The sequence below is a fragment of the Macrotis lagotis genome, chromosome 2, assembly GCF_037893015.1.
Source record: "Macrotis lagotis isolate mMagLag1 chromosome 2, bilby.v1.9.chrom.fasta, whole genome shotgun sequence".
Classification (NCBI taxonomy): domain Eukaryota; kingdom Metazoa; phylum Chordata; class Mammalia; order Peramelemorphia; family Peramelidae; genus Macrotis; species Macrotis lagotis.
Genome location: NC_133659.1, coordinates 201,960,910 through 202,073,771, shown reverse-complemented (window position 1 = coordinate 202,073,771; position 112,862 = coordinate 201,960,910). Strand labels below are relative to the sequence as shown.

General features: G+C 40.1%; 1 protein-coding gene across 3 annotated transcripts; it reads left to right on the top strand.

The window, feature by feature from the left end:
- Nucleotides 1-12,057: 12,057 nt before the first annotated feature.
- Nucleotides 12,058-105,755, top strand: SCN4A (sodium voltage-gated channel alpha subunit 4). 3 transcript variants are annotated; one of them, XM_074224475.1, is made up of 27 exons: nucleotides 12,058-12,196; nucleotides 43,551-43,642; nucleotides 44,031-44,312; nucleotides 44,709-44,827; nucleotides 45,026-45,115; nucleotides 46,036-46,164; nucleotides 46,996-47,087; nucleotides 51,234-51,515; nucleotides 52,897-52,960; nucleotides 53,485-53,626; nucleotides 56,316-56,528; nucleotides 57,636-57,719; nucleotides 58,221-58,296; nucleotides 61,691-61,929; nucleotides 64,878-65,051; nucleotides 66,856-67,212; nucleotides 77,919-78,377; nucleotides 87,019-87,154; nucleotides 87,814-87,968; nucleotides 89,900-90,073; nucleotides 90,904-91,026; nucleotides 96,216-96,494; nucleotides 98,331-98,384; nucleotides 98,740-98,877; nucleotides 99,301-99,405; nucleotides 100,077-100,347; nucleotides 102,194-105,755. In XM_074224475.1, the coding sequence occupies exons 3-27, from the start codon at nucleotides 44,040-44,042 to the stop codon at nucleotides 103,399-103,401; spliced, it is 5,436 nt and encodes a 1,811-aa protein (XP_074080576.1). In that variant the 5' UTR covers nucleotides 12,058-12,196; nucleotides 43,551-43,642; nucleotides 44,031-44,039; the 3' UTR covers nucleotides 103,402-105,755. The 3 variants fall into 3 exon arrangements, with proteins under 3 accessions (XP_074080576.1, XP_074080575.1, XP_074080577.1); XM_074224474.1 differs by having other exon boundaries at nucleotides 43,990-44,312; XM_074224476.1 differs by having other exon boundaries at nucleotides 43,548-43,642; nucleotides 43,990-44,312.
- The last annotated feature ends 7,107 nt before the right edge of the window (nucleotides 105,756-112,862 follow it).

Below are 112,862 nucleotides of genomic sequence, written 5' to 3'. Positions count from 1 at the left end.
AGCAGGCGGAGCCAGTAAGCAGGAGCCTCCAGGGCATGAGCCCATTGAGCTGAGGGAGGCGAGTGAAGAGAAACTGCAAAGTCAGTCCTCTGCCCCTGGAACAGGACTCTGGGGCTCTGACCACATTCAGATCCTGATCGCAGTCTAGACCCTCCCAATAGAACAGCAGGGTCCCCTCCACCTCAGCCCCGTGGCAGAGGGAGGTGCTTATGGTCATTCACAGACCGGGAGGGAGGACAGAGCCTCACACACTGAGACCCTCATGGGAGTGTCCCAAAAGCTCAGGAAGCACCCCCAAACCAGGCCCAGGCTGGGGAAATGAGCAAGCAGAGAAACAAAAAGAATACTATTGAGAAATATTTTGCAAATGAGCCCAAGAAGGATCAAAATACTCAGTCTGAAGATGAGGAAGCACAAGCTCCTGCATCTAAAGACTCCAAGAAAAACAGAAATTGGGCTCAGGCTATGACAGAGCTCAAAAAATACTTGGAAAATCAAATGAGGGATTTGGAAGAAAAACTGGGAAAAGAAAGGAGAGAGATGTAGGAAAAACATGAAAATGAAGTCAGCAGCTTAGTCAAGGAAATGCAAAAAAATGCTGAAGAAAATAGCATGCTAAAAACCAGCTTAGGTCAAATGGATAAAACAGTTCAAAAAAGTTATTGAGGAGAAGAATGCTTTAAAAAGCAAAATTGGCCAGATGGAAAAAGAGATAAGAAAACTCTCTGAGGAGAACAAATCCTTCAGACAAAGAATAGAATTCAGGGAGATTAATGAATTTACCAGAAATCAGAAATCAATACTTCAAAACAAAAAAAAATGAAAAATGAGAAGAAAATGTGAAATATCTCATTGAAAAAACAATGGATATGGAAAACAGACTTAGGAAAGATAATTTAAAAATTATTGGAATACCTGAAAGTCATGATCAGGAAAAGAGCCTTGACATCATTTTCAAAGAATTACTACAGGAAAATTGCCCTGATATTCTAGAAGCAGAGGGCAAAATAGAAATGGAGAGAATCCACTGATCCCCCAGAGAAAGAGATCCCAAAAAACCAACCCCTAGGAATGTTATAGCCAAGTTCCAGAACTCCCAAGTCAAAGAGAAAATATTACAAGCAGCCAGAAGGACACAGTTCAAATATCATGGAGCTGCAGTCAGGATCACACAGGACTTAGCAGCAACTACATTGGAAGCTTGTAGGGCTTGGAATACAATATACCAGAAGGCAAAAGAGCTTAGAATGCAGCCAAGAATGAACTACCCGGCAAGGCTGAATGCCCTCTTACAGGGAAAAAGATGGACTTTCAATGAACCAGGGGAATTTCATTGGAATGGCCAGAGCTGAACAGAAGGTTTGATCTTCAGATACAGGACTCAGGTGAAGCATGGAGATTGGAGGAGAGGGGTAAATATGAGGGACTTAATGAGGATGAACTGCATGCATTCCTGCATAGAAAAATGACTCTGATAATACTCATATGAACCTTCTCAGTTAATAGAGCAGGTAGAGAGAGCTTTTATTGATGAAGCACAGGAGAAAGCTGAATTCGAAGATAAAATATGGTGTAAAAATGGAGTCAATAGAAAAAAAGAGAAATGGAATGGGAGAAAGAAAAAGGAGAGGGGGGAATAGTCCAAGATATTTCACATAATAAGATTTTTTTTTATTACAATGAGCTATTGCAATGACATGGAAGGGGGAGGCAAGGGGGAATGAGGGAACCTTTGCTCTCATCAGAGATGGCTAGGAGAGGAAACAGCAAATACACTCAATGGGGTATAGACATCTGGAGTAAGGAGGGGGGAGCAGGGGGTAGGGGTGGGGATGTGAATAAAGGAGGAGAGGATGGACCATGGGGGGAGAGTGGTCAGATATAACACATTTTCTTTCTTACTTCTTGCAGGGGGCTGGGATTGGAAGACCTGCCCAGGACCATAGGGCCAGGTAGATTCTGGGCCTAAGGGGTGGTATGGGGGCTCAGGGCTTCTTGGCCCCAGGACCAGGGATCTGTCTGCTAAGCCAGTCAACAACCCTACAGCAGAGTCAGAGTGAAAGGAGAGAGAAAATAGAGTACATGGTAGTGGAGAAATAAGAAAGGAGGAAGTTGCAATCAGCAATGGCAAGGGTGGAAAAATATGGAAGTAACTTTTGTGATGGACTTATCATAAAGAATGAGATCCACCCATGAAAGAATTGTTGGTGTTGGAACAAAGACTCAAGCACATTTCTTGTTATTATTTGGGGGAGGGTGCAGGGCAAGTAGGGCTGGATGGCCTGCCTGGGGCCACATAGCAGGGTGAACTTTGGGTGTCTGGGGCCAGATTTGGACCCAGGTGCTCCTGGCTCAAGGGTCAATGCTCTGTCTGCCACCCAGCCACCCCTACTATTATTACTATTTTATTTTATTTTGGGTCTTTTTTTTTTTTTGGTTTTTGCAGGGCAGTGGGGATCAGGTGGCTTGCATGTCACATGGCTGGGTGATTGTTGGGTTTACGAGGCTGTATATGGGCTCGGGTGCTCATGGCTCCAGGGCTGGTGCTTCGTCCATTGCACCACCTGGCCATACCTACAATTATTACTATTACTTTTTTTAATTTTAATTTTTTTCTCTCCCCTTTACTTTTTTCGCCCAAGCAAGTCTATCTATATTCATGGGGGAGGAGGGGTATTTTGTTTACTTGTAAACAAGAATATTTTATTAATGTAAAAAAAATTTGTACAAAATGAGAATAAAAAATAAATTAAAAAATAGATCTCATTAAAAAGGATAAGAAAGAAAAATATATCTTCTTAAAAGGCACCATAGGTAATGAAGCTATTTCATTATTAAATATGTATACACCTAGTGGTATAGCATCCGAATTCCTAGAGGAAAAACTGAGTGAATTATAAGGACATGGACAGCAAAATTTTAATAATGGGGAACCTAAACCTTCCTCTCTCAGAACTAGATAAATAAAAATAAACAAGAAGGAGGTTAAGAAGGAGAATGAAATCTTAGAAAGCTTAGATATTATAGACCTCTGGAGAAAACTTAATGGGGATAGAAAAGAAAATACCTTTTTCTCTGCAGTACATGGCATCTATATCAAAATTGGCCTTGTAATAGGGCATAAAACCTCTTAATGCAGAAAGGCAGAAATAATCACTGCATACTTCTCAGACTATGATGCAATAAAAATTACATGTAATAAAGGGTCACAGAAAGAAAACTAATTGGAAACTAAATAACTTAATTTTAAAGAGGAGTGGATCAAACAATAAATCATAGAAATAATCAATAATTATATCTTCTTAGATATATATGATATATAACTGATAATATATAAATGATAATGATGAGACATCATAACAAAATATATGGGATGCAGTCAAATGCTTATATTAATAAAATAGAGAAAGAGGAGATCAATGAATTAGGCATTCAAATAAAACAACTAGAAAAAGAAAAAATTAAAGATTCCAATTGAATACCAAATTAGAAAATCTGAAAATCAAGGGAGAGATTAATAAACTAAAAACAAGAAAATCATTGACCTAAAAAAAAAAACCAAAGCCCAAGAGCAAGAGATAGAAAGAGAAATTCCATTTAAAGTAACTAGTAGACAACATTAAATACTTAGGAATCTATCTTCCAAGACAAACCCAGAAATTATATGAACACAATTATAAAGCATTTTTTTAAATTATAAAGATTTTGCTTATTTTGAGTTTTACAATTTTTCCCCTAATCTTACTTCCCCCACAGAAGGCAATTTGCCAGTCTTTAAATTATTTCCATGATATGTATTGATCCAAATTGAATGTGATGAGAGAGAAATCATATCCGCAAGAAAGAAATATAAAGTATAAGAGATAGCAAGATCAGACAATAAGATATCAGTTTTTTCCCTAAATTAAAGGTAATAGTCCTTGGTCTTTGTTCAAACTCCACAGTTTTTTATCTGGATACAGATGGTATTCTTCATTGCAGACAGCCCCAAATTGTCCCTGATTGTTGCACTGATGGAATGAGTGAGTCCATCAAGGTTGATCATCGTCCCCATGTTGCTGTTAGGGTGTACAATGTTTTTCCTGGTTCTGCTCATCTCACTCAGCATTAGTTCATGCAAATCTCTTCATGCTTCCCTGAATTCCCATCCCTCCTGGTTTCTAATAGAACAATAGTGTTCCATGACATACATATACCACAGTTTGCTAAGCCATTCCCCAATTGAAGGACATTTACTTGATTTCCAATTCTTTGCCACCACAAACAGGACTGCTATGAATATTTTTGCACAAATGATGTTTTTACCCTTTTTCGTCATCTCTTCAGGGTATAGACCCCAGTAGTGTTATTGCTGGATCAAAGAGTACACACATTTTTGTTACCCTTTGGGCGTAGTTCCAAATTGCTCTCCAGAAAGGTTGGATGAGTTCATAGCTCCACCAACAATGTAATAGTATCTCAGATTTCCTACAACCCTTCCAACAATGATCACTATCCTTTCTGGTCACATTGGCCATTCTGAGAGGTGTGAGGTGGTACCTCAGAGAAGCTTTATTTTGCAGTTCTCTAATAAGTAATGATTTAGAGCAATTTTTCATTATGACTATGGATTGCTTTGATCTCCTCATCTGTAAATTGCCTTTGCATATCCTTTGAGCATTTAATTGGGGAATGGCTTTTTTAAAATTTGACTCAGTTCTCTGTATATTTTAGAAATAAGTCCTTTGTCAGAAATATTAGTTGTAAAGATTGTTTCCCAATTTACTACATTTCTTTTGTTCTTGGTTACAGTGGTTTTGTCTGTGCAAAAGTTTTTTAAATTCATGTAATAGAAATCATCTACTTTGTTTTTAGTTATGTTCTCCATCTCTTCCGTAGTCATAAACTGCTTCCCATTCCATAGATCTAATAAGTAAACTAGTCCTTGATCTTCTAGTTTGCTTATAGTATTGTTTTTTAATGTCTAAATCCTGTATTCATTTGGATCTTATCTTGGTATAGGGTGTGAGGCGTTGGTCTAATCTAAGTTTCTTCCATACTAACTTCCAATTTTCCCCAGCAGTTTTTATCCAAGAGAGAGTTTTTATCCCAATAGCTGGATTCTTTGGGTTTAACAAGCAGCAGATTATTATAATCGTTTCCTGCTATTGCACCTAGTCTATTCCACTGGTCCACAACTCTATTAGCCAATACCAGACAGTTTCAATGACTGATGCTTTATAATTTTAGATCAGGTAGGGCTAAGCCACCTTCTTTTGCACTTTTTTCATTAAATCCCTGGAAATTCTTGACTTTTTATTTCTCCATATGAATTTACTTACAACTTTTTCTAAATCATTAAAGCAATTTTTTGGAATTTTGATTGGGAGGGCACTAAACAGATAGTTTAGTTTTGGTAGAATTGTCATTTTTATTATATTAGCTTGACCTATCCATGAGCAGAAGATGTTTTCCCAGTTATTTAAATCTGATTTTATTTGTGTGAGAAGTGTTCTATAATTGTTTTCAAAAAGTTTCTGAGTCTGCCTTGGCAAATAGACTCCCAGGTACTTTATATTGTCTGAGGTTTCTTTGAATGGGATTTCTCTTTCTAGCTCTTCCTGATGTATCTTGGTAGTCATATATAGAAAAATTGAGGATTTATGAGGGTTTATTTTTATATTCTGCAACTTAGCTAAAATTGCTAATTGTTTCCAGTAGTTTTTTGGATGATTTCTTGGGATTCTCTAGGTAGACCATCATATCATCTGCAAAGAGTGAGAGTTTTGTTCCTTCCTTCGCAATTCTAATTCCTTCAATTTCTTTTTCTTCTCTAATTGCTGAAGCTAACACTTCTAATACAATATTGAATAATAGTGGTGATAATGGGCATCCTTGTTTCACCCCTGATCTTATTGGGAATGCATCTAGACTTTTCCCATTGAATATAATGCTTGTTGATGGTTTCAAATAGATACTGCTTATTATTTTAAGGAACAGTCCATTTATTCCTACACTCTCTAGTGTTTTTAGTAGGAATGGGTGCTATATTTTGTCAAAAGTTTTTTCAGCATCTATTGATATAATCGTATAATTTCTGATAGGTTTGTTGTTAATATAATTAATTATGCTAACAGTTTTCCTAATATTGGACCAACCCTGCATTCCTAGGATGAATCCTACTTGGTCAGAATGTATTATCCTAGTGATAATATGTTGTAATCATTTTGCTAAGATTTTATTTAAGATTTTTGCATCTATATTCATCAGGGAGGTAGGTCTATAATTTTCTGGTTTACGTATCAGCACCATATTGGTTTCATAGAAAGAGTTAGGTAGAGTTCCGTCTACCCCTATTTTTCAAAAAAGTTTGTATGGTATTGGAACCAACTGTTCCTTAAATGTTTGGTAGAATTCACTTGTGAATCCATCAGGCCCTGGAAATTTTTTCTTAGGGTGTTCAATGATGGTTTGTTGAATTTATTTTTCTGAGATAGGGTTGTTAAGGTATTTAATCTCCTCTTCATTTAACCTAGGCAACTTATATTTTTGTAAATATTTGTCCATTTCACTTAGATTGCCAAATTTATTGGCATAGAATTGGGCAAAATAATTCCTAATTATTACTTTAATTTCCTCCTCATTGATGGTGAGTTCACCTTTTTCATTTATGATACTAGCAATTTGGTTTTCTTCTTTTTTTTTAATCAAATTGACTAGAGGTTTATCAATTTTATTGTTTTCTTCAGAAAACCAACTCTTAGTTTTATTTATTAATTCAATAGTTTTTTGGCTTTCAATTTAAGTAATTTCTCCTTTAATTTTTAGAATTTCTAATTTGGTATTTAATTGGGTATTTTTAATTTGTTCTTTCTCTAATTTTTTTAGTTGTATATTTAGTTCATTGATTTCCTCTTTCTCTAATTTAGTCATGTAAGCATTTAAAGATATAATATATCCCCTGATAGCGACTTTGAGTGAATCCCATAGACATTAGTATGTTATTTCATTATTGTCATTATCTAGGATAAAATAATTAATTCTTTCTATAATTTCTTGTTTGATCCATTCATTCTTTAAAATGAGTTTATTCTGGAGGCAGCTAGGTGGTGCAGTGGATAGAGCACCAGCCCTGAAGTCAGGGTTCCTGAGTTCAAATCTGGCCTCAGACACTTAATAAATACCTAGCTGTATGGTCTTGGGCAAGCCACTTAACCCCACTGCCTTGCAAAAAAAAAAAAAAAAAACCTAAAATAAAAAATAAAATAAAAATAAAATGAGATTATTCAGTTTCCAATTAGTTTTGGATCTAAATCTCCCTGGCGTAATATTGCATATGATTTTTATTGCATTGTGATCTGAGAAAGATGTATTCACTATTTCTGCCTTTCTGCAGTTGATCATTAGGTTTTTATGCCCTAGTACATGGTCAATTTTTGTATAAATGCCATGTACTGCAGAGAAAATGTATATTCTTTTCTATCCCCATTCAATTTCCTCCATAAGTCTATCATATCTAGGCTTTCTAACAATCTATTTACTTCCTTAATGTCTTTCTTGTTTATTTTATGATTCTATTTATCTAAATCTGAAAGCAGGAGGTTGAGGTCTCCCACTAGTAGAATTTTGCTGTCTATGTCTTCCTATAGTTCTTTCAGCTTCTCCTCTAAGAATTTGGATGCTATCCCATTGGGTGTATACATGTCCAGTATTGAAATCACTTTATTGTCTGTGGTACCTTTTATGAGGATATAGTTTCCTTCCTTATCTCTTTTAATGCTTTCTATTTTTTCAGCTGCTTTGTCTGAGATAAGGATTTTTGCTTTTTTTCTGCTTTTTTCACTTCAGCTGAAGCAAAATATATTTTGCTTCAACCTTTTACCTTTACTCTATATGTATCTCTCTGCTTCAAATGAGTTTCTTGTAAGCAGCATATTGTAGAATTCTGGTTTTTAATCCACTCTGCTATTTGCTTACATGTTAAGCGAGAGTTCATCCCATTCACATTCAAAATTATAATTACTAACTCTTTATTGCCCTCCATGCTATCTTCCCTCGGTTTGCATTTTTCCCCTTTTTTCCCCCTTTATCCATATTGCCAGGACTTTGTTTCTGAATACCACACCCTTCAGTGTGTTTGTCCTCCTATATCCACCCTTCCCCTTTCTTTCCCCTTTCCCCTTTCCCCTTTCCCCTTACCTTCCTTCTGTTAGTTCCCCCTTTTCTCCCCCTGTCTCCATCTCCCCCCCCCTTCCCCTTTTAATACTTGAAAGGTAAGATGTTTTTTAAGTTAACTGGGTGTGTGTGTAATTAACTTTAAGCCAGATCTGATGATAGGAAGATTCAGGTGTTTCTCACCTCCTCCCTTCTTCTCCTCTATTACCATAGGTCTTTTGTACCTCTTAATGTAATGATATGTACCCCATTTCATCTCCTCCCTCCTCCCATATCCTTTCTGTCCCTCTTTTTAAGGAGGCTGTGTTTTTAAATCATTCTATCTGAGTCATAGAAAATTCTGAGTATCTAGAATATCAGAGAATATCTAGCTAAGTATATTCTATCTAATAGAGTTAAAATTCTTGAGAATTATTAAAGTGTTTCTCCCAAGTAGGGTTATAGCCAGTTTCATCCTATTGGATAGCAGTCTCATGGATAAGTCATGAGTGTTCATCACTTCTGGTTAGCTATATTCTCTGTTAGAGCTACAGTTCTGGAGAGTTATGAGAATCCTTTTCCCATGCTGGGATATAGCCAGTTTCATCTTATTGGATAGCAGTTTTTTTTTCTTTACCCTCCCTTTTTTTAACCTTTTCATGTGTCTCTTGAACCTCCCGTTTCATTCCAAATTTTCTATTTAGCTCTGGTCTTTTCATCAGGAATTTTTGAAATTTTTCTATTTCATTAAATGTCCATCTTTTCCCCTGAAAAAGAAGGCTCAGCTTTGCCAGATAGTGCATTCCAAGCTCCCTTGCTCTTCAGAATATCTCATTCCAGGCCCTTCGATCCCTTAATGTTGATGCAGCCAGGTCCTGCGTAATCCTTACTGTGGCTCCTTGGTACTTAAATTGTTTCTTTTTGTCTGCTTGCAGGATTTTCTCTTTTATCTGATAGTTCTTGAATTTGGCCACAACATTCTTTGGTTTTTTCATTTTAGGATCTCTTTCCAGTGGGGATTGATGTATTCTTTCAATAACTATTTTGTCCTCTAGTTTCATGATATCAGGGCAATTTTCCATCACTAGATCCTGTGATATTTAAGTCCAGGTTTTTTTTTTCTCTTCAATGTTTTCAGGAAGACCAATAATTCTCAGGTTGTCCTTCCTTGATATATTCTCAAGCAGTGGTTTTGCTGATGAGGTTTTTTTACATTTTCTTCTATTTTTTCTTTTTTTTTTTTGGTTTTGTTTAACAGGCTCTTGCTGTCTCATGAAGTCATTAGTTTTCACAGACTCCATTCTTTTTTTTAGAGAAGAGTTTTCTTCATTTACCTTTTACAACTCCTCTTCCAACTGGTCAATTCTATTCTTGAAAGAGCTTTCCATTTGACCAATTGAGGATCTGAGAGAATTATTTTCATTTTGTATTTGTCCAATTGTATTTTCCAATGATTTGTTTTCTTGTTGCAAGGTGTTAATCTTCTCTTAGGTTTCTTTTCCCAAATTTTCCTATTGATTTTTAAACTCCTTCCTTATTTATTCAAGGAAGTCTTTCTGTGCTGGAGACCAGATCATATTCTCCTCAGAGGTTCTAGGTCTCGCTGAGTTAGGGCCTTTTCCTTCCAAGAATTTTTCTATGGATCCACCTTTCCACTGACCTTTCTTCATTTTGCTAAGATCTTGAGTTGGGTTTGGTGTTGGGATCCCTAGAGGCTTTACTCACTGATGTAATATCTCCAGCTGGCCAGTAGGGGGTGGTGGTTACTTCCTCTGGAGTGTCTGTGACTTTGATTGAGGCCCTCTCCCTTGACCTGGGGGGGGAGTGGTTGAAGCTGTTGAATAATTTTATCTTTGATCAATGGTGGGCTAGAGCACTGGGGTGAGGACATCAAGCTCTCTATTGTCAGCTGGGATGGTTCTCCTGCTCACACACCTGTGCCTGGGGCAGAAGGTCTGTAATTGTGTTTGTTCTGGGAAGAGGCTTCAGCTGAAATGGAGGTGTGGACTGATTTCTTCCTGACCAGAGGAGCCCAGGGATGATGCCCGCAGCTTTCCTGCACCAGAACTCTCCCCCGAGCCCTGTCGGCAAGCTCCCGTGGGTCAGCGCCAACACCAATGCCTCTACTCCCTAGTTGACCAAGTCCCTGTGGTCGACCAGGCTCCAGCCCCACTGCTGATCAAGCAGGTCCAGTTCTCAGGGCCCTCATGCTCCTGGGCACCAACCCTGTTGCTAATCAGGCTGATCCGCCCTCTTTGCCTAGACTAACCTGACTGCAAAAGACAAATCCTGAGGTAGGTGTTCTTTCTCCTGCCTTTCCTTTCTAGGTTTTGCGGATTGGATTTCTGTTAAGAAATGGGGAAAGATGGGGAAAGATCAGGAGATTTTAGAACTGTGCTTGTCTTCTCTCTGCCATCTTGACTGGAAGTCTTGTCCTTCATTCTTGAAGACCATGATATGGAAGTAATGCCATGACATGCAAGTGAATTGGATTTAAGTAAGGGGGGGGGCGGTGCTATGCAAAGTCACCAGTCTTACTTTTTCCTCAAGAACCATGTGTTTGTATATTAGAAGGCAACACATAGAGCAGTCACCTGAGGGCCACTAGGAGTCATCAAAGTCTATAAATTCCTTACATGCTGGGTGGGGAGTAAAAAGCAAAATTTTAGTTGGGGTTGAGATGGTGGAGTATTTGAGTTTTAGAAGTAGCAGAAAAACCTAAATGTTTCCTTCTACATTCTCTCACCTAGGGTTGATAACATCTAAATCCTAATTCCTAAGGTCAGTTTTCTGACCAGCCCTAAATAGTCCAGGGAGCCATTGTGTATCTGTGTGTGTGTGTGTGTGTGTGTGTGTGTGTGTAGTCGTTTTTCAGCCTAACCCTTCATGCCCCCATTGGAGGTTTTCTTGGCAAAGGTACCAGAGTGGTTTGCCATTTCCTTTTCTAGTTCATTTTATAGATGGGGAAACTGAGGCAAACAGGGTTGGGTGACTTACCTAGGTTCACAGAGGTAGCATCTGAGGCAGGATCTGAACTCAGGAAGATGAGTTTTTCTGATTCCAAGCCCAGAACTCCCACCTCTGTGCCACCTAGGTGCCCCCTATACAGTGGTATTATCTTGACAAATGTGAGATAATAGGGGAGTGGGATGTGTAGAAGGACACACAAAGTGCCTAGCACCCAGTAAATGATTAATAAATGCTTATTGATTAGACCTACTGGATAAAAGTTTGTTGGTAAGGATGTTTGGTTGCTTCTTTGGGCATGTACTACTACAAAGAGCCACTAGGTGGCAGAGTGGATAGAGTGTTGAACGAAACAGAAAGACCTGAATTTGAATCCTACCTCCAATCTTACTAGCCTGTGACTCTAAGGCGGCTAATTTCTCTCTGCCTCAGTTTCTTCCTTTCTAAAATGGGGACAATAATACCTACTTCCCAGGGTTGTAAGGATCAAATAAGTTAATATACGTAAAGTGCTTTGTAAACCTTAGAGAGCTTATATAAATGTTAGCTTTTGGACACTTGCATACAAATGCACACATCTGGATAGGAGTGAGTAGGAATGAGTGTGAGCTTTACTGTTAACATATATGGGGACAAGCATTTCTTCTGAGTAAATTTATCTGTTTGTGAAAGTATATGAAGATAAGTCTGGGACTGCTTGTAGGGCTATGTTGTTTGTGAGTTTTGTTAGGTGTGTGTGAGAGGGAGGGGGTTTATAAGTAACAGCTGCCAGTATCAATTTGGCCCCCTGATCAGTGAGGAGCCCCCAGGGTCCCAGCCTCCCCTGGCTGAATTGGGAGCCATGTCTGAAACCTAAGCAAAGGACAATCTTCCTACCTGAAGATTGGCTCAGTCCTCAGGTTTCACTCATGACCCTCTGACATCAGCAGTAGCAGCTGTCCCTGGCCGGCCGGCCCCCCAGCCAAGTCCCCTGGAGTCCCAGCCCCAGCCCCAGCTCAAGCCCTAGCCCCAGTCTTAGCCTGAAGAGGGAGAAATCGTGGAAGCTTAGGGCAAGAAACCGGAGAACTATTGGGGACCTCATTGTGCCAGTCCAACTGTGAGTAATATCCCCCATTTATTGTTACCTCTATCTTTTCCCCAGTATACAGGGAGCCTGAACCCAAGGGTAGTTTGTCTATTCCAGCAAGGCTTAGAGGGAGGCACTGTTTTGCCTTGAACAATCTTACTTCGTTGTCCCAACCCCCAAATCTAAGAGCTGTTGACTGAAACACTGCCCCCTCCTCCTGCTTTTGTTTCTGCTTTTAGCCTTGACCCTGTCTGAATCCTTTTCCTGACCCTGTCTATCTCTTGCCTCCGTCAGTGTCTTCTAGATGCTCCTGTTCCCATCTTTTATCTTTTTTTTGGTTACTATTTCTGCTGCTGTTTCTTTACTTCTGGTTCACACTATCCTTGCCCATGTTTCTTACACTGTCCTTGTCTTTCCTTATCCCTTATTGTGGGGCCTTGCACATCAGTGACCACTGATCCCCTCCATTCCAGGGGTGAAAAAAAATTAATTCTTTTGATGGAAGGAACGTAGGGGCAGAAACCTGGATGATGCTGATTCTCAGGGAGGGCATATTAAAGGCAACCCAAAGTGGAAACTTCTCTCAGCTAGCTTGTAATGCTGTAGTCAATTTCTGGGGGGGGGAAGAGAGAAAAGGGAAGGAGGTAGTATTTGTTAGGGAGAGAGAAAATGAGAAAAAAGAATAGGAAGAACAGCTGAGGTGAAGGGTAGCTTATTTCTTTGCTTCTATGAAATAGAAATTCATGAGATGCCCAGAGAGGATACCGTGGCAGATCCCCCTGCCCAGAGCACTGCCCACCATGTCACCCACTCATTCCTTCCTTTCTTTTCCTGTATATATCTGACAACAGGTTTTAGTTTATCTAAGGAAGGAATAAGATAGGAGGCACAAGGAAGGCCAGGGGCTGACAGCAGTTGGCCAGGGGCCGACAGAATTTGGTCAGGAATGGGAACAATGAAGGCAGAAGGTATAGGGGTATTGGGTCAGTAAAAGAATGAAAGTTAAGGAAAGAGGGGGGAGGTCTGTGAAGAACTGAGCAATTGGAGGAAGAAGGAGAAATTGGGATTGGGAACCTAAAGGGGACAGGAGAAGGAGAAGGAAAGGGGCAAAGAACATATGCTAGAAGTAACTAGAAGGAACTCAGGAAGGTTGGGGGGGGGATGACATTATAAGAAAAAGGGTAGTGCTAGGGTTAACAAGCAGTCTGATAGGAATAGAGCAAATGGCTATATGACTGCAGGGAAAGGGGACAGAATGATAAGAGGGAGTGAGAATGGTAGCTCAGACAGACCACAGTACCAGAAGTGAACTTATCTTGTTTAGAGGAGGAAGGTGGTGGTAGAATGTTATGGAACCACAAAGCAGTAAGGGGATGTGTATGTAAAAACATGTATATGAGGTGTATATGTACATATGTAAAGCTAAAACTATATATGTCCTAGAGGTGTGTATGAGTGTGTGTATTAGTGTGAGTGTGTGTACACACAGCATTTTAAATGAGAAAAAAGGAGAGTTGACTCATGATTCAATTCAGGCAAAAGAAAATGAAAGGAAGCAGGAAGGTTTGTTAACTAAGTAATTTCTAAAAATGGTTTCTACTCCTCCTGAGAAGTAAGAAAGTACTTGTTTTTCCCACCCCACTCCAAACCCTATTCCAACTCTCATTTCAAACAGTGTGTTATAGGACTGGGAGTGTTGGGGTGGAGGAGAGGTGATGTCAATCAGTTAATCAGTGATTGAATATCTCCTCAAAGTATACAAAATGTTTGAGAGTGTGTGTATGGGGAGGGTGGGGGAGAATATTCCAAAATAAAAAGGACACAGAATGTTTTGGCAGTTGAAATAATCGAGAGAATCTAAAAGTACCATTTTAGGGAGTGTGAAATATCCCTAGGATAGAAGGTGATTGGTTGGGAAAGCTGTAAAGCAAATTTAATACATTAAGTCTATTTCCATACTGAAAAATTATTCCACATAATGAGTATTTTTTTTATCAAATTGAGTTTCATAGTTAATATTTTTGAAGAGAAAATGTGACTAACATTGACATCTGGGACAGTTTGAATAGAGCTTGAAAAATATTGGCATTGAAAGTCTATGTCTATCATTCCTATGCTCCAATAGGTCACTACTGGACCCCTTAGCTACATAGCTAGGATTTTTGTGAGTCTTGGAGGCAGAGTTCTAATGCATAATGTTTGCCCGGGGGTAAGCACCACAAAATGGCCTTCTGCCTGAGGGTAAGAAAGTCTTAGATTAGGTATTGGTTAGGTTCCTGCCCTAATTAGGCCACATCTGGAATATTCAGTCTTTGCCTCAAGATTTTAGGAAGTATGTTGATAATAATCAATAAACACCTATCAAGCACCTACTATTTGGCAAACACTGTGTTTAAAGGCTGATAAACTGGAGGGAAGACAGCCAGGAGGGTGAAGGTTCTTGCAATATAAGAATGGATTGAAGGATATTTAGCATGAAGTAGTGACAAATTGAGCTGGTGGGTGGTTGAGTTGGGGATGATAGCTCTCTTAAAGTATTTGAAGGTCCATAGGGAGAGCCTTGTTTTGCTGAACCCTAGGTCTTAGAAGAACCTTGTATATGTCATGGACCCATTGGACAGTCTGATGAAGCCTATGGATCCCTTCTAAGAATCATATTTTTAAATGCATAAAATAAAATAGGAAGGCCTACAAAGGAAATGAATTATAATGGAATACAGTTTATTTTTTCTTGTTGTTAAAAGTCATTTTTAGTTGTATTTGGACTCTCTGACCCCCTTTAAAGGTTTGCTTGATAAAGATACTGAGTGGTTTGCCATTTCCTTCTTCAACTCATTTTTCAAATGAGGAAACTAAGGGAAACATGATTGAGTGACTTGCCCAGGATCACATGGATATTAAGTGTCTGGGGCAGGTTAAGAAATCCTGAAGCTTAGAACAAAGAATGAAATAGTCCTCCTCCTCCTCCTCCTCCTCCAATATAGGTTTGATGTAAAGAAACAGTCTATAACAATTAAGGCTGCTTAAATGACTAAACAATAAAAAGCAAAACGGGCTGTTGTGGGAAGTAGTGAGTTCCTTCTCACTAGAGGTCTTCAAACACATGCTAGATGTCCACCTGTTGAGTATATTGTAAGGGCCTCTCATGGAAGATTTGTATCAAGTGGTCTCTGAAGTCAGTCCAATTCAGAGATTTTGTGACTTGTGTGAGCCTCAGATCCAAGTCAGAACATGGGACCGCTTGACTATGCTGAACCAAGAGGTGGAGGGACTGAGGAAGGAGAGAGAGGATGAAATAGGAAGGTCCCAAAATGAGTCCCTATTAAAATGTAAAAGAGGAAGATGTGTGTCTGAGCCACTGGTCCCAGAATTGTGACTACTTCCTAGAAATGAACTGAAAAGAATCCAAAGTCAGATGAAGAAGTAGCTTAAGACTGAAGTGTTCAAGAGTGAGGGGAATGTATAAGCCTGGTGAAGTGATGGTAGAAAAGATTTTTTGCTAGCTCAGTTATCTGGTTTTGTCAAGCCATGGAAAGATGCCAGGAATTCACAAGAGGATAGAGGGAAATGGGATTGGGATCCACAAGATACAGCTCCCTTTCCCAAATCCCTCAGATCCTGGATCATGAGTATCATCTATGTGGTATCCAAACAATCTGTGGTCAAGTGCCATTACTGCCATGTTAAAAAAATGACCCACAAATTAGTAATGGTAATGGTGGTCTCTGTCATAAGTCAAGCAGTTTTTATTAAATGTTTATGAGGCACATTGCAAAGCAGTGAAGGTACAAAGAAAGACAAAAAACAACTATCCCTAAAGGAGTTTACACTCTAATCAGGGAGTCAACTATAAACAAGGTAAATGAAAGGCAATCTCAGAGAGAAGACATGTTGTGAGGAGAGGAAGAGGTTTAGTAAGAGCTTCTTGAAGAATGTAGGATATGAGTGAACTTTCCTACTCAGAAAAAAATAAAGTGTTACGTTCTTCAGTGGTTAAATCATTTCAAAGAATCAAATTGGGATGGAGGTGGGGAGGGATCCCTGACATGAGTAAATGTTTCTGAGGAAACCAGAGAGGAGGGAGGAAGGGAGAAGGAAGAGGGAGAGGAAGGGAGAAGGGAATGAGAAAGAGACAGAGAGGGACAGACAGACACTGAGATGGAGAGGAGGAGAGAGGGAGCAAGAGAGAGGAGGAGGAAAAAAGAGGAGAGAGACACAGAAAGGGGGAAGAGGGAAGGAAAGGGACAGAAGGAACAAGGGGAGATAAAAAGGAGAGAGGTTAGGAAGGAGAAGAGGGAGGTGGAGATAGAGGGGGGAATGAGAAAGGGAGAAAGAAGAGAGAAGGAGACAGGAAAGGAAGAAGGAAGGAAAGGAGGATTGAAAGAGGAGAGGAGGAGGGAGGAGAGAGATGGAGGAAAGCTAAGTTTTGAAATATGAGGGGTTTTGAGAAGCTTCTCTGCAGCAGTTTAATCACGAGAAGAAAGGACAAATTGATGGAAGGTATGCAAGATAAATAAAGGGAAATGTTTCAAGTCTATATCAACTCCAGCTCCCCACTAATCCCTCAAGTATCATTTCTCTTATACAAAACACAAAGCTATAGCCTCATTCCAGAATAAGCCCTTTCATTTCTACTCTGCCCTCTCTTCCAAGAAAATCCTGACCCTTGACATGAACAAAGAAACTCCAAGAGACCAAAAGGCTAATTTACAGTACCCAATACTATTCCCTTGCCTCCTTTCCCACTCCCCCATATCTAAATGCTAAATGTAAAGGGTGATGATCATTTAAGGAACTTACTTAGGGCAACTGGGCATAATTTATGAGCTGACCAAACCAAATAGATTCTTTCATTTTAAAAGGGTTCACATCCATTCGACTAAGTTTATTTTTAGATACAAGCTCATGTTAAAAGATGATGGACTGGAAGCTTTTAGGCTATCATATTATTTATTGTTATAGCGCTATGCCATATGGGGTCATTGGTGTGTACTGTGATGACATGTGTCATGGGGGTACAGTGGAGTACTTTGAGGGTGCCCTGTAATTCTGAGAAGTCACAGCTTCTTCCCATAGGGACTTTTTGGGAAAATCTCTCCCTTATAGGAAAGATAGACAATGCTGATTAAATGGACCCTGTGGGTCATTGATAATGGATTGATGCTCATATTTGGAATTATACAGAGGCAGGTAAATGTTTACAAGTAAAAAGGTCATAGACTTATTGCCTCTCTGGTCCTCAGTTTCCTCCTATATAAAATTAAGTAAAATGTTTAAATGCATATATGCATACTCAGACTTCTCAACACCCTGCCTCATAGTGGCTAAAGGACTAAGCTAGGTATCTGCTATATCTGATCCCACTCCAGGAATTCAAGGCTGCTTTGGGTAGTAGGAGAGGTAGATGTTTAGTAGGAGGGTATGGGTCTCAGGAAGAGAATATTAGATTTAGGGATTTGAATTTACTCAATGGGGAAGGGAAATAGACATCTCTGTCTCTCTTTTCCTCTCTGTCACCTTTCCCAGGTGTCCCCGTTCCACTCCCACCAAAGCCCAGGACAACTCCTGTAAAAATTCTAACACTTTCCCTAGGATCAATGGATTAGCCAGTAGTTCCAGTCAGGTTCAAATTCACATCTTTTTGGAACTACGGCTCCCAGAGAGCAATTTCCTTTTGGCCTGGGTTTCTCCCTAATTAGGGAAACAGTCTAGGGACTAGAGAGATTCTTGGTCTGATGAGATACATCTTCTGCTCCCCAGAAACTCAGTTTTTAAAGGGGGAACAAGCTAAGGTCACACCATGCAGACAGGGGAACAGATATAAAGCACATAATCAGGCATGTTCTGGACGTCATCGCTGTATGCATGGGGAGGAAATGAAGTCAATGAGCTTAGGGAGATTTAATCAGGGAAAGTTTCCTGGAGGAGTTCACTTGAAAATGGTTATGAAAGAAGGGGTAGGAGAACACAACTCAGCAGAGAATAGGGAAAAGGACATCCCTAGATATGGAAAATGGTCAGTGCGAAAACACTGAGTCTGAAAAAGTATGTTTGGGTAGGAAACAAAGGAGCAAGTTTTCCTAGTTTTCTGAGAGAATTTGAGTATAGGAATTACAGAAGATGAAGAGTGAGATGGGAGAATTAGGAGAGGGGGTCTCTAATTCTACATTGAAGAGCAGATTTTTAATAATAATAATAGTCTTAAATGTTTATATAAGACAATATACAATGATTCATGTGATTTTCAAGACAAGTCTGTGAGGAAGAGAATGTAGTATTATAACCATTTTCCAAATAAGGAAACAGATTCAGAGAAGTTAGCTGACTTGTCCAAGGTCGTACAATTAATAAGCAGCGTAGCTTGAACTGGAACCCAGGCTTTCTGATATTCAGTCCAATGTTCCTTTCCATTTACACTATGAGGTTCAGCCAATGTTCATTCTGTGTACCAAGATGCCCTCCAGAGAAAGCTGATGCTGAAGGTTAGATGTGCCAAAGATATCTCAAACTCCACATGTCCAAAACAGAACTTATTATTCCCTCCCTTGCCCTTTTTTCAAACTTCCTGATTTCTGTTAAAGGCATCCTATTTTCTCTGGGTATCCCCTGTGGGAACCTCAGTAGTATTTGATATATCATTTCTACCTTCACGGTATCTCTTAGATCTTACCTTTTCTCTCTACCCACACACATTCAGAGGTGTGCTGAGGTAAATATTTAACATCTGGCTTTCTGAGGGGAAATGTTTGCATGATACACTTTGAGTTTAATTGAAATTACTAATATTTTTCTATCACTTTCAAAAATCAAGACAATCGATAAAACAATAAATAAAACCCTTCCCCAGTTTCTGAGGCTTAAATACTCATACTGAAAAATGAAAAATTAACTCTCCAAGGTAGTTTTATGGTCTGGCTCTTTCATACACCTACACAGACATTACCATACTTCAGGTCTTTATTGTCTCTCACCTAGATAATTACACTAGTCTTTTGACTGGTCTCTCTACCTCAAGTCTGTCTCAACTCCAATCCATCTTCTAGATAGATGTTCAAGTGATTTTCCTTAAGCATGTTTGGTTGTTCAATTGTGTCTGACTCTTTGTGACCCCCCTTATGGGGTTTTCTTGGCAAACATACTTCTCCAACTCATTTTCATATTTGGGGAAATAAGGCAAGCAGAGTAAAGCAATTTGTCTGGAGTCACATGTAAGTGTCTGAGTTCAGATTCAAACTCAGGTCTTCCTAACTCCAGGCCCAGCACTTTATCCAATGTCCCACCTAGCTGCTTTGCTTAAGCACAGATCTAACCACGTCACTTCCCTACTCAATAAACTCCAGCAGCTCCCTATTACCTCCAGGATTAAATATAAACTCCTCCATTTGACTTTTAAAATGCTTCACAAGCTGCCCTAAATCTACCTCTTCAACTTCATTATAGATTCATTATTCCCCCTCCTATAAACTATAATCTACCATACTTGTTCCTGTCACACAGCACTTTATGTCTTTGCATTTTGTTGCTGTTTTCAGTCATGTCTAACTCTTTGTGACCCCCTACTGGGATTTTCTTGACAAAGATCCCTGAATGATTTGTCATTTCCTTCTCCAGTCCATTTTATAGATGAAAAAACAGGTAGACAGGATTAAGTACCTTGCTTAGGGACACCCAGCTAATAAGTATCTGAATCTGGATTTGAACTCAGATCTTCCTGCCTCCAAGCCTAGAATCTAACTGCCCCATGCCTGAAATACACTACTTTTTCACCTCTGTATCATCAGTACCTCTCTTCTTTCAAGATGCAACTCAATTAGTATTTTCTTCATGAAGTCTTTCATGACCCCCTCAACTTCTAACACCCTTCCTTCCAAACTACCATACATTTAACCCACCTTGTATTTTGCATCTATTTTGTGTATGTTTATAATACATAATAATGACAGCTAGCGGTTAAGTGATTTGTCTAAGATCACATAGCTAGTAAGACTCTGAAGCTGGCTTTGAATTCAGGTCTTTTTGACTCCAGGTCCAATCCTTTATCCATTGTGACATATAGCTGCCACATATTGTCTCCCTGATAGAATGTAAGAGTAGGGATTATTCAAGAGTAGGGATTATTTCCTTCTTTGTATCTACCTGCAGTATAGTGGCCAGAATAAAGTAGGGATTTAATGAATGCTTGTTGATTATGTAAGTGACAAGGAGTTACTAGAATAAAGTTGGCAAAAAAAGACTAAGCTCTAGAATAGAGGCTTGCCCATGAGACCTAAAAGGAGGGGTACTGGTGGAAAGGGAGAAAGTCTTGTCATGCTTCTAGGCTGTGGGCAATAGAACTGCCAGGAAGGGGTTCTAGAAGATGGACTGGCTAAAGAGAGGGCTAAAGGGAAACTTCCTTCCCTGCCCATGGGGTGGGGGTGGGGGGAAAGAGCAGAGGCTCTACCAAGAAACTTTAAGCCCCCATCACCCCAAGCTGGCCCAAGAGACTATAACATGCTCTGGCCCCTGTCCTGCCAAGTCAGCAGCTGCTATTTTTATTCCCAAAGCATTTTCATTCTGGCACCCAGGGCAGGGAAGGAATGGGAATGCCCAAAGGAACCAAGGTCAAGAGATGAATCAATTAGGGTTGAGCAGTGAAGACAGGTCTGCTCAGGGCAAGATGCTGGTCATTCTCTAGAAGAGACCCACACACACACCCTAGGCGCCATTTCTGGGTCTCTCTCAGAAGCATAGAAGTATGTTTGTGAAGATATTGGGAGAGGGAACAGGTTTCCCAGACCTCCAAGGGTTGGAGTCATTTGCTAAATACTTTTCTGTTGCTAATTCTAGATAGAGCTAGTGTGGCACAGTAGAGAATCGCTAGGTTTGGAATCCAGACAGCTTGGAGTCAAATCCCATCTCAGATGCATACTATTTGGGTGAGCCTGGGCAAGTCATTTTCCCTAAGTCCCAGTCTCCTATTCTATAAAATGCTGATTATAAGAGCCCCTTCTTCATAAGGTTGTTGCCAGGATAATAATAGCTAATATGAATAATTTTTAAAGTTTATTTATTTTGAGTTTTACAATTTTTCCCCCATTCTTGCTTCCCTCCCCCCACCCCCACAGAAGGTATTCTGTTATTGTTTACATTGGTTCCATATTATACATTGATCTCAGTTGAATGTGATGACACAGAAATCATATCCTTATGGAAGAAAAATAAAGTATGAGATAGTAAAATTAAATAAAAATATAATGCTTTTTTTTTCTAATTTGATGGTAATAGTCTTTGGTCTTTGTTCAAAGTCCATAATTCTTTCTCTGGATACAGATGGTATTCTCCATTGCAGATAGCCCAAAATTGTCCCTGGTTGTTGCACTAAAGGGATGAGCAAGTCCATCAGGGTTGATCATCACTTCCATGTTGTTGTTAGGGTGTACAGTAACATGAATAATTTACTCTCTAAGATTTACAAAATCTTAAAGATATTTTTGTAGATTTTTTTGTAAATTTTGTAAATATCTGTTTTAGATATGTTTTCTAAATTTGATTCTCATGATAATCCTGGGAGGTAAATGCTATTATTATCATTCTCATTTTGTAGATGAGGCTAGAAGAGATAAAATGACTTCCCAGGGTTCTGGGAATAAGTGTCTGAGGCAGAATCCCAGATTCTAAATCCTGTGTGCCAATCACTGAACCATCTAGCTGGATCAAATGAGACAATATATATGAAGCATTTTTCCAACTCTAATACTTATAGAAATATGAGGTATTACTCCTTATCTATGGTTGGGTCATTCCACCTTGATAGTGAGAAAGCAGTATACATAGAGCAAAGAAAAATTCAACAAATAAGTGTTTCATAACCTATTCATAATCACCAAACTTTTACCTGAGAAATATTGATATTCTATCCATGAATTCCTAGAATCATACAATGTCAGAATTCAGGGACTCTTTAATCCAATGCCCTCCCTCATGTTACTGTTGAGGAATCAGGCTTTGGTGATGACTGAATTCAGGCCTCCTGACTCTAAATTCCAGAACTTCTTCCTCTATATAGTGCATTAAATGAAATGGTACAAAGGGCTGTTTGTTTCTATTTTGGGGGCTATAGGTACATTTTTTATCCCTTTTATATTTTCCATATTTTTCTTTCTTTTTTTTCTGGAGGCAATCAAGGTTAAATGATTTGCCCAGGAACACACACCTAGTAGTTTGAATTCATGTCCTCTTGATTTTAGAACCAATGCTCTATTTAGCTGTCTCCATATTTTTTCAATATAAACTCTTCTTCCCTTTTATAGACCCAATCCAATAAAACAAGCATTTAATAAGTGCCTACTACATATGAGGCACTATACAAAATTAAAGATATAAAGACATAAAACATTTATTTCAAGGCAGCATCTTGCAAGGTTATTGGCAAACATGTTGAAGTGAAGACTGCCAAGTATGGGTCATGTTTCATTGAACTGCCTGCTAAGAAAAGGTCAAAATCTTTGGCCTGGCATTCAAGGCCCTCCCTTCAAAGGCGCCACCCTTCACTTCCAAGTTTCATCTCATATTACTCTCTTCCACATACACTATCTTCTGGCCAAATTGAATGACTCCAACACTGCCTCTTCTTGCCCATCACACTCTCCTATTTCTTTGTTTTGCTCAGACAAGAAGGGAAGTATTTCCTATTCCATCCCTTACCACCTCTCTCAGACTTCTCATGGGACCTTATTTTATAATAAATTTATTTATTTTTATAAGCATTTATAATGTCTTCCCACTGCCCCTCATAAAGAGAGAAAGGGAGGAAGGAAGAAGGAGGAAGGGAGGAAAAAGGAAGGGAGAGAAGGAGGGAGGAAAGAAGGAAGGAAGGGAGGAAGGAAGGAACAAAGAAAGAATTCTCATTATAAAATTATCACATAAACACAACAAATTCCCTCATTGGTCATGTCTGAAAATATATGTCTTACTCAACATTTTAAGTTAATCACTTCTGAGGCAGGAAGGGAATGGCATATTTTATCTTCAGTCTTTTGGACTCTTAGTTTATCTTTGCATCTCATGCCCTTTTGTAACACTGTGTTTTATAGTTGTCTGTGTTACTGTTACACTCCTAAAACCCTCAGGGGAAAAAGATCAAGTCTATTCTGACTTTTTTTTTCATAAGAGCCTACAATAGACCCATAACTAATGCTTGTTGTATTATGATCTATTATTCAGAATTATTTATCAGTTGCAAATTACAGAGCCAGAACAGGAAGGGGTCTTAGAGGCCATCTAATCCAACCCCTTCAATTTATGATCAGGAAACTAAGGTTCTGGGCAGAAGGTTAAGTGATTTGCCCATTGACACACAAGTAACAAGGGCCAGTGGAGAGGATTTGAACCTGAGTCCTTTGATTCCAGAGTTATTGAACAGTAACTTTGTACTGTACTATGGTGAGTGATGTGTTGGACCACTGAGGTGGAGCAGATAGATCATAGTATCTTAGATTTAGAGTTGTGAGGAATCTCATAGGTCACTTAGTTCAGTCACTCTAATTTTACAGATGAGGAAAAGGCCCAAAGAGATTATAATTTACTGACAAAGAGAAAGAATTTAAACCCATGTCCCTGGCTCCAAATCCAATAGTTTTTCAGAGGATCAAATCTTCTACTTTAAGGAAAAGTTACTTCAGGGGGCGGCTAGGTGGCACAGTGGATAAAGCACCAGCCCTGGAGTCAGGAGTACCTGGGTTCAAATCCTATCTCAGACACTTAATAATTACCTAGCTGTGTGGCCTTGGGCAAGCCACTTAACCCCATTGCCTTGCAAAAACCTAAAAACAAAAAGTTACTTCAACATTTTTTTTTTGCATGGGCAGATTCTGAATGATTATGTTTGTGGTATCTATTTGTTTCTGTCTAATAGGACTTACCTTTTTTTAAGGAATTTTTTAAAGAGCTTGTGTTACCAACCCTCTCTTATTCTAAGTTAGCTGACCTTTTTTTCCCATAGTGCCTCAGCACCTAGCATAGGTGCTGTAGGTTCACTGAGTGCTTCCCACTCTGCAAGGTCCCCACCCCCCCAGTTTCATTGGGTTGGAAGTGTCTACTGAGGGGCCCAAAGGTTATGGGGAGAGAGTGTTTGTCCTATACTTATGCCTCTCCCCTAATTCATTCCATCTCTCCAGCCTGTCCCATTGGATATTGAAATGCAAAATGTAGGTCAACTTTGAATTCCCTAGGAGCAGAAGGGGTCTATTATCCCACCTCTGCCTTTTTCCAAAGCCCAGATTATTTTGTGACCTTGACCCAGTCCAGCTTCGGCCCCTAGTTGTAAGAGGAGTCAAGGAGAAAGATGATTGGATTTTTCCAAAGCACATTTCTCCTTTTTCAGGATCCCAGTGACTAAGAGAGGGCTGCCAGTCCATAAATGGGAAAGAGGGATGGAGAGAGATTCTTTTGTTGTTGTTCAGTCGTTTTTCAGTCGTATTTAACTCTCCATGACCCCATTTAGGGTTTTCTTGGAAGAGGTAACAGAGTGGTTTACCATTTCCTTCTCCAGTTCATTTTTACAGATGAGGAAACAGAGGGAAACAAGGATTAAATGACTTGCCCAAGGTCACATAAGTGCTCGCTTCTATTGCATTGGGGATTTATGGTTGGATTCGATTGAATTAATGGTGAAGATGTAATACAGTGGAAAGAACATTGGATTTGAAGTCAAAGAACCCAGATTTGAATACTGACTGGTTTTGCCACTTAATACCTGTGTATTAAGCAAATCACAATCTCTCTGGACCTCCATTTCCTCATCTGTAAAGTGAGAAAGTTAGATCCCATGTTCCTTACAGTTCTAATTCTAATGATTAGAAAGTTTTCCCTTACTTTGAGGGAAACTAATCTGCAGTTTCCATCCATTGCTCTTACTTCTGCCCTTGTGACTTACCAAAACAAATCTCAGCTTTCTTCACCATGATAACTTTACAGATTCATAAAGGCATCTCTCAGATCCTTCCTCAATCTTCGCTTCCCTAGGCTAAACAGCCTTAGTTCCTTTTACAGATTTATTTTTCCTATAGCATGTCCCCTTATGATTGCTCTCTGGGTAGAATAAGTTGTCAATGTGGTAACCCCAAGCTGAAACAGTGCAGCAGAACTAGACTTCCTTCCATGCTCTTCCTTCTTTCCTTCTTTCCTTTCTTTCTTCCTTCCTTCCTTCCTCCCTCTTTCTTTCTTTCTCTCTTTCTTTCTTTTTCTTTCTCTTTCTTTTTTCTTTCTTTCTTTTCTTCTTACTCCTCCTCTTTCTCCTTTTCCTACTCATTCTTCAGAATATATTACCTTTCAGCTGAATTATTTTTCCTATGCAAAACAAATTCCTATATTGACCATATAAAAAAGTTTGTCATTCTCCATATTAAACCATCATCCCTCTATCATGAAGTATCATCCTTCATCTTAAGTCCTTTGAAATCATGATAGATCATTGCATTGAACAGCTTTCTTAAGCCTTTTGAAATTGTTCATATTTACAGTTTGATGTAATTTGTCTTCTTACTCCCTACACATATGTATTATTTGATCCAATGACACTGATACCCTTACTATTCCTCGAATAAGATATCCATCTCCCAACTCAGGTATTTTCATTGACTGTCCCTCATGCTTAGAATGTTCTCCCTCCTGACTTCTATCTTCTTGTTTCCTTCAAGACCCTAAAATTCCTTCTTCTACAGGAAGCTTTTGTTGGTCTCCTTTATTTCTAATGGCATCCCTCCATTGATTATCTGTAATTTATCCTCTATATAGCTTACTTGTAGTGTAGCAATATGGTGCAGTGAACAGAGCACTCAGCTTGATTCAGGAAGACTCATTCACTTTTCCCTATGTATTCCTCAGTTTTCTCATCTATAAAATGAACTGGAAAAGGAAATGGCAAACCACTACAATATGCCAAGAAAATCCAAAAAGACAAAGATTTGGATACAACTAAAAAATGATGAAACAGCAACAATAAACAGAATGTTTGTATATACTTGCTTGTATGCTGTCTCCTTCATTAAATTGTGAACTTGCTGAAGGCAGGGACTGTTTTTTGCCTTTCTTTGTAGTCCCACCAGCAGGTGTTTAATAAATGTTCATTGTTTGATAGTAGTATAAATTGTTCTGCTGTTTCTACTTATCTCAATTTGCTTCAATATATCTTCCCTGATTTCTCTGAAACCATCATTCTTCATTTCTCAAGTGAAATGGTATTCTTTTACATTTAAATATCATAATTTGTTCAACCACTCCCCAATTTATAGTCAACCCCTTGAATTCTACTTCAGATAAAACTCATTTTTTGAGGCCTATGTCATATTGTTGCCTTATATTGAGCTTAAAGACATTAAAATACCCTAATATTTCTCAAAGTAATTTTTCTCTAGTCAGTCTTTTTCTATCCCATACTTATATAGTTGATTTCTTAGGTGGCATAGTGGATAGAGCATTGCACTTGGGAATCAGAAAGACTTGAATTCAAATTCTGCTCTAGACACTTACTAACTGTATAATCTTGGACAAGTCACTTAATAGCTCTGGACCTCAGTTTTCTCATCAGTAGAATAAGAGGCCCGAATCCAGGTACCTCTAAAGCATCCTCCCCATTCTAAATTTATGATTCTATGAGAAAGAAACTGGAGAGAGGCTGGAGAAGGCAAATCAGTGAACTGGGTTGTGTGTGTGTGTGTGTGTGTGTGTGTGTGTGTGTGTGTGTGTGTGTGTGTGTGTGTAGCGGGGGAGCTTGCTGTTTTAAGAAGGGGATATGAAGATATGTAGAGTGTCTAGGTATGGGGATTTAGTGAAGAGTTATGTAGGTCAATCTAATACTTTTTCCACTGTCTTCACTCTGCCTTTATATAATCATGTATCATAATCAGTTCATATCTTTCTGTCCACTATGATAACATAAAAGTTAAATGTTTTGCTCAAATCTAAGCACATTATCCACCACATTTCCCCAGTTACTTGGTCCAGAAACAAAGTGAGTTAGTCTGGCATGACAAATTCCCATAAGTCATCCCTTTAATACTTTGTTCTATACTTTTATTTGGAATCAATGTCAAACTCACTGGTCTTTAGTTTGTGAATCCATCCTTTTTTCTTTTCTTTTTTTTTCTGGACAATTGAAATAATGATTGCTCTTTCATACTACAACACTTATCCAGTTGACCATGATATATTTTTTTAGGTTTTTGCAAAGTAAATGGGGTTAAGTGGCTTGCCCAAGGCCACACAGCTAGGTAATTATTAAGTGTCTGAGAATGGATTTGAACCCAGGTACTCCTGAATCCAAGGCAGGTGCTTTATCCACTATGCCACCTAGCCGGCCCTGACCATGATATTTCAAGCCTATTTGACTCAATGTTTTGTTCTCATGATGGCATCCAATTAGAGAAGAAGTTATAAAAGAAACAAGGTAGGGAAAAATGAGTAATGATGGGTGAAGGATCTTAGAACTGATCAATGAAATGATAACCCACAAATTCAAAAGAACGAAGATGAAACACCTCCTAAGGGAGACATAATGAACATAAAATGAAGAGGCTATATCTCCAGATATTATTAATGTGGAAATTTGTTTTGCTGCATTATATAGATCTATATTAATGAATTTATTTTGTTTTTTAGGTTTGTTGCTTTAAAACTTGCTCAAAAGTAGTGATATAAGGAGTAGTGGGAAGGAGAGATTAATTAAAAAATTAAAAATGAGAAAATTAAAAAAAATATTTATGGGAAGATTTTAGAGACTAGGGCCTGAAGAGTAGGAGGTTGAGGCACTGGAGACAGGCAGGAGAATGTGCCAATAATCTATGTCTCCAATGTACAAAACAATGTCTAGGGATCGTGAAATGAAAAGGATTCAGATTTTTTAGGGAAGGGGGCAGATCATAAACCCCTTTAGGTATCTCAGCTTTTTTAATTCTTCATTGGTAACATTGTTTCCAACAAAATTTCTATCTATTTTCTTTTCATCCTGATATTAATACTCTCAATTTTGTTTTAAGTATAACCCAAATGAACTGTGAAATAAGTATTTATAGATATAGACAATAAGTCCTTAAGTGACAAGAATTTATAGATCTTTCTGGAATGCTCCAGTGTACATTTTACAGAGACTAGAGTTCCACCTTTGTTGGGAAAGGCAATCACACATCCATTTTCCTATCTTCCAGTAGTATATGAGGCTTGGATTGATAGATATCTCACACTATATATTTGTAGTCTTGAGATATAATTCTTTGGAGAGCAGAGGGTTTCCATTTTCACTCTAATGAAATTGGAAGTAATTTCAGCCCATATCTGGAGGGCAAATCATCTTAATTTACACAAGTTTAACTTCCTTCCTTCAAATGTTTATTATGTTTATTACTCAAAGAAGTCACAGTTGTGGGTACAAACATATCTTTCAAAGCAAACAGTACAAGGGAAACTGGAAAAGTTGTTCAGATTAGAAAAATGGGAGGGGGGGGGAAGTGCAGTCAACCTGAGAATGAGATAAAATTTCAGCTCAATCATGGAGAAAACAATTTCATCATCCTATTCATCAATGAAAGACTGGGCCTTCTCTCTCCTCAAGATCTCTTTCAGAAATCGCTTAGGATATAATACGTATTTTGGAGGCTGCCAAACCTACCATGATGGGGTACTACATAAGGCTACTTTTAGTGAATTAAATTTGAATTAAATTTCAATGTATAGCAGGGGGAATCTCTCAATTATATGATTTGCCTTGAGCTTCTCATTCCCCTAGGGATCTCTCTGCTAAAACTATTTCCCTATGCTTCTCAGCTAGGACCCATTAATCATAGAAACAATGCTGCCAACTCCCCCCCCCAAAAAAAAACCAAAAGCCAAAAATAAAACAAACTTTAAAGAAGTTCTGCCTTTATATCAAGGTAGCATCATTGACCCATCATTAGAAAAATCCTGTGTTTGAATTGCTTTTCTGGTCAAGGGGTGAGATAATACTGAGGATAGAAACTCTCACTTGATTTCTCTTATTGACTAAAATGCATCTTAAAAGTGATGAACCAAAGTGAGAGATGCTAGGGACAGAATTATTCTTTGTAGCTTCCACAAAAAAGTTTTGATCTTTATCCTAGGAAAATTCTGAGCTAAGAAGCATGAGGGCCATCTCAATGCCAAGCATCTGAAACTCTAAGGACCCCTATACTTTTGTCCCATTCCTTAGTCCTTCTAACCAACAGTGTACCAATTCTCTCTTCTCTTTGATTTTTTTCTTTTCTTTCCTTACACTGGCTTTCAAGATTCCATTCAGGACTCTAAATCTTCTTGCTGATCCCCAGAGCTCATGGGTTAAATCACTAATTCTGGCATTTAAGATTTTTAACAATGTCTTCATTTCCATTCTTAATTCACATACTATTCCCTACTCACAACCAAACTGAACTAGTCTCCATTTCTGGTTCTGATGCTACTCTTTTTTTTTTTGCCTTTTCTTGTTCAAAGTGATCCTCAGAGACTTTTCCTGAAATGTATTCCCCTTCTTTGTTCTATGAGGCAACTATGTGCCCTAATGGATAGAGAAATGGATTTGCAGCAAGGAAAATCTGAATTTTAAATTCTGCTTCAGACACACTTATTAACCATGTGATCCTGGGCAAGTCATTTTATTGGATTCAATTTCCTCAACTGTAAAATAATAGCACTTAATTAATAGGACTGTTGTAAGTGTCAAGTGATAAATGTAAAATACATGGCAATCAGTTTTCTTAACTGTAAAATGGAAATAGTAAATTCCTTCCCTCCCCATCCCACAGGATTACTGATTATATCCAATTAGGTTATATATATGAAAATACATTCATAAACCTTAAAGGATGAAACAATGATAAGGCATTAAAAAAGTACTTGGCAAACTTTAGAATGTTGTAATATTAATTATAGCCTCAGTTTCCTCATCTGGAAAATGAGGAGAAGGAAATAGTAAACCACTCCAGTACCTTTGCCAAGAAAACCCTAATGGGTCATGAAGAGTTACTTATGATCAAAATAACTGAATAACATAAGAGTCAAATCATGGATTTATAATCAGGAACAATTAGAACTGATTGAGTAGAATGTGAGACAGCCAGATTTTCACTTTAGGAAGAACACTTTGATAACTGAGTTGAGGATGGATTGGAATTAGGAGTGAGTGGAGTCAGGAAGAACAACCAATAGATTATGGCAATAGTTCAGGCATGAGGTATTATAGTTCTGCACCAGGGGTGGCTATGACAGAGGAGGGAGGGAGATATAAAGGGATGCTCAGAAAGTCAAATTGACAGGTTTTGGCAACAGATCAGATATGTAGGTAAGGAAGAGTGGAGGGTTTGGGGGAGAATTATAATTAGTTCAGTTTTACACATATTGAGTTTAAGATATCTATGGAACATTTTGTTTGATGTTCATTAAATTATTGGAGGTCAAAAGAAAAGTTAGAACTGGACAAAGAGATCTGAGAATCAGCAACACAGAGGTGATATGATTATAAATTATATCATTAATATTATCACCACTTATTAATTATCTCACTAATACTATCAATTAATAATCATTCATTATACCATCAATGTTATTATTAATCCCTTCATTTCTTCAAGATCCACCTTCTATGATCTTTCCACCATTCTTTCACCCTCTCAACACCCCCCCCACCCCAAAGTGCTCTTCCTCTTCTCAGATTTCTCATAGAACTTGTGGGCTCCTCCCAAACCTAGAATGAGTTTCTTCCTCACCTTAGCCCGTGGCATGCCCACTTTCCTTCACAACTCAAATGTAGTCTCCTATGTCAAGTCTTTCCTGATTTCCTTGGCTCTTAGTGCCACCCTTCCCCCACAATATCCTTGTAGAAATTACTTTGTATTTATTTTGTTTTGGTTTATCTAGTATTTTTCCCAAATAGAATGTGCTTAGGGACTATTCTTATTTTTGTATCTTCAGCACCTAGTCCAGAGTTTTGCACCTAATAAACAATTAATAAATGCTTGTTAAGTCAACAGGCATTTATTAAGCATCTATATCCTGTGCCACAGGAAATAGTGGATAAAGCTCTGAACCTGAAGTCAGGAAGACCTGAATTCAAATCCAACCTCAAATACTTACTAGTTTTGTGACCTTAGCAAGTCACTCAAACCCTCTTTACCTAAAAAGGCTCACTTTCTTGCTATAGCAGAGGGGCTTGCATGATTTAATAAAACAATGAGCTATGCTCCACATGTGTGGAGTTACCCAAGGCAGTCAAGTCTTAGTGGTGAGTTCAGACCAAAAAAAAGTGATCAACTGGAAAAGGAAATGGCAAACTGCTTCAGTACCTTTGCCAGGAACACCCATGGAAGAAAATAGTGCATGGAGTTTTAAAGCATTGGACATACCAAATAACTGAACAACAACAAATGTGCCAGGGACAGCTAGGTGACTGAAGATAGAACCCTGGGCCTGGATTTCAAATCTGATTTTCAACACTGATTATATGAATCTTTACCTCTGTAGCTTCAATTTCTTCATAGGTAAAATGGGAATAATAATAGCATCTACCTCCCAGATCGATAATAATTGTAAAATGCTTAGTAGAGTGCCTAGCATATTATGTGATATATAAATGTTAGCTATTCATTATCATCACAAATGAAAAGGGAAAAAAAGATCTTGGTTTTCAGGAAACCTAGTCTGATTAGGGAGAAAATTTTCAAAAGTAATATACAAAGAAAATAGATAATTTAAAGCTAATCTCAAAGGGAAATCATTAGCATTAAGGGGAAATGAGAAATGCTTCTTGCAGGAGATAAGATTCCTGAAGGAAGCCAGGAGGCAGAGATGTGGAGAGGGGAATTCCAGGTATGGAGATAATCAAAAATGCCCAGTGTCAGGATATGTTGTTCAGCAAGGTAATAATCAGATTATAGAGTATGTGGAGGGATGTAGGTCTAAAAAGACTGTAAAGGAAGGAGGGGTCAGGTTCCAAAGGACTTTATAAGAATCAAAGAGCAATGAGATGGCACAGTGGATAGCATGCTATCCTGAAATCAGGAAGATTCATCTTCTTGAACTCAAATCTGACTTCAGACATTCACTAGCTGGGTGACCCTGGGAGAATCCCTTATCTCTGTTTGTCTCAATCTCCTCATTCGTAAAATGAGCCAGAGAAGGAAATATTAAGCCACCCAATATCTTTGCCAAGAAAACCCCAAATGGGTTATGAAGAGTCGGACATAACCAAAATAACTGAGCAACATAAGAACTAAACCCAGAATTTTATATTTGATGCCAGAGGTAATCAGGAGCCATTAAAATTGATTGAATAGAAAGTGAGACACAGTCATATCTTTACTGTTGGAAGATCACTTTGATAAATGAGTGGAAAATAGATTGGATTAAGAAGTGATTTGAGGCTGGGAGACTGACCAACAGGCTATGACAGTAATTCAGGCTTGAGATGTTATGGTCCTACAACTGGGATGGTGGTATTGTCAGAGAAGGGAGGAAGATATAAAGAGATACTCAGGCAAATCAAAGGGTCTTAACTACAGATTGGTTATGGGGGAATGTGACCATTCCTTATGAGCCTGGGTGACTAGGAGGATGGTGTTACCTTTAATAGTAATAGGGAAGTTAGGAAGAGTGGAAGGTTTGAGGATGAATGATAATTAGTTCAGTTTTGTATATATTGAGTTTAGGGTGTCTATGGGACATTCAATTTGAAATGTTCAATAAGCAGTTGGAAATGTGAGACTGGAAGTCAGGAGAAAAGTTAGGACTGGACAAATGAATCTGAGCATAGAAGTGATAATTCAGTCCATGGGAATTGATGACATCCTCAAGCCAAATCCTATAAAGGGAGAATGGACCTTGGGGAGAAACCTGTGGTTGGTTGGCATGATCTGGGTGATGATCTAGCAAAGGGAACTGAGAAAGAGTGATCAGACCGATAGGAAAAGAGCCAGAAGAGAATAGTGTTGTGAACACCTAGTAAGTAGAGTGTGCCAAGGGGAAGATGGTGAGTGATAGTGTCACAGGCTGCCGAGGGCTCCAGGAGGATGAGGTGTGAGAAAAGGCCATTAGGTTTACTTACTGAATGAATGAATTTGAACTCCTCTCTTTCTTATAGCATATTTTTTTTTTTGGTACTGGTCCTTCTCTTGTACTTCAATGTAAACTTCTTGAGATCAGAATTTGTGTCACAACTGTCTTTATATCCTTACTATCAAGCACAGTGGTGCTTTGTACAAAGTAACTGTTCAATACATGTTTGGGAAATCAAATGAACTAACTCCTACGAAGAAAAACAACAACAACAAACTTTTTTCTAACTTCATTTTTGTCCAAACATGCTGCCATTTATAAAGGAAAACATAGTTGCTCATCCACAGATGATTTTGTTGTTATTCAATAGTTTTCAGTTCTTAATGGCTTTATTTGGGGTTTTCTGGGCAAAGATTCTGGAGTGATTTGCTATTTCTTTTTCCAGCTTATTTTACAGATGAAGAAATTGAGGCAAGCAGGGATTAAGTTACTCGCTCACAGTCACATGACTAATGAGTATCTGGGGCTAGATTTAAATTTAGGTCTTCAGGTCTCCAAGTTTAATACTCTATTCACTATGTCACCTAGCTACTCTCCATGGCAAGTAGACCTTTGCTTTATGCTGATTGTCCAGGAATGGGGACGCATTGTATTGAATGCTCCACACCCTCTTGGCTAGTCCAATAGAATTCATAGGAATATATTGATGAAATTGGTGGCTAAATCTGAGAACAAAGACATTGAGACAACTGCGAGAAAAAGCAACACCCCCTTTTAAAATCTGATTAGCCCTGAGTTCTAAACAAGCGGTTCTTAAACTGTAGTTCTAAGGACACTCCAGATCATCTGGAGGCAGATCTCTCATCACAATAGGAAACTTTTGATACTGTAATTTCTGAGTAAACTAATCTTTCTTAATCAATAGATTTGTCTTTAGACATTTCAACAGAATTATTCTTACAATTTTTATTAGGAATCTTTTTTTTTTTTTTAGGTTTTTGCAAGGCAAATGGGGTTAAGTGGCTTGCCCAAGGCCACACGGCTAGGTAATTATTAAGTGTCTGAGACTGGATTTGAACCCAGGGACTCCTGACTCCAGGGCCCCTGCTTTATCCACTGCACCACCTAGCCGCCCCCCTAGGAATCTTAATATCACACAATCACGCTAAATAAAATTTCTCATTCTTTTATTAGTTACCATATAAATTTCTTGAACTTGGACTTTCCCCATCACTGATAGGAGTTTTACCTTAAAATTATCTTGGCCCCTTTCCTTCACCCTTTTGGGCTTCCTCCTTTCCCCTCAAACTCTCTGTCAAACAACAATTTGAAGACTTCAGTGAATTAAACATAAAATTCACTGAGATGCCTCACATTTTGTTAGGGAATGGTTAATCATGAGCTGAAAAATGAGATTGTGATTCTCTTTAAAACTTTTCTTCTAGGGGCACTAGGTGGTGCAGTGGATAAAGCAGGGGCCCTGGAGTCAGGAGTACCTGGGTTCAAATCCAGTCTTAGACAGTTAATAATTACCTAGCCGCGTGGCCTTGGGCAAGCCATTTAACCCAATTTGCCTTGCAAAAACCTAAAAAAAAAAATTCTCTTCTTGCCTAGGAAGGTTTTGTTGTATTGTTGCTCCTTGAAATGGTTAAGTCTCTCTGTAACTTTCAAAGTCTGCTTCTCAAATATCTGTCTCCTGTTTTCCTGTCATCATAGAGCTTGCTGAGCTTTGCTGAGTAGGTGGTTCTGGCTTCATGGTCTAGACTTCTATAGCTCTCTGCTCTGGACTGCCTTCCAAAATGTAAGCTGCTGAGGGCAGGGACTGTTGGACTTTTTTTTCTTCTTTGTATTCCTAGTTTTCACACACTTAGCACAGTTTCTAACATACAGTAACCATTTAATAAATGCTTGTTGATTAAATAGTTCCCTAGAATTCAACCGTTACTTCCAAATTCTAGAGATAGTTCTAGGTGACTATTTCTAACACTATAGTTCATGAGGTCTCCTGGATGGGCTTCCTGGGTAGCTAGATGGAGCAATGGATAGAGCACTGACCTTGGAGTCAGGAGGAGGGGAATTGGAATCGAGCCTCAGACATTTTCTAGCTGTGTGACCTTGGGCAAGTCACTTACCTCTGCTTGCCTCACATCCAGAGCCATCTCCAGTCGTCCTGATTTCCATCTGATCACTGAACTCATATGGCTCTGTAGGAGAAAGTAAGACTGGTGTCTTGGCACAGCAGCCCCTCACTCACATCTAATTCATGTACTTATCATGGCATCACTTGATGTCATGATCTTCAAGAATGAAGTACAACCATTATTACGTTCTTCCTGTCAACAGTCAGTAGAGAAGATTGTTGTCGTTGAGTTTCTTTCAGTCATGTCTGACTCTTTGTGACCTCATTTACGGTTTTCTTGGCAAAGATAATGTAGTGGTTTGTCATTCCCTTGTCCTTCTTTTATAGATGAGAAAACAGACAAATAGGATTAAGTGACTTGCCTAAGGTTACACAGCTAGCAAATATCTGAAGCTAGATTTGAACTTAAGAAGAGTACTATATCCATTGGGACACCTACCTGCCCAGTAGGGAGGATTTGCTAATTGCAGAGGCAAGAGAGTAGTAGTAATAACAACAATAGCAACAACAGTTGTAGGAACAGTAGCAGCAGCACCGATAGAAGTAGTGGTGTAGAAGTAAGTGCTGGTGGTGGTGGTGCTGATGGTAGTAGTAGTAGTAGTAGCACTAGCAACCCTTAGAGGAAGCTAGGTGGTAAAGTAGATTAGAGCCCTGAATCTGGAGTTAGGAAGACTTACCTTTCTGAGTTCAAATCTGGTCTCAGATACTAGCTGAGCAAATCACCTAATCTCAATTGTCCCAATTTTCTCATCAATGAAGGAAGCTAGAGAAAAAATGGCAAACAACCTCCATTACTTTTGCCAAGAAAACTCTAAATGGGGACATGAAGAGTCAAAAATGACTGAAAAATGAAAGTAATTTGTAGATTGTATTAACTGAGCTGGGGTGGAGTGAGAGAGCCAAATCCTTCCCCTTTACTTCTTTTGTAAATATTGTGTTTTAATTTTTCTGATTATCCCCCCCCCCCCACCTTGTCTTTCCTTTAAAAGTCCTCTGTCTTTTGTGATCATTGTACCTTGGTTAATTATTTCTGAAATTCTTCTTGCATCTCATAATTTTTTAAATCATTGAAGTGTTGAAGTTTAAAACATATTTTAGGCATGCTAAATCTTGGGTTCTTTCTTGCTGAAGTTCTGAAGATTCCTCCTTTGGAAAAAGGGGATAGACTTCTGGAAAAGGCAATGGGATTAAGTGAATTGTCCAGAATTACACAACTAATATTAAGGATCAGAGACCAGATTTTAATTCAGGTCCTCTTGACTCCAGGGCCAGTGCCTGAGGATTTTTCTACTTCTATTTTGTGAGATAATTTAGATAAGTCTTGAAAATTTTTCTTTGGTGATTTCCTGAAAATAATATTTGGGGTTTTTTAATTCCTTAGATGTTGATTATTCTGTGATCTATCCTCCAGGTCCTTCATTTTGGGTCTGCATATTTTCTAATGGTTTAGATAAATTAGCAAGCATTGTGAATCTATATTTCCATTTGTCTTTTTTCCTGTAACAATCTATCCACCAACAAGTAGTTATGAGGCACTCGCTATATATGTCACATGCTATTCTAGTGGTTGGAAAGTTCAAAATTAAACTAGAACTATGATCAGGTAGCCTACATGTACATATAGTATTTATAAGTAAATATATATATGTATATACTGACATGTATATAATGATATTATCTTTATATTTATATATACATATATATTTAAACACGTTTTTTGTTTTTCAGTCATGTCTAACTCTTGATGAATTTTCTTGTCAGAGATACTGGAGTGGTTTACCATTTCCTTCTCCAACCCATTTTACAGATGAGGAAACTGAGACAATAAAGGTTTAGTGACTTGCCCAGGGTCAAATAGGTAATAAATGTCTGAGGTCAGATTTGAACTCCTGAAGAAGAGTCTTCTTGATACTAAGACCAGTGCTCTATCCATTGTATATCACCTAACTGCCCGTGCCACCTAATTGTACCTAGATTAATAGTAGTCTAGAGGAGGAGTGAGGATAACAATAAGGTGGTAGAGAGTTGAAGCCGCGTCAGTCAGGCAACGAGCATTTAATAAATGCTTAGTACATGCCAAACATGAAGGACACAAAGAAAGATCTTCCCCACCCTCCCAAAATGTTCCTACTTTCAAGGATCTTACATTCTAAAGGGGGAAACAACATGTAAATACCTAAGTAATCACAAGATATATTCAGAATAGATGGAAGGTAACCTGAGAGGGAAAGAGATCAGTGACTGGGGGGGGGGGGGGGGGAGTCAGGAAAGGCCTCCTGCAGAAGGTGAGATTTGAGCTGACTCTTAAAAGAAGACAGGAAAACTAAGCAGCGGAGGTGAGGGGGCAGGGTATTCCAGGCATGGGAGACAGCCAGAGCCAAGGCACAAGACAAGTTAGAGGGTTATGTGTGTTGAACAGCATGAAAGTCACTTTGAACTCTGGCATGTGTGTTGAAGAGTAATATGTACGAAAATTGGAAAGATACGAAGAGGCTAGGTTATGGGGAGCTCTAAATGCCAAAAACTTGATCCTTGAGGAAATAGGAAATCATTAGCGCTCAATGTGTGTAAAGAGGGAGAGTGTCAAGTTCAGATCCATGGTTCAAAAAACAATCACCTTGGCAACTAAAAGAAAGCTGGATTAGAATGGAGAGAGACCTGAGGCAGTTATTGCAATATTTCATATGAGAGATAATGAGGGCCTGAACCAGGAGTAGAACTGTGAGTGGAGCAAAAGAGGATATATGTGAGAAATGTTGTGAAGATAGAAAAGCCAAAATAACAACAATGGATTGGATATGTAGGGAGAGTGAAATGGTCTGGGAGTCAAGGACTCCATGACTGGAATGTTGGTGATACCATTGACATGATTAGGAAAATTCTTAAGAGGGAAGGCTAATGAGTTTCATTTTGTACATGTTGAATTTAGTCGAGTTGCCTCATGGATATACATTCTGAAACATCCAATAGGCAGCTGGTGATGAAGGGGAGACACTAGGGATAGGTAGGCAGATAGATCTATGAATTTATATCAATATGACTTATATAGAGATATAATATAGATCCTATATGATATATTATATATATATATATTATATATATATATATAGGTAGGTAGATAGATGACAGATGGATAGATAGATAGATAGATAGATAAATGGTAATCATACCCATGAGAGCTAGTGAAGTCCCCAGAAAGAAAGTGAAGAGAAAGAAGAGAAGACCTAAACACCAATCCCCACTAATTTATAGTTAGGAATATGATTTGTTGTTGTGCACTTTTCAGTTCTGTACTACTCTTTGTAATCCCATTTGGGGTATTCTTGACAGATACTAGAATGGTTTGTCATTTCCTTCTCCAGTTCATTTTATAGTTGAGGAAACTGAGGCAAACAAGGTTAAGTGATTTGTCCAAGGTCACACAATGAATCTGAGGCTGGATTTGAATTCAGATCTTTCTGACTTGAAGCCCAGTACTCCATCTACTAATCACCTATTCATTATCTAGGGTATGATATGAAGCAACAAAAGAGGCTGAGAAGGATTGCTCAGAAATTTAGGAGTAGAGTCCATGCTATAGAAACTCAGAGAAGGGAAGCATCTGGATGGTGAAGCAAAGAAGTCAAGAAGGACAAGGACATGGAAAAGAAGTTAAGACTCTTAATAACTCATGAAAGAGCATTTTTAATTGATTCAACATCTATTGTTAGCTGCTTTTATGGGATTTCTGAGGTTCCCCCCTTGTATTCTACACACTGGTCAATTTTATTGTTTTTTTTCCTTGATCCTTTTTCCTCTTGATCTTTTTTTAATTTGGGTTTTTTTTTGGTAAGGCAGTGGGGTTAAGTGGCTTGCCCAAGGCCACACCACTAGGTAATTATTAAGTGTCTGAGGCTGGATTTCAACTCAGATACTCCTGACTCCAAGGCCAGTGCTCTATCCACTGTGCCACCTAGCCGCCCCACCTCTTGTTCTTTTAAAAAAAAATCTTTTCATTTCTTGTCTGCTTTTGCAATTAAAAAAAAACTTTCTTCAAGCTTGTCTTTTATTTGGCCTCATGATTTTCTTGGGATTGCCAATTCTTACCTAATTATTTGGCTTGTTATCCTTCCTAACAATATGTCTCAGGATATCATGCCTGTTTTCTCTTTCAATTTCTATTCTTCTTGAACATTTTGTTTGTTGTTGTTTAGTCATTTTGCAGTCATGTCTGACTCTGTAACCCCATTTGGGGTTTTCTTGGCAGAGACACTGGAGTGGTTTACCATTTTCTTCTCCTACTCACACGAGGGAACTGAGGCAAACAGGGTTAAGTGACTTGCCCAGAAATCACCCAGCTAGTAAGTATCTGAGGCCAGATTTGAACTCAGGAAGATGAACTTAGTTTAAACGTTATTCATTGCGCCAACTACCTCTCTTTCTGGTACATCAGCTGATCTCTAATAAACTTTTAGTTGGTTTTATTTTCTTGAGTGGTGAATTAAAGCCATTTTCCTCATCTGCTTTTAGTGGGTTGTGTGAGGAGTATTCTCTATCTTGGATCCATCTTTGGTATGAACTAATCAATAATAAAACTTAGGCATCTTTTCATTCATGCCTACTGTCTCTTCAGAAGCAGTACGATTCCTCTCTCCTATTCTGGGCAAACAGTAAGCACAGGAGCAGGACTAGGGACAAGAGCTCAGCAGGACTGTCCATGGAACAAAAATGTTTGAGAACCACTGAATTAACCATATACCCATTTTTATTTTATTTTTATATTTTACTTTGTTTTTCTGATTACGTTATGAAAGTTTTTCAACATCCATCCACTTGCTTATTTATAAGTTACACATTTTTCTACCACCCTCCCTTCCCACCCCCCTCCCTACAGTGGTGAACAGTCTAATAAAAGTTGTACATACTCATTTGTATTTAACATGTTTACATATTAGTCATTTGTGTATGAGGAGTTAGGACTAAGAGAAAAGAAAGAAAACCATGAGATGAGAAGAAAAAACATAAGAGAAGCTTTTAAAAGGTGAACCTAGTATCCATTCAGATTGGGGGGGGGATGTTTTGTTTGGCCTTGTTTTCCTTTGGATATGGATGGTATTGTCCAAAATCGGTCTCCCAGGGTACAGCATACATTTATATCACTTGCTGTCTCTGCTCCTTGAGTCTCTGACTGTCAAAGTGGGCTTCAGTTATCCTGATTGAGCTTTTCTGAATTTGAGAGAGCATTCATACTTGGAAAAGCAAAATGAATGAGAAATTGAAGTGATCTCTGATTTATGAGATGGGAGCTGCTCTCACAGTTCTAATTTTTTAGTTCCTTGCATATCATGATGCAATCACAAAAGTCTCTCTGGGAAAATTGTGCTGTTCAAAATGATTTCCTTGCTTATAATTCAGTTTAGGAGTAAGATGAGCTGGTGATGGAACCCTTTTGGAGGGCAAAATGAATGTGTATGATTTGTATGATAAGGTGGTAATGGGTATATATTGGGAGGATTGTTTTGCTGGTGTGTTACAAGGTAGGCAGGTGGTGGATATGAGGATATGAAGAGAATTTTGATAAGGTAGAGTCTGTAGCTTTGAGAAATTTTAGGCTATATTTGACAGAGGTGCCTGTTTGACCAAGGGATTCTCTACTCTCCTGCTCATCTTCTTCCCTTCTCATCCTTCTCTCTCCTCTGGAAGAATGAGTTGAGTCATCATGCCATGGAAACATGATTCCTTGTGTGATCTGGGGGAGAGAGCTGGAGGAGCCAGGGCTGTTGGGAGGGTTTGTGGCCAGCCCAGCCCAATGACCCCAGGGACTGTCCCTCCCAGCCTGTTGATCACAACTAGGAAGGGAGTGTCCATGCTTCCAGAGAGCCAGTCATCTAGTGAGCCTGTGTTTGTGTTTCTCTTTGGATCAAGCTGTTTTCTCTCTGTGTATGTTTGCCTTCTTTGATCTCTATATTCTTTAATTCTTCAGTAAACCTTATTAAACCCATTATTTAATACGAAAAACAATCAGTTCTAGAGCTTGTCATGGATTTGCACAGGAGAAATAAAATAAAGTGATTAATTTCTCTTCTATAAGAATATACTAAAAATGTAACTTGATTGGATATCAATTCAGAGTTTCTGGAATATTCTACTAAACTATACTATACTAGGTTATGTTTCATATATTATAGCATAGCATAGCATCTTATGTTACATCATGTTATGCTATATTGGGGTCTACTCTACTCTATCATTATAATATACTATGTTATATTATGTTATGCTATATTAGGTCATGTGGGCAGCTAAGTGATGCCACAGATCCTGGGTTGGAATCAGGAAGATTTATCTTCCTTTGTTCAAATCTAGCCTCTAGCTGTGTGACCCTGGGCAAGTGACTTCATCCTCTTTGTCTCAATTTCCTCATCTGTAAAACAAGAAAGAGAAGGAAATGGCAAACCACTTAGTATCTTTGCCAAGAAACCCCAAAATGGGATCATGAAGAGTCAGACAGGTCTGAACAACAAATAATGTACTAGGTCACTTGTCATGCCATGTTATGTCATGTTGTGGTGTATATCATATCAATAACTACCAGATATTCTCTGAACCACTTTGATAAATTTCTCAGATCCCCTAGGAGTACTGAACACCAGGTTGGGATTCCCTGGTATATTAGGTCTACCTTTATGGGTCTCTGTGTATGACTGTAACAGTGTCTCCCCCATTCTATTTCTGTGTTTCTATCCATGTTTCACTATGTGATTGTTTCTGAGTGTCTTACTCTGTGTTTGCCAGGGTCCATATCTGACTGGGTCTACATGTGTCTCATTCTGTTTTTCATTTGTGTCCATGTAGTTCACACATACACACACATATGCACACTCAATTGGTGCCCTTTCCAGATACCACAAGACTTAGGTTACTAGATTAGTAAAGGGACTCGTCACTGCCCTGTACCCAAACCCTTGAACACTCCCTCCCCAGCACCCAGGGCCTAACACATTGCTAGACACATTGAAGATGCTTTTTGATTGATTGATTTGGGTGCTTCCTCATCAGTTTGGGAACTCTATGACCCTTATTTGACCTCTAAAATCTTCTAGCTTAAAAACTATGATCTTCTGATGATTCCTGAGGAGTGGTTAGATTTTGGCATCCACTTGGGTATCTCCCCCTCTTCCCAACTCAATCATAATTGATTACAGCATTTTGAGTGAACCTATGTATGAGGCAGATGGTATCTGTGGGTACCTCACCCTGGCTATATCTAGAGGTCCTTTTTTGTTCAAGGCTACCAATTATGTCTCCTTTCAGTGTATGTGCATGGAGGTATCAATCACTCTTCCCCCTCTAACAAGGAATTGAATATGAAAGTGTGGAGGAGTCTGGGAAAGAGTGACTAGATGTAAGGGAACCAGATATCCTTCCTGGGTAGGATTTCAACAACCGGAGGATACTTGGAAAGAAGAAAGGAAGGGAGGTATTTATTTAGGTGTCTCAGTGGATAGAGCATCAACTCTGGAGTCAGGAGGACCTGAGTTCAAATGTGACCTCAGATACTTAATTACCTTGTTGTGTGACCTTGGGCAAGTCACTTAACCCACTGCCTTGCCAAAAAAAAAAGGAGGGTAGACCATTGAACCATCTTGTACCAAGGTCTAAACAGGACACTGAGTTTTTCCTGTCAGATGGTCTGAAGTGAGAACTGAATACAATAGCTCCAACCTCAGTGGAGGCTAGGAAGCTTCCATATCACTTATTCTTAGCCCATTAGCCCCTCCCCTCTTTCCTCCAAAATGAGGATCTTTTTCTTTTTTTAGGTTTTTTTTTTTTGGCAAGGCAAATAGGGTTAAGTGGCTTGCCCAAGGCCACACAGCTAGGTAATTATTAAGTGTCTGAGGCCAGATTTGAACTCAGGTACTCCTGACTCCAGGGCCGGTGTTCTATCCACTGCACCACCTAACTTCCCCCAAAATGAGGATCTTTCAGGTTCCTTCTACTCCTAAATCAATAGCCCTACAATCCCTCTCTTTTTACTCTGAGTACTTAATCCTTGCCCAAGTTCCCAGACCTCTCCCCCCAAGACTATAGCTCGGCTTGACCCCCTTTCCTTGCTCCCCCACCCTGATTCTATCATCTTCCTAATCCTTTGACCCTATTGATGGGATAGGGTGGGGTTCTCCTTGGAGAAAACTGAAAAGGATTTTATGTGATGCTTTTTTTCCTCAGCAGACTTTTCCCCAACAATTCTCCAAGTGGGGGATCCAAGAGGCCTTTGAAGAGAATTATGGCTTTGGAGCATTAAACCCATCAGAGGATTTGCTGTGAGTTCCTATTGGCAACACACACAACATCCACACATCCACAAATATATACACGTACATATATACATAAATGCATACATTCCTATTAGATCTTGTAAATTGGGAATTACTCTTTTATTTCCAGTTTCTGCTTAGGGACATCCCATGGTCAGTTAAGGTCTCATAAGGAAGAAGGTTTTATTGAAAGCTCTCTGTCCTAAAGCAGGGAGAAAACTTGGGGACAGACAATATTGGTCATGGAGTAAACTTTAGAAAGATGCTGGTTGAAGTAAGTGGGCAACGGAGTTGGCACTGGCCTGGAGATGGCCACAGTGATCCCTGGTTCTGGGGGGGACCATGTGTTGCAGCTGCTCTGATCCTGTCCACCCTCCCTGGTCCCTGATCACAGAATGAGAGGATGGCAAACCCACCTGCGCCTATACTTGTTCCCCCTGGACCCGACTGCCTGCGTCCCTTCACTCCTGAGTCCCTACAGGCCATAGAGAAGCGGGCAATAGAGGAGGAGGCAAGACTCCTTCGGAACAAGCAACTTGAGATTGAAGAGCCTGAGAGAAAGCCACGAAGTGACCTGGAAGCAGGGAAGAATCTACCCTTCATTTATGGAGACCCCCCACCTGAGATCATTGGCATCCCCTTGGAGGATCTGGATCCCTACTACAGTGACAAGAAGGTCTCGTCTCCTGTATCTCTCTCTATCTCTGTCTCTTGGTGTGTTTCCATTTCTTTGTCTCTGTGGTCTTTAATCTCCATATCTTTTGTCCAATGGATTTCTCTAATTCTTTCTGCTTCTCTATATATTTTACAACCTCTGACTGTGTATCTCTCTTTATCTCTTTCCCTCTCTGTGTGTCTCTGTGTTTATCTCTGCATCTCTCATAGTTTCTTTCTGCAACTCTCTGTCTTTGTCTACATTTGCCACAATCTGTCTCCATCTCTTGTCCTGATTCTGTATTACTCCATGTCTCTCAAAACCTCTATCTATTGATAGCTCTGACTGTATTCTCACTTTTCTCTTTCAAAGTCTATTTCTATATCTCTGTCGTCTCTCATGGTCTTTGCCCCTCAGACCTTCATCGTGTTGAACAAGGGGAAGGCCATTTTCCGATTCTCAGCCACCCCAGCCCTGTATATGCTGAGTCCCTTCAGTGTGATAAGGCGTGGGGCCATCAAAGTTCTCATCCACTCATATCCTTCCCAGAATGGGCATGGGGGTACCGGGGGTGGAACTGGAGAGATAGAGAGGGAAGGGAGGAAGCTGTGGGTAGGTACATTTATTGAGAGCTATATGGAGAAGGAATCTAAAGTATTGACTAAGGAAGCTCCTTGTCTTTCCTCCCTATTCCTGTTACTCTCAAACTTTCCTTAACCTTTCTCCCTCCCAACGTTGTTCAGCTTATTCATCATGATCACCATCCTGGCAAACTGTGTGTTCATGACCATGAGTGACCCCCCTCCTTGGTCCAAAAATGTGGAGTAAGTTTCACATATGTAATTCCTCTATATTTCTCATACATGATCCAAATTCACTTCTCTCTTGGGACACAACTACTAACATTCTTATCACCAGGGGTGGGATAAGAATAGTGTGATGCAATGAATATAGAACTGAATCAGAGAAAAGAAGACCAGGGTTCACGTCCCACCTCTGATGCAACTTGGCTGGGTAGTCAATTAGCCTTTAAGTGCTCTAGATAATTTTAAGACTAGAAATTGAAGAGAAAGATCATTGGTAGAGGGAGGAGTTTTTTGTTTTGTTTTGTTTTTTAAGGGAATTCCTCATTACAATAAAATAGGTTCAAATTTTCTTTACTTGAAGAGAGATGGTGGCATATTTCATCACTGTCACTCTCTTCCCTGAGATATAGCGTATTTCCTCTCCTTGTACTTAACACCTTTTTTGATTCCTGGGAAAAATCCATTCTGGTATTATTACCATCATCCTTCATGGGAAGACATCCTTAAATTTCCTGAACTTCCACAATTTCTGTTACCTTCATCCTTCCAGAGACACATATCTGCTACCACTGTCTTTGTCATTCCCCATCCCCTACTTCTACACTCACACCTATACCCATAAACCCCTTCACCCTCTATATACATATAACCTCACCCAAAATTATAACTAAAAATTTTCACAGCAATACAAGAAGCTTGGTTAGGAAGGAGTGTGAGGTAGGAACGGAGGGAGGGCAGGCTCATCTATCTAAGTAAATCTGTCAGAGAAAGAAGGCAGGGGACTCCAGATTGAGGCTGTCACCGCCTAGGATATAGAATCGAATAGGGATGGAAATGGATCCTAGGACATTGTTGGGGCAAAAAGAAAAACTTTCTACCTTAGGGTTCTGTGCTAGTTATGGCACTTCCCTCACTCTCAATTACATCCTTGCTCCCAGGTATACCTTTACCGGAATCTATACCTTTGAGTCGCTCATCAAGATGCTCGCCCGAGGCTTCTGCATTGATGACTTCACATTCCTCCGGGATCCCTGGAACTGGCTAGACTTCAGTGTCATCATGATGGCGTGAGGGGGGGCCTGAAGGGGCAGGAACAGGGTCTCAAGAGTGTGGGAAAACTCACTTCTGGAAAGTGTTATCTTAAAGTGAGAAAATGGGAATTAGGAGTCCTGAATAGCATGATTAGGTGATCTTTTAGTGTGTTGTTAGTAGATAGTCTTATAGTGAGGAGGAGATAACCTTACCCTTTCAGATCATAAGTATGGTGCAATGCAGAGAGCCTTGGACTTGAAGTCAGAAGACCTGAGTTCAAGCTCTAACTCTAGTAGTTACTAGCTAGGTGGCCTTGAGCACCTCAGGCCTTTAAATTTTTTAAAGTTTTTTTGCAAGGCAATGGGGTTAAGTGGCTTGCCCAAGGCCACACAGCTAGGTAATTATTAAGTGTCTGAGACCCAACTTGAACTCAGATACTCCTGATTCCAGGGCTGCGCTCTATCCATTGAACCACCTAGCCGCCCCACCTTTAACTCTTTTGAGACTCAGTTTTCTCATCTGTAGAACAGGCCTGACCCACCTCACAAGGCTATAAAAAAGTACTTTATAAAGTGCTTTACAAATGTCTTAATACAAAACCCCAAAATCTTTTTGAGAAAACAAAACAGCATCCTCTCCAGCTTCTCCCTCCCCTGCCCTACTGTAGAATTTCTAAGGGTTCACAATGAAGGTTTGAGCTCCTCCAAGACCCAGAAAGGGCCCCCAACTCCATCCTTGTCACTTTAGGAATCCTTCTAATTTGGTAGATTCCTGTCCCCCAACCCCACCCCTCCAGATACATAGTTGATCCTTTCTCACCTCCTAAGACTTTAGCATGAATACCTCTCCCTTCCCCTCTCCTTCAGGTACCTGACAGAGTTTGTGGACATGGGAAACATTTCAGCCCTGAGAACCTTTCGTGTGCTTCGAGCCCTGAAGACTATAACAGTTATTCCAGGTATTGAGGGGTGTTTGGGGGCGGGGGGGAAATTTCTGAATAATAATGATAAGATGATGATGCTAATAGCTAGCATTTGTATTATTCTTTAAATTTTGCAATGTACTTTATAAATATTATCACATTTTATCCTCATAACCCCGGGAAATAGGTGCTATTGTCCTTATTTTATGGATGAAGAAATTGGGGCAAACAGAGGTTAAGTGACTTGTTCAGAGTCACCCATTTAGAAAATATTTAAGGCCAGATTTGAATTCAGAACTTCATGATTCCAGATTCAGTAGTTTATCCAAAATTGTTAAAAATCCTATCTCATGATTTCTCTCTCATCACATTCAACTGAGATCAATGTATACCATGGAAACAATGTAAAGACTAACAGAATGTCTTCTGTGGGGGGTGGGGGAGGGGAGTAAGAAGGGGGGGACTGTAAAAATTCAAAATAAATAAAATCTTTCTAAAAAATAAAATAACTTAATAAAAAAATCATATCTCATTTTATTCACACAACAATCCTGGGAGGTAGGTGCTTTCTATCACCACTATTTATGTTTGAGGAAACTGAGGGAATCAGAGTGAAGTGTCTTACTCAGAGCCACACAGACAGGTTTTGAACTCAGGACCTCCTGCCTCTAAATCCAATGCTCTATCCATTGTGCCACTTAATTGCCTATATTTTGTATTCCTGACATAAACACATCCCTAAGCCTGTACTGGCTTTCATCCCATTTTCCATGCCTTAGAAGCATTTGCTCCTCTGCTTTTTCCTCCCACCCCTAGGCCTTTGTCCTTTAACAGGTCACTGTAGACCAAAAAATTTTCCCAGAATGACTAAGAAGCTTAAGGTCATAGGAGCATAGGTTCCTATTCATCATGAAACAGACCAAAACACAGGGTAGAAAAAGTCATCTATGACCAGACTAGAAAAGAAAGTAAGCAACATAAGAATTGTTGTATGCTTACTATATTAAAACATAGCACAAGGTACTTGGAAGAATTTCTTACTTTTCCCTTATAACCTCTGTCCCTAAAGTCCATTAAAATGGGACTTGATGGCTTTCATCTCCTTCAAGTAAGGAGAGGGCTCCATCCCAAAGGGTTTTGAGATAGGGGTTATTCTAGTTTCATCAGAGAGACCAAACTCACACAGATAATATGATTCCAAAATAATGCAGCTGATAAGTGCAAAGTAAAGACAGAATAGAGAAATCTGTCACTTTGCAAAATATGAGACCAAGGACCTAGAAGAGTAGAGATCATGTTGATCAAAGAGATGGAGAAGTTGTTAGAGGAAAAATCAAAGAAACATCCTAATAGCAAATTTAGAAAGAAGAAACACTTCTAATATCAAAGTTAGAAAGGAAAAAACACTCTCTAGAAAGGGGACAGAAAGGTGGCAAAGTAGATATAATACCAGGCTTGGAGTCAGAAAACTTGAGTTAAAAACTAGTCTCAGACATTTGTTAGCTGGGTGACCTTGGGCAAGTTGTTTAACTCTGTTTGTTTCAGTTTCTTCATTTGTAAAAAGAGCCATAGAGGGATATAACAAACCACTCTTTTCCCAGAAAACTCCAAATGGGTTCACTACGAATCAGGTGCAACTAAAACGACTGAACAACAACAGAAAGGATCTTAGTGATCAATTCCAGGTAGTATAGGGGCAAAATGCTGACCAGACTTGGAGGCAGGTCTCTGGGTTCAAGGTTTAAATTCTGCCTTCTGATATTGTATCATCATGGACAAATCTTTTGACCTCTCTGAGCCTCAGTTTCCTTGACTTTAAAATGATGATGATAATTTTGATGATATTTATCCTTTGTTTTCAAAAAAGACCATGACATCAGTGATGCTATGACATGCAAGTAAATTGAATTTGAGTGGGGGTTTTGGGATAGTGCTGCTCAGTCAGCATATGGAAAGGTATCTAGTGAGTCCTTAATTATAAAATAGAGATACTAGCACTTCCCATCCAGGACTGTTGTGAAGATCTGAGGATGAATATTTGTAAAGCACTTATACAGTACCTGACTCACCAGCCTCCCTTCTCCTCCAGAACTATCTAGATCCAGTGGCTAGATATGAATCAGGAAACTGGAGATAGCCTATGATGCTAGGCTATTAGGATTAAATGACTTACCCAAGATCTCACAGCTAGTAAGTGTCTGAGGTTGGATTTGAATCCAGGTTCTCCTAACATCAGGGCCAGAGCTCTACCCACCAAGTCATCTAGCTACCCCCAAAATGGGTAAAAATGGTAGTTATATTATGTCCCTCGAAGGATATAGTAAGGAAAATAATTTATAAATGTGAAATATCAAGTCCAACCATCTCATTTTACAAATGAGGAAATGGAGACCTAAGAAAGGCCTAAGAAAGGCACACAGCTAGTCAGCATCAGAGTCAGGAATACACCTCAGTTCTATTGCATTAACAGTTAACAGTTAAGTGTTCTTTTCTATACTACAGAAATTCCTGTCTGTAAGTTCATGTTAGATTTTGGTGAGGAGACTGTTGAGGCATGCTGCATTTGTAGGATTGAATAAGAAGAAATGGGCTTATGATAAAAGAAGCATGATTCTGGTCTGATAGAAGGAAGACTAAAGTGATGGATTGTTTGAATGGTTACCCAAGGGAAACTGTGTTCTCTTTGTCTCTAGAAATTTTCAAAAATAGCCAGTCATTTGAAGGTACAGTACAAGAAGGCAGCATCTAATTATTTCTCAAGATCAATCAATTAGTTAATTAATCCAAGAAGTGGGGTGGCTAGGTGGCGCAGTGAATAGAGCACTGGCCTTGGAGTCAGGAGTACCTGGGTTCAAATCTGGTCTCAGACACTTAATAATTACCTAGCTGTGTGGCCTTGGGCAAGCCACTTAACCCCATTGCCTTGAAAAATCTAAAAAAAAAATAATCCAAGAAGTCTGGGAAGTAGAGTGGAAAGAGCACTGTTTTGGAGGATGATGACTCAAGTTCTAGTCTCCATTCTGCCATTTATGAAGTGTAAGCCACTTCATCTTCCTGGGTTTCATTTTCCTCATCTGTAAAATGTTGAAGTTGGACTTGATGGTTTTTTAATTTATTTCAACCCCTCAAAATTTATGAAGTAGCCATTTGGTGCAATGTAATGTAGGAGATCAAGATACTTGGACATGAATTAAAAAACCAGGCTATCCTGAAGGACTTCACATTTTACTGAGGAATAAAAACCCTCTCTAGCTCTAAAGATATAAATCTATGATTTCATACTGAAGGAAGGAAAGAAGGAAGGAAGGAAGGAAGGAAGGAAGGAAGGAAGGAAGGAAGGAAGGGAAGAAAGAGAAATAGGGAAAGACAGAAAGGAAGGATTTCTTAAGCAGTTTCTATGTGTCAGACATTGTGTAAGTACTTTACAATATTAGCTCATTTGATTTCTCAACAGTCCTGGATGGGAGTTGCTATTAACTATTTTATAGATGAGGACCCACTGGATGCCTGTCCATGTGTTGATTAAATAGAGAATAACTTAAGGTAGCATTTAATCAAGTATAAAGAATGTGACTGTCTAGGAGGCTAGACCCAAGTCAGTCAATAAATATCTCCTTAGCATTTGCTAAGTAATTGTGCTAAGAAAAACTAAAACAGTTCACATTCTAATAACGGAGAATAATATGCAAATAATTATGTACAAATAAGATATATAGGGTAGAGATATTTAAATACCACCTCAGATGTTTACTCCCTATGTGACCCTTGACCAGTCACTTAAATCTCTCTGAGCTTCACTTTTCTCATCTGTAAAATGGATATAATTATAGCTCTGATCTTACAATGCTATTATAAAGATAAAATGAGATTATATTTATAAAGTATTTTAAAGTATAATATAAATATGAACTATTAGTTTAGATCCCCTAAAGACTAAGAATCTATGAGAAACAAGACCAAGGACACATAAAACAAGGAAATAATTGGAATGGGTTAGTTCATCTAGAAAGGCTTCATGAAGAGAAGAAGTCTTAAGCTGGGTCTTTGAACGAGATGATTGATACAGAAAGCAGGAGCCAGAGCATGATTATTTCAATAACAGGAAAGGGCAGAAGGGAAAAGGAAGCTGACTAGTGGTGCATCCCCATACATATCCACCATCACTACCATCTTCTTGTCTAGGACTGAAGACAATTGTAGGGGCATTGATCCAGTCGGTGAAGAAGCTCTCAGATGTGATGATTCTTACAGTCTTTTGCCTGAGTGTCTTTGCCTTGGTTGGGCTACAGCTCTTCATGGGGAATCTGAGGCAAAAGTGTGTGAAATGGCCACCCCCCATCAGTGATATCAATGAGACTTGGTATGACAACGGAACGGCCTTATTCAGCAATGAGACAGGTTTTGGTAATGATACAGGATACAGCAACTTCACCTTTGATTGGGATGCCTACATCAATGATGAAGGTGAGAAGGACTTTAGAGAAGGACAAGCTCTACAGAAGTGTAATTATGGATTTTTTTTGGCCATGTGCTCTGGAAGGAACCCTCAACTGAGGTATAAAGAAGGAGACTGACTGGGAGAAGAGGAAGCAGAGACAGAAGCATAGACTTTATGCTATGGAAATTGGGGCAGGATAGAGAAGTAGAAATGACACAGGATGGGGGGAAGAGGGAGAAAGGAACTCATGTCAATGCTCCAAACATTGGCCTACTCTCATTATATTTCTAATAGAAGAATTGGCCTCCCATCTTCGGGGAAGAACTTCTGAGCTCCTAATTCTGTTTATTCGGAATCTGCACAGATATCTACTCATAGGCAGCATATCTACTCAATAGCAGCTTAAAATTTTTAAACAGAGAGAAAGATATCTATATATGATATATGTTTAAATGTAATATAATTATGTCTATTTACATGAGTAATATGATATGGATATGTATATAGAAGCGGTTGATCCTCATTATTCACAAATTCCATACTTGCAAATTTGCCTACTCAATAAAATTTATTTTTAACCCCAAAATTGTACATACAAAGAACAGCAACAAATCTGAGTTGAGGCTCTTTTCAAGTCTATTTAATAGCCATGGTTTTTTTGTTGAAGTTTTTTTTTTTGGTGATTTCACTGTTTAAAAATGTCCCTCTGGCATAGTACTGAAATGTTGTCTAGAGGGCCTAAGCTTAAAAAGACTGTGATGTGTATGATGGAGAGAACACATGCATCAGATAAATTTTCTTTGGGCATGAGTCATAGTGCTGTTTGGCCATGGGTTCCATGTTAATGAATCAACAATATGGTATTCCAGAAAAAAGGAAGGGCAAATTTGTCAGTTTATATATGGAGCCAATTTAGAAAGTGCTAAAAGTAAATGTTGTGAACAGAAACTCATTTGAATTTAACTCTGATTTCCCCAAGATCAATAATTTAGTATTTTCCAATTCAAAGTTTTGAGTTGACTTTATAGAACATAACTACCACAAATGATGAAAACGGACTATCCATATATCTCTCCAGCATTATAGAATTAGTATCTCAACTTTTTTGTGTTTCTTTAACCATAATGTACTCTGAACTTCTGTCCCCTGAAGTCACATTCTTTGGAGACACTTAGACATCCCCAACAGGGGATGGACAGGGGGTGGGGAGGATGGGGCATCAGAAGTTCAAAGACCAGTCAGAGGAGCTTTGATCCCTTTCTCCTACTTGGGTGGGAATTCAGGAATGTGAGGATGAATAGATGTAATGTATATATGTATGTTTGTATATATACATATCCCCAAAACATGTTTGTATTCATAATATGCCACCTCCATGACCTATGATATCCCTTCCTCCCAAAAAAGGGAACTTTTATTTCCTGGATGGTGCCAATGATGCTCTGCTCTGTGGAAACAGCAGTGATGCAGGGTGAGTGATATCAGGGGAGGGAAGAGGTCACCACCAGGGACAGGAGATGCTGAACTAGAGGGATTGGGGATGACTAGGGGAGGAAGAAATGGACTTTTTTGGAGTAAGGACTTGGGATGGGACTATTGAAACCAAGATATGCAAAGAAAAGAGAAATAATTCAGCTGGTACATAGATGCCTGAAGGTGGAGGAAGAACCTCTCACAGGGCACCCCCAAGCTTCCCTTCATAGTGGAACTCAGTTCTGTGTTGCTCAAGAACCTAGGTAGCTCCTTTCCACCTCCCTCTCTGTAGCTCTTTACCAGTCATTAGCTCAAGCTCTTCCACCCCTCCCAAGGCATTGACCATGTATAAAGACACTCAAAGAATCCTCATCCATCTTCCTCCTTCCACATGCCTCAACTCAAGGATTCCAAGTCTTGAAGTCCCTCAGTAGTTAGTAAAGGTTATTCAGGCATAAAAGGTTGGAGGAAATTATGTCCAGACTCATTCTCATCCTGTTAACCTCCTTCCTTTCCTTCTAGGCACTGTCCTGAGGGCTACCAGTGCATGAAAGCAGGCAGGAATCCCAACTATGGCTACACCAGTTACGACACCTTCAGTTGGGCCTTCCTTGCTCTCTTCCGACTCATGACGCAAGATTACTGGGAGAACCTCTTCCAGCTGGTAGGCTCTGTCCCAAAGCCCTCAAGACCCTATTCTCTTAGGACCCAGATTTTTTAGAACCTCAAAGTAAGAAGGGCCCTCAGAGGTCATCTAGCCTAACCTATACCTAAATATCAAGCCTATTTATAGCATCCCCAACTTCCACTTGAATATCTTCAGAGATGAAGACCACACTCCCTTATAATTAGTTCCATTTCACTTTCAACTCTAAATCTAAAGAAGTTTTCTCCTTGTATCTAGCAAAAATCTTCCTTCTTGCAGCTTGTCCCTAACTGTGACCTCTGAAACCAAGTACAATCTGTTTCCCAGTTGGTTTCTTCCAACCCCTCCTCCCTCCCTGGGAACTTTCTACCACTTCTACTTAGCTCTCTCAGGACCCACATTCATAGCTTTCTTCGCTATCTCTATTGATCCTGGAACCTATACAATTGCCTTTCACTCCTCTTCCCCTTTCCTCATCTCAGGGAATTTGGAGGGGTGGTGCATGAAATGGACTCTAGAATAATGTCAATGGAAGGAGGAAACAAGAGAGCAAGAGAGGACCATAGTGTGTATGTGTGTGTGTGTGTGTACAATACATACATGCATATATGATGTATGCATGTGTACATACACATGTGTATATCTCTGTGTATATATACATATATGTGTGTATACATGTGTGTGTGTGTGTGTGTGTGTGTGTGTATATATATATATATATATATATATATATATATATATATATATATATATATATATACTATTTAACTATTTACCCATATTCACTGAAAGTCTGCCCATGCTTGTGGAGTGGAGTGGGGATGAGGTGGTTTGTCAATGCTCTTTGAAAATGAGGCAGGGTTAGTATACCTTTCAGAAGGAAGAGTGTAAATAGTTCTGTTGAGTCTGACCAGGCTCTCTCTGAGGGGTCAAGGGTACAAATTGATCTGGAAGGGACCACAGAAGCTGTTTGATACAAATCTCTCAATTTCAGATGAGGGATGGAGGCTTAGAGCTAAGTGAGTTTCCTAGTGACACACAGCCAGGATGTATCAAAGGCAGTACTTCAACCCAGGTCTTCTCGCCTCTGAGGCAAGTTGTCTAGACACTCTGCTGCTTTTTTCTTTCTCCACCTCTCCTCCAGGATTGTGCTACATACAGGCTTCCTAAATTAGGAAAGATCTCTTTTCCTCAGAGTCTCTGGTTATATATATATAGACTCTCAGTTTTTAATATTTATTTAATCATTTTATTACTATAGTTTAAAATTTTAATTAAATATAATTTAATTAAATATAATTTTAATAGTTTGAAATAATTTTAATACTTTTATTATTTATTGGAGATGATGGGAACAGTAGGCAGGCGAAAGGTAGGATTGATTGACAAGGAGCAAGTCAAGTTATTATATATTGCAGGTTGACATTAAGAAATTAAATGGGGGGAGTTTTGCAGAAGCCACAGGCAACATGTGAAGGCCATCAGATGACAGAAAAAAATTTAGAAACTCAGAAATACCTAAAACATGTGTATGGTTTTCTATAATGTCAACATATTTTATCTTTTAATATCCTAATAATTCAGATTTTTTTCTTGAGCACTGAAGGTATTTTTTCATGCAGGCAATGTATTGCCCCTTGCAATTTGGAAGGGATAACTGAAATTTTCTTTTCTGCAAAACAGGGATAGAAATTATTGTATTCACTTCACAGAGCTGTGGAACTCAAATGAGATAATGCTTTAGAGTACTTTGAAAATTTTAAAGCATCATCTAAACATCCATTCTTCTGATTAACTACTTGGAACAGGGAAGGGGTACAACCCTTGCCATCTACCCCTTCCCTGTGCCACCAAGCTAACTGTGGAATATAGTCAGAAGAATGGATGCTAAGATAGAGCTTCAAAATGCGTAAAGTATTTTGGAAAGAATTTTCAGAAGCTTAGGAAGATCTGAGTTCTAATCCAGCTTCAGACACGGACTAGCAGCATAACTATGGGCAAGTCATTTAATCATTGCCTGCCTCCATTTCCTCATCTGTAAAACAGGAATAATAACAGCATTTACCTTCCAGGATTGTTGTGACAATAGCTGCACTTTGCAAAGTTTAAAGCTATATAAACTATATAAAATTATTGCTATTACTATATTGATTATTGCTATTATTTTTATTATTACATCAAAATGACTTGAGGAAAGTCTCCAGCCCAGGGTAAATTCCCCTTTTGAAAACTTAGGAGAGGGTATAAAAAGAGTCCCCCCCCCCCCACTTTACAGAGGTTGGATAGAGGAGGGATTTCATGGCTAGAATGTCACATAAATAATGTCTGGGGTTTATTATTGTTGTGTTGTTTTGTTTTGTTTCTACAACATAATAATCTGTTCTGCTGAATTTTTTTTCTTTTCTTCTTTGTCATAAGAAAACTCTTTGTTGGGGGGGTTGGGAGAAGGAAGGTTATAAAGGGAAATATAGTTGATGGAAAAAAATTAAAATTAAAATCTATTTTAAAAAAGGGAATTTGTTGAACAACAAATTGGGCAGACAAACCAGAGGGTATTCCCCACATTGATGAGGGTCCAAACTCACTGTGGTATTTGCAGGTTAAGCCTTCTTGTTGTCCACATTACCCTGGCTATTGTTATAGGGTGGACAAGGTCATGCTCAGAGGGGGAGTCACAGAACATCCCCTTCCTTTCCAATTCCCACAGACCCTTCGGGCAGCTGGCAAGACTTACATGGTCTTCTTTGTAGTCATCATCTTTCTGGGTTCCTTCTATCTCATCAATCTCATCCTGGCAGTAGTAGCAATGGCCTATGCAGAACAGAATGATGCCACCCTGGCAGAAGAGCAAGAGAAGGAGGAAGAGTTCCAGCAGATGCTAGAGAAACTCAAGAAGCACCAGGAGGAACAGGAAAAATTGGTTAGTATTTGGGTTGGGGCACAGACTTGGGGCTAGGACACAGACCTGGAACTGGACTGACACTTCCTCTTGGGTGGAATGGTGATGAAAGAGTTTGGGGTGAGGGTAAGGGGGAAAGGATATCAGAGAAAGAGGGATGAGTAGGAGAGAAAGAGAGAGAGACAAAGAGAGCACAGAGGGGCCTTACCTGAGAACAATTCAGGGGAAATGGGATGGTATTGGTGAGAGGATGAAGAGTCCTGGACTGGAAGTCAGGAATCCTGAAGTTTTAGATTTGACTTTGCACTAGTTAATTGACTCTGATCCCAGGCAAATCTGTTCCCTTCTCTGGATCTCCTTTAAATAAAGTTGTTAAGTCAGATTAAGGGTTATCAACTTGGGATCCCTAATCTTGTTTTTTTTCAAAAATTTCTTTTATTTCCTTTTCAATATTATTGGTTTCCTTTGTTATTTTATAGATTTTATTTTATGTCTAAAATCTTCTTCTGAGAAGAGATTCATTGGCTTTACCAAACTAATAAAAGTTTGATATGATGATTTGTTAAAGATTAAGAACCCCTAAGTTAAATGATCTGAGATCTCTTCCAACTCTGATAGTCTGACAATGTATGTATTTACCTCTAGGTCAGTGTGGAACAAAATGAGATACATCTCATTGGAGAATGTGATTGTGCCTGATCGTATTAGACTAATTGTCAGGAAAAGTAAGAGGAGGGATGACCTATCTTCAGAGAATACAGGAGTTACTACAGGAGTTACTTCTCCCTTTTCATTTCAACTCATAAAGACATCACCCTTGTGATGTTATTCGTTCTCTTTGAGAATGAAGAACCAACAACAACCCACAAAGAGAAGAAACAGGAAAAAAAAGTAGAAAGGGATCTGCTCAGATTCATAGACTTGAGCCAATGTCATACTCCTTCCATTCATCCAAAATCATGCTGATTTTTAAGATGCAGGGTCAGACTATCCTACATGGTTCAGAGTAACCCAAAGTTGAGACCCTCATCTTTTTTCATATTTCTGTTACTGCTAAGCTAAGAGGAGAGTGAGTTTCAGGAAAGTTTAAGAGAAAACCTCATCTAATTCATCCTTGGTGGTCTATAGGCTCAAGCAGCCCTGGAGAGTGGTGAAGGAGATGGGGACCAGATCCAGGGGAAGGATTGCAATGGTGGACTAGATAAAGAAGAGGTACAATCTGTCCTGTGATGTAACCTGTCCCTTCAGGCTGGAGTCAGGTGGGAAGATGTCCAGCTTTGGATGGGAGATATAAAGGCAGAGGGGAGTGAAGACAGTTAATGTTGGGGCTGACCCAAGGAATTACCTCCTTATCTCAAAGTATATATGTGGGTGGGAGTGGGGTACTCCCTATTATTCAAAAGTGACAGAGCTATTAATTCATACTCTGCTCATCTCATGCTGGCATACAATTATTCTGTTTGGTGCATAGTTATACATTTAGTTCAAAGAGGGTCTGAATAATTCCTTTCTCACACAACACTTCTATTATCTTAGTCTTATTCCCAGACCTGGTATTCAGTCTATTAAAATCCCTGGTTGGGTTCTGCATAGAAGTAGGTGGCTATTCTAGGAGATGAGGAAATGCTGGCTTTACCACATCTGTGGTAAATCTCTGGCTTTACCACATCTGTGCCTTCTGACCCTTCTAATTCAACTCTTCTCCTTCTGCAGCCCCGAAGGAGACCATCCCAGAACCCCAATAGACAAAGCTGCAGCATGGAAAGTGCCGTGTCTGATGCCATGGAAGGTGAAGGGTCAATATTTTAGGACATATTTGTTAGCCACTGGTCCCTTCCTCATCTTGCCCCTTGCCACATAACTGGTCTGAGTAGTTTTGGCTTCAGGGCAAGTCAGCAAGGAAGGGCCAGGCCAAGTTGGACTTTTAGGACAACCGTAACCTAATATTGGAGCTAAAGAAATGGCTGTGATAAATATAGTCACAGCTTAGTTGGACCCAGCACTGGCCACTGGGGGCTCTGCCGGCCATTGGCTTCCGGGCAGGAATGGGGGAAGGGAGGTGACAAGGGGATGGGGAAGGACAGTCTAATAATACTAAGCAGGAAGGACCACATTTCCGGAAACCGGAAATCTCTATCCCCAAGAATTCTAGGGCAAGGGGCAAAAGTAGAGCCCTCCAAGTGCCATACTTCTCTAACCACAAGCCCAAACAGGAAGTTAGATGGAGAAATCATTACCTTTTCCAGTCAGGGCTCAGAGAAAGAAAAGGGACCAGATAATGACACAGGTGGATAGATAGGTAGACTAGTCAGAGAACTGACCCCTTCCATCTAGGCTAGGTTGTGCTGAGAAGTCATAGGGAACAAATCAAGATTATTTTCTAATCCAATTTAACAAACAGTTTTATTAAGTACCTGCTGTGGCATCAGTTATTGTGTTAGGCAGTCAAAAATCAGAGAATAATATTTTCCCTCAGGAAGTATGCATTATTCTCACTTCAGGAGAATGCTTGTGGGGTTTTTGGTGGTGATTGCTGCTACTGCTTTAACCTCATCCCTCTGCTTCAGAATGGTGAGATTTGCATCCATCAAAATTCACCATACAAAGATTTTGACAATAATCACATATACTTCTCCAATAGTTCTTCAGAGAATTTAGGATCTTACTCATGTGGAAACTCTTTTCAATGATATAGATCTCAACTCATCCACATCTTGTAGTCTGATGTGATTAGTGTCTATGTTTCATCTTAGATCCTCTATAGATTCACTATGCAAATTTACTGGAAGACTTCCCATAGGTCATCATGGTTACCAATGAGTGTAGCAATTGGGCTCTTCCTTTACTCTCTATGCCTGATTGTCCCAGCTCCTTTTCCAAAATACATAGGTTTGGAAAAGCATGCAAGTTTGGAAGGAAGGAAGAAAAGAGAGAGGAGGAAAGGAAGGAAAAAAGAGAAAGAAAGAAAAATGAAGAAAAAAGGAAAGAATAAGAAAGAAAGAAAGAAAGAAAGAAAGAAAGAAAGAAAGAGAGAGAGAGGAAGGAAGGAAGGAAGGAAGGAAGGAAGGAAGGAAGGAAGGAAGGAAAGGAAGAAGAAGAAGAAGAAAGAAAGAAAGAAAGAAAGAAAGAAAGAAAGAAAGAAAGAGAAAAAGGAGGGAGGGAAGGGAGGGAGAGAAGGGAGGAAGGGAGGAAAGAAGGAAGGAAGGAAAGAGAAAAGAGGAAGGAGAGAAGGAAGAGAAAGAAAGAGGGAGGGAAGGAAGGAAAAGAGGGAAGGAAGAAGAAGCAAGGGAAGAAAGAAGTAAGGGAGGTAGGAAAGAGGAAGGAAGGAAGAAAAGAGAGAGGAGAGAGGAAAGAAGAAAAGAAGGAAAGGGAGGAAAAGGGAAGAAAGGAAGGGGAAAGAACAAAGGGAAGAAGGAAGGAAGGAAAGAAGAGGGAAGAGGGAAGAGGGAAGGAAGGAAAGAAAGAAAGAAAAGAATGAAGAAAAGGAAAGGAAAAGAAAAAAGGGGGTAAAGGAGGAAAGGAAGGAGGAAGAAAGAAAAAGAAAGGGAGGGAAAATAGAGTTATACTTTTAGGAAGATTAATCTAGCAATGGTACCTAAGATAGATTGAAAGGGGAAAAATGAAACAAAAAGATCTACTGGGGAATTATCATAGTAGTACTACAGGTGTGAACTAATAATTAACAAAAGTAATGGCAAAGGGGCGGCTAGGTGGCGCAGTGGATAGAGCACCGGCCCTGGAGTCAGGAGGACCTGAGTTTAAATCTGGCCTCAGACATACTTAATAATTACCTAGCTGTGTGGCCTTGGGCAAGCCACTTAAACCCATTTGCCTTGCAAAAATCCTAAATATAAAAAAGGAATGGCAAGGAATAGAAGGACTCAACTTGTGCCTGGAAGAATGATGAAGACATTAGCAAAATTTGGGAAGTTAGGAGGAGAAGCATGTCAGGGAAGTCAGGAAGAAGATCCATTAGAATATGTTGAGTCTGAGACAACATCCAGGGGATGTCAAGAGATAGCTGAAATGTCAGTTGAGATATCATATGTACCCCAAAGCTGGGAGAAGGTATTCGTATGTCCTAGGCAAGGTTTTAAAGAACTTTCTTTTACCCTTTCCCACTGTCTATTTGAGGCTTTAAATTTTCATAATAGGAATTTGATTCATCACAAAATAGATACCTCCATCCCATGGAAAGTGAGATTTTTTGACATTAAAAATGTGTGGGTAAGGACAGTTAGGTGGCACAGTGGATAGAGCACTGGCCCTGGAGTCAGGAGGACCTAAGTTCAAATAACCTCAGACACTTAATAATTACCTAGCTGTGTGACCTTGGATAAGTTACTTAACCCCATTGCCCTGCCAAAAAAAATTTAAAAAGATGTGTGGACATTCACAAAAAGTTTTTTTTTTGTTTGTTTGTTTTTTAGTTTTTGCAAGGCAGTGGTGTTAAGTGGCTTACTCAAGGCCACACAGCTAGGCAATTATTAAGTGTCTGAGGTCAAATTTGAACTCAGGTACTCCTGACTCCAAGGCCGGTGCTCTATCCACTGCGCCACCTAGTCGCCCCCAACACAAAAAGTTTTAATATGTATTCCTCATTATGCTCTGCCATGGGCCACACAAGAAAGGGGCATGGGGAATTTTTGCAAAATGATTATATTATCTTATCGATATTATTGTTGTATTCATATGCATGATAAATTCTGTAATTTATTTCCTATTCATGTTGAATAAGGAGCATGGGAAGATTTACTGAAAGCCAAGATATATTGGGAGCAAAAAAGTTAAGGATCTCTGTCCTAGGTGCTGCTAATCTCATCTACTCCTAATCCAAGTCACACTTCTCCCCAATTTCCCTTCCCTAACTCCCAGGCCTAGGTGACACTTCTTTCAAATCAAAGAACTTCCTGAAGACAAGTTTTGCTGCCCTTTTGATATGCGGTTAGGGTGAAGGGGAGGTAGAAGGAGAATCCTTTCCTATTGTCATGTCCATTCACAAGGAGTACAGAAGTCTCTCTAAATGTCCTCTAGAAGAACCTAGTAATTCTTACTCCTGGTTCCTCCTCATGGGTAGAGTTTCACCATGCCCCCAGATGATTCCAAATTTAGATGGAGGGATAATGGACCTGAAACACCTTGAGCTTTCTTTTTCTTTTTTTTTTCCTTTTCCCTATCCCCAGAGTTGGAGGGGGCCCATCAGAAGTGTCCACCATGGTGGTACAAGTGTGCCCATACATTGTTGGTGTGGAATTGCTGTACTCCGTGGGTGAAGCTAAAGAAGATTGTATACCTGATTGTCATGGACCCCTTTGTGGACCTGGGCATCACCATCTGCATTGTACTCAACACACTCTTTATGGCCATGGAGCACTACCCCATGACTCCTGAGTTTGAACATGTGCTCTCTGTGGGCAACCTGGTACAGCAGGGGATGAAGGGTTGGAGGGATATCTATGGAGACGGGGAAGCAGAGGAATGGGCAGATGTGGTGAATTTCACTCAATATAGGGGATGGTGAGGGGGGACAGTCTGTAGGTGACACAAAGAATGAATGAATTGTGAAACATTCAATAAGCGTTCACTATGAGCAAAGCACTATGTTGAGTGTTGGGATACAAATTAAAAAAGTAGGCCATTCCCTGTTCTCAAGGCATGTCCATTCTAAATGAGTGGAGGTTAAACTTCTAATTCTGAATCTATAATCTATAATGGATGGGGGAAATCACATATGTAAAAAGTTTTGGCTGCAAGTCAGGTGGAAAGGTCTAGTGGTCCTTAGAGTGCAGGTGGCAAGACCTTTTATTTAGTCATTTCCATAGAGAAATCTGTATCTGCTTCTGATATTTGACAGTGCTGAGTATTTTAGAGGTGAGAACTTTTTTTAACTGAATTTTCAATAAGTGCATTCTCTTAAGAGGTATAGTTAATTAGCACAGTGGATAGACTACCAGGTCTGGAGTCAGGAAGACTCATCTTTTTTGAGTCCAAATTTGACCTCAGACATTTCATAACTAGATGATCTTGGGTCAATCACTTCACCCTGTTTGCCTTAGTTTCCTCATCTGTAAAATGAGTTGGAGAAGAAATGGCAAATCACCCCAGTATTTCTGCAAAGAAAATCCCAAATAGGGTCCTGAAGAGTTGGACATGATTGAATATGACTGAACAACAACAAATACTCACTCAGGTGGTAGACCCTGAAATACCTGAAGAGAGAGTTATCAGGTCCAATCTTCATGAAGTTATCAGGTCCAATTTTCTTCTCTGGAGGAAGGTTATAGGGAACTTGACTGGAAGCAGAGTTGGGAGTCAGGGTAAGAGAGACTTTCTATTCCTGGGTTCTTGGGTTTTTATCATAGAGATAACAAAGCATGACTCTGCTTCTTATCTTCACTATGGATGGTCATGTGGAACTTGGGCAAGTTACTTCTTTTAGGACTTCAGTTTCTTCATCTTTAAAATGAGGGGGTTGGATTATTCAGATGATTTCTGAGGTTCCTTCTAGCTCTAAACTTCTAAGCTGCATCTGAAAGTGTCTGGAAGATGTCTGTAATAGTGTAGATGATGGTATGGATATGTGGATGTCTGTGGGAAGGTCCTGAGGAAGTATCAAGAGTTATGTATAGTTATGTGTGATGGTTCTTGATGATAACTGGGCAACCTAGGTCATTGAAAGCATGATGGGTCTTTAGAATTAGACTGTCTTGGAGAAGGGGATCCATGTCTCAGGGTCCTGGCCCTTTCCTAGAACAGGAGATACAATTCTGTACAAATGATGCACAGAGTGATTATGACACATGCAGGTTCCCAGAAGGAGAGATAAGAGTGCCTAGGAATTATTGGGCTCCAGAGTCTCCTCTTTTTCCACTCTCTAGTCCTAAAGTTTCCAGGCTTGCCTGCCAGTCTGCCCCAATTTCCCTTCCCCACCCTCCCTCTCTATTGTTGACATGCACTGATCTCTGTGCTTATCCCCTCACCATTAGAAGCATTAGCACCTCATTCCCAGCCCTTGCTGGGAGCCAGGCCCAGACAAAGGGAAGCTGAGCCTACTCTGGTCCTTGCCTTAGCTCCTACTACAATGGATTTGGGGAGGGATGGGTCCTGAAAAACCTCCTCTGTGGGGAGACAAGAGATACCAAGGAAGAATGGGAATCAGGTCTGGGTCTAGAGAAAAGCTCATAAAGCCCTGTATGTCTACAGGGTGAGAACTAGGGTATAAATGGAGTGACAAGCAAAAGAACTGGGATGGTCAAAGAGGCCCCGAGGAATTTCCCTCCAGAGATACAGGATCAGGTCTGGAAATGGGTTTTCCCTTTGATTAAGCCACACAGCTGCTTTAGGGTGTGTTCCTCTGGTTGGTCCCTGAACCTTTGCAGTTTTCTATGATCTGGGCATCTGCTCTGCCTAAAGAAGACTCCCCAGAGAGGGCTTGAGGCAGGTGGGGAAAGAGGCCCTTCTGAAGGCCTGAGTCCCTAGGTTATGGTTTGAGCTCTCTCCTCTGACAGCTTTGAGGCTAAGCAGCTCAAATCCCAGGATGAAATAAGGATCAGAAACCTAACTGATACTCACAGGGGCTAGGGCTTTTGAAAAGGGGGGTTCCAGTTCCCTCATCTATTCCCCACTCTACCCTAGAGGGTACCTCCCCGCCCAAATCTCATCTCAGGCGTATAAAGTCAACAGCACCTGAAGTTTAATCAAGAAAAGAATTCTTTGGGTCCACACCAAATTTTCTCTGTGTTCTTTGTACATAATGCTTGTTGAATTCAGGTGCTGAGCCAGGGTGCAGAAGCCTCTGGGACCATGCCCATCTCTGCTCTCTTGCCACTGTTTCCTTCTAAGCCTAGGAAATAAATTGCTGCTAAGGCTCACAGCCCTGGGACCCCTTCTCTGATGTCTTGTGGTTCTCTGGAAACTGTAAGGAAGTGGAAAGGGAAAGGAAGGGAATATATCTTTATACTGCCCTATTATATGCTGTATACTGTACAATATTGTCCTATTTGATCCTGGGAGGGAAGTGCTATTGCTATTTTCATTTTATAGTTGAGGAAACTAAAGCAAGGTTAAGTGACTTGCCTAGAGTCACACAGCTCATAAATGTCTGAAGCAGGATTTGAACTCGGGTTTTTCTGATTCTAAATCCAGTACACCATCAGTTATTGAAGTGTACAGCTCTGGTGTACACATCTCTGGGTTTCCTTTCTTGATGTCTTAAAGTGATTCATAATCCAAAAGGAGAGAATTCTAAAGGAGTAAACTAGGAAAGGGGATTTCTGGCAGTCATTGTATGCATGAGCAAGAAGGGGTCTTTCTGTGAATGGAGGGGAAGAGATTAGGTTGTGATTGTTGTGATTCTGATTGTTCTTCCAGGTTTTCACAGGCATCTTCACTGCAGAGATGGTGCTGAAGCTGATTGCAATGGATCCCTACGAATACTTCCAGCAGGGATGGAACATCTTCGACAGTTTTATTGTCACCCTGAGCCTGGTGGAGCTGGGACTGGCCAATGTGCAAGGGCTATCTGTGCTTCGATCCTTCCGCTTGGTACGTGCCTATCCAGAGAGTGCCCAGGAGTCCCCTCCACCATTATGCTGGGGACTTCTGATGGTGAGAAACATGTCTCCTTTTTCAACTGGGAGCTCTCTGAGGGCAGGAACTTTGCCTTCTACTTCAGACTGAGAGATTTTGGACAGTGTTTCTTCATAGTACCGGGGTCTCCTAATGTTAGGAATAATGTCTCCCTTATTGAACTGGGAGCACCCTGAAGACAGGGCCTACACTTTACCCAGTAGGATTGTGAACTCTACAAGAGCTGGTACAATGTCTCCCCTGTCCCCATCATTTCATAGAACCACCTTAATTTTTAAAATTGGGCAACTGGGTGTTGCAATGTAAAGAGCTCCAAGTTTGGAGACAGGAAGACTCTTATTTCTGAGTTCAAATCTAGCCTCAGATACTTACTAACTGTGGGACCCTGGGCAAGTCACTTTACCCTGTTTGCCTCAGTTTCTCATCTGTAAAGTGAACTAGAGAAGAAAATGGCAAACTACTTCAATATCTTTATCAAAAAACAAACAGAAAAACAAATCCACATGGGTTCATCAAGATTCATACAACTGATAAATGACTGAACAATAACTTCCTGACCTGAGGTTCACTGTTCTATCCAATGTCCACTTAGTTGTCTAATGTGCTGTACTAAGTTCAAGGGAAGATATAATGATAATTAGAACACATTGCCTGCCCATGTAGAACTTAAAATTTAGCATGGGGCATATGATGCAAATATTCAATATTATGCAATAAGTATATAATAACTATGATGATGAATAAATTATAATAACACTACTAAGAAGTACAAAATCTTATTGGAGGCTTGATTATTTCTAATTGTGGTCAGGGCAAGGAAGGCTTTCTGGAAGTGTCATTTGAAATGGAGCTTGAAGGATGGGTAAGATTTCAAAAGTTAGAAATAGAATATTCTTAGAATAGACAAGAAATTGAGGAGTATAACCAAAAACAATAGACACGGGAGATGGATTGTCCCATCTTTATGTCTACATAAGACTCTCAGGTAATAGTAACTAATGCAGTATGGATAGAGCATGGAGGAGAGAAATGTGAAATAAGACTGAAAAAGTGACTAGACAAAAGGTTTTGATGCTTGCCTGAGGAGTTTGAACTTTATTTAGTAGGCTCTAGGGAGATATGAAAGGGTTTTGAGCATGGGGCTAACATGATCAGAACTGTCATTATGGAAGATTGGAGAAGAAAGAGCCTGGAGGGTTGGGTTTAGAAAATCATCTTCTAGGGTAGTGGCAATGAGAATAAAAAAGAAGTGACATTACAGAGATAGAAGCAACTGGACTTGGTAACTGGACACAAATTGTGAACTCCTCAAAGACAAGCATCTGTAAAATGAGTTGGAGGAGTTGGAAAACCACTCTAGCATCTTTGCCAAGAAAATCCCAAATAGGGTCACAAAGAGAACACAGTTGAAATGACTAAATAACAATCAACTTGACAACTCATTCATTCTCTATCTGGAGCTCAGTTTCCTTTTCTGTAAAACGAGGGGACTGGATTAAATGATCTTTAATGTCCCAGCTTTAAACCCTATGATAATTGGTTAACAGCAGTACTTGAACTAAAATCTTTGCCTTTTGGCCCCACCTCCATCCCATATTGATACTCTTTCCTATTTCTATCAAGATAGGAACTCCTAGAGGATGGGGACAAATGATTTTTCACAGGCAAGAGGGATGTGTACTCCATCAGACTAGGATTTCATCAAAGATGGAGACCATATTTCTCCTCTACATACTTATATATTTCTCCCTATCCCCAGATGAGAGTCTTCAAACTGGCCAAGTCCTGGCCCACATTGAATATGCTCATCAAGATCATTGGCAATTCTGTGGGGGCCTTGGGGAACCTGACACTGGTGTTGGCCATCATCGTCTTCATCTTCGCCGTGGTGGGAATGCAACTCTTTGGGAAGAGCTATAAGGAGTGCGTGTGCAAGATTGATTCTAACTGCAGTCTACCCCGCTGGCACATGCATGACTTCTTCCACTCCTTCCTCATTGTCTTCCGAATCCTATGTGGCGAGTGGATCGAGACCATGTGGGATTGTATGGAGGTAGCCGGGCAGCCCATGTGCCTCACTGTCTTTCTCATGGTCATGGTCATTGGGAATCTTGTGGTGAGTAATGGAGAAAGGGAACTTCTATGTTTCCATAAAATCATAGATTACTAGAGGTAGAAAGAACTTTTGAGATCATCTATCTAGTTCAGCCTGGCTCTTTTAATGGAAGAGAATGAGAATTTGAGGAAAATATGACCTGTTACATGGCTGAAATACAGATCTCCTGATTCCCTTTTGCAATATTGTATTGCCTGTTGTCAGATATATCCTCATCCTTCCAGTTTCTCTTACTCCCTTATTCCAGTGAGAACCTGGAAATGGGTCAAAATGGAATTTTCTCTTCCCTCCCCCAATACCAAGCTCCATCTGTTCCCTATGAGTCAGGGTTTGGTATGTGGGATTTGTTTGGGAAGAGGGGCAGGAGATGGTTGGAAGAGGGAAGGGAATACAGCAAAGGTTGGGGCACATTGTCCAGTTGAACAATATTTAATTGGTGTTTGTAAAGAGGAGACTTGTCACCTCCCAACCCCAGAGGCATCTCTTGCCCAAAGTAATAGCACAGCTCTCATTCAAATTACATCACTAGGAATTCTTTGTAACCTAGCACAGCAGACAGACACACTTGGGTACTAGCCCCATGTGAAAAAAGGGGCACCCAACTCTTGCTGTCTGCTGAGCCTTGCCACGTGCTGTATACCCAGCTGACCTTCTGTGATGGTGGTGGTGGAGGGGCTCATTCCACATGTGTGAAATTCTTGGGTTGCTGGTCAGCATCTTTCAAATGCTTTTCAAATGCTGATCTCTGGGTGGGGAGAGGGAGAAGGTACCACTGTGGGAAGAGGAAAGGGGAGATTCCCAAGGTCCCCACAGGTAGTAGGAAAGAAGAAACTTTAGACTGGTTCTAGAAGGCAGTCACTGTCTTTAAAGGAGTATAAAGAAAGAAGTTTGTGTTATAAAGGGGAGGAAGGAGAAAAGCAAGAAAAAAAGGGTTTTCAGCAACAACCTAAGCTAGAACTTACATAGAGCTTGTTTTTATGGATTATTTTGCTTAATCTTCACAATAACCTGTGAAGCAGATATAATTATTATCTCCCATTTTAAAGATGAGGAAATGAAGGCCAAAATAAGGCTGAGTAAATAATTGAGACTGGATTTGAACTCAGGTCATCCTGGTTCTCAGTTCAACATTATTTATGCCCCATCTCCAATTCTAACATTCTCTATCAGTGGACTGAATCTTGCACTCAGGGAGACCTGAGTTTGAATTTAGCCTCAGATACTTACTAAATATTTGACCCTGGACAAGTCACTCTACTCCTGTTTGCCTAAATTTCCCAATATTTACTTCTTGGGGTTATTATGAAGATCAAGAGTAGAGATAACTGTAGTGTGTTGACCAGTGCCTGGTATATATTAAGCACTATATAAATATTGTTATCATTATTAATACTATTATTATCATTATTATTGGGGGTTTTGCAAGGCAATGGGGTTAAGTGGCTTGCCTAAGGCCACACAGCTAGGTAATTATTGAGTGTCTGAGACTGGATTTGAACCCAGGTACTCCTGACTCCAGGGCCGGTGTTCTATCCACTGCACCACCTAGCTGCCCCTTATCATTATTATTGTTAGAGAGACTCTGGGAGCAGGTGTAGACTTTGACTTTACCCCCCCAAGACCTTAGGAACCCTGTTCTCTGTAACCCCTTACTATGACTTTATCCCCCTCCCAGAAAGAAGGATTTTTGAAGCGAAGGCTTTGGGGGATGAGTAGTGATATGTTATCTGGACCTGTAATTTCTTGGATTCAGGGATTCCTTTCCAATAAGAAAATAACTTCTGTCAATGCAAATCAGCAACTGTTCTGCAATTTATAGAATCACAGAATTCCTTGGGGGCACTTACCAGTGACTTACCCAATGTATCTGAAGCAGTCCTTGAAGACAGATTTTCCCAGACTCTAATCCTGCTGTAGCAAGAAGGTAACAGTATGAATGAGGATGGAGTCACAGATCTAGAGAGCAGGAAGGGGACTCAAAGGCCATCTAGGGCAACCTCCTTGTTTTATGGATGCGAAAACAGAACCCCAAGGAGGTTGTGATCTGCCCAGGATCTTGTAGACAGTAAACTTCCAAAGTAAACTCATGTCTTCTGATTCTGGAATCAGTCTTCTTTCCACTATACCATTCCAGGGAGAATGTATATTTGTGCCACTATTTGTCAGAATACAAGCCTGAGTGTATGTGTTGGTCTTCCTAGAATCATGGGATGTAGAGTTGAAAGAGAGAGATGGCAGAGATAGTCTGTTCTCACCAGAACAAGATTCAAGGAGAATGTTCCTTCAGGTTTTGGAAGAGCTGTCACGTAGTGAAGAAATGGGTAAATTTTTTTTAGTTTGGCCCCAGGGGCAGAACCAAAGGGGTTTGGAAACTGCAAAAAGGAAATTTTAGACTAGAAGGCAAGGAAATTTTTAACACAATTTTTGCTAACCATACGTAGAATGGGCTGCTTCGGGAGGTGGTGGGTCCTCCCATCTTGGAGGTTTTCAAACAGAGACTAAATGGCTACTTGTTGGGTCTATCATGGCAGAGATTTCATTCTTGTATGGACTGAATTAGGGCAGCTAGGTGGTGCAGTGAAAGAACTCAGAGCCCAAAATCAGCAATCCTTTTTATGAGTTCAAATCTAGCCTCAGACATATCACACATATCACACAGCTGTGTGATCGTGACCAAATCACTTAACCCTGTCTGTCTCAGTTTCCTCATCTGTAAAGTGAGTTAAAGAAGAAAATGGCAAACCACTCCAGATTCTTTGTCATTAAAACCCTAAATGGAGTCATGAAGAATGAGATATGACTGAAGACAATAAAACAAAAATGCCTTAAATTAGGTTCCTGCTGAGGTTCCTTTCAACTTTCAAGTTCTGTGATATAGTTCAATACCCATCATTTTATAGATGAGAAACTAGAGACTTATCTAAAGTCACATCAAAAGAATTTCAAATCCTGTGGTATTTTTATGTATTATCATGTCAATTAATCATGATAAGGCAATATAGTGCTGTAGAATAAGTATATTATGTGGGCACAGTGTTTGTCAACCAGTGGTTCACTGTGTATTCTAGATCTGTGAATGCTTGTGTGTTGGTGTATGTCATCTTCATCATCATCATAATACATTGAAAGTTTATATCATTATTATCCCTACTTTACTGGTATTTGGGGTATATCATTGTGAGTTGTTTGGGGGGAAGGAAGGAAGGAAGGAAGGAAGGAAGGAAGGAAGGAAGGAAGCAAGGAAGGAAGGAGACCATGATGCTTATAATGCAACAAACATTGAAGTGCCATTCTAGGTGTGGTGGGGACTAAGCAAAATGAAAAACAATCCCTGGCCAAAAGGAATAGCTTTGGAGGATACAACATGCCTTGGAAGTGTATATCTGTATATATTTTATATGTACCAGGGAAAGAAGGAGATACATTGGCAGGAGTGGTGATGCTGTCTGGCTGCAGTGTTCAGGAATCTCACAAGAACACACCTCCCATGCCAAGACTCTCCCAGGTCCATTCTGGTTTAGCCCTTTGGTTCAAGAGTCTCAAAGACTGAAGGAGAGGCCAGGGGCATTGTGATGATGGAGCTATAGTTCCCCCCTCCCTCACCCCTTCTCCGGGCTAGGTCATCTCACCAGAAGGAGGTGGGCAACAGGTGTGTGTCTGGAGGAAAATATACCAGCAGCTGTAGGGACCTGGTGCTGCCCCCCCACTGCCCCCCCTGTGTCTACTGTCATTTCCTTTGGGTTATTATGGGAGAAGGAGAGGAAGTAACTCAGAATGACACAGTAACCCAGCCCAGTCCCTGGCCCTACAGCAGTACCTAGTGTGTGAGTAGCTCTCTTCAGTCACACTCCACTCACCCACCCCACTCTCTCTCTCACATACACATACACACACACACACACACACATGTGCACGCACGCACACACGCCCTACTCTGACTGAAGCAGCTATTTATGTACCAAAGCAAGAACCGTGTGCAAACCCTGCTGACCCAGAGAGCAGCTAATTCCCATCTCATATGTGTTTCTGGCAACTGGTGGCCACTCCTCCCCCTACCCCAGCCCCCTTCTCTCCCCTCCTTGACAGCTGGGAGCCTTGATTTTGCCTGCTCTACAGGATCAAAGACAAGCAAGGGAGAGGGGCAGGGAAAGATAGGGGCAGAGAGCAAGGGCAGAGGAAGGGAGAGACAGGAATTAGATCCAGGGAAAGATGAGGCAGGGGAAGGGACACTGAGGTATGGGGTAGAGACATGGGACAGAGGTGGAGGTGAATGGGAGTAGAGATCATAGGCAGGGTCAAGGGGGAATGGGAGCAAAGAGGAGGGGAAGGGAAGATTGGGGCAAAGAGAGGGGGCAAGAACAAGTGGAAGATGGAACAGAGATAAGGGAGAGGGATACAGACAAGAGATAGGGGTAGGGAAAGAGAGGCAGAGACAAGAGGCAAGGACAGGGAGGAAAAGGGGCACAGACAAGGAACTGGATTCAGAAGAGGATAGGGATAGAGACAAGGAGTAGAGAGAAAAGGGGAGAAGACAAGGGACAGGGCATAGGGAAGGACAGAGCAGAGTCAAAAAGGACAGTGTAGAGAAAAAGCCAGGGGCAAAGAAGAACAGAGACAAGGAGGGAGAACAGAGTCAACTGACCAGATGCCAAGGGATTCAGAAGGAGAGTCCTCCCAGAAACTGAGTCCAGCTAACTCTGCTTCCCTGTAGCCCTTTGCTCCTAGCTCTACCCTACAAGGAAAAGCAAATTACATCTAAAATCATGTTCCCTGTGACAGCCTCTTAAATACTTGAAATTGGCTTCCCATGCCCTTCCTATTCCTCTTCTGTAGGCTAATCATCTCTGCTTCCTTCAATTGATCCCCATATGACCCAGGTTCATTATATTTGCTAACTAGTTATTCCCTCTGCTCATGACCTCAAGCTTATCAATGACTTTCTTAAAACATGGCTTCCCACAACTAAACACAACATTCTAGAAGAGTATAGCAGGTCCATCACCTCCTTAGCCTTGCTACTATTCTTAATGCAGCCTAAAACTGACTTAGATTTTTTATTTTTATATATCACACTAGTGACATTTGATAAGATTTCAGTCCTCCAAACACAAACAAAAACAACCCCAACTCTTTTGCAGAGAAAATGCTATTCCTTAGGAATTGGCAAGGAGAAAAAGTAAGGGAGTAAAGCTTTCCAAGTACAGGAATGAAGTAAACAAAGGTACAGATGAATTCAGGTAGTTACTTAGCTGACTTAGCTAAAGCAGAGAGACTGAGTCAGAGCATAATTGGAGGGTCATCCTGGGACATGGGAAATCAGGATTATAACCAGAGGGTATGGGATTGAGGACAAAACATAACCAACATAATCAGTGTTCTCAGATGAAAACATATTTAGTAAATTTCAAGGGTAGTCTGGAGTAAACTCTAAAGGGTGTGTGGTAATGGTTCAGACCACTAGAGTTCTCTTCCCCTTCTCTTTATATGCTTTTGTTGTTGTTCAGTCATGTGAGAATATTCGTGACCTGTTTTGGGGTAAAGATACTGGAAGGGTTTGTCATTTCCTTCTCCAGATCATTTTACAAATCAAGAAACTGAGGCAATCAGGGTTAAGTGATTTGCCCAGAGTCACACAGCTAGCAAACTCAGGTCCTTCTGATTCCAGGACCAGCACTCTATCCATTGCACCATTTAACTGCTTCTATTGGTTTAGAATATTAAGAGATAACTTGCTCAGGGTCACACAACCAGAGGTAAAACTTGAACCCAGGTCTTCCTGGTTTTGAGGACAACTCTTCATCCACTGCAATATAGGGCCTTTCACCTAAACCTTAACCTTTAGCACCAATCTCACTCACTGCCTCCCTGAAGCTCTAGCTTCAGTGGGAATCTGTGGTAGTCCTCCTACATACTCCCAAGAAGTGGAAGAGGGGATGAGAAAAGAGGGAGATGTGAATGAGGTATCTTCAGAAGGCTTCCAGCAGAGGGGATTGGCTACAGATGTCAGGATCCTTAGAAGGAGGTGGAGGAAGTAACTTGAAATGGGAGAGGCTGCATAGCATAATGGATAGAGTACCAGATTTAGAGTTAGGAAGACTAAGGCTCAGATTTTGCCTTAGACATTTAATAGCTTTGTGATTTTGAACAAGTCTCTTAACCTGTTTGCCTCAGTTTCCATATCTATAAAATGAAGGTACTGGACTCAATAACCTAAAAGGTCTCCTTTGAATTCTAAATCAAACATCTCCTTTAATTTAAACATCTTTTTTTACACTATATCATACTGAATCCTAAAATAAAAAAACAGAACAGAAAAGGGGGATATGGGGAAATAGACATTACCAGACACGTGGGATGAATTCATTGCCACAGCTGGACATGAAATAATAACTCTTTGTTGTCGCAGCTGGATATGGAATGTTAGCTCTGAGCTTCCAAGCAGCCAAGACAAAAAGGGATAAATTTGGGTTTATTTATTTATTTATTTATTTCTCATTTTCTGGTTATAGGGTCACAGACAGAGCTAGAAAGGAAAGACCATATAGTTAATTTTTTGGAAGTGAAATCTGACAACTAGACAGAGAAGGTGACTTCTTTAGGGTTGTGACTAACTGGTAGCAAAGCCAGGATTAGAAACCAAATGTCCTGACTTGATGGGACCATAAGTAAACATGAATGAATTCACATATTCAAATACAATAAATATGCATAATCATGTAAGGCAAATTCTTACATTGGCCATTTCCAGTAATCTACATCCTATTCTATACCATGAGTATAGCATCCCTCTGTCAGAAGTTAAGTAACCTTCATTGTTCCTCAAAATCATGGATTGTGACTGTAACTGGTAAGAGTTCTCGAATCTATCACAATTCTTTGTCTTTACAATGTTACATATTATTGTATAAACTGCTCTCCTCACTGCATTCTGCATCAGTTCCTACTTCCCAAATTTTGCTGCCTTTCATTATTTCTTTTTTTGTTGTTTTTGTTTTTTCAAGGCTATTTGAGTTAAATGACTTACCCAAGGTCACAACAGCTAGGTAATTACTGAGTGTCTGAGATTGGATTTGAACTCAAGTCCTCTTGACTCCAAGGGCAGGTGCTCTATCCACTACAACACTCAGCTGCCCCCTTTCATTATTTCGTATGGAACATAAGTATTTCATTTAAATTCATATACCATTATTTGTTCAATCATTCCTGAGTTTGACAGGTACTGCTTTAGTTTCCAATCTTCTACTACTAACAAAAAAGTACTACTATAAATATTTTTTGGTACATGTGAGTTACTTTTTTTCTTTCTTTAATCTCTTTATGGTATCATTCTCTTTTTTTTTAGATTTTTTTGCAAGGCAATGGGGTTAAGTGACTTGCCCAAACCCACACAGCTAGGTAATTATTAAATGTCTGAGGCCGGATTTGAACTCAGGTATTCCTGACTCCAGGGCCGGTGCTCTATCCAGTGCTCTATCCGTTGTGCCACCTAGCTGCCCCTCTTTATGGTATTATCCTAAGAGTGGTATTTTGTTGTTTTATTGAGAAAACTGAGGTAGAGTTAAGTGACTTGCTCAGGGTCACACAACTAGTAAATGTCTGAATTCAGATTTGAACTTTGCCACCTAGTTGCTCCAGGATTGGCATAGCTGGGTTAAAGGATATATATTATTTACTGACTTTAGATACATAGTTCCAAATTGTTTTACAGATTATCTAGTCCAATTCACAGCTTCTCCCACAGTGTATTAATATGCTTGTTTTCCTGCAGCTCCTCCAGCACTTATTGTCTTTTTTGGTCATCTTTGCCAATCTGAGAGCTATGAAGTAGAATCTTAGAGTTGCTTTCATTTTCATTTCTCTAATTCCTAGTGATTTAGAGAATATTTTCATGTGACTGTTGATAGCTTAAATGTTTTCATTTGAGAGAACTACTTCTTCATATCCTTTGACATTTATCAATTGGAGGATTCTGGTCCTTAATTCAAGAAGGAATTTATCCCAAGGAAACTTCCAGAAGTGATAGTGGTCAGAATAATGGAAATGTCTTCAACTATAATTTGTCATGAGATATTTGAAATATTCATTTCTGAGGTCCATTCTTTTCTTATTTTTTGATTAATTTAGCACTTTATTTTCTCCAATAATATGTAAAAACAATTTTTCATTCATTTTTAAAGTTCTGAGTTCCAAATTCTCTCCTTCCTTTCCCACCCTCCCATATTGAGAAGGTAAATAATTTGATATAGGTTATCCATGTGTAGTCATGCAAAACATATTTCCATATTAGTCATGCTATAAAAGAAACCATAGATTCAAAAACCCCCTCATGAAAAAAGGATGCTACAATTTGTATTCAGACTCCATTAGTTCTTTCCCTGGAGATAGATAGTATTTGTCATCTTAAGTCTTTCATAGTTGTCTTGGTTCTTTGTATCCCTGAGAAGAGCTAGGTCACTCATAGCTGATCATCTTATAATATGCTGTTATTGTATTCAGTGTTCTCCTGGTTCTCATCTCACTTTGCATCTGTCCGTGTAAGTCTTTCCAGGTTTTTCTGAGAGTATTCTACCCATCATTTCTTTTAGCACAATAGTATTCCTTTACAACTAGATACCACAACTTTTTCAACCTTTCCCCAATTGATGGGCACTCTTGAAGTTATAAGATTAAAGCCACATCTGTAGAGGAGTCAGTGGATGAGACAAAGAACAGATGGTTAGGGAAGCTGGAGGAATATAAAGAGAGTATGGTATCCTAGAACACGAGGTGACAGGGAGACAAAAAGAGATTTAAGAAGGAATAGAGAATGGCCAGTAGTATCAAAGTACCAAGGGTTAGAGAGAGTAAGCATTAGATTTAGCCATGGAGCAGTAGTTGGCAGTCTTTTTAACAGTTCAGTTGGAACAGAATTTTGGCAAACAGCCGGAGCTTCAGGGTTTATTCTCTTTTATTAGGAATGAGGAAATGGAGACCACCCTTCCCAGAAGTGGAGCCAGGAAAGACAAGATACAAATGAGACAGGTGCTGTTGGGAATGTTTTCTTTTAGAAAGCAGCACAGTCTAGTGGGAAGAGTGTTGGGCTTGTAATCAGGAAACCTGAGTTTGAATCTTAGCTGTGACATTTACTAGCTATGTGACTTTGGACAAGTTGCTTTCAAATCATTGAGATTAAGTTCTATCCCATCTTGTTATAATGGATATATTTATATTTCTTTAATAGACAAGATGAAATAATGGATAGAGAACTGACTTTTAAAGTCAGGAAGAACTGGGTTCACTACTTGAGATACCAACTCGCTAGAGGACCCTGGACAAATCATGTAACCTCCCTGTGTGCTAAGAAACTTTCAAAGTTTTAAAAAAGTGTTCTGTGGAGTTTTCTTATTCAGGAATTCTCCTTACTAATGAAACCTACCCCAATCCCTAATAATACTAATACTACAAGTAAAGAGGCAAGTAGGTGGCTCAGTAGATGGAACACTGGGAATGAAAGAAAGACCAGAATTCAAAGATCACCTCAGATACTCACTAGCTGTGTGATCCCAAGAAAGTTTCTAAATCTCTCTCTGTTGACTCAGTTTCCTCATTTATAAAATAAGATTAGAAGAGACCTTATCTCCCAGAGTCATTATAAAGACAAAATGAGAAAAAAATTATAAATTTATAAATCTTAAAGTTCTATGTAAAAGCTAGTTTATTATTATTATTTGTTATCATTTTTATTATTATTACTCCCTTTTTTCACAGGATAATGATGAGGAGAATGCTTTGCAAAACTTAGTGATTTGTGATGAGTAGCATTATTTACTAGAGCAATTAAGTAGTGCCATGGATAGTGTTAACCTTAGAGTCAGAAAGAGTCATCTTCTTAAATTCAAATCTGGCCTCAGACGCTTAGTAGCTTTGTCATCCTCAGTTTCCTCATCTGGAAAATGAGTTGGAGAAGGAAAAGGAAATGGAAAAACCACATCAAAATTTTGCCAAGAAAACCCCCAAAAATGGAGTCACAAAGAATTAGACATTTCTGAAAGGATTGAACAAAGCCCTACTTACTACTTGTTACAGTAATATAAGGAAAATATATATGTAGATACATCAAGGATTTCTGATGGTTTTCATATGAAATATTCCTCTTCCAATGCCAGTGGTAATTCTCAAACTTTTTTTTTTTAACATAAGGTCTTAGAGAGTTGCCATGGTAATACAACTTTTAAATAGGCCAACTCTAGTTTTCTATTTATCATGACCCTGCCTCTCTCAGGTATATCTAGGCATGTTTAAAGGAGGACTAACTGGAGGTGGACCTGCTAGAGATACTGAGGGGGTAGATGGATCCAGAATCCTCTAAACAAGGGAGAGATGGAATATCCCTCCCCATCATCATGTTTCCATGATATGTTCCACCTTCACTAAAATAACACCTTGACTGTCAAGTTCCTCTATCCAAACCCAAGCTAAAAAAAATGCCTGATTGGTCTTTTCTTCAATAGGTGGTGATCTGTTGTCCTGTATCTCTTCCTCCCACCTTGATGAAGGAAAGAAATCCTCAGTCCCTGTTCCCTGATTTGGGAGGTGGGCTTAGGCTGACCAGTTTTCTTCTGTCTCAGACAGACATAGAAGGGACACAGAGTTTCCAAGGGGTGGGAGGGTCCTGGTTAGAGGGTGCAAACTGGCCCAGGGTAACTCAGACATAATTTTCTTTCCAGGTCTTGAATCTATTCCTTGCCCTGCTCCTGAGCTCCTTCAGTGCTGACAGCCTGGCAGCCTCTGACGATGATGGGGAGATGAACAACCTTCAGATTGCCATTGGTCGTATCACCTGGGCCATTGATTATACAAAAGCCTTCATCCTGGCCCTCTTACACGGTAAGATCCTGGCTCCTGGGGACATGAAGAAGGAACCCCAGAATGCTGAGAATGGGGAAAATGGAGAAGAAAAGAAGGAGCAGCAGCAAGAAGACGAGGAAGATTTAAAGAAAGACAACCACATCCTAAACCACATTGATGTGGTGGATTGTCCACCAACTAGTATTGAACTTGATCATATGAACTTTATCAACAACCCATACTTGACAGTTCAGGTGCCCATTGCTTCTGAGGAGTCTGACCTAGAGATGCCCACAGAAGAGGAAACAGACACATTTTCTGAGGCTGAAGAGATCAAGGTGAGCACACTGTGTCCCTTTCCTGTGTTCTAACAATCACAAAATCATGGAATTTAAAGTTGAAAGAGACTTTGGTAAGCATTTAGTTCAAATCAGACACAAAGGAATCCCCTTTATAATGTACATATCAAGGGCTCTTACAGACTTTTCTTGAAGACCTCTTTGGAGGTTCAGGTGCCCATTGCCCACTTTTCAAAGCAGGAAGTGTTCTCTGACACTCAAGCCTAAATTTATCTCTTGGCAGCTTCCAGTTATAGATACTGGTTCTAATATTTAGGGCCAAAGAAAACAAATAGAATCCCTCTAACACATTATTACCCTTCAAATACTTGAAGACAGCTCTTTTGTTTCTCCTAATATGCCTATTTCCTTAAAATGACATGGACTCAAAACCCTTACCATGCTAGTTGCCCTCCTTTGAATACTCTCCATATTATTAAGTGTAATTCTTAAACTATAATACTCAGACATGAATGCAATACTGAAGATGAGGTCTGATAGGGACAGAGTACTGTGGAACTATCTCCTCCTTTTTCCTGGAAGTTATTCCTTTCACAGTAACCAAGTTCATTAGTGTTTGTTGGGGTTTTTTGGTTTTGCTTTTTAATACCTTTGAAATAATAATATTTTTAAAACTATCATATTTATTAATATTTTCTTCTACCTACTAGTCCACTGATCTTATGAACTGAAATCATTCAATGACATTACAATTACAATCTATATACTTTCTTTTTTCTTTGCACATTAGTTTTTAAGCTTGTCACATCACACTGCTGACTTATATTGAACTTGCAGTCAACTAAGACACCCAGAATTTTTTCAAGGCAGTAAGCTATGTGTAACCATGCCTCCCAAACTTGCACTATGAAGTTGACTTTTTTTGGCCAAGTGTAAAGACTTTTTTCATTTACTTCTATTTATTCCTATCCATTTTTGTTCCATTTGAATTTCCAGTGCAAAGGTCATTCCCTTTGGCAGAGAAAACAGAAACAAAATAATTAAACAATTTGGCTCCCAAGGTTTTATATGTTCTTTGATCTTTTTTCTCCCAACTCAGCTTTAATTTAAAAAAAATTGCTGCTGTCCATAGCTTTCCTAATCAACCTCAGGTCATTCTAAACCTTTACTCTCCTGACACTCTTGTTATAGGACTTTGATACATTCTTGAATTAATCCTTCATTGTCTGGCCTTTTGTCCATCTTCTGTAAAATTTTTTTAAAAATCTAAATTGGATGATGAGTCCTTTTTGTGTCTCATAATTTGTTGTTGTTCAGTTGTCTTCAACTCTTTTTGACTCCTGGGATTTTCTTGGCAAAGATCCTCAAGTGGCTTACCATTTCTTTCTCCAGCTCATTTTACAGAGGCAGGAACTGAGGCAAACAAGGTTAAGTAACTTGTTTGGGATCACACAGCTAAGTTAAATTTCTGAGGCTGGGTTTGAACCCCTAAAGATGAATCTTTTTGACTCTAGGTCCAGTGATCTACTGTGCCACCTAACTTCCCCATCCTCATGATGATCTTCAGTTAAATCCCATTTTTCCTCCCAACTAGGATTGTTTTGGGTTTCTGATCTGTTTCCCAAACTCCTCATCTATGTCCTCATTCTGTATGAGTAGTCTGTATTATAATACAGTCACAAAAAATAATTTCCATTTCTCCACCATTAACTTTTATTTTATTTTATTTTTCCAATTACATATTAGGAAAGTTTTTCAACATTCATCCACTTGCATATTTACAATTTATTCATTTTTCTACAACCCTCCTTCCCACCCCCATCCCCTCAGTCTGGCAAAAGTTATGCATGTACATTTGTGTTTAACATGTTTATTATTAGTCATTTTGTATATGAGTAATTAGGTCTAAAGGAAAAGAAAGAAAACCCAGACATAATGTTGTCAGGATTTCATTCTTGAGTATTTTTCCCCAGAAGAATATTAACCCATATGATCTTACTTAGCCTTCCTCTGAATGCTTTGAAATCTTGTTTTTCCCAAATGATAGAATAGGAAGGGAAAACATAAGAGCAATTTTTTTTAAAAAAAATGATCATAGTATCCATTCAGTTTCTGTGGGTTTTTTTTGTTTTGGGGGAGTTTTTTCCCCCTCCGGATATGGATGATAGTGTTCATGATAGGTCTCCCAGTGCTGTCCTAGTTCTCTGAACTGTTGAAAGGAGTTGCTTCCACTCACTTTGTTGGTTTTTGTTTTGTTTTGTTTTGTTTTTTTAGTTTTTTGCAAGGCAATGGGGTTAAGTGACTTGCTGAAGGTCGCACAGCTAGGTAATTATTAAGTGTCTAAGGCTGGATTTGAACTCAGGTCCTCCTGATTCTAGGACCAGTGTTCTATCCACTGCCACCTAGCTGCCCCAAACATTGTTGTTAATATATACAATGATCTTGGTTCTGTTGCCTTCATTCAGCATCAGTTTGTGTAATTCTTTCCATGCTTCTCTAAATTTTAACCAGTCATGATTTCTTATAGAACAATAGTACTCGATAACATTTATATGCCATAACTTCTTCAGGTATTCCCTAATAGAAAGTCACAAGAACTCCTAAAAATATTTTTGAAATAAAAACTTTGAATGGGATTTTTCCCATTCTTTATGATATCTTTTGAATATAGGCCTATTATTAGTTTTGTTAGTTCAAAGGGTTCAAATTGGTTTTAATTCTCTTTGGGCACAGTTCCATACTGCTCTCCAGAATGGTTGGATCCACCATTAACTTTCACTTAAACATTATCCAACATGTTTTTTTCGTCTGATTCCCAAATTTTCTGACAAGTTAGCCTCATTAATATACAATAATGTCCCACCTCATCCAGTTCCACTTTTATCTGTTTTGAATATAGTGAACCCATCCAGAGTCATATACCATGGGTTGTGTCCCACCATAATTGGGTGATACCCAAGAGACCAAATTAACTTTTTTTTGTGTGTTAGTTTTGTGTGTCACTCATCTTGTTTATTGTCCAATCTTTTCTCATTTCTGCATAGACAATTGAGGCCGTGGATTTTACCCCTAGTTCTTTGCTTGGATTTCATCTTGTGACCTCCTGGGTATCTGAATTACTATTCTCATTTGGGATAGCTAAATAACATGAAAAGAATGCTGGGTCTGGAGCCAGGGAGAACTGAGTTCAAAACCAGTTTCAGACATTTACTAGCTGTGAGATTGTGGGCAAGACATTGAATCTCTGTTTCAATTCCCTCAGATGGAGATAATAGTAGTGCCTACCTCTCAAAGTTGTTCTGAAGATGAAATGAGATAACATTTGTTAAAAAAAATTGCTTAATCTAGTGCCTGGCAATTCTAGGTTCTCTATAATAAGTGTTTCTCCCATTCCCTTATTCCCTTCTATCTACCTTATACCTATTCTCCATGGTATTGGGCTTGGGAGATATAAATAGACAGTCTTCTTCATCCCTAGTTTACAACCTTTTTGATTAGATAATCAAAATGTGAATAGCTACTCAGAAAGGCAGCCTAGTATAGTGGATAAAGGGTTGATTTTGTAGTCAGGAAAACAGGTTCAAATTCTACCTCTGAAACTTTCTCAGCCTCTCAACCAAATCTCTATTCTACAAAATTTTTTGGTTCATCCATTTTCAAGACTGTTTCTCTCAAGCTAGGAATCCAGTCACCACTTACAGCCCAATCCCATCCTGATTGACATGGGTGCTTTGACCCTTCTTAGGCAGTCTATTCCCCACCTATGCCTTTAGGGACTTACTATATTGGTGCCAGGCTAGTACCCAGAAGTTCAGAACACCAGTGTTCCTTCAGCCCTTCCCAGTAGCAAGGATTATAGGCATGCTGGATTCTTAAATCTATATTAGTAAAGGGAATTTCCAAATCAAGAGCTTCCCACATAGATGAAACTCTGTAGATCCACAGGGAGTAAACAAATGAAAATCAAGACAAATTTATATGACTTTTTAAGGTTTCTGGGGCAATTAGATGGCACAGAGGATAGAGAACTGCTCTGAAGTCAGATCAACTTAAATTAACATCCAACCTCAGATATGTTCTAATTGGATGACCCTGAAAAGTCATTTTACTCCAACTGCCTCTCCCATCCCCACAAAAAAGTTTTTAATATTTACTTAAATTTTCCTAACAATCTTGAAATTACCTAATTCTCTCTTTTTTTCCCAGTGTCTGAGTCCAAATTCATTTCATGACCCCCCCACCGATTCAAAAGACTTTCTCTACTCTAACTTTTCTTCCTTTAAGTCTGTCCCTCTTCACTCCAATCCCCAGTCATTATTATGACTTTCTGGATCTGTCAAAGCATTTGTTTTTGTAAAGGGAACTGGATGCTCTGAGAGTGCTAAGTCCTTTTTCTCACTAACTTTCTGTGCATCTAGCTCTGATTCCCTCCATACTTTTTCTTCATGATGTGTTCACCTCCTTACCCCCCACCCTCCTACCATACATATACAGACAAGAACTGAGTGTCACTTATTCAATATCTTCTCTCTCAAGTATAGGTTTTGCTAGCTTGAAACAGCTCCCCAGCAGATGGTGCTGTTGAGCCACATCACGGTACCTAACTAGGCAATGTTTCTGTAGAGTATGTCAAACCATCTTTGACAAGAAAACTCCAAATGGGGTCATGAAGAATTGGACACAACTCAACAACAGCAACTAACTCTCTGGACCACTAAGCCAGGGACTTTTCACTTGTTATTTTTATTTTTACCATAATATTTTATTTTTATCATAGTAGTTTATCATAATATCATTTTCCATTTATTTTATCATAAATTTATCATAAACATCATATTAATTTGTCAGTCTGGTAGATCTTTTCTCAGAATAACATTTTTTAAATAATTGGATAAAATACCAAATTTCAGTTAGGGATTAGTGAAAAGATACATTTTTTTCTCCATTCACGTTCACTAATAGCTAGAAATGAACTCTTGTACCAGAAGAAAGGACCTCCCTAATTCTCTAAGATTAAGAGCAGGGAGTTCAAGAAACTGGGGGAAAAGTCTTAGAAATGGACACAGAAATAGAAATATGTTTCTGGATAAAACTTATTCGAGAAAAGTAGCAATGACTTTGATTGGGATCTCTATATACTTCCTTTCTTCTGACATCCTTTAGCCAGGGGAGCCTACTGAACTGCTAAGCACTGTACTGAACTCAAAGCAAAGAAAGGCAATAACAAGGATCTCACAGTCTAATGGGAGAAACAACATGCAAATGACAACATACAAACCAGGAATATTTGGTTATAAAATAGAAAGGGGATCAGAAAAGGCTTCTTGCAGGTGGGATTTTAGCTGAGACTAGAAGGAAGCTAGGAAAGCCATGAGATAGAAATAAGGTGAGAATTCTGGACAAGGGGGGGAGCTGTTGAAATACCTTTTCCGATTGATCTCTCCATCCTACACCCTATCTCTGGCTCCAGGAGAGGTTCAATAGGACCTATCCCCTTGGTAAATCATTTAGTACTGAGCTTTGGGTAAGAAGCATTGGAGTGGAATAAGGAAGGGGCTAGCGTCAAAGCCTAGCACTGATACAAACTAGTTGTGTAAACAAAAGTACTAAGTCACTTACCCTTCTGAGTGAGCACCAGGTTCCTCACCTTTAAAATAAATGCCTATAGTACCTGACAAGACAATTGTGAAGGAAGGAAATTAGCATGCCAATGCTAAGCAAAGCCGTTTACAAACATGATCTTTTTTTTTATTTCCACAACAGCTCTTTTTATTATTATTATCCCCATTTTACAATTGAGGAAATTGAGGCACACTAAGGTTTTAAGTGACTTGCCCAGGGTTACACAGTGTCAGAAGTTAAATCTGAACTCAGATCTTCCAGACTCCAAGTCCAATATCTCCTAGCTACCTCTTGGTGAGGATCAAATAAGACAATTTTGTTAAATTCTAGAAAAATGTTATTATTCTTATTTTCTTCACTGACCTTATCTGTAGATTGGGATGAAGGGAAGCCAGTTCAAGTTAAGGTTGACCTTCCTAAGGAGTTGGAAAATCTCTATTCAGTCTCAGTTACTGTTCAAGTCAAGTAAAAAAATATTTATTGAACACTACTATGTGCTAAATTAGCACCATCAGGCAGCTAGATGGTGCAGTGGATAGAGCACCAGTCCTGGAGTCAGGAGTACCTGGGTTCAAATCTGGTCTCAGACACTTAGTAATTACCTAGCCGTGTGGCCTTGGGCAAGCCACTTAACCCCATTGCCTTGAAAAATCTAAAAAGAATAATAAAAAAAAAACGAACGAAAGAACAAACAAATAAATTAACAAATAAATAAATAAGCACTATCACTGTGCCAAATTCTGGAGGATACAAAGAAAGACAAAATTGGAGAAACTATCCTGAAAATTTGAGGGGGGGGTTGAATCTATAAGCCCTTTGCCCTGAAAGTTCCAGAAAATGTGATACAAAACCTACAAAAGCCATATTCCTGTTGGGTTAGGTGATGATGATGCTCATTGTATCTGGTATTTATATGGCACAGTGAGTAGAGCACTGACCCTGAAGTCAGGAAGATCTAAGTTCAAGTGTCACCTTAGACAATTACTAACTGAATTGTTTGGTCTTAGACAAGTTACTTAACCCTGATTGCCTAGCATTGTCTTCTCCAGCCATCCTGATTCATATCTAGCCACTGGACCCAGAGAAGAAAGTAAGGCGACTGCATAATACCCTGTCACTCAAATCCTATTCACTTCCTTGTCATGGCCTCACCTCCCTGATGTCCATGGTCTTCTTTGAGAACTAAGCATCATATGGCATGTCAAAAATTTGCAGATTGCTTTGCATATATCATTTCATTTGATCTTCACCATGGCTCTGTTTCCCTTTCTACTTTTTTTGTTGTTGTTGTTTTGCTTTTGCAAGGCAGTGGGGTTAAGTGTCTTGCCCAAGGCCACACGGCTAGGTAATCATTAAGTGTCTGAGGTCGGATTTGAACTCAGGTACTCCTGACTCCAGGGCCAGTGCTCTATTCACTACATCACCTAGCCGCCACCCCCTTCCCCCCCACCTAACCGCCCCCTGACTATGACTCTGGAAGAAAAGTCCTTCCCGGCATTATTGCCCCCATTTTAGAGGTGAGGAAATTGAGATTTAGAGAAATGACTTCCTTATGGTCAACTAAGTGTCAAAGACGAAATTCAAAGCACTCTGCATGACAATTGGTCAACAATTTATTGAGCACCTACTGTATCCAGGCACTATGCTAAGTCCCTGGCATCTCTGCCCAAAATTCAAAATCATTGACCCTCAGAATTCTCCCTAAAGACTTTTCCTTTCCCTCAAAGTTCTTAATTTTTTTTCAAGGATAACCTCTGGACACTCAAAAGTAGGGGGCCCTGGGAGCTCTGAGGATGAAGAGCTGGGGGCAGGGAAGCTTTGGGAATCTGACTCTGAAAAACATCAGTCTGTCCTAGTCCGGGAAAGAAATATAAACTGCTTCAGAGTCTCCCCCCCCCCCCAAACCCCCACCTCTTGCAGCAGGGATCAAGTTCCTATTGGGTTTAAACTTGAGGCCATTGGCTCAGAGATATTTTCCATCCTGCCTGGATACCTTTTGCCAAACAGAAACTGAGGTTTAGACCTCCAACTGGAGAGAATGGTTCAGTCTTGTCTATGGAGCTCAGACTCCTCCTTCTGGTCTCCCATCTTCCCCTAAATTTAAGACCCTTTTGACAGGTCCCTATCTGCTAATTAAACTATCCCCCATTGGCTATTCCCTGCTCTTCCTACTCATTGGCTTATATCCAAAATTTCCTTAACTTCTCAATGAATTACTCTCTTAGCCTCCTCAATAATTTCCTCTCCCCATCTCTGTTCTTCCCCAATCCTTAGAATAGCAACCCTCCCCACCACCACCACCACTGTTTCATTGGCTTGCCTCCTTAACTTCCTCCCACTTCAGGTTCCTTCCTCATACCATTATAGACTGGGGGTTGGAAAGTGACCTTGGAAGTTCAACAGTGGCTAGAGTGTTAGTCTGCAGTCTGGAAGCACTGAGTTCAAATCTAGCCTTACTTACCAGCTAAATGATTCTGGGCAAATCACTTAACCTTAGTCTCAGTTTCCTCAACTGTAAAAATGAGTACCATAAAAGTGCCTCCCTCCTAGGGTTGTTGTGAGAATAAAGTGAGCTATTTATAAAGTGCTTAGCACAGTGTCTACCCCATAACTTGAAAAATACTGATTTCCTTTCTATTCTGTATGACTCCCAAGCAACCTACTTAACCTCTCTCTGTCAACCAAAGTTTCTTCATCTGTAAAATAAGGATAATAATAACTCATTTCTCACTGGGTTGCTGAGAGGATCAAATGTGAAAGTGCTATATTAATGCTCTAATAAAGCTGTTATTAGTCCAACCCCTTCATTTTACAAATGAGTAAACTGTGGCCAGAGAGATTAGATGACTTACCCAGGGTCACACAGGAAATGTCCGAAGGTGGAATTTGAACCCAGGTCTTCCCAATTGCAAATCTAGCACTCCATCCACTACTTCAGGCCTCTTTCTTTCATCCTCTCCCTCCCATTCCACTCTCCCCAACCCTAGCCTTCCCCTATCCATGCCTGGGTCCAGGTCCCTCATGGGGTCCCTGGGTCACTGGGTCCCTCCCCCTGCAGAAGCCACTCCCCCCAAAGTGTGATGGGAACTCCTCAGTATGCAGCACAGCTGACTACAAACCACCTGAAGAAGAAGAAGAGCCCCAGGAAGAGGAGAACCCTGAAGGAGAGCAACCTGAGGAGTGTTTCACTGAGAGTGAGAAACTTTGGGCCCTGGGGACCAAGGTCACTCCTACCCCCCTCTTTAACAAAACACAGCACCTTGCCGAGGCTGACATTGGAGGTTTTGTGTTGAGGGTTGTGAAGAAGGAGAGGGCCCACTGCCCATGCCACTTCCCCATGAGGGACCCAAGAATCCAAAGGAAAGCATTTTGCCTTCTCTCCAAGTCACCCTGCCTGAATCCTGACTCACCATGGGCCTTCCTCCAAGTCCTTTCTTAGAATTTATTTAAATACAGCCTGCCAAAAGTGAATTCTACTCCTGCCCAGTTTGGTGGGTGTTAAAGGACATGTCAGTGGAAAGAAGCCAGAGTTCCCAATGGAAAAGGAGGCTTCTTCCTTTTTTCCTGAATCTTGACTCATCCAAGATGGAGCAAGTCAGAGTAGGGGTAGAGCAAGTGGTTTAGGAAACTCAGAGGGGATATTAGGGGTAAGCGGGAAATATAGAAGCTGTGTACCAATTAAGTGATATGAGAAGAGCCTCCCTTTGAATTTCCATGGGTATGCATGGCAGTGGGGCATATGATTGGGGCATATGATTAAAGGAAGGGATCTGTGCCTTGCTTAGCACTCGTGAAAGGCCCCCAAGGTGTAGTGATCCTCTCTCTTCTCCTAGTAACCCATCTTTCTTCACAGACTGTGTAAAGAGATTCCCTTTCCTCTATGTTGACATCACCTCGGATCGAGGGAAAATATGGTGGAACCTTCGAAAGGCCTGCTTCAAGATGGTGGAACACAATTGGTTTGAGACATTTATTGTATTCATGATCCTTCTCAGCAGTGGGGCCTTGGTAAGTGCCAGCTACTGTCCCAGTCCTTCCTCCACCATGTTTCTGGGGTTCTTTTCTAGGGCCCAGCCAAAAGGGAAGACCAAAGTGCCTCTTGGCTACTCACAGAAAAAGAAAGAAGTATCCTAAATAATTCAAATGCAATTTCTCTTTGATGTATTATTAATATATAAATTCTATAACTACATTACTTAATAATATAATAAAAGCTAGCATTTATACATCACTTTAAAGTGTACAAAGTACTTGCTGTCACATGTGAACCTCACAACAGTCCTAGGAGATAGATATTATTATTATTCCCCATTTTCTAGATGAGAAAAGTCAAATACCAGAGATATCATGATTTGTCCATGGCCATAGTAAATCTTCAAGATAGGATTTGAACTCAGGCCTATCTGACTCTCCACTATGCTACCTAACTACATCATTTTTGACTCTGGAATAGAGAAGAGGTATTCAACTTTTTTGCATGGTACAAACCCCTTTGGCCATCTAATGAAGCCTATGGACCCCTTCTTAGAGTGTTTTTAAATACATTAAGTAAAATACATAAAATTCCAAAGAAAATCAATTATATTAAAATACAGCTACAAAAAAATAGTTTTCTCCACCAAATTCATAGGCCCCTCTGAAATCTATCCACTGACCTTTTTGGGACCCCAAAGATAAGAATCCATGCTTTATAGGGTTTATTATTTTAAAAGCAATAGATTGATCTCCTTTATTATACTGATATAAATTGGTGATACTTTATCTGCAATTTCTGACTATTGGGGATGAGATGGGTGGGAATGGGGTGGGAAGATGTGGGGGGGGGTGGGAAGAGAAATTATCCTAGGCCACTTGAGGAAGCCAGATTAAGATTCAATGCATCATTTAGTGCAAAACCAGGACATTTCTAATCTTCCTAGTTAAGAATGATTTCTACTTCTTGAATTATTTGGACATGGTTTATTTATTTATTGATTGATTGATTGACTGATCTAAATGTATATTATAAATGTTCCTCTCTTCTATTCTCCCCACCCCTCTACAGAAAATATTAGCTTCAAGGATAGATATCATTTCATTCTTGCTTTTTTACATCTCCATGGAGTAGAACTGGACATTATCTAGTGTGGGTTCTTAGTAAATGTTTGATGAATTGAATTAAAATTTAACATCAGCTTTTTTTTTTGCTGAATTTTCTTCTATTTCAAAAAAGACTTGTCATAAGGGATACTCTCTGGGAGAGGGAGAAGAAGATATGGGAAAAAAAGTGACAAAAGAAAAGATATCAATAAAAATAGTTTTAAGCATTGCTGATCATAACCCACAAAGAAAATAATTATTGAGATTTGATTATATTGAACATAAATGAATAGTAGGGGGTTTTTAAAGTCCTTTAGGGGAGCTTTCTTACCTCTTATGGAGTAAGAAATATTGCCAAGGTAAAACACCTTAGTAACTCTATCTCTGTTGGTCCATAATCCTATCAATGACGTCTCCAATGAGTGCTGAATAATTCTACCCATTCCATTCTGCAGTAAACTGGTCAGATTCTAGCTAGGGATTGGTATCATTTAGGGGTAGAACTAGCAGTGAATAAAATTCTGGACCTGGAATCAAGAGACTCATCTTCCTAAGTTCAAATCTAACTTCAAGATACCTGCTCTCTATGTAATCCCAGGCAAGTCACTTAACTCTGTTTGCCTCAGTTTCCTAATCTATAAAAGGAACCACAAAAGGAAATAGCAAACCTCTCCAGTATCTTTGCCAAGAAAACCCGAAATGGGATCACGAATAGTTAGTCATGACAGAAAAACAACTAAACAACCACAAGAATTGAGACCAACTCCCTCCTTCATTCTTTCCAAGGATGCTGCTAATTGTACAACCCTCCATCCTCCCATCCCCCAAGGTGTGTTCATGGCTCTCTATCCTTCATCTAGGCATTCGAAGACATCTACATTGAGCAAAGGAAGGTGATCCGGGCAATCCTGGAATATGCGGACAAGGTCTTCTCCTATGTATTCGTCTTGGAGATGCTGCTCAAGTGGGTGGCTTATGGCTTCAAGGTGTATTTCACCAATGCCTGGTGCTGGCTTGACTTCCTCATTGTAGATGTGAGTTGCCATGCTCGGGGCCAGTGTTACTGGGCTTTCTTCAAAGGTGGTATGGGAGGGATGTAGGAATGCCTGAGGGCCCAGGATCCTAGCCAGGACTTTCAGTTTATGGATACGATAAGTTTTTCTTAAATGTCTGCCATATACCAGACAATATAAAAATGAACATGTTCCTGGCCCTCAAAGAACTTGCATTCTAGTGGACGATGTAGCCTCACCTTCAAAGGAAGGGGATGTCAGAGCCTGTTTATTTGCCCAAGGGTTAGACAGAAAGATCCCAAAGAGACACAAGCTAGACAAAGAAGAGATTGGATTTTTGGGTGGAAGAAATGGAAAAGGAAGAAGGAATGTGGGCATAGCTCATATTTGTATAGTCCTTAATCCTTTTCAAAGGATTTTAATCTGTTTTATCTCCTCTGATCCTCACAAGATTTCTATCAAATAGGTAGAGTGATTATTTTAACACCCCCCCCCATTTTGCAGATTAAGAAATTAAGACCTGAAAAAAAAACCAAGTGACCTGTCCAAGGTTATACAACAAGCACCTGCTCTCTTCTCTTATCCAAGAGGCAGGATTCAGGGGGTAGCCAAGACATTTCCTGACTGATGATCCATGAGGTAGAGAGAGGAACAACACATTGAAATGTGGCACCAGAAGGAATGTATCCATTAAGGATCAGTCCTTTCTTGTTCTAGGAGTGATGAATGCAGCAGATAATATCTCTTGAATGGTCATGGGGTCATAATCCTTACCCTGACCCCTGACCCATGTATCCTTTACTACTGGGTGTCTCCTTTTGCTAAATATTCCTCTTGGTTTTTCTCATCAGGTCTCCATTATCAGTCTGGTGGCCAATTGGTTGGGTTACTCTGAACTTGGGCCCATCAAGTCACTGCGGACGCTTCGGGCACTCAGGCCACTCCGGGCCTTGTCCAGATTTGAAGGCATGAGGGTGGGTGCTCTAAGAACTTGGAACTGGTCAATAGTCACTATTTGTTCTTCTCTTCTCCAAGGGTCCTTCTGACTCAGCATGAGACAACATGACCTAGCCTCACTCAGAGCCAAATATTGACCTAGAAACTTTTCACACTAAGGCAACCTCAGACTAGGGTTTGCTGAGTGGCCCAGATTAAGTTACAATTGTGGGGAGGAGAGGAAAAGTAAAGGGAAAAAAGTTGGGTAGGCATGAAATGTTTGCCTGCACAGCTAGTAATAAGTGGTAGGATTTGAACCTAACTCTTCCTAACTACAAGATCGGCACTCTATGACATCATTTGAAAATTGAAAGGAACAGATCTATAAAGTGCAGGACTGGGGTTAGGAAGACCCGAGTTCAAATTTGACCTTACATACTTACTAACTGTGTGACCCTGAGCAATCCATTTCAACCTATTTGCCTCAGTTCCTCATCTACAAAATGAGCTAGAGAAGGAAATGGCAAATCAATGTAATATCTTTGCCAAGAAAACCCCAAATGGGGTCATGAAGAGTCATATAAGACTGAACAACAACCAAATGAAATGTAGGAGGTGTAATTATAAGGAAATGAGACTGGTTTTCTTATGGGCCTCTACCTCCACAAAACATGATGCAATGGAAGGACATTAAGACCACTGCATGAATGACAAAATATTTAGAACTGGGGGAGGTATAATTAGATAACATTTTGTATTAAAAAAAAACTACCTGGAAGTTTTAGTAGACTATAAACTCAGTGTAAATCAACAGGTTGGCATGACCACCAAAAAAAATGTTAATGTAATCCTGGGCTGTACTGAGAAATGTATAGTATCCAGAACAAAGGAAGGAGATGGTTCTCCATACATTCTTACTGGTCAGATAACATCTGGAAAATTGTGTTCAATTCTGGAGACCATATTTTAGGAAAGTCATTGACAAAACCAGGAATATGTCCAGAAGTGGCCAACCAGAAGTAACCTGTAGAGAGGCATGAGAAAACTCACCACATGATTGAAGGAGCTGAAAATAGGGGGTGAGTGGTGGGGATGGAGACATGGACAATTAGGTAGATATGAGAATATAGCTGAGTATATAAAGGAATGTCATACAGAAGAAAGGTTAGACTAACTCTATTTAGCTCCAGAGGATAGAACTGGGAGCAACTGGCTGGAAGTCTTAGAGAGAGTCTGATTCTGTGTGAGGAAAAAATTCCTAACAATTAAAGCTGCCTACTCCAGGACTGGGTACTTGCTACTTAATGATTGCCAAGAATTAGAGATCTTCTGAGCAGAACCAGAAGAACATTGTATACCATAACAGCAACATGGGGTTGAAGATCAACCTTAATGGACTTGCTCATTCCATCAGTGCAACAATCAGGGACAATTTTAGGGTATCTGTGGTGGAGAATACCATCTGTATTCAAAAAAAAGAATTGTGGAGTTTAAGCAAGGACCAGAGTCTTTTATTGTTTCCAGGCTATACACTAATCAAAATTGAATGTGTTGAGAGAAAAATCATATCCTTAAGGAAAAAATAAAATATAAGAGATAGCAAAATTACACAATACATAAGAGAACATTAACCTTTAATTAAAAAAGAAATTAAAGATCTTCAAGGAGAGAGGCTGTAGGCCTTCAGGACAGGGAGGTTGTTGTTTGTCCTTTGAGAATGAAAGACCATGAGATCAGGGAGGTGATACCATGACATTCAAGTGAACTGGATTTAAGGGAAGGAGGGCTGACTCTCTCCTCCGAAGCCATCTGGGTCCAGTGGCCAGATAGAGATCAGGACAACTGGAGTTAGTCCCAGATGTAAAGTGAGAGACATTGGCCTTTTTTAAGCTAAGGTCTTTAACTGGTCTCAGTTTGACTGAGACAAGACCCATTCAATGATTAAGACTAGGTAAGGAAGAAATGAGACAAAGAATGGCCTCTAATCTAGTCCCCCAAAAAACAACAATCTGGGATTGGAAGATCCTCAGGGTTTCCGGCCAAAACAGATACAAATTGCTATTTACATTCACTCTGAGTCAATCAGGACCCAAACAGTGGCCAAGTGGGGGTGGACCTGGGATCTATTGTTGGCCAATCAATAAACCCAAATCACTCTGAGTCAAGAATTTTGCTGAGAGAGACCTGTTCTACCAGGAATCAGAGTAGGTGAATTCTGAGGTTGATTCTGTGATTCTGTCAAAGTATATACTTTGTCCGAGTGTGGAGGAGCATCTCTGAGGAAAAGAAAGAGATAACTTAATGGGATTCTTTAGGGAAGGCTGCCGCATCCATTGAATATGCAAACTCAAGCCTAGAAAGGAAGCCACCAGGCTCTGCTCAGTTTGAACCTGGCATGTGAGGTAGGAAACCTTCTTTCTCTTCCCTTATTAAAGGCAGTTGGTAGCAAAGTGTATAGAGTTCTGGGCTTGGAGTCAGAAAGGCTTGAGTTCTAGTCTCAGACATTAATTAGCTGTGTGATCCTGGGCAAGTTACTTGACCTCTGTTTGCCTCAGTTTGCTCAACTGTAAGAAGACAAATAACCCACTTTTGGAGTTATCTTGGCAAAGATGCTAGAGAGGCTTGCCATTTTCTTCTCTGGCTCATTTTATAGATAAGGAAACTAAAGCAAATAAGGTTAGGTGACTTGTCCAGGGTCATACATAGCTAGGAAATGTCTGAGACTGGATTTGAATTCAGGAAGATGAATTTTCCTGACTCCAGGTCTGACATTCAATCCACTGTACCTCCTCCCTCCTTGCCCTCCCCATAAATGTTTATGCCCCTCCTCTAATTCTGCCTGCTTAGTATAGTCTAACTTTACTTACCTAGAATGCTTGAGGCAAGACCAGTCCAAATTTGTGAATTCTGATGATGCTTTAATCAGAGATGCTATTTTCTTAGCTCTAAAACATTATGATCTATATACTAGCTAGGTGATCCTGGAGTGGTCTGAATTTGAATATCCTACCTCAAATACTTACTAGCTGAGTAAATATACTCAGTAGAACTTGTCTGGGTCACAGCTTCCTTAAGTGTAAAATAAGATGATAACAGCACCTTCTTCCTAAGATTTGTTTGCCAGGATCAAATGAGGTAATGTCTATACAGTGCCTTCAAAAGCTTTAAAACCTATTATTGGCATCATAGCCTTTTAAGGTTTGCAAAGCTTTAAATGTCTCATTTGATCCTCACCAAAAAAAAAAAAAATCATATTCTATTATTATCCCCATTTTACATACGAAGGAACTAAAACCCAGAACAGTCAGAGTTAGGGTTCAAATGGAGGACTTGTAATTTCAAATACAGTGTCATTCCCCTATCCAATACCACCTCACTTGTTTTCCTCTAGCAGATGAGGAGTTTCTCCAGGGTTTTAGGGATTTGGGGTCCTGAGCTGGGAGAGAAGGGCCAGTTGGCCTCCAACCTGAAACTTTGTTTTCCTTTCCTCTTTGAGGTTCTGATGTGCAAACAGCTTTGGGTAACAGACTGAGTTTCCATTAAGCCCATAGGCAATAGGTGGCCACCTCAAGTCTCCATGTATGGGGAAGTGACTGATGGAAATAAAGTTTGAAGAAGCTAATAATAGCTCACCCTTATATTTCCTCCTTAGTTACAGAGCACTATTAATAATATATAGTATTTCATTTGCTCTTCACACATAAAAATAGAAAGACAAATATTGATATCCATATTTCATAACTGAGCAAACCGAGTCCCAGAGATGTAAAATGTTTCATCTTTTGGCAAACACACAGTTAGTCAGATGGTCCCAGAATCAGAACCCAGGTCTTCTGACTCTCTCTCCAACACTCTTTTCACCATCTTATGCAACCTCTGTGAAGAACCACAAGTCTGAAAAAAGACTTCTAAGCAAATTAATAGAGTAAACAATGCTTGCTGTTGTTGTTCAATCATGTTCGACTCTCCGTGACTCCATTTGGGGTTTTCTTGACAAAGATCCTGGAGTGGTTTGCCATTTCCGCCTCCAGCTCATTTTACAGATGTGCTGGTCCTGAAGTGAGAAAGACCTGAGTTCAAATGTGGCCTCAGATATTTACTAGCTGAGTGATCCTGGGCAGATCATTTTATCCTGTTTATCTCAGTTTTCTCATCTGTAAAATGAGTTGGAGAAGGAAATGGCAAACCATTCTAGGATTTTTGTCAAGAAAATCCCAAATGGGATCACAAAGAATCAGACACAACTGAAATTACTGAACAGCAGTCACAATCTCTGTTTAAAAATTTCTTCCAGAATTCACAAATTCAGACTGACCTCTGCTCTTGTATTCCAGTATGCTAACCAAGCAAAATTAACTGCAACTCTTTCATGAGAAGAGAAAGAAGGCTCCCTACCTTGCAGGCCAGTTGCTTCAGACTGAGCAGGGCCTGGTGGCTTTCTTTCTATATCTAAAACTGTGTTTTCATAGTTGCCCAGTCAGTAGAGGGGTGGGAGGAAAGGGGAAAAAAAGTAATCATGTGTGGCTGAGACTTCAAGGGGGTGGGGAGCCAGCCTAGAGTGTTTGTCCCTTGCCCAGTGACTTGTGGCAGAGATACTTCCAGTGAAAGCCACCTTCCTCTTCCCCTCAACCCAGGCAGGCACATCGTTAACCAAGCAGAGAACCCTATACTGATCTCATAGATACAGCCCTTCACCTGACCAAAAATAGGTACCTGGACCTATTCCCAGTAGCTCTCCACCTTATAATTTCTTGCTTTTACTCCTCAACAGAACCCTCTACTCCCAGTCATATGGCTCTTTCCAGGCAAAATATTTTCCATTGTCCCCTTCTCCATGCTCTACCAATCCCTGCCTCTGATCATGGTTTGCTGGTGGTTATGCCACAAACTTAGGGTGGTTTCCCGGCTTCTTTGTTGGTTCTATTGAATATTCCAAGAAGTCTTCTTAACTCCATGCGTTTCCATTCATTTCTTTACCTCTTTTTGTGTATACATATGTCCTAAACCTGCTATCAGATTATAAATTCCCAGATGAGGATAGCTGTTTCCCCTACTTTACTCCTGCCCAATGGCTTAGGGCTACTCCTAAAGGCAGAGTCAGGACTTTTCTGCACTGGGTTAGAGCTCAGGGTTCTGACACTCTAGGTAGAGTGGAGAGGGGGGAAAAGTCTGGGTCTCAGTCTATGACTCCTCCTCCTCCCAACTTGCCTTTCCCCCCTGCTTCTAGGTGGTGGTGAACGCCCTCCTGGGCGCCATCCCCTCCATCATGAATGTGTTGCTCGTCTGTCTTATCTTCTGGCTTATCTTCAGCATCATGGGTGTCAATCTGTTTGCGGGAAAGTATTACCGGTGCATCAATACCACCACCTCAGAAATTTTTGACATCTCTGTTGTCAACAACATGTCAGACTGCTTCAAACTGATGGACACTGGGGAGGTCCGATGGGTCAATGTCAAGGTCAACTTCGACAATGTGGGCCTTGGTTACCTCTCACTCCTGCAGGTGGTAAGTGGAACCCATGGGGTGTTAGCTCAAGATCTTTCATCTCTGCCCTACTCATCTCAGCTAGGTTTGCCCCACTTTTTCATGACTTCTTCATTCATATTTATTGAAAACCTATCTACTCTGTGGGAAGTTTTGAGTATTGGGGCTTAGTGAACTGACTTTTGGACTTGAAACCAGGAATATCTGGGTTCTAATCTTCCCCCTGTTTTTTCTTTGCTCCAAACCTTAATAAGTACTTGTTGAGTAACTGAGGGATCTTAGATAACTTAACCCCTGCTTACCCTCAGTTGCCCTATCTGTAAAATGTGGATAAAACCTAAGAGGGCTGTGAAAATCAAACTAGATAATACATATAAGTGTTTTTCAAATCTCCAAAGGTTTTACATAAATAAATAAAAGTTAGCTGTTATTAGTTATTGTCATTATTATTATTATTATTATTATTATTATTATTATTATTATTATTTCACCTCTGAATCTCAGCTACATGAGAAATGGATATGTAGCACCTGCCTCACAAGATTGCTGGGAGGTTCAAGTGAAACATTATATTCAAAATACTTTACATAATTTTAAAGAGTGATGGAAATGTCAGATTTTGTTCAAGATCTCAGTTCAATCTTTCCAACCTTTACTTTTGCATTATCTGATTTGGAGAGAGAGGCAGGAAGTCACCTTCCTCAAGCTAGCATTTTTTTCTCTTCTCCTTCTTGGTCTTGTCTTTGTTTCTGCAGCCACAGTTGCTTCCTGAACTTACTGTAACATGGGATCAGCAGCAATGATGATGATGATGATGATGATGATAATAATAATAATAATAATAATAATAATTTGCATCTATATAATAACTCCAATGTATCTAGACTCTAAGATGATTAATTTATAGAACATTTTCACAAGCTTTTATCTTCCCAACAACTCCAGAAGATAAATAATAGACTCAGATTTCCATAGCACTTTGATGTCTGCAAAGTATTTGCCTCATAATAACCTGTGAGTTGTTATTATTTTTAATTCTAATTTTTCAGGTGAAGAATTGGGGGTTGAAAAGTTATTTAACTTGGTAAAGGCTTCTCAGTAGTTAATGGTAGAGCTGGGACTCTCCTGAGGGTCCTGGATGTTGGTGCATTAAGAGGATGCCACTGGGGGGGAGGGCAGCTAGGTGGTGCAGTAGATAGAGCACCAGCCCTGGAGTCAGGAGGACTTGAGTTCAAATCTGGTCTCAGACACTAATAATTACTTAACTGTGTGACCTTAGGCAAGTCACTTAACCTCACTGCCTTACAACAACCAAAAAAAAAAAATGCAGGGGCAGCTAAGTGTCACTGAAAGGTATCTGTAATAATGTTAGTTATGCCTGAGGTCAGCCAAGTCCTACTTTCAAAACTTGGTGACTTCCTACATGTTGGGAAGGCTCCTGACCTTCAACCTTTTCACTATCCCATTCCACCATAGATTTGGAGCTAGGATGCATTTGTAGGTTATTGAATCTAATTCCTTTATTTTGTAGATAAGGAAACTGAGGCCCATAGTTGGGAATGACTTGTCCTGGAGTTACACAGGTACCAAGAGTCTGAGTCAGGATTTGAACCCAGATCTTCCTCACTCCAAATCTAAAATTCTGTTACACCACACACCTTCACCCTGGGGCTCAAGGCAGTCATCTGGCCCACTTGATGTCCCTGTTTTTGAGGAAGTCAGAATATGAAAACCAGTTTTGTACTTTGTAGTAGGGGAGAATTGATTTATTAAAGCTGGAAGGATGGGTCTTCCAGGAGATGGACTCTCCTCCTTCTACTGAAATGTTTCTAACTTTCCCCCTTTAACTTCCTCCAGGCTACTTTCAAGGGCTGGATGGATATCATGTATGCAGCTGTAGATTCCCGAGAGGTCAGTGAAACTGGAACACACAGACACACCTCCCAAAACCTTGACTTGACAGGTTGGGTGAAAGGAAAGGAAGATGAGAGGCTCCCCTTGATCTCCCAGCCTCTCATGGAACTCTGACCTGTAATGTGATATCATTTTCCTGTACTGTTCCATCCCCAGCATTGCCAGAGATACAGCCCTGTCTCCTCCAGACCCTCTGTCTTCTCTGCTCTCTTCCTCTGGAGGAGAGAGAGAGCTTCTTTTCCACAGTAGGATCCATTCCATGATGGGGTTTGGGCAGTGGGGAGAGGAGTTAGTGGCTCTGTCTCTCTCCTTGGATAGCTGTTGCTCATTCACTCTCATTCTGACTCAAAAGGTTGAACAACAACCCCAGTACGAGGTGAATCTTTATATGTACATCTACTTTGTACTCTTCATCATCTTTGGCGCATTCTTCACCCTCAATCTCTTCATTGGAGTCATCATTGACAACTTCAATCAGCAAAAAAAGAAGATGAGTATCATACCCAGGCCATCTACTTCCTTTCCTTCCATTCTTTTCCTTCTTCCTCTTTCCTTTTTCCCTCTTCCCTACCTGCTCTCCCTTTATCTCCATTCCTTCCACCTGCCCTTCCAGTTCTTCCCTCTTTCCCATGGCCCCATCTCCTCTGCTTGCCAATTCCCACAGCATTCTCATTTCTTGTACAACCCATTCCTTCCATTCCCACTTAACCCATTGGCCCCTTAGAATGACACAGTGATAGAAGATTTGATCCTCTTTGCTGACTTGAATTTCAGTTGCCTTATTGGGTTGGGGTCCCCATCATCACTCATAACCTTATAAAGTTGGAACTAATTGCTTGGTGTTATGAGGATACTGGGGGTTGAGGAAATGGGCAGGGGATTCTTCATCTAAATGGGCTGATTTCCACTATACTTTGGAGGAAAGGACATCTTCATGACAGAGGAGCAGAAGAAATACTATAATGCCATGAAAAAACTGGGCTCCAAGAAGCCACAGAAACCAATTCCTCGACCTCAGGTATAGTCTTTATGGAATGGTGGATGATGGGGGGGGCGGGGAAGAAGTGCCTCCTTCCCATGAAAGCCCAGAATGCTCCCACAACCTGCTTTTCCATCTCCAATAATTTTTTGGTTTACCATCTTCAGTGAATCCGTGTTTTAAAAATTGTATAAGTAATTTTTAGTTTTCTATTTTACTATACTGGTTTTCCCTGTCCCCTCATCTCAGCACCCCCCCCCTTTACCTGTTGAACAAAGGATCCCTTGAAGAATGAGGATATGAGATTGCTAGTCCTATATCCCAAGTAAGCAATGCCTTGACAGAATATGAACCAAGCAAAGGGAGATGGCCCTAGCTGGAAGAGTTGTGTCAGTGGATCCCCTGAAATGAGAGCTACTGCCCCTAGAAAAGGCCTTTGTCCAGAAGGATTCCCTGAGAAGGAGGGATTTCAGAGGGGCTTCCAGCTGGAGAGAATAGTAAGACCAGGCATTGAATCAGTTCTGACTCCTTCCATCTCCATTCCCCACTCCTCACAGTGGCAGAAGGTTCCTCCTACGTGACCTGAAACACCTTCTTTCTCTCTTTCTGTCTGTTATGTCTTGTGCTATTTATTGCTTCTCTGTGTGTCACATGGCTGTCCGTATCCTTCATGAACCTTCCTGTGTCCCATCTCCCAATTTGGGCTCAAGAACAAGATTCAGGGCATGGTGTATGACTTCGTGACCAAGCAGATGTTTGACATCGCGATCATGTTCTTGATCTGCCTCAATATGGTCACCATGATGGTAGAGACAGACGACCAGAGTCAGCTCAAGATTGACATCCTTTACTATATCAACATGGTCTTCATCATCATCTTCACGGGAGAGTGTGTGCTCAAGATGCTAGCGCTGCGTCAATACTACTTCACTGTTGGCTGGAACATCTTTGACTTTGTGGTGGTGATCCTCTCCATTGCTGGTGAGCCCCAGCTCAAGGGTGCACATATTTGAGCCTTCCCTTTCACACACAGACTCATACACACATAAATCTACTCCCACGAATAAAGAGACCCATCTCAAGGTATGCAAGTCGATGAACCCATGTAGGTATGCCCTAGGTAATACACATCACCTAGCTATATAATAGAGGCAATTATGTTATGTAGTGGATAAAAGACTGGACCTGAAGAATTGATCCAGAAAGATCTGATTTCAAATCTGACCTCAGATACTTACTAGCTGTGTAACCTTAGGCAAATTACTTTACCCTCTTTGCCTCAGTTTCCTCATCTGTAAAATGATTTGGAGAAGAAAATGGCAATCCACCCTAGTATCTTTGCCAAGAAACACCTAAAAAGGGGGTAATGAAGAACCAGACACCATTGAAGAACCACTGAACAACAAAAACAAAGTCCCTTTTAGTTCTTAATCTATGATCCTATTATCTCTGATTCTATGATTTGGTCCATGTCTTTCCATCAGCACTCTACACACATACATATATACACTTATCTATAAATACATGCTGTAGCAGAAAAACAACTAGACATGTGTGAACACACTGACTACCACATATATATATATATATATGAATGTAGTCCTGCATCTAAGCACACCCATATATCTGAAAACCTAGATATATAGATGTCATAAAAATAGTCACACATGCTCCTGTAGAAGAACACAATAATGTCTACACACACAGTCTCACTCACACACAAATTTCAAAACCTAGAACTTTTAAGGAGTTGAATCTCTTTCCAAATCTCAAAAGAACTGAAGTCAAATTATTGAGTCATTCCCCCCCCCCCTTGACTTCTGGAAAAAGGTTAGCTATTAAGATCTCCTGACAAAGCCTAGCAATTTTGGGACACTTCCAAAATACAGAACCAGGAGCATTGGTAGAAGTAATAAAGAGGTAAATTTAAGTTTAATGTTGGGGAAAACTTACTAACAATTAGCTACCTAAGTGGGAGGGGTTATCTCAAAAGAGAGGGTTCCTCCTTATTTGAGTTCTAACAGTGGCTGAGTGATCACTTGTAATGTCCATTATAATAGGAATTCTTATTTAGTGTGGGTTGGATGAGATGGTCTCTAGGGTCCCTTCCAAGTATAAAATTCTATGACTGTGTAACCACTTGGCTATTCCTAGGAAGCCAAGCTATTAAGATAAAAATCCAGGTCTTCAGAAGCCCCTCCTGAAAAAAGAAAAAGGGGAAGTTCCCCCTCAAAACTTGTGTGTTCTATTGACCCTAGGAGCAACTAAGATAGCTAAACCCTCCTTCTTCCTTGGTCTCCTCTTAGGATAAAATTGCTTTGTAGCTATCCTCATCTCCCCATCCTCCTACAGGAGGCAACTCCTAATTCCTCTCTCTCTCTCTCTCTCTCTCTCTCTCTCTCTCTCTCTCTCTCTCGCTCTCTCGCTCTCGCTCTTTCTGTCTCTCTCACTCCATCTCTTTCTCTCTCTCTCTCTCTCTCACTCACTCTCTCACTCTCTTGCTCTTTCTGTCTCTTTCGCTCCATCTCTTTCTCTCTCTCCTGCTCCCTACTCTCTCTCTTTCTCTGTCTCTATATTTCTCCCTATTTCTTTCTCTTTTTTCTCCTCATTCTTTTTTTCTTCTTTCTCTTCTTCCTCCTCTCTTTCTCTTCTCTCTCATTTCTTCTAATTCTTTCTCTCTTCTCTGTCTCATTTTTCTTCTCTCTTCCTCCTTTCTATGTTCTCTCCTCTTTTCTTTCTTTTCTTTCTTCTCTTCTCTATTTTCTTTTTTCTTTTCCTCTCTCTCTCTCTCTCTCTCTCTCTCTCTCTCTCTCTCTCTCTCTCACAGGCCTTGCCCTTTCTGACTTGATCCAGAAATACTTTGTTTCACCCACACTATTCCGAGTGATTCGTCTAGCTCGGATAGGGCGTGTACTGAGGCTGATCCGGGGTGCCAAGGGTATCCGAACCTTGCTCTTTGCCCTCATGATGTCTCTGCCTGCCCTCTTTAACATTGGTCTGCTCCTCTTCCTCGTCATATTCATCTATTCCATCTTTGGCATGTCCAACTTCGCTTATGTGAAGAAAGAGTCTGGCATTGATGACATTTTCAACTTTGAGACCTTTGGCAACAGCATGATTTGCCTTTTCCAGATCACCACCTCAGCTGGCTGGGATGGACTTCTGAACCCCATCCTTAACAGTGGACCCCCTGACTGTGATCCTGAGCTGGAGAACCCAGGCAGCAGTGTCAAGGGTGATTGTGGTAACCCTTCCATAGGCATTTGCTTCTTCTGCAGCTACATCATCATCTCCTTCCTCATAGTTGTCAATATGTACATTGCCATCATTCTGGAGAATTTCAGTGTGGCCACTGAGGAGAGCAGTGAACCATTGGGGGAGGATGACTTTGAGATGTTCTATGAGACTTGGGAGAAGTTTGACCCAGATGCCACACAATTCATTGCCTACAGTCGCCTCTCTGACTTTGTGGACACCTTACAAGAGCCACTGAAGATTGCCAAACCCAACAAGATCAAACTCATCACTCTGGATCTGCCTATGGTCCCTGGAGACAAGATTCACTGTCTAGACATCCTCTTTGCTCTGACTAAAGAGGTTCTAGGAGACTCCGGTGAGATGGATGCCCTTAAGCAGACCATGGAGGAAAAATTCATGGCAGCCAACCCATCCAAGGTCTCCTATGAACCCATCACCACTACACTGAAGAGGAAGCATGAGGAAGTATGTGCTGTGAAGATCCAGAGAGCCTACCGCCGGCATCTTCTCAAGCGTTCAGTGAAGCAGGCCTCTTATCTCTACCGGCACAGTGGAGACAGTAGTGGGTTTGAGGCCCCAGAGAAAGAAGGCCTGATTGCCGATGCAATGAACAAGATGTATGGGAATAACAGCTCCCATAAGGAAGAGGAAAAAACAACAGGGGAGGCTGGCCCTGCCCTGGGTCTCACACCCATTGATGCCCCAGACTCAAGCCAGTCATCCCCAGAACCACAGGGGAAAGGAGTACGTCCAGGGGTCAAGGAGTCACTTGTCTAAAAAAGATGGGGTTAGGTATTTCCTTCAGTGGGCTCTGCCCCAGGTGGGCTCCCCTGTTGAACCCTGCACTCCAACCTATAGGTTTTAGTCGTGTGATGGAGGCATGCTTTGAGACGGGGTGATGCCCAAATCCATCTTGATGGGAAAGATTTGGCCATTCAAGGGCTCACCTTAGAATCCAGAGACCTTTCTCCCAATCTTGCACAGTCCGTGTGAAATGTGAATTGTCTACTGTTGGCTGAAAGAGTCACAGAGCCTCAAGAGTTGGGGTGAGGAGCTTGAGTCTGTCTGTACATCTGTTTCTCCTCAGTCTCTCTTATTAGTCATTGAGGTCACTCCCTCTCTCCTTGGGGGCTGCCATCTATTCCTCTCTGCTCAGAGGCTTTAGGACATGATTGCTTCCTCCAGGCACTCACTCCATGGCCAGTCACATACAATCTAAAGCCCCAGCAAATTATACTCAGCCCTCACAACCAATCAGCTGTGCTCATATCTCCAGTGTCTTAAGGGCTGCCTAGCCCCCTTTCCCCGGAGGAATTCAGCCACCCACCCCTCTCAAAAGAGAATGATGTCTTAAAAGTTGAGTCCATGGGGAGTACCACCTTTGGGGCCCATGCCAGCTCCAAGCATCTTCTAAACCCGGCCAGTAACCCTACCAGCTACAGAATTCCTTGGAAAAGATGATTCATCAGAAATCTTATTGGTACTGACACAGCCTCAAAAACAACCCTGACATTTGGACCATCAAGTCGCCGGTTGGGAGCATGTGGCTCACAGGGACTTTGATTTGGTGATCCTGCTGAGACTTATCTTCCTGGTCCCAATTGAAACTGGCCATATCCCCTTGGGAGCAAATATAAATAAGAATATGATTTTGAAATTTTATTTTTCTATGAAATGTGGTTGACCAGGTGCCAAGATCAGCAATGTAAAGTCCTTTACTGGGGCTGTCCAGACTGTGGAGGGGGAGGGGGCAGGAAGGGAAAAAGGGTGTCTGCTATTGGAGGAAGGGAGTTTTGGGGGTAGGGTATTAGGAGAATAGGTTAAAATCTACCCCACCCTGGAGAACTACAGGTTCTTTTCTCCTTCAGATTGCCTTTCCCTTACCCCCCCCTCACCTCTCTCACCTAATTTTCCTAAGGGCAAGAGATCCTAGAAATAGAAATGATTAATCCCATTTCTATGAAGACCCCCAAATGATTCAGATATTCTGGTCCCAAGCACCAGGAACCATAAGGCCCCTCATCTGGAGTCCCAGCTGATCTGGAGATAAATGCCACCTTTCCAGACCTTTGTCCGGGTTACCCCCCCTCTTCCCCCAGGAGATTAGGAGAAAGGTCCAAGTCCAGAGAGGGAACCTGAGAGGTTGCTCAGGGAATGATTTGTTTTAGGCACACTTCCCTCTGTGTGTATGTGTGTTTACATGGGTGTACATGTATGTGTGGCATACATGATATGGTTGTCTGGTGGCTGGGCCTCATGTTTTTCAGTTTGAGTACTGATTGTCTCAAGTTCCTCTTCTTCTTTTCATTTCTCGTGAACAATTTGACTAAAGTTCAGGAAATTGTAAAAACCTTCAAAACAAGAATACCTTGTATGTTTGAGAGCATGCCGGTATGTGTGTGGATGTGTGGATAAGTATGAACACTCATTGCTCACCTCCCTGGTACTGGGTCTCTCTCCATCTCTCCATCAGTGGATCTCTCAACATCTTCAGGCATCTCTTTGCCACTCCATAATAGGTCTCTATTTCTGTATATTTCCCTTATTTCTCCTATTCTCTATTTTTTTGTGTTTCTCTTCAACCCTTTGCATATTTTTTGTCCCTTTCCCCTCTATTTTTCTGTGTCTTTGTCCTCCCTTCACCTCTCTCCATCTGTCTCTGTCTCATCTTATTTTTTTCATTGTGTCCATTCAAATAGTAGGGCTTCTCTCTGTCCACCATCCTGGCCAGCCCTACTCTCCTTCCCTAGGCCTTAGGGCCTAAAGATTTCTCTTGAAGAGACAGAAAATTCTTCAACTGGAAGCCTTCTGTCTGTGAAGCTAAGGTTGATTTTCTATGCACACATCTTGAAAGGGGTTAGAATCCTAACCTTTCTCCCTAACTCTAGGCCTATCTAGGCCTCTCCTCTCAACCCCTCTGAGCATCAGACTCTCCTTTCCCTGACCCGCCCCACCCCACCCTTGCCACACATATATTGGGCAAACCAGGATTGCTGACCAGTAGGAACAGGAGTGTCCCTGGGGCTGGAACTGTCTTGAATAGGCCCTATGACCTGGGTGGGGATGATGCAGCTGCTCTGAGCCAAGTAAGGAGAAGCCTGTTTCCTTTGTACATTTCTTACAATAAACGTCAACCCAAACTGGTTCTGTTGTCTGAGTTGGACAAAGAAAAAGAGAGAATGTGGAAGTAAGGGGTGAGTGGGGGGAGCAATGTAAATGAGAGGGGAAGGATGAAGGGATAATAGAGTGAAGATGGGAACAAGATCATTAATTTAGAGTTATAAGAAACTTTGGACATCATCCAGTCTAATCTCCTTATTTTATAAATGCAACTAATGATCAGGAGTGGGAAGTGATTTCCTGGTCTCATACAAGGAAATAGCAAAGGACCTACATCTTTTGAGTCCAAAGACAATGTTCTTTTCCTTAAAATACATAAGTGGGAAAAGGGTAAAATTAAAAGAGGAAAGCTAGGTAACACAGTAGATAAAGTACTGAATCTGGAGTCAGGAAGACTCATCAGACCTCTGACACTCACTAGCTGTGAGACCCTGGACAAGTCACTTAATCCTGTTTGCCTCAGTTTTCTCATCTGTAAAATGAGCTGGAGAAGGATGTGGCAAACCACTCCTGTGTCTTTGCCAAGAAAACCCATAAAGAGGTCCAGAGTCAGTCACAACCAAACAACAAACACAACAACAAAGATCTTTTAAGGAGAGTGAAGGAAAAAGGGAAAGACTTGACTATCTATCATTCAGGCTAGGCCAGCAGAGACGTAGCCCAAGGTTCAACTTCTGCTCCTTTGCCAACCCTTCTAAAAAAGTCAGTCTAGTGTTAGTCCTGGAATCAGGAATCAAACAGTCAATCAACAAATATGCAATAAGAGCCTGTGCTAAACACTGGGGAGAAAAATGTATAAATCCTGCCTCTGATAATGCATGCTAGCTGTGTGACCCTGGACAAATCACTTAACCTCTACAACCATCAGTTTCCTCAACTGTAAAATGGGGATAGTATCTACATATAGTATCTACTTCACAGGGATCTTTGTGAGACTGTTTGAATCTTAGGAAGATAGATAGATTTAGAGCTTAAACCCTCTGGTTTTACAAATGAGCAATCTCATCTTGAGAGATATCATTAGCTTGTTCAATAAGTGGCAAAGAAGAGATTTTAACCCAGACTCTGACTCTAAGGCCCAGCACTGCTTCCCAACTGTACTCTCCATGCTAAAATAAGTTAATGCATGTGAAATCACTTTGCAAATTTTAAAGGGCTATATTATTATATATTATAATTGATATACTTCAGTATAAAGATTAATTATTATTCATATATCCTGTCCCTATACAGTCCACACTAGAACCAGGCTGTCTAATTAAATTAAAATCAATTTAAAAAGACTGCCTTAAGGAATATTCAATATTATTTACTTGTTAGGTAAATAAATGAATCCCTTCCTCCTGCCTTTGTCAGATCTGTATGACTCTTCAGGTCTAGAGGTAAATTCCTATCTTTTCTTAAATTCAATCTCCCAGGTAAACTCTCAGTCCAGAGCCCTGGGAATGAGGTAGGGAGACTGGATCTAAGGAACAAAAACCCAACGAAGTCATATGCCCTCTGGAATCATGATTCCCCTTTCAACTTTTTCCAGGTTCCTATAACCAACCCACGTACTCCCCAGCCCTTTAGAAGGAATAAGTATTCTGACTCTTGGGGACCATTTAAAATATTAAATCACATATCCATTCTCCCAGCTGCAGGTCCTGAATAGAATCTAAGAAACCTGATTTAATTTGGAGGGGATGGGTTGGATTTCACCTTTTTTTCCCCACACTTGATGAAAAGACTCATAAATTTGAATTGCCAGACTTGCTACCTACTACCTCTGTGACTTTGGGTAAATTATTTCTCATTGCTTATAAAAAGATTAGACATTTTCTAAAATGCTTTCTATTCTTAAAGCTTTCCTGATAGCTCCCCATCTCTCCTTAACTCTCTACTTCAATATCTTTGGTTCAGGCTCCAATTCCACTGCCAGAGTCAGGGGGTAAGGAAAGGTGATACTAAAGGGACTTCGGAGGGGCGGAGGGCTGGCATCAGGGTAGGGAGGTGGAGAGGGCGGGGTACTATGTTGTTGTGTTAAGGCTCAGAGGGAACAGCATGATCCCCGGTGTAATAAATAACCTGTTATCCAGAACCACGCCGTGCTGGGCAGGAGAGTGTCCCCAGAGTTCCTCTCTGGGGCCCAGGAAACCATCAGTTTAGTGTGAATAGGAATGAAGCTACAAAGGGCACATCTGCATTATGGTCATGGACATCCACATGGTCCTGGGGTGGGGGGTAGGGAGGGGGAGAACAGGAGAAGTGGGGGGAAGAGATGAGATGGAAGATGAGATGAATTCTCCTGGAATACAAGTTTCTAGGGTCTGTCATTTGATGAGCTAGGGAAAGGGAGTTTACAAGGACTTTCTCCCACCCTCATTTCCAGGGCCACTATATACCCCACTCGGTATATTGCCCTTCATCAAATAACCCAACCCAAAGCACAATTGCCCCCCAAAATAAATTAATAAAAATTAAATAATGCAATTCCATCCCAAACCTTCTTCACTTGCTCTCCTACTTTTGACTTCAGAAAGAAGCCACTAGGTCTTTCGCTGGGCAGACCTTCCTTCTCCAGGAGAATAGGAAGATGTGATAAAATCAGTGCCCCACCACCACCAAAATTAGACATAGTGGGCTGTTAGGGGACTCAGGCTTGGAGTTAAAGAAGTATAGGACACAATTGGTCTCCTTGCTCTGTCCTGCTTTGCCCTGTACTCTTTTCCTTCCTCCTCCCTTCCTCAACCCCCCCCACACACACACGTGTGCTCACACACAAACACGTCAAGCCAGCTAGGAGTCCTTGTAAAGACCCCAGGTCACTGAGCTCAATCCTATTTTGTTTGTAATCCCCAAGCTGTTCCGTGGGTTGAACAGCTGACACCTTTACAGGGAAATGTTATTTTGTTTTGCCCAAGAATATCTATAAACACCCAGGAACATCTGGAACAACCTGGAACCCATAGTTCTGATGACGATACTTGTTATTCCCTAGGTTTCAAAGGTAGGGAGGGGACAAGGGGAAGAAAAGAGGAATCCTGAATTCAGGTAGAGAGTCTTGGTTAGCAGGCACCCACTGTCCAGAGAGTTCTTGCCTTTGGTTCCAAATCTCTAGACACAAAATTAGGGTCACATTTAGTGTCCTCACAATTCTTTTTTTTTTTTTTTTATTGCTTTTCCTGGTCCGTGGGACTTGGATATCCTCTTAGGACTAGTTTTGTTTATTTATTTTTATTTTTATTTTATTTTATTTTGTATAGAACTAGGTGTATTTGATTTCCTACTGCCTGCATTACCTAAATGTTGTTGGCAGGTGTACAAAAGAGTTGTGTCACTGCAAATTCACTGTGTGAGTCTTGAAGCCCAGACTCCAACTTCAAATATGAAGTCTCCAGAAATTATTTCCCCTATCCACTGGGGAAAAAAAAATCTACATCTTCAACATTAACCTTCCCCCATACACATCCTGGTTTTTCATATTTTAAATTTTTCCCTTGGTTTCTATTTTTGGTTGTTGTTTTTATTTTAATTTTATTCCAAATATCATTGCACTTATAAATTATTATGATCCTTTGAAGGAGGTTGAAGGGAATGAAGGAAGACTTTAAACTAATGTGGCAGGACAAAAGAGAAAGAGCTCAGAATATAGCTTTTGCTCCTTTCCCACTCTTTTCAGAAAGTGATAGATCGTGATGTGCCTGGAATCAGAAATCAGTCAATCAGCAAACAATTATTCGAAGTCTATGAAATGCCGGAACACTTATGTTACAGAAAGTAACATAAACTTCATTCAAAAAAAGCCCAAATAGGGGCGGCTAGGTGGCGCGGTGGATAAAGCACCGGCCCTAGAATCAGGAGTACCTGGGTTCAAATCCGGTCTCAGACACTTAATAATTACCTAGCTGTGTGGTCTTGGGCAAGCCACTTAACCCCGTTTGCCTTGGAAAAAAACCGAAAAAAAAGGCCAAATAACCACATAAACTCAAAAGAACTTTGAAGCAGTTGTAGTCAGAGTAATTCTAAGCAGTCAGTTTGTCACTAAGCTTTTATTAAGAATCTATTTTGTAACCAGGCCCTATGCTAAATACTGGGAATTTAAAAAAAAAAGTGAAAATATCCCTGCCTTCAAAGAGTTCACAATATAAAGTAGGAGATTATGTGTTCTTGACTTGGTATAAACAACATATATAGAGGATAAACAGAAAATAATCAACAAAGGGCAGGGCCTTAAGAATGATAGAGAAAGGCCTCCCCCAGAGAAAGACTTTGCCAAGCATTCAAAACAGACTTCTGACTAAGAGGAATACTTTCAGAATGATCTGGTCACAAAATGTTTTGTCCTTAATAAAGTTTCTATTGCAAACAAGGAAATAAAATCTATTAAAATTATACTTTTATATGAAAAAAACTTAAGATTGGTGGTGGTTTATTAAGATTTTTAAAAAGCAAGAATAAGTTAAATTTTGAAGATGCAAAATGCAAGACCTCAACTTTGCCATAGCCCAACTAAGAATTAAAAATTCCAGTATCCTAATGTCACGGTAATCAAAACCTCTCTTTAGAGTTGTCTCAATTTTTTTTCCTCATGTCTGACTGCACCATTCCAGCTCAATGAAAAAAATCTCTATTCTAGAAGAAAATTGTGTTTGTTAAGGACTTTGTTTGCAATGACTTTCTGAGGTGACTAGTACAAGTATCATTATCTTCATTTTGTTAGATCATTTTTCAGCTATGTCCCATCTCCATGGCCCCATTTGGGGTTTTCTTGGTAGATATACTGGAATAGTTTGCCACTTCCTTCTCCAGCTCATTTTACATATGAGGAAACTAAGGCAAACAGTATAGGGCCACAGAGCTAGTGTCTGAAGACAGATTTACACTCAGGTCTTCTTGACTCCAGGTCCCATGCTCCATCCACCAAGTTATCTAGCTATCTTTTTCTCATACTACTCTTCATGTTTTAGTCAAACTAGACTATTCTGCTTTCCTCTCCATCCTGTCTCCACAAGAGAATTTTTTCTGCTCTTTCCATCTACATCCTTTTGCATTGTCTTCTCCTGGACTTGGAATTAGTGTCTTCTCTTTTGCTGTCTCTTGAGGTCTCAAAGTCCTTCCTTTGAGGCCCAAGATATTGAGTCCTTTTTAAACACTTTCTTGATCCCTAGTAAAATAATCTATCCCTTCTTATATTTCCTATAGTGCTTTACCTAATAACTTCTCAAAGGAGAGGAAGAGATGGAGGGAGAGAGAAAAACTGGAACTCAAATTTTTTTAAAAGAATGTTAAAAATAAATAAAATAAATAGCTAGATAGCTAGCAAGATAGAAAGATAGGGAGAGAGAGAGAGAGAGAGAGATATTAAATGGAGTATAGTGCTTTGCCCTCCTTTATATTTTGTTATAGTTTCATTCTGGGAGGGAAAGATTCTAGGCCTCTTCCTTTATACAGATCACACTCTAGTACCATAGATATGTTTGAATACATCTTATTCCTCCCCCTCCTCCAAACAGTTTGTAAGTGTCCTTGAGAGTCCTTAATGTGTGACAAGAGTCAAGGACAGATTCTTAAGTAATGAATGAATGAATAAATGGATGAATTAAAAAGCATATACTATTGCAAGACACAGTGCTAAGTTGAGAATACAAACAATGTTTGTTGAATTTGATTGTTTGATCTTGGATAGTTACAGGTACTTTAGCTGTTCCCATTCCCCAAAGTCTCTGACTTCTCCCCACTCCAAGGATACAAGGATCAAAGGGAATAGGTTTAATCTTGAGGGCTGACCCCCCCCCCAAAGTCACCATCTTCTTTTTCATTCAGGCCTTCACTCTCAAGTAAAACCCCAGGGAAATCTGAATAAAATTTAGCCCTGGTTTATCCAAGTTTCCCCTAGGTTGGGGGGCATAGGCAGTTAATTTACAATCTGAGTATCAAGTACAGGATGGTCTTTGTTTCAAACACCTCAGCAAAATCCATAATGCAAAGAGTGCTCACAGGTGCCTGGGAACAAAGGCAGAAATATGAAGCACTCAAATTATCCATAAGATTTTTTTTTATACTCTTCCATCTCCATCCATCCTACCCCCTAAAGACACCTTCAAACTACTTAGTAAACATTCCCTATTGACTCTCCATCTATCTAGTGCACTGTTTAAACAGCTCACAGTCATATTATGACAACCTCTTGTCCATCCAGAAGATGACTTTAGTCCTTCAAATTCAGAGAAGTCTTTTTGAGGATCCTCTTTCTTTTCCAAGACAAGGATGAGGGTATCTTTTTCTCATCAGAGGCCAATGTCCAATTCTCTAACACAAGAACTCTCTTGTTCCTTTAGATCAAGAATATCTACAAGGTAATCCCCAAGACTGAAAACATGCATTCTCAGGATTGCTCATTTCTGACCTGTTGCTCAGAATAGGAAACAAAATGGCAGAAGTCAGCTAGGAAATTGATGTCCAAGAGCTCCTCTTTCAAACCTGCTTGGGCAAACATAGACCACTCATTTGTAAACAAGCAGGAAAATGGACTAGGTGGGATCTGACCTTTAAAGAGGTCTTGATACGAATTTTGTCCTACATTCTCAAAGAAGACCATGACATCAGGGAGATGATGCCATGACAAGCACAGGAATTGGATTTGAGGGAGGGGCTGCTGTGCTAAGTCACCAACCTCACTTTCTCCTACAGAGCCATCTGGATTCAGTGGCCAGATATGGATCAGTATGACAGGAGATGACCCTGGATGTGAGTCAATCAGGATTAAGTGACCTACCCAGGGTTAACACACAACTGGTTAGAGTCAAGTGCCTGAGGCCAGATTTGAACTCCTGGATTCCTGGACTCCAAGGCCAGTGCTCTATTCACTGCTCCATTTCCTCAAGTAAACAATAATGGCCTGATTCATCAGTTAGCCAAAAATCAGATTTATGAGTTTTGTGTTACCTAACATGCTTCCATTTTCAGTAAACTATCCTGAATGCCTATTCAAGGAAGACAGCCTCAGATATGTAGAACAAATATTAAGTTCAAACAGTCAACAGAACAGTCTTCCTTCATACCATTTGCATCCCTGTCTTTCCTTTTCAAAAACCTATACTAACTCCCTATTTTGTTCTAGCAAATCCAATCCACTG

Coding starts and splice junctions, on each gene's coding strand:
- SCN4A (XM_074224475.1), top strand. CDS start 44,040: ATGGCAAACCCACCTGCGCCTATACTTGTTCCCCCTGGACCCGACTGC. Junction 44,313..44,708: donor CCTACTACAGTGACAAGAAG/GTCTCGTCTCCT, acceptor TTTGCCCCTCAG/ACCTTCATCGTGTTGAACAA. Junction 44,828..45,025: donor ATCAAAGTTCTCATCCACTC/ATATCCTTCCCA, acceptor CTCCCTCCCAAC/GTTGTTCAGCTTATTCATCA.